We start from the raw sequence: 142,875 nt of genomic DNA, 5'->3' as shown, positions 1-142,875 counted from the left end.
CTCAGCCACACACCACTAACAGCTCGCTGGAGACGCTCCTCCTTTCTTACTCCGTAATGTTGTGCTGTAAACGAATTCATTTGTGGAACGACGCTTATTGGCTTTCGCTCCAAGAGCGAGAAAGACGGCGGGGTTTGAACACCTCTCTCGAGATTTGTTATTTCATTCTGCACAATGCGATTTCTCTCAGCTTTCATGAGAATAACCGAGCGAAACACGATGACCCGCCTTCCAGGAAGCACTGACTGAAAATGAGCGCTGCTGTCCCCGTCTTTGAACGACCCTGTTTCTCTTAATGATGGCCGGCGTTTCACTCCTCCTTCTAGTGTGACTGTCCTGAACAGCTATCGTGACATAGCACCTCGTAACTCCCCGCAAAACCACAAAACTCATTTCTGTTTGTGAAGGGATTTAAAAAATGACTAACATCTTTTCCAGTGTCGTGGTAGGCTTTTGAATTTTGATGAATTTTGAGATGTTCGCCCATTTCTTATCTTTATGCTAAGCTAAGCTAACCGCGTCCTGGCTGAAGCTCCATACGTAGCACGCAGACATGACAGTGGTGTTGATCTTCTCACCAAGTTCAGCTAACGTGAGCTCGCTTGTCATTGTAGCGATCGTAATCCTTCTAATATAAACTGAAGAAACTTGTGTTCGTCAGATATCATCACTCAGCAACCACTGCCGCAAAGTTCGATGAACACGTACATCCAGCACAATGTGAGTGTTCCTCTACGAAATCCTTCTGTCTTATCCCAGTTGTTTCATCCCAGTCTGCGCCACAGCAACACCAACATGTATAGCAATGTGTGCATTAATAAAAGACTTGAAAAGATACTGTCAACTGAACACTTTGTGATGCAGTTACTGCTTTCACTAAAGGTTCTGTGATGTTGCTGTGGATCCAAACCAGCATTGATCTTTTCAAACAAACCGGCTCTGCGTGGTGTTTGCTTCAAGATCTCTCGTTATCAGTTTAAGCTCATCGTGAGAGACCTGCCGTTTAGGTTTTCCATCATCGCGGGGAGTTGCAGGTAGAACTGAGTGAAGTACCTGAGAGGATTTAATAGTCATCAAGCCAGTTTCTTTCATTCGACGCCTTTGATCAGAGTAATGTGAGCTGAGAGCAGCACTTCACCAATTTAACTGTAATTACAGGCAAGAAAGAACCGATGGCTGTGCAGGAGCCACTGAATTACCCATATGTGAAGAATACAGTTGGCTTTTAGGCAGCACATTTTCTAAGAGCTGCTCAGAAAACTTTTCTGCAAAGGTGTGCACACACAGCTGAAAAAAAAACCTCAAGTACACATCATGTACTCTATGTCTGGTGTCATGATGGAGCGTTGCTGATGGACCATTTAATGTCTAAATGTGTCTGCATCCATTTTTCATGTGTATCGGTGGTGGAAAGAGACATCCTGAGGCAAATATAGCAATGCAGCTGTCTATCGTCCTCGCAGGGAGCGCACTGCAGCCTTGACTGTACAGCAAGTCATCCTCGTCCAACCGGCCATACGTGACACCCGCAACGTGCTCGTATGTTCTTTCAGCGCTCGATCCAAAATATCTGCAGCTGTCATTTCCATGTGAAGACCGGATGCGTCAGACTGGCTGTTAGGAAACCGAATTAAAGGGAGATTATTCAAGTGCAGAACTCACACACACACACACACGCACACACACACGCACACACACACACACACACACACACAACGAGAAGTCATTGTACCGACAGCGATGAGCAGGAAGTCCCTGTGGGTTCACACAATGTGGATGCAAATTCCAATCGATTTCACTAAACCAGAAAAATCCATTTTATTCACTAACAGTAATTGCTGCTGATAAATTGGTGGACTTTTGCAAATGAAAACGCACATTTTGCATGTTTGCTTTATGAACGCGGTCAAAGGACGGTCTCTCCCTGCCATCACTCTGTTGCATGAACCTAATCACATGCGGGATGTAAAACCCAGTCACAGCTTACGATTTCCAAGACTGGAAAAATGAATGTTGCACCAATTAGGAAAATAAATAACTGTCAGCAGGTTTAAGGACCACACAAACGTGCTGCATGTTGCATTTCCTATAAATTTTGTACAATTCGTGCCACTGTGGACCCTCTTCTGAGTAATGCTTTTCATCTTTCCGAGTGGTCATACCATTCTCATTCATGTCGCTTCGACATGAAAAGCAAATTGCAGAGACGGTAAACTTGCACAGTGAACATCATGGCTGCTTTTGTTGAGTGGAGTAAGAGGAAAAAACAGACAGCGTAGTCATGCAAGACAAGTTAATTAGCTATTCTTTTATTTCATATTGGGAACTAGTTAATGTCTTGTGCTCACCAAAGGCTAATATGTGTAATTTTCCCTCTTTTCTGGGACATATGATGTAAAAGCATTAGAACATTAATCCAAGAGCAGCAGCTGGAAAGTAAAAGTTCCTGCAGCTGATGCTGATGAGCCAGTTTCACACTGCTTTATACACTTCTTGATATATTACACTTGGCAGGATGCATCGAGATAAAGAGAAGAATATGCATTTTTTAATGCGTTAGCACAGACATTTGTACCTATAAGCTGCAGGAACTGATCCAGCCATAAACTATATCAATAAAAATGTATCAGACGGGAAAGTAAGGGAGTGATGTTATGACATTTGTAATCACATAGTGGCCTCACACATGTACAAACACACAGGCAATCACACAGAGGCACCGACTCGGTCATCAGCACTTAAGTGGCCACCCACTGGAGGCTTGAATCACACACACACACACACACACACACACACACACACACACACACACACACACACACTGATGAGCCAGGGCGTGACCTTGGCCAAAGCCACACCGCTGACACTGCTGACACTGCTGACACTGCTGTAAATCTGCTGGTTCCCTGATGGAACAGCGATGAGAGGAGACGGCCAGTTTCAGCCAGTTTCTGAACCCGTGGATCGTCCCGCCGGCTCATTCTCCATACGGGTCGTTCTCGTCAGTTTGATTTATTACAAGATTCAGACGCTTATCTCTTAAAGCTCTTTGGAGAATTCAGAGGAATTTCAAATAAGACTCAGTTAAAATCTTTTGATTAAATACTTTGTTTTAAAACCTGATTTGATTGATTGAAGTTTCTCTTGAAACTTCAACATTTCAGAGCGACAGCCAAATGCAGAATTAGCTTCCTCTTCTCGTGCTCTGTGGTCATTTGATCAGAATTGCCTTCCTCCCACCTGATGCCAGGTTTCAGCAGGACACAAACACTCTGACGCCCACGCTGCCCCTCTGGTCTTTTTCTAATGAGAATATTTGCAGACCTTATTTGCATGATTGGTCTTTGGTCACAGAAACAGAGGAAGCCACATTTTTTCACTGAGTATTTCAGAATTCAGATATCCACGTTTCATCTCTGAGGTCAAAGGTTTTCAGCAGATTCAGTCACTAGATTACCTTCTTCAAATGTGTGTGTGTGTGTGTGTGTGTGTGTGTGTGTGTGTGTGTGTGTGTGTGTGTGTGTGTGTGTGTCTGTGTGTGTGTGCGTGTGTGTGTGTGTGCGCGCGCGCACGCACCTGTGTGTGTCTGTGCACCTGTGTGTGTGTTTCTGTCACAGGAGCTTGACACACAGCTAATCAATTTTATTCATGTCAGAGAGCGTATACTGTATGGTATCCTGAAAGGTCTTTATTATTCTCTCTCTCTCTCTCTCTCTCTCTCTCTCTCTCTCTCTCTCTCTCTCTCTCTCTCTCTCTCTCTCTCTCTCTCACACACACACACACACACACACACACAAAAGCTGCATGTTTTCGAGCTCTCAGCTTTAAATAATTCACACCGGGACACTCAATGCAGCACAGGAAAACAGAAACACGATCTATACACTCAAGGTTTTTGTGAGTGAGTGTGTGTGTGTGTGTGTGTGTGTGTATGCGTGTGTGTGTGTGTGTGTGTGTGTGTGTGTGCGCGCGCGCTGTGAGATTGTGTGTTCAAATCTAACTGCTGTAGCAAAGCTCCATTAACATTTACATCCAGCATCATGCAAATGTGTTCTTCAATCAAATCCCACTCACCAAGACAATACAAGCGTAGCTTACAGGTGAGAGGTCATTACTGCCCTCTGGTGTTTGGGAGTACTAATACCTCCTATCACAGTGATAAGGTGTATAACGATAGATCAAATTTGACAGTTGTCTTGTAGTCCTGATTACTAATTTTCAGAAACTTGCACAACACTGGTGGAAACAAGGCTTGTGCACATTCAGGTTTATGAAACTGAACCGTGAATATGCTAATCTAACAAAAATAATGCAAATACATATTTATTTTCTTCTGTGCACACACACTTTTAGTCGTGGACCAACATAAACTTATGCATTTGGCCTCAGTCTTTGACCAAACTGTCACCTGCTGTTAGAGTTGTTTTCGTACATTTAAAAATGTCCTCACACCATTTTTTTCTCACCTGCAGGCACTTGTGTGACAGCGTCCAAGTGGTTCAATACATCAGATGAAGTGTGGCAGTGCGAGAGTGAAATCTGGTTCACTCAGCTTCAGATGAAGAGTTTCCCGTCCTTCATGGCTGGAGTCCATTACAATGTGGTGACCTTTTCTTTTCTGACATTTGGTATTGTGCATTATTATAAAATGTCTCTGCAGGCATAGTATGGAAGGTGACATATAAGATTAGGGATGGAAACAGCGCGCACACACACACACACACACACAAGCTTTGACAGTGAGAATGACAATAGCAGTATGAGTCACGTCTGTGTCAGTTTCATTGAAAAGTAGATGAAAAAGATGTCGCCTGAATGGACCTGGATGAGCCGATGTCTGTCAACATTCACACACTTGACCCTGCAACATGCACTCTGCACACACACGTGACATATGGCTTCATCTGATATTTTAAAGCTCCGAGCTGACTGATGTTTTCTCTCTCAGTCTCTTCACGTCATGTCATATTGTGCATGCAGGCATGATGACGTACAAGAAAACACATGCAGTAATTTGCTTTTAATTTCTGTCTTTGCACTTTCCTGAATTTTTGTTCATGATAACACATTTATCAAAACTGTCAGAGCTGGGTTAAAGGTCTGTAATCACTCGAGTAACAATGCCGCACTGTGCCAAAGTGCGAACCACACCACTGGGCCTGCTGTCCCAACCAAGTGTGAGGCTGATTCTTTCCCTATCAACACATTCTCACTCCCAACTTGTCGTCTTGGCCAGTGGCCCTATGCTTCAAACTATGATGCTCTGACTGTGACACCGGGGGGTCCAAGCCAAGCATCTGTATGTGCCGAGGTCAGACTTGTCCCTATAGACAGCAGCTTAGTAGACTATACATACAACAGACTACTTATTCAACAGCCTTTATCAGTGTAACTCAATTAGATTTCATCAGAAAACAGCACACAACTCTGCAACACTTCAACAAAAATGACAATATATAAATAAAAGTGTATGATTTAAGCATGCTTCAGCCAGCCTTAAGTGCAACAGACATCAGCCGCCTGTCGGGCTCCTCAAGTACTTTTTAATATCTTTGAGCTTGGAGAGTGAGCGCCCAGCACTCACATCTGCTAAAAATAGCTGAAAAGACCAGCAGCAGCTTACCCAGCATGCACCTGTTCATTGTGACATTCAAGTGTGTTCGGTTTGGGTCACTTGTCACTCGCTGGTTGCATTAAATCAGTCATTAATTGCATGAGCCCTGTCACGTTCGATGAGGTACAAAAATGCTCTCACTGTTGTTTTTCTTAAATTTATTGCGTTGTTGTACATTTTTTGTGTTGCTCACAAACGACTGATGCAGATCTAACGACAGAGGGTGTGGTACAGATTGCAAAGCCCTTTGAGGACAATTTGATTTGATTTTGTGCAAATTGACTTGAGCACTAATGGGAGCCCCTCTTGAGCCCAGGGGCGGCCCCCTTTCAGCTGCTGAAACTACTTACTGAAAATTATTTCTTCAGACTGAAACTGCAACACGAGCGAAATGGACAACCATGGCGACATGAGCAGACAACAAGAAATACTTTTAAAATAGCAAATGTTGTTGCCTCACGCTCATCTGTTTGTTGTTGATGACTCAGTTAGGCCGGTTCTTTGCTCTCTTCTGATTGGATGTGAGAGAAAAAGTCACATTTATCCACCTACTATGTGTACAATAGTTTAAGTCGTCCATCAGTTTCTGCATCAACACCCCACATCACAGTCCTACACACGTGTTGTATATTGGCCACTGAAATACGCAGTTCTCTATGATGTTATGTATTTCAGGGAGCTGAATCGTGTTTGACACTCTAGATAGATGAAGCAAAGAGAAACACAGTGAGGAGAGGTTGGAGGGGAATCCAATTTCCGAGGACACGGGACATTGCTTGTCTATATCTGTCTGTGTTTTATATGTTTGGCCTTGGAGACAGTTGGAATGTGGGTCCTCTGAGGCAGCTTTTATTTCAACTTCATAATGTCCTGATTGGGGGGGGGGGGGGACAAAGAGAGGAAACCAGTTGTAAAAGTGAGTAATAAGACAAAGAGATGTTGTGCACTGGGATGTGACAGGAGGCTGTGGCTGTGTTTGTGGAGGAGTGGAATAGCAGAGAGGCTAAGTGAGGCAATCTGTCTGTCTGCCTGTCCATTTATCTCGCAGCTCCGTTTTGATTGATTGATTTGATTTGTGGCTGCATTTGAGGACAGAGGCAGAAACTGTGTTTGAACGCAAGTTTAACGAGCAAAGTTGCAATGTAAATAGCCAAAACCAATTTGTTAAGAAGCCGTTGGCTATAATTAAGTGTCGGTTTGCGCGGATGGCTTCATTTGCACATTGCAAGCTTATGTAATGGTTGTAATGTTATATTAATACAAAATAAATGAAGAGGAAAGAGGCTTGAAATTCCACCGAACAGTTCAGCGGCTGCTTCAAATTGAGTCCAAAAAGGTGAACAGAAATTGTAGCAGATGGTGACGGCTCATTAAGCTGATGATGCTCAGCCAAATTCAGAAATTACATTCCTACACGCAGACGACAACAGTACAGATGTAACCACTGCACGAGGCCCCGTGTTTCCTGCACGGTGGTTAGTCCAGTTTAAAAGAGGCCTCACAAGGAAAAGAAAGGGAACCAGATCATTCAGTAAAAATGCAGATTTGTTCTAAAATCTGCATGTTTGATTCTGTCTCTGCATTACATACTTGATGTGGGATGTAACCCCTGAGTCAAAACAGTTGTGTGTGACTCTGGAGGAGCTTTCTGAAATCTGGAAAATGAATTTGAGCGATGCCATCAGTGTTATCTTATCAGATTTTTAACCGAAAGCTGAAATATAAAGTCTGGATGGTGAGATTGAAAGGCATGGGCGTTTATCAGGCAGGGAGGGTGTTAACAAAACACTGTCATTGACTGGAGGTTGCAAATGTAAAAATCCAACATTTCTCAGCCTCTGCTTCTTCAGGTTTTTTACCTTTTTTCCATCTGTCTCTTGGGAGTTCAGTAAATCACTGAAGTGCTTCTTCAAATCAAGATACAGGCACAAACACCAGGAGAAAACAGCTGTTAGAGGGGGCATGCTTTTTCATGCAGTTTAATCCATCTGGATAAGGGAATTAATTCATGAAAATGTACTTTGTCTGTCATCCTATAGAATAAAACATTGTCCTTGAGCAATACATGTAGACCCCAACTCCTCCATTTGAAGCTGGTCGAAAGGCAGGTAGGTTTTTGGCCGTTGTGAATCCACAAAATTTGCATTTGCATGTTGAGGGACGAGGTGTTCTCCATCCTGCCTCTGCAGACTTACAGATGCTGCTTACAACAACCTCAGACCAGGTGACAGCTCCTCAAATTGAGTGACAAGTGTTGGGGCGTGACCAAACGCTGGGGATGAGGACAGCCTACCGATGCACCTTCTCATCTCAAGCAAAAAGTTGCTTCAGCGGTGAAACTTTTCAGTGCAGCTTTTTGCAAAGCGGCTGTCATAATTTGGTAATTCTCATTTCTAAATGTAAATAACTCAGATGTAGCAGTCACAGCGGACTAATAACCACTGCTGAAGTTAAAGGAAATAAGTATATGGTGTAATGTTCAGATGGGTGAAGCCCTGCTTGGCTTTGCTAAAGTGAATGGTTAGTAATGCAGGCTGGAGACCAATGTGGACGTGACAGATTGAGCCTGCTTTGAATTCCCCTAAACCATCAGCATCTCCCGCTCGGAGGAAATAGGCCTGTCACACTCGCTTGATAGATTAAAAGAGTCTCTATATACATATATGTATTTACTGAGATACACTTGCCTCCTATTTGATAGCTGTCAGACAGTACGGCAGCAGTGTGTGTGCGTGCGTGTGTGTGAGGGTGCACGCGTGACACGTAGCAGCTTAACACACACCACTTTGATTTACTGCTCTCTCTCACACACACACACACTTACACAAACACACACACTCACATCTGACAGGCAGCTCATGCATTTATAGATGAAAGAAAGGTTTTGGGGAACCGGCTGGTCTGAAGACAACATTATTGCTCATAGATGGAACGTATATGAAGATGCGCCGCTGGTGGAGTGTTAGAAACGGTGTCAAGAGGATACAGAAGGTATAGAGGATACAGAGGAAATGACTGAAAGAAAGTAAAAATAGAGAGAGCAAATGGTTTGGAAGGAGGAAAGCACTGCTGGAAAGATTCTGAAGAGACCATCTGCATCTTAACACCAGGCACATAATAAATCTGAGGTCCCACACTGTTTATGGAGGACTGCAGGTTTTCTCCTTGGTGATTTCCCAGAATAGTTTTTCCTTTACGGTTGATTTTAAAACAGCACAAATGCTACAAGATGCATAATCGACTCATGTTGATGGTCTAAAATGGGTGAAAGTCTGCTGATTTGCAACCAGAGAGGAGAAACTACTCACTAGAATCTGCCATTCTCTGTTTTTAGTGAATCTGCACACTCTCAGCCCTCCACGGTTATCAAGCACATTGATTTCCTCCAAAGTAGGACAGTCCGCCTGAAATGTGGTGTAAATCAAATATGGCTGCCGTGGGTTAAGGCAAGTTAAGGTGTGAGCTGTCCAGAAGGTTCTCCACAGGAAAGACTCCTCAATGTTTTGCATGCTCTGTAAATATTAGACAAGATACAAAATGGCCCAATGAAAGAGTTTAGGTGTAGGTGTTGCGGTGAAAGTAGGTGAAGCAAGAGTGAGGAGGAGGAGGAGGAGGAGGAGGAGGAGGGAATGAGAGGCTGGTGAAGGAGAGCTGATGAATGAAAGGGAGCCAACACAAGAGATCAAGAGAGCAACAAAGAGAAGAAAATCAATATCTAATTTTGCAGGCAAACATCCTCACAAACCGAGCTGAACCTTGAGAGGTGTTCGTTTGCTCGCTTCATTCTGCATTTCAGGGACGATGTGGTTATTTTGCCCACTGCTTCGCAGTCGTCCCAGAGGTGAAAACCGTATGATGGATTCATTTTTACTTACACTGATGCCTCTCTGAGCTCTGCTTTGGCCTTTGCTGTCATTTGATTAAAATCCACGGGTGATAAGTGGCAATCAGAGAAAATTAGTCAACAGGAATAATGAAACTAATCATTGTTCTATTATCAGCCCGTATCCACCGACAACATGTGTTACTGTGGCTAATTCTGTGAAGCACTAATGGATTTAGTTTCACTGGATGGAGGAATGATGTTAAAATGAAGTGTTGGCATTGCACGTTCCTGCAAACCACAGGTATGTTAAATTTGTACGTTTCCTGTGCGTCATACCAGCATTTCTACGTCAAAGTGAAGCAGCACAGATTACCAGTAAATGTCTATGAGCTGGCTTTCTCATCAGGAGGAGGATGAGTACAAATTACATGTGAACAAATACTGTCTGTGGTTGCAGAACCGTACGTTGCCAACATTTATTTTGGCGATTGGGTTGAAAAATCTGGATTTTTTTAAAGAATCTTCTAAATCCAGTTGCCATAAAGCCTGATCATCAACTTATGAGGGATGTCATATCAGCAATCCCGACATAGAAGAATTTACAGTATAACATGAGTCAGTGGACACATTCACTCGTCTTGTATCTCTGTTTTGGTCCACACCATCAGCTGAGGGAAATATCGGTCTCTTTAGCTGCTAAATGCTCCACTGTGTTCACCAGCTAGTCGCCAACTTTGTCTGCTTTTTGTGGCCAGACAGCTGAAGTGCAGTGAGTTTATCAGAGCGTCTTAGCTGAAAACAGCTGCCTGCCGCTGCTGGAAAGCAGGTTAACAAGAGCGGTGAGAAGGAACAAATGTAAGGAGGAATGAATGACTGCGGATGCGCTCATTTGAATATTATTGTTGAATAGAAAAAAAACACTCAGTTTGCCTCATTTCTGTGCTGTGCATGATGATGATGCTGCTGCCTCATCATAATTATACACATTTTCTGTAGCAGCTCTGCATGATAAACACAAAAGCAAACTTAAGAATGACCTCATGACAAGATGAATGAATCAGCTAATTGTCAGTCTACCCAGAATAAGAGTATTAACACAGGACAGTCCAGCTGTGTTACACCTTTAAAGCCTCCTGTAGAAACTTTTTTGGCTCCAAGGTAAGTTTTTTGGCAGTGAAGTTTATTCTGTTGCTGCCTCTTGAGTCCCTGTCGAAAAGTGTCTGCTGAATACTTAAAATGCTGAAATGTAAATCTTTCCCTTCTGGAAACTGTTGAGCCAAAAGATAAAAGACAGTAAAATAACAATGAGGTTCTCAGTCAAATATTAATCAGTCGTGGATCAATCTGAGGTCGCAGATTCTGCCCCATGTGTGTACTGGCCTTTTAAACCAGGTCAGGGTAACACACTCACACACACACACACACACACACACACACACACACACACACACACACCATACGCTCCCTCACACACTTTCAAATTCATAGAGCGTTTATGCATTTTAACCCAACGTTTCTATATTCAGGTTGCACTAACTAAAGGTTAAATGCACAAATACACAAACAGCTGAAAATATATGGTCAGGCAGTCCAAGAGGGAAACACATACTGTCAACCAGTCTGCAAACACACACATACTAAAACACTGAAAACACGACTTCTGACTCTGTTCTGGACCCACAGTGGTCACGACCCGACTTTCTGAGCAGGCTGAAAACTCATGTTTTCATCCTGAGGTCATCATTTGTTGCCAGCACTTATGCATTTGCTAGCAGGCAGGCGTTTGCCTGATGAAGCCTGCTACAGTCTGAACATTGTCCTTTTTCAGTTCACACCAGCCTAATCCAGAAAATCCAGCAAACACTTAAACCTGTTGTTCAGCACTTTGCCAAAATATTTGATATTTTGTGTGTGTACAAATGCCTGTCTGCATCATTTCTAAAGGGGCAAATAAAACCGAAGCACTTGTACTGTACCACTAAAGCTTTTAGTTGTTTGTTTGGCAGAGATGTGCTCCCAACGCTCAATGACACCTCGCTCTTGATGGAGTTTGACTGCACTTATTTTAAGTGACATTGGACAAAAACATCTGCCAAATGAACATATTGTAATATCCAGCTAAAGTCTCTTTGCAGACTCGGTAGAGCCAGTCAGGTAAACAACGATAAATTGAAATTGCCTTTGTATAATAGCATTAGCTCTGAGCCTGAAATAATAAGAAATAATAATCTGAGAAATGTTGGCAGTGAGCTCTGCAAAACGTTGCTGAACATATTTGAGGTTCAGGTTCGCATCATCACCATTGTGTTTGCAGAGAGGAGGTGATCCTGCACATCTCACACAAACACACACACACAGAGTCAATCAGAGCACTTATCTGTGAAATGAGCTGATCTCAGTGTGACTGAAGCAAGCAGCTGCGGCAGAGCGCAGCCACTGACTCTGCCTTTGATTTCCTCTGTTACACCTCACGTGGTAAACACGAGCTGTCAGCTGCAGCTACCTGCCTGTGTGCTTGTGTGTGTCTGTGATCGGTTATGTGCGTTTGGATGCACAGGTGTGTGTCAGTGTTGTCAATGTGCGGTGCGGTTGTGCATAAAGGCGTGTGTGGACCCGCAAAAAGGACAGTGAAGCTGAGAAGAGACGAACATCAACAACTGAACAGAATCCCGCGTGAAGCATGATGATTCATTTGGGCTGCATCCTGTTTCTCACCCTCACCTTTGTGCCTTCCTCCTTATTGAATGTTTGCATTATTAATCGCTCTGGTGTCCCAGTTCAAAACAGCTCAGTCCTCCTCCTTTCCCTCCAAAACAGAGATTTTCCAGCCAAGCATTGGCATCGGGGCTTCCCATCACAGCTTTAAAAATGCATAGAAAACTCAAACTTTCTTCCATTTCTATATAATATACAGTATGCATGTGATTTACTGTGCAAAGCATTTAAAATTACAGAAAACATCAAATGGTAGATAAAAATTGCCAGCTTGTTCTGACATTGAAGTTCAGACGCTGGCATTTTAATTATGCAAAAAATCAAGGCAACAAATCCATGTGGCTTGGATTGCTATGGAAATAAACAAATATGGCGCACGCGCACACACAGAGAGAGAGAGACACACACACATGCAAGGTAAAGAATCCCACGGCTGTAAAGTGTATATGAGCCAGATGAGGCCCCGACACAACAGCTAAAGATACCACAGAGCAGCTTCACAGAGCTCAACAACAATCAAATGGGAAGTTTGTTTTTGCTGAACGCTGATGAAGAATAATACGGCTCAGTAACAGAGATGCTTACGCCTCACATACACAAGACGGATTCAGCAGCCTCAGGAATGGCAAAACAAGGTCCTGGATTACACTCAATTAAATTCTCACTTTCTAAAGAGTATGGTCACAAATGTAAACTGTAGTTCATGAAGTCATGAACTTCCTACAACGGCCCTGGTATTGGACGTAAAACACGAGGCACATAATGGTCTAAAAGATATGGTTGTACTGTAATTCTTGAGGATACTGGACCAGATCAACACCGTGATCTTGTGTGAACAGGTCACATTTCATTAACCAAGCCAACGGCGGCCATCATTTTAACAATACAGTAACAGAGAAAGCCTCTCATTAACATTAGCAATTAATCCACCAATTAATCCCAAATTTTGGAAGAAACTTAAATCAAAACTAATATGAACATCTCTAAACTCTGTGCGACACTGAGCGCGAACAAACTCAGAAGCTCAATCAAGTTAGCATTTCTGCTTGTTTTTGTGAGATCCATCCACAGTGTAGTAAGATTGGCAGCCATTATTTAAATAAATGCTTGTATGTTGTCCAGAGATGACAACCTAAAACACATTTCATGTTTTCTCCAGTCACCAAGAATTCTATTGCATCTCATTTCTGCTTCCTGCATTATTCTGTTCGGTTTCAGAGCTTTGACTTTGATGTCCAAGCTGTCAGCCTTGCACAAAATGAACATGCAGGCACTTAAAGTCGTCGCCTTCTGCCTTTTAGATTAGACGTATTAGACTTGATGTCATTAGGCAAACAGCAGGGCTGTTTTCCAGTTGTCCGTCAGAGCTTTGTGGCTGAGCTGTCAAGATTTTACACAAATTACATGAAAATGGTGAGAGAAAAACATAAAAGCTCCAGATTTGTGCATCTATAAGCATCCAGGTGGGTGATAAATGGGCCTGTTTACTCCCTCAGAGAGAAGGATGAAGGTAGGGGAGGAGGCATGGAGGAAAAAGCAAAAGAGAGATAATGAGACGGAAGGAGAGAAAGGGAGAGATGACAAATCAGATATGGAGAAAGGGATGGGAGTCAATGAAGGACAGAGATGTGAGTGACGAGGTGATGGGGCTCAATAAAAGAGTGAAAGCAGAAAGCAAGGAGGGAGGAGGGAAGGAAGCCACGAAGAGAGACAGAGGTGGAGTGACAATTAAAATTGGGAAGAGAACGATGAAGATGGAGTGAGACGAGGCAGACGTGATGGACAGAAAGAGGAAGATAAAGTGAGAAGAGGGATAGAGACAACGGGTGCTAGACAAAGAAGGACGAGCTCAGGCATGGTGAGGGAGACTTAAAAAATGATTTTCAAAGACAAAGTCGTCCGTCAGCTGTGGGCACCTCTGCAATTCACCTGCTGATGGCCAATGTGTCAGCAGCCCACTGTCCATTTATACATGCAGCAGACACAGAGCAGCATTAGCATTCACTTTCACTCACATATCTGGCCAACAGGTGCATGTAAGTAAAGCGTAATATAATATTATGTTCACACTCTGTTTAGGTCTGTTGTAATTAGCTAGTTGCTGCAGTAATTTTGTCCATCTGCCATGCGGTTCTGGGTAATAGCGTGCTTGCTGGCCAAAAACAAAATGAGCTGCTGAATAGTTGAGGGGAAGTGTAGAGGTGAGTGATTTGTGTGTCACTAAGCTTTCACATTGCATGTTGTCATTTTCAGTCTATTGTTTAGTGCAGCTTTAAGGTGTAAAGGCATATGCTAAAATCGCTCTCAGTTTATTTATTTGTACAGCGCCAAATCACAACAAAAGTTGTCTCAGGACACTTTCCATATAGAGCTGGTACAGGCTGAGCTCTTTTATCCACAGAGACCCAACAATTCCCCCATGAGCAAGCACTTGGCGACTGCGGCGAGGAAAAACTTCCTTTTAACAGGCAGAAACCTCGAGCACAACCAGGCTCTGGGTGGGCGGCCATCTGCCTCGACCGGCAAGAGAGAAAGAGTGAGAAAGAGAGAGAGACAGAAATGCAATCACAGTAACAATTCAATTCAGTTTTATTTCTATAGCACCAAATCACAACAAAGATACATCAGCTTGTTTTCCACAGTGCTTTCAGGTCTCCTTAGCTAATGTCAGGTCTTCTTATGTGTGTCTTGGTAAGATAATCCTACCCTTAACTCTCCTCAGAGAAGGCTGGAGCATCAATGACCTCTGCATTTTTTTAAGTGAGCTCAAAGAAAAAGACATAATTAACCAAAGGTGTTAGAAGAATAAAAGCACAGCACCCACACAGCAGCCTGTCCAGTGAATGACACTCACCGTGCAGGAGTATCGAGCCCTGCGGTCAGCATCGTGGTCTAAGCATAGACGGCTGGATTTGTTCTGCATCCTGTGTGAATCCCACAGCACTGAGCAGGAAATCCGTCATGACAACAAAATCAGTACCAAAAATAGCCTTCGATTCGGCTGCAATTTCTGTGCAGTTCATCTTGTGCAGCATTACATTATGTTTACTGTGCTCGCACATTTTTATATTTTCTGCTGTGCAAAATTGCAGATACTCTATTTTATTATTCATATCTTACTCATGTGCATTTGTGAAACTGATCCATTCTTCACAAGGACGCCTTTTTCATACTCTTTTGCATATAATGTACATCGCCTCCATAGTTGATTTTATTTTGTGTCTTTTTATTGTTTATTTCTTCTTTTTCTTCCTGCTGTGGTAACAAGTACATTTCCCCGGTGAGGGATCAATAAAGTCTTATCTTATTTTCTTTTATCAGAATATAAAGGAAGCAGATAACTGTTTAATCTGAAAGGCCCAACACACTGAGAATCAACCTTCACAGCTCAGCAGCACGTCAGAAACAGAAACTTTACAGTATACTGATTGATAATGGGAAAACCTAAATAAAACCTCTGGCAAAGATATAACACAGCCTGGAGGTTCGAAACACCTGGATTAGCACGCTCAGTTCCTGGAGCAACTACAGTTTGCATCTCTGAGCAAGGCACTGCTCCTCTGCATGTTCATTTATCTGTCTGCATGTCAAACAACCGACTTTCAAATGAAGACTTTTTGCCTGTCTGAAGCGATAAAACTGTGAACCATGAGTCAGGTGTATTTTTCAGATACTTACAAGAGCCGGGCGTATCTCAAATTAATGAAAAAGGGAGCTTTAGTGTTACAAAAATAGTTAATACGATGTCGGCACTCATGATAATCAGAACAAGGACAAGAATGTAGGGCTATTCTATAAAGTCACATATGCCAGCCTAGTTTCACTGCATTTAATTTGCCTTCGACCAGACACACTTTTCTAGAAGAGAGACTCACACACAGTTTACTGAGCGCTGTTTGCTTTCTCTTAATTTCTCTTCTCTTTGATTTTCTTTAACTTGTCTTTCCCATTGACCTGGTTGCTCCACCTTGTTGGCAGATGGAAGTGATGAGACCTCGGAGCAATTTTGCTGCTCTGTCACCTTGTTCATTACAGCATGATAATGACAAGATGTCCCAGGCTGTATTCTTAACACACTAACAGATATATATAGAAGCAGATGATGGCACATTTACAGCAGCTTGATCATGGCCTGATGTCAGTTTTAGTGAAGTACGCAGACACAGAGGCGACAAGAGGTTAAACTTCTGAAAGTCAGCACTTTAATTCAGAGGCCTCCAGTTTCATGGTGGTGCGTGTTTTTGGAAAAACCAGCAGCTACTGATATCATGCTATCAACTTCATCTCACGTCATCTATCAGCCTGGAGACAAACTAATCTACCCACAGTTCAAGCCAAACATTTGAGGAGAAAAGTCCCTCCATCATCTTAAAATATAAAGAAATGTTTCCCCTAGTTTTCATTAAAGTGGAAAGTGACGTTTGTCGACTCCCCCTAGTGTTTCCAAGTGGTATTACTGTTGCCTCCGCCGTCGCAAAGATCGCAACCTCAACACTTTAGAAATAAGACTGAAGAGGTGAAATTGTCTTAATTTTATATGCACTAGTAACACCCACGCAATCAACATTTACCTCATATCAGTAAGTTAAAGTTATTTATTATAACTTAAAGTGGATTATCTAGTCTAATCCAGTGTGTATAAAAGCAGTATTGTGAAATGTGTGAATTGATGCCTCATACATGGAGGCAGCAGAAGATGTGTTATTAAAGTCAGCAGGACTGCATAAAAAACCAAAGCAGTATCAACAAGTATGAAAACACTGAAACAAATCTGGAGCACTGCTTTGCTTACTTCATCATTTCAGGCCCTGTATAACACTCTCATCATATCCTGTTATTGTCTGCTACCTGCAGGTTACTGACGTGAAAATGAACACCGGGGAGTCCTGAGGAGAGTGATGTGAAAAGTTGTGTGTCGTCAGCATATCTGCGGCGGCTGATACTGTGGCTGCTGCTGGTGTATCCAGTGAGGAGCATGTGGAACCCCGCAGATCGCATCAATCAGGTAAATGGTTCACCTTTTCTCTCTGCCACGTCGTGCTGGGCAGGCAGCGGTGGCTTACGGTCGGGTTTGTCATAGCTTCTTTGCAGGAGGCGGCTGCTGATGCGCTGATGACAGAGAATGGCAGAGGCAGGACTCATTAAACTCATGGATGCTCAGGCAATGTCTTGTGTGTTGAGCAGCAAAATAGGATATTAAATCTCACTGCATCATTACACAGATGTTGACGTCAGTATCAGAAATGTTGTTTCACAGAGCTTCACTGCACATCACCCCACGCCACAGTATTCTTTTCAATATATTTTAAAATATATGAATCATGAATGTCTTATCCTTTCTTCATCTCATCCTGTTGAAACTTGATGGCACGGTATCAGCCAAACCCTGTTCTGGCATTGTTTCTGTTGTTTTCATGCCAGGGAAGTTTGGCTGCGCACAAAGGAAACCAACAGCGGGTTATGTAATGGACGGGTCACAAGAATATCAATCAGTCTCCATAGAAAAATCACATTATGCTAATTACCCATATGCTAAGTAACGTTATGCTAATCCTTTAGAGCACACTGGCTTAACCTAGACCCTATATCATCTGAGGATATGTGGGTGTGTTGGACGTTCTGGTTGCTCAGCTGTGTGACCGTGTGCGAGTTTGTGTGTTTGTGCAAGTGTAATGCTACTGAAAGAACTGCTCTGGAGTCAGCCACCCTGCATTAAACCGGTGTCTGCCTGGTAAATCTGCAGTGCATGCACTGAGCCAAGATCGGCCTAATCCTAACCCTGAAATCGTATTTTTGTGGTAATTTCACAGTCACCAAGCAGGGCAGAGGGTGTGTGTGTATGTGTGTGCGTGTGTGTGTGTGTGTGTGTGTGCGTGTGTGTGTGTGTGTGTGTGAGGGAGAGCGAGGAAAGGAGGGAGTGACAGATAGAGAGAACAAGGACTCCCAACATGCTTCTCAAGCACTAATCTCCCAACACTAAAGGAACAACATGCATTTTTCTTAACCTGCAGCATCACAGAGTACATCACCTAATCCTGATTTAATCCTGTTCAATACAAGTTAGCTGCAGGGAGGCTGTGATACACAGCAGATAGACCTGTTCACAACCTAAACTCATGTAGTGACTTCATACCCATCTGATTTTTGTTGTTGCATCATGCCTCAGTGCAGGAAAAGTATAGAAGAAGTTAACTAGTTTTACTGAAATGTGAGTTTCCTGCAGCCACAACTCCTTTGCACACATTATCTACTGGCTCATCCTGTAACACCAGTCACATGCTGATTCAGTGACCTTCTTTATGGTTTATATTTATGGTTGCTTTGATTCATTAAAGCAATGGTTTATCATAAACTGCAGCGTGGCGTCCGTTCAATTTATGGCAGACATAAGGCCAGTAAAGCAGAAATGCCATAAAGAATAAATTAATGGCCTCACCTGGCACATTTTGTGTATTATTTTGTGAAAAGGAAATTCAACAAAACCCTGGAATAGTGTGTGGAGGAGTTGACATGCAGAGTTCAGTGTTCATATCTCTCATTTTTCCTCTCCAGACTATGAGCCAATAATGTGGACGGGGAAGATGAATATTTCAAAGCTTATCTATCTGCAATATACTGAGATTAAATTTTGTTGTCTGCACCCCTGCAGGCGTGAGCTCTGGATCTGAAACAGCAGCAACCGAGGTTCCAGAGAGCAACATAAAATCAGGAATAAAGAATCATTTTTATAGAAGAACCAAAGCAACAATTCACTAAATCTGCTTACTGGTAAATGCTGGAGGTGAAATCAGGGGATCATCAATCTGTAAGACTCATCCTCTGAGTGTCTGCACAAAATTTCACGCCAATAAAAATAGTTGTGATATTTCAGCCTGAACCAAAGAGGAGGGCTGACCATTAGACTGGCGTTACCATCCGCAGAGCCGCGCAGCTAGCATGGCTGTTTTCACCGTCCGCCGTCTTCTGCCTCAGTCCGTCAAATCTTTTACTTCCTGCACTGCTCATTTGATTATGATCCGCCATCATCCTTGCTCGCCGACCATCAGCGAAGCGTGACCGCTCAGATTCAGATTTCATGTCTAATTATGCCGAACATCTTCTCCCCTGGTCTGACCAGAGTACACTCATTAGCAACAGTAAGCTCACACATGTCCCCATGCGTGCACACACACTTACTTACACGAGTTGATATATGCAGAAAAAAAAACTGGCACACAGGAACAGTGCAAACGACTTCATCTAAAATTTCACTTTTTCTGAGCTGTCATGCTTAATAACCACTCAAAACATCCCGGCTGTGCCGAGCGAGACGGTGACATTGAAATGGTGGAACTGCTGCTCAAATTTCCATTTGTCACACTGAGCGCAGATTTTGACAGACATTTTTCTGTTTTGCCACCACTCAGAGGCAGAATCTTTAATCACAAAGTACAATAAATGTTCAAACGTTGACACGTTATTATTTCACTTGCCTGGCAGAAACCATACTTTATGCAAATTAAGATATAGTGATCCTTGAAAGGAGAATGGCAAATTTCACTTTTTGAGTTCCCTTAAAGCAGAAAGTTTTTTTTGTCAATAAACAGGATTATACAACATTTCTAATTATCTACTGTCAACTGATGGCTTCAGAACCCCATTTTCTCTGATAATGAGGGAGAGATACCAACATCCATGTCAAAGAGGGCTTATTAGCTTGGCACATACCACAAACACACACTAACCCAAGAAAACTGATTGCTTTTCTCTCTATAGGGACATATGGAGATCTGTGTATTTTCTAGAGAGAAATGGTTCACTGTTTTGATGGACGCAGCGAGTACATCATTCAGACCTACAATGAAAAGATCAGACTTTAATAATACAATGCTCAAAAACCTGATGTTCTGCCTCTACTCTAATAGCTCTGTATAAATGCCACATATACTGCGCAGTGCTGCCCACAATAGCTCCACTTATCACTGAGGTGACAGGCACATAATAACATGGCTCTATGGCTAATGGCTCCCACACACTCAGGGCTTAAAATGTATTTCTCTCTGACTATATAACTCCTGCCCCCCTCCTTCTCAAACATGATGGGATAATACATCCAACAAAGGCAATGATTCATGGGTAATGACTAGCATCAATGTAGATGGACTTGTTCTTAGCCCACAGCTAAAACCTCTGCAAAATTGCCTTTATTCTTTTGTTTGCTTTCAGGTAAAATCTTTTGGAAACACTTCAGTTTACAGCTTAATCTACATTACAGCATAATTCTCCAATTTGCAGAATAATTTCTAACAGTGTACAAGTGCAGCACATACTGATACATACATGTAGGTACAAGGGAACAGCTGCAGCATGCACAATCCCAGGATCCTCGGGTTAACTCGCCTAAATGAAATGCAGTCGTTTTTAATGTCATTAATTACCTCTGGCTTTTCTGGTTTTGACAAGCCAAAATGTCTGCTGTGAAAAAGGTCTACTGCTCCCCAACAAGCTCCACACGAGTGACTAAACAATATTCAACTACCGGGCAAGTTTCTTGAACTGATGAGCCGTTAGCAGCTCAGACAGACACTTCTGAATGCTTCATATTCACATACCAAAATGCCAAAAATCATACAGAGCAACGGCCAAGTTTTTTTCCTGTGATTACGAGTGAACGACTTTGCACCCTTTGCAGTATTGTGGTTGAACACTTTGAGCTCTGAACTACGAGAAGTTGCCACAAAAGACCAGAACAGATGTTACTGTCTGCCAGAAAACTGTCTCTGGCTCACCACAAAATAATATAAGGACAATAGAGAGACATCTAACTTTCACTATATCCTCATTCTAACATGCCCAAACTTCAAGCTGACCACAGTCACACTGAGAGAGGAAGCTGACAACTTCTACCAGCCACCTTATAGGCAATACACCGCAGACAGATGCCATGTCATGTGTCATGTATGAGTTTTTGCTGCATGTCTCTCAGACTCAGCAGAGCAGGATTCCTCTGTGATCAGTCGCTCAGCTGCTGGTGTTTCATCCTGCCAGCTAGTTAATTGCATTCACCTGTTGTCCCAGATGGAAATCAGCCTCTGAGCAGTCCGAACGGCCCCATCATTCTCCATGCTGCAGCTTCACACCAGAACCCATTTATGAGCTCAGGTAGTGCCAAAATAACAAGGTTGGGGTTTGGTTATCAGGCAACAGTTCCAACAGTATCACCATGGGTGGCGCTGCGCCTGTAACAGGGTGACACATGACAGGACGGCAGTAATTTTTCAAAGCTCTGAATGGTCATTTCTCAGTTTAATCCCCCACTGATGCATGTTGTCCACCCCAAATGGCTCAATATAGATAAGCAACTTATTTAGTCTTTTTTGACCTTCTGTTCCCACCAAACTTTTCTGACCATCAACAACTCCTCAGAGAAAACAAACAGGACAGATTTGAAAATATCCCTGGTTTGTACACATTTGTGTGACCTGAGGTTGTTGAAAGGAATGAAAAAAGGAGGCTGCGTTTGTCAATTAGAGTATGCACGGCTGCATGTAGACAGGTATATTAGTGGAAAATTAATTTTTTATTAGCCCTGTAAGCATCTTTGCAGGAATAATGGTTTTTTCCCCCGAATAAGGACAAAAAAACAGAATATTTTGTGCATAATGTCTGCAGAAAAAGGCCTGTTTGCTGGGCTTCTTGACAGTCCTACCAGTAGTTAAATGGTCCAGGATATGTTGGCTTGGTGCAGAGGCTGCAGGTCAGAGGATAGAAATGAGCTTCTTTGTAAAGTTTGCCTTTGGGGTTGTTTGCATTCAAACTAAAGTGAATTTACGCTATCGGCTAACAATGTCAGTGGTGCAACTTGATTGGAGTTGATGAGGGATGGCATTAAAATATTAATGACCGGCTCAACTGATGTCTTATGTTCCACTGGTTAGTCCCATCTGTGACCTCAGAACAACAATAGTTATTATTTATTATGATTATCAAACTAGGCTGACCACTGCAGCCAGTGAGAAAGTAGCAATGCCAGCTCTCAGAGGCTTGAGGCTCTTGAGACTGTACCACACACTATAGCTGCACTGGCTTTATTATTTATTTTCTTTATACAATAAGGGAGGAAAATTCAAATTTCAGCTCAGCTTTAAGAGAAATTGCTGTAATGAATGTAATATATTTACTTTTGTTCAGTAAAAATGATGATTCAGTGACGTTTTTCAGGTCTGTAACAAGAAATTGATGCATTATTTATGAAACTTGCCCAATGATTGTAAAATATTGATGTGATCTGGGGTCTCAGTACAGCAGCCCAGACGTTATGACCCTTGACCAAGTCACCATAAATAAAGCTGTGCCCTAGTCTGAGCCCATAATGAGGGAGGACGAGATTTAAGCACATTTCTACTGTTTTAGCATCTCAGCGTTGATGGAAGTTGAAAACATAAATGGCAAACGGAGGGACAGATCAGTCAGCTAGGATGAAAACTACATATTGAAACCCAGCTGGGCTCTGAACCCTGATCAGCCGAGCAGAAGAGGCTGAACTGTGGGATTAGTCGTACTGGTGGGAGACGTTTTGATCTTGCAGCGTCGCCTCTGTGTCTTCTCTCCATTCTGCACCTGCCGAGCACAGAGCACATATGTGTTTTTCTTTCTTATTTCTCATGCTTCATTACTCCCCGATCACCTGCTTTTGTCTGTCCCCGAGGACATGGTGGCAACAGTGTGTGTGCGTATGTGTGTGTGTGCATCAACTCATGATAGACCTCCTAAATCACTGTCCCTGTTGATGAGTGATCACTCAGGCGCGCAGCTGAGAGTTCCTCAAGTCATAAAATCAGGGAAAGAGGCCGTATATGCCATCAAATGAACAAGCTATTACAAATGAAATGAACCATGTGAATGTGTATGAATGCACGTGCGTGCAGTTGTGTGTGTGGTGATCTGTGTTTTATATGGAGGAGCACGTGTGTGAATACACATCGACATGTACCGGTGTGTTGTGTTCCTCATATACCGAATGTGTGTAAGTACATGTGAATACATACAACTGTGTGTGTGTTACTGTACACTAAACCATGTCCTGTGTGTGTGTGTGTGTGTGTGTGTGTGTGTGTGTGTGTGTGTGTGTGTGTGTGTGTGTGTGTGTGTAAAGGACATCTTGCCATTATAATGCTACGCTGAACTGTGGCAGAGCTGAAAATGGCTCAAAGGTCAAATTAGTTCCATCTGAAAATAAGAAACGTGAAAGGCTGTTTGTGTGTGCGTGTGTGTGCATGTGTGTGTCTGTGTGTGTGTGAGTGAGAAACGCACCCAAGAAGGTTTTTATCACCTTAATGTTAGTTTGAGATGTTTTATGGCATCCATAGGGCTTCAGCAGATGGTACGATAGGCGCCGTCTTCGCAGTACGCTGTTTGCTGTCCTGTCAGGTAAAATAGCTTAGACCATAAATGACTAATGGTGATGGTTGTGTGTGTGTGTGTGTGTGTGTGTGTGTGTGTGTGTGTGTGTGTGTGTGTGTGTGTGTGTGTGTGTGTGTGTGTGGATGTTTACTTAGTTAAGTGAATGAGCTGCTGGGCACTGTTACAGCATCATGACATCATTCGCTCTGAGTCAAGAACATCCAAAACTGTTTCCCTTGTCTCACGATGAAATTGTATTTGCACCGTGTGTGTGTGTGTGTGTGTGTGTGTGTGTGTGTGTGTGTGTGTGTGTGTGTGTGTGTGTGTGTGTGTGTGTGTGTGTGTGTGTGTGTGTGTGTGTGTGTGTGTGTGTGTGTGTGAATGTGCCGTTATGAGACAGCAAACCTGCTCCTCAGAATAAGAGATGGAAACGTGTTTTTCAGGTTTTACACCCTCTAAAAATGAGGCCGCCATTAAAGCTGCTCTCACTGTCTCTCTGAATTATGCTTTGTCTGTGCAGGAAGCTTCATATGAAAGTTCACAATGTTCCCTTGACAACAAAGCGGAGGTTCAGTACCTGTGAGAGTTTGTTGGGTTATGCAAAACAGCGGGTTTCATTTAAGAACGAATGCAGACAGACAGTGAATCCAGTGGTCACAGTTTGGTTTGGGGCAGATCTTTAATCATCCTGAGAATGAATCAGGCTGCAGGAATAATTTGGGATGAGTCAGCTTCAATCTGGAGGAGATACATATTGCTTTAATTGGTAATTGCATGATTCTTCTCCTTCTATTATTATGTTGATTAGATTCAGTCTAAAGCAGTTCCTCCATTGATTCAGTATTTGCTGTAGAATAAAACTGTTCCAGCTGTTTTGGAGCTGGTGATCCTGTCGTAGCTGCGGAGATTTCCATTTTTTTCTGTCACATAAAGGACTTCTCGACCATGTTGGCTCCAATTTACGGACTCAAAGTTCATTCTTGGACTTGGGAACAGTAGGAGACAAAATAATCTGACATGCAGACCCAGTTTGTCGCTGGTCTGCTGCTTTTGATCGACTCACAAGATGTTCCTCAGCAGATGGAGTTGAATGAGTTGGTTTAGGAAGACCATGTGATACAGCTGAAAGCACCAAAAGAAACTTTTAAAAGGATCTTGCTGTGAGGTTTATTTTGTCTACTGCTGTTTCCAAGGTCACTCTCTTCAGCCATTGAGCAATGAAAATGATTTTCTGTCCGCTGGGGGCCAATAAAGCAACACAGTCTAAACCTGAGAGAAGAAGCTGTAAGTCCTCCCATTGATGGGAAGCATCCAGACACTGAAGCCTCTCATCTGTCCCTGCATGAAATACAGGTTTGTAATTGAAATATCACTACAAGCCATATTCAAAATCACATTGTCAGGAGTTACGTGACTCGCACCCTCACCGGCTTTGTCCCCCCCCGTCTGTTTTAATGATAGGCTGTGAACCATGAGGGCAGAGGGAGCGTCAACGTCCCGCTCGGCTGTCAGAGCTCCTCTGCGAAATTGCAGATGGAGACAGAATATGACTGTAATTATTACACTTTTAAAATATGTGGAAAAGATCAGAACCGGAGAATCAGAGGAGGGCTGAGATACAGACAGTCAGCAGAGAGAGGTTACATAAAAGCTTCTGCTGCTTTGGCTTTTTGTTCGTCTCATATGCTGTAAGAACAGTCCGGGAGCACAGCGAGAGATAAGACCACCAACATGAACGATCACACAGGCTGGAAACAAACAATTCAAACTGTAGTAGAAGTCCTTCACAGTTTGACTCCCTGGTTCAACTTTAAAATACCGTATTTACTCTTGTCGTGTGCACTCATATTTAAAATTTAAGATTTAATACATACTTTATTGATCACAACGACACAACATGCACACGCCATGCTTCCATGAAATTGTTTCTTCTGTGTTTAACCCATCCTGGCAAGTCCTTCCTCCGGGGCAGACCAGGAGCGGTGGGCTGCCAGCCGACAGTTTCTTCTTGTCACCACTGGTCAGGTGGTGATCTTCTTGCATGTTTTTAGTCAGGGTTTTTTATGGAGGATACTTCAGGTGAACACGGGGAGAACATGCAAACTCCACACAGAAAAGTCCCTCTCCTCGAGATAAAGGGCAGCAGGCACCGAAGGCATGGTGGAGGACACGCCCCCAGCGTCCACAGCGCTCCAGGTGGGAATCAAACCTGGGACAGTCTAGCTGTGAGGCGACAGTGTCACCACTGTCCCACCGTGCCACAAAGTATGTTACTTTTGATTTTACCTCCAAATAAAACGGTCGTTCATGTTGTAACCACAGTTCTTCAACGTTATTTTCAGTTAATTTTATCATAATCAAAAGAAATGATGGCCAAATCTAAGATTTTATGAAGTCTCAATAAACCAGAATTATCCTGTGAACCAAAATGTCCGTTTCTTGGTTAAACCAGACCTGATGATCGGTTGCTCCAACTCTTTGAACAGCAGGTAACATCTGCTGCAAACATCAAGCTTACTCTTCCTTAAAATTAAACACTGAAGTGCTTCAGCGGCACATGATGGTATTACTCGTACTAAAGCATTCAATTTTTCTTTTTTGTTTGTTTTTTCTCCTATTTGAGTGTATTATTGTCATAAATCGGGGACTTCCACCAAGGGTAAATATCTGCCGTCATGTGGTACGCACTGCCAGACGCTCCTAAATGATCTTTGTCAGGTATTTGTTCCACCTGATAGATCAGATCAAATGGAAACGGTGTCAGACGGTGGGGTTCTGGGAAGCTCAGTGATGAAAAGCTGAGGATCCGTGTGAATGTGAAAAGCAGTAAACATGCTCAGTCAACCTTTTCCTTGTAAATAAATGTTTTAAATTGTCCTCGCAGAGAAGGTGACATTTCCAGTAAGAAGCCATGAATCAGAGTCAAACCCAGAAATTAAAAAAAGTGATATAAGCTCAGCACTTCCACAAATTTGGCACCACAGACAGGTAATTCTGCCAAGGTGTGCCATTTTTCTTCATCATGCTTTTGTACCTCATAAACAAATGTGTAATTTGCACTGATTCTGTCTGGCCCTCCGTGTCGGGGAAAGCACAGTACTGGTCTCCATTGTCTGAAAATGTTTGCTGGTGGTCTGACGACCTTTCGCTGTCCCTGACCTCCAGTGTGGAAAACCAGTGCTCCCAGCCAGGCTAACAGACAGACGGACAGACAGAGAGAGGATAACAGGATTACGTTATGGCGCTTGTGGTTCACTGATCTTAATTGTAGTGTACATGGTGTGGCTCACAGCTACATCTCTCCATGTCAAAGAGAATTAAAGTTACAGGAGTTCAAAGTAACTTTAATGTTCAGCTGCGGTGCCGTCAGCTCTGCATGATTCTACTTTTATCAGCCTGCTATCTCTCCTCAGCCTGGTTTCCACTGCAGGCTGCGGCGCTTACTCATTGCACTGTTTACTATGAGAGGGTCAAACATATTTAGAAAGCGTTTTCTAATACACAGGTGCCTGTAAGCAAGGCTCTGAACTCCCACCTGTTTTATTGGAGACGCTCAAAGGAAGAATACTGTAAAAGCACAACTGAAATATTAATATTAAACTGGGTTGTGGGTCAGAGCTGGGAAATAACTACAACTTCAGTGAATACAAGTCGGGCACAAATAACAGATGAATTAAAAACAAATAAAATAGAACAAAAGTAGAATAGTTGGTAATATTCAGGAGAACAGCAGCATGAGATGCTGCCCACCACCAAACTACCAACAGCAACGGGCTGGGGATCGTAGTGGAGCATTTAGCAGCTCAGAAGACCAAAACAAAGCCATGAGAGTGATGCTAATGTTGCTCTGTGTCTGCTGGATGTGTATGAAGTCAACTCTGTTAACATGTTCGCCATAAATACTACACACAGTGATAATAGCGTTGTGTTTTTAGCTTGTTGTGCTGCCCCCTAGTTGCCAAGACGAGACACTTAGCGTTTCTTTTAGAGGTTAACAAGCCGTCATGTGCTTCCTCTGCCGGCCCTGAGAGGCCTTGGAAAAGCCCTGCCTGGCCCCGATGAGCCCGGTTCGGTCCCTCGGTGCTGAGGAGGCGAACAGCCTAACATCTCTCTCCATGCCTGATCTCCTTCCATCCCCCTTCATCTTCCCAAAGCCCTCTTCACACTGAGGGAGCATCATCGAGGGAATTATCCAGCAGCCCTGTACGTTTCATTGATAGGATAATTAAAGTCGCAGAGCTCACCGATGACCCTGAGACGTCAGCGTAAGGTCAAGGCTTTACACTCTGTCAAGCAAACCATGACGTTTTCCAAGAAAAGGCTTTCCAAACCCTCCTCTGTCGATTCCTCTCTGTGGCTGACACTATACGCTCATCTTGGTTTGCATGACCAGTGTTATCAAGGGAAAATTATGCTGATATTTCCATCCATATTTTAGTGAAGGCAGAGGAAAACGTCTAATATGGCAGATCTGAGATAACTCTCAGAGCTGAGTGCTGTGGAACTGCTTAAGGGTTAAAAGCAGTCAAGCTGCGGAGAAGAGGAGGGAGGGCGAGGGAGTCTATGTAATGCAACATCACAAGTAGAGCTTTCCTGTAAAGATAGCCCCAGCGGCTACGCTAGTGGTGCGCGATATCCCTGCTGACATTACAGGCTTTTGAGGATCGCCCCTCTGCTGCTGAGGGTAAAGGATGCCTTGTCAGACAAGGTCTTAGTTCATTCCTATTCTGCTCTTCAAGATCAAAGAAGCTGCTGGTTCGATCCCACCTCCACATGTTGCCTTGCCTTTGGGCAAGACATCGAACCCCAACTTATTCCCGGCGGTCAGGCCAGCGCCCTGCTCGCTGCCATCGGTGTGTGCGTGAGCTATCCAATAATTGTTGAGATATTTCAGACCACGGTGGAGGATCCACCAGAAAAATATGTTTTTTGAACTTAAAGCCGTCTTTTCAACTTCTCCCTCTTCCTCCTCCGGTCAGGAGAAACAGAGGCCAGAGGAATATTTTGAATACATTTCCAAAGCATCAGCATCAGGAGAAAATATAATATGATTTTGACCTTCGACAGACGTATCTGCAGCAGTGATGAGTTCAGTGAATTTCATTATCCTTCTTGAAATGGAAGAAGCTGGTGGGAAATACACAGATTAAATGTCTCTGCAGGATAACTGTGTGCTGTGAAGGGGTTTAACGCTGTTTTCCATTTGTCTCAGGTACGCTGCGTAGGTAAATAGAGGTCATTCCATGGCAATCCATAGAAGCTTCCGGATCAATCCACGCTTCCTGTTAGGACAGCTTGATCTTAACAATGTTATCCCAAACTAAAACTCAGCTTTTAACTGTCATTCTTGCTCATTACAACTTTAAACCGGCTCAGATGGTCTGTCCTGGTTCGAGGAGAGGATCGTAAGTCATCTGAGGAGATCGCACTGAGGACGCAGTTTGTCTTCGGAGGACAGAGCGCTTCTCTTGGACGTGGAAAGTGTTTCTCCTAAAGGCAAATGATGATGGCTGTAAAACATTCTCTCCTGTAGCTCACTGGCCATTAACTGTTGGAGTTTAGCCATGCATCACAAACAGGATGTTTAAAAAGACTGCTGCTTTATGCTGCGTGAGTCATTCTGGACCAACAGAAGAGTCCTCTCTGCGGTCAGTATCGATCCGGTTTGGCCATGACCAGATTAAAAATACCGCCTGGATGCAGTGTTGGTGTTACAAGTGTTTGAATATATGGAATAATTCAATGAAGTGTGTGTGTGTGTGTGTGTGTGTGTGTGTGTGTGTGTGTGTGTGTGTGTGTGTGTGTGTGGGTGGGTGGGTGTGTGTGAGTGATTCATCATTTCAACTTTTTACAGTATTATCATAGAGCACAATAATAGAGCATGGACTGCTGGTTTATAAAAAATTAAATAAAGAAGTTTAAACAAAAATTGGGCGTTTGGGTGAAATATACAGTTTCTGTTTGGCCTAAATTTCCCCAAAATTTGATCCCTGAAGCCTCACAGGGATGATGATGCTTCCCACTACAAAGATTTCATGACTCATATCACACCAGTCCTCTTTGTGTTTGGCTTAAACCAAAAAATGAGTTCATCCCAACTGAAATCAATTTTTATCCCAAATATAGTCACTAATCCTGCATAAATCTCACTTCACAAGGTGTTTGCTTGTGGACAGGCCCAAAACAAATGGCCCTGATGGGCTTCCCTAGAGCCACAGCTCCTCCAGCAGCTCTGACGGGTGAAACTTCTGGACTGGTGTGATAAAATATCTGCTCAGACTCCTCCAGCCAAACGCTCTCAAAGACTTGAGCTTGATGTCCTCCAGTGAAATTCACTACATTTTGTCCAGATTTCCTCTGGAAAGCAACTGTTGGATGAAAACAGTAAGTGGTGCTGACTCGCATCCCCTCTGGGGTAAAATCAAGGTCATGAGAGCAGCATCTCAGGATCTTTATCTCTGAGGCGCTCTTAATGATAATATTTAACAAGGTTTCAGAGGTGAGTTAATCCACTTATTACCTGTTTCCACACAATTTTTAATGAGTCTTTTATCCCCTGAATTGGACGTACCCCAGCTCTCTTCCATTTCTTTCCATCTCGCTTGCATCAATAAAACAAGATCCTGAATTGGCCTGATACGTATTCGTCCTTCAGGCAGGGGAGCACGAGTCTTCACCTGTCTTTTGCCAGTTGAAGAGAAATTTTACCCTTGTTTTTTTCTCTTGCCAAATGTAGCTTGATATTAATTTATTCCACTCGTTGAGTTGTTTATCAGTTGTTTTGTTTACTCGGGGATATGTCATGTGAGCCAAAATTAGCTGAGCTTATGATCTGGCCTGGCCTGTGATTGAAACTTAGCATTTGGATCTTTGGAATATTGAATTCTGTTTTGTCTTTTTAAAGAAATTTTGCTCATTTTTTCCAACGTTTATTCCCCAGCAAGTTAATCTTATGGTAATTTCAACTGAAATTATACTAGGATATATTAGGATGAGGGGAAGGAGGGATGAGGGGAGTAGGGGTGAGGGATGAAAGGATGAAGGGAGAAATCCGGGTCATGGGTGGATGAATGGAGTGAACTGTCGCCTTCATCTCAGCAAGTATCTATTAAATTCAGACTGACTCTTCATCCAGATTTCCTGCCAAGCTCTCTCTGTCTCTGTCCCTCAGCCTTCATCTCTTTCGCTTTGTCACTGTCATTAAAGTCCAAACTAAATCACAACCTCATTATTTTGCGTAGTTAAATCTATATTTTACAAGCTCGTGTTCCAGCGGAGGTCACTCTCTCTTTAGCTCACCTCTCTCGTCTGTGACTCTCAGCTAATTGTGAATCCACAGTTAAAAGTGGAGCCATTTTTATCTCGTCGTACATTATTCATCAGCTTACATTATTCAACAAGTGTAATAAGTGCAGAATGCTGGTTAAATGAATAATGGAATGGAAATCATTTAAAAAACACATTTCTTACTCTGTCTAACTGGCAACAGCTTTTGCATGACTGCAGGGTATTAGGCCGCCTTCCAGAGCCGTGCTGCGCCGAGCCGTGCTGTGCTAGCTTCTGTTCTAACTTCCTATGTGACGCTGCACAGATGCTTGTCATATAACATTTATTGTGGAGGCTAACAACTGACGTTTGACTGATTTGGTTTTCAACAGCTGACGTTATTGTTTAATGCGAAAGTGCAAAACTAAATTTGGTTTCAGCTGGACTTTAATAAGCTGCGTGACAATGAAGTCAGGGATCCCTCTTAGCAAAAAAATCTCAAGGATAAAAAGGAGGATTTGAGGAGAAAGTAGCATGAAAAAGGCGAACAGCACAAGACATGAGCCTTATAGCTTCTCTTCGGAGGGGCTGGTCATGACGTTACAGCCATCCAGCTGCAACAGTGTCAGTGCAGCTGTAGCCTCACATCAGTTTTAGCTCACTTATCTACTAAATTCTTATTTTTCTAATAAAAATGCAAGGGCCAAGCGTGGAATTTGCTTATCCAGAGGCATGCAAAATATTGCATTTACCATTTACATAATAATGGCTGGACCATTGTTATATAAAAACTGCCCACAGGTCTGTGACAGACCGCTTCCTGAATTTGTGTCCAGCCCGTGAAAAAGAATTAGCAAATCTTCTTGTTGCCAGCGAGTAATCTAAACTTGGCCCGACCGGGATGTATCTGTAAGAAGTAAGACCTTTCAAACGAGCCCAAGCAGTGTCTCACTGTGTCATCGCAGAGTCAGACGGAGTGAGTAACGATGAATAATCCCGGTCATGGCCGGCTCATCATCACTGCAGGTGAAAATGTGACGCTGCCTTCGGTTTCGGCTGCTCGGCTTCTCTCCCTTTGCGGCTGTGAAAGATGACAGTGCACCTGACATTAAGAGAAGCTGGCAGAAAAAGACAAATCATAGATAATGAACAGATGTCCAGAGGGGAGGCAGCGGGGTGAGGTTCAGATGAGGCTAAATATTGAATTTTCCTAAATGTCAAGTTAAAAGTTTGGGCTAAGATCACCAGAGCAGGAGCCAGACTGAATGATGCCAAAGCACGAAGCTATGAAAATGAACGAATGTGATCGGCCTCACTCTCCCCTCTTTACCCTCCATCCTTCATTCCCCTTATATTGCTCCATCCCTTTATTTTCTCACCCTCTTGTCCACCCTCCTACAGCAGTTTTTGCTCACAGGGATGAAGCTGAAGGGATGAAGAAAGAGAAGAATGACTTGAATTCAACTTTTGAGGTGTCTTAATGGAACAATATGATCGACCATGAAAGAACCACTCTCAGTACTTTTTACACTACTTTCTCTTTTTGTTTCACGCTTTTATGACGGCAAAGTTCCGACTTGCTGATTCTCTCTCTTTCTTCTCATCCTTCCTTTGTTCTCTGCGGGTGTCCATATGTTCTGCTCCTTATGTTTTCACCCTCTCTCAGCCTTTATGTCTCATTAGCTTTCGTTCCTGCTGCCTCGCACACACACACACACACACACTCACACACACTCTTCCTCTTCCTTGCTTTTCTGCTTCCCTGCGTTTCTTTTCTTTTCTTGTCATTCATCCCTCTCTTCTGTTGTTTTCATGTTTTCGGTGGTGAGGTCACCCCTGCCTGCTGGCTCTCTGCAGCTCTGCTTCTCAAAATATACTCATGTACTTACAATTCCCTTGTTTCCTTCATGCCCTTCCTCCCTTTTCAGCCTCAATCCTTCATCACTCGTTCCCTGTAAATCGCTCAATCCCTTTATTTCCTCTTTTTTTTACCCTCTCGTCCACCTTTTGCACATCCTTCATTCTTTCATCACTCTCCCTTCCTTCACTCCTTTTCCTCTTCCTTTCACTACTTTTTCTTCCTCTCCTTGGTGCTCCCTCTGTTCCTCCTCAATGCTTCATTTCTAGCCTCCCATTCCTCTTCTTTTCTTCTCTCCTCCTCCTGTCTCCCGCCTTCCTTTGCTCACCTCACCTGAGAGATTTCCATTTAAAACCCATTTTATCCTCTGCTTTCTTCCCATTTTCTTCCTATCTCCTTTGCTCATGTCAAATAAAGACGCATACAGGTCAGTGTGCGCACTCACGTGCACACATCTGCTGGCTTTCAGAGCGCTTCCACTAACTGTATTTTTCCATTTCCGTGCCTTCGGTTTTCTCCTGCGCATCGTCTCTCTCCAACTCTCTTCCTCTTCAAGTCTCCCTTAAGCCCCTTTCTCACGTGCAGTCCATCCCTCAAATGTTCAGGAGCGTTTCCTGCGGGGTCGTGTGTGAAGGGGAGCAGGGATCGATATTCAGAGAAATCCCACCTCAAGGCCGCTACAGCTGTGCTGTGAATGAAAGCTGAAACGTTGCAGAGCCAAGCTTGCAATGGTTGAATACACCTGATGAAAGGTGCCTCATGTGGAGCAGGAGAACAATGACAAGACTCATGGTTGACTTGTTTACAATTTGTAGATCATGAAAAAACATCTTTTTCCTCACAAACTGCTTGAATTTTAAACACATTACAAGAGACAAGACAAAAGCAGCTGCTCTCCCATCGTGTTCCTGAAAATAATACCAAATGTCTTCTGCCGCGTACGTCCAGCTTTGCTCCATCTTCTTCTTCTGTTGAGTTTATGGTGTTTGGCATCCATAAGTGTTGCATCACTGCCCTCTGCTGGTCGGCCATCTTCTCCAGCGCTGCCGTAGAATGGGTAAAAATACTAGCGATGCTGGAGGGTTAGCCCAGTAATTTACCAGGAACTACGTGTGAAAGAGGCTTTCCTCTCCTTCACTCTTTTTCTTTCTCCATGTCTGCCCTCCTCTTCCTCCCTCAAGCACAAGTACAGCTGAATTTCATCATTTCATCTCTCTCCTCTGCTGTCTTGTTCTTATTCCTCTCGGCAACAGTGATGTTTTTCCGACTCGCTTCTGTACCGATTCCCTCCTACATAACTTAATCAGATAGCCTGTCAAGCCTCCCGTTGCAAAGCTACAATGTTCACATCGTTTACTTCACAAGGAAATCCTCCCTCCAGTTGTCCGTCATCACTCACTCGTGTTTGTTGCATTCAGGGTGGTTTGTGAAGAAATGTTGCATTTTAATCACCTGCGTCTAAATTAGTTAATGATTGCCTGCATTTCCGCAAAATGCCCTCTGGTATCAGATTTTTGTCATGGAGTAGAAAACTGTCTCGGGGAGTCTTCTACAGTGGATTTCTCCCTAGTGTTTCCTGAAAGATGATGCGCAAAGACGCCTTTCTTTCTATCATTGTCAAGGACTGACACCATGTTATAGCTTTTTGAAACATTGGGTGTCATTGTAGCTGCAGGATATTTCTGCATGTGGTGCCATTTTGTCTACATTTGGACGGGTGGACACAGTGAAAACAAGAGAAACACTGTCAAAGTACACATCATGGACCAAACTAGTGGCTGGATATCGTTTAGGAGATGTAAGAAGACAGGCGCATGTTGAAACTGAAAAACGGCACTGCTTAGAATATATTTGCATGGAACTGTTGATGTTAATGTCTGTGTTTGATGTGCAAGATGTCCATGGAGAAGTCCGGCAGCGTTTGTGCCCTCGCCGGTGGTCCAGTGTGCAAGAAAACATGATGAAGTGCCCTCCGGGGCGCCCTTCCAGCAGAGGAAACACGATGCAGTCAGTGCCATAGGAGCCCCTTTGCATGCAGTTGGTGCCCTTTTTCGTGTTTCCTGCCCCTGAGACAGCCTGAGCCTGCCACTGCTTCTGATGTCAAACTCCACACTTACATCACTCTGCACAGCCAAGGTCAAACATCCAAAAGAAGGAGAACACACTTTTTAGTAGAGGGGGACTTTAAATGTAGCTTTTTCTTTCAATAATTTAAGATTTAAGAATGATTGTGCAGTACATCTGGTCTTTTCCCTCTTAACCCTGCGCCCGATTTTGAATTAGCCTTCAGCATTAAGTGGCCCTCCATAAAAAAAGAGCTACGACATGACGGATGGAGACGGCAGCGTGCCGAAGCGTCAGAGTTTATAAGTGGAAATAAATGATTGCATCTGAGTTGGGAGTGTGTGGCGTTCCCGTTCCTTCTTTGACATTTGTCTCACTAGAATAACTCTCAGCTTTCCTTCAGGTCCTCTTTAGAGGTCGTATGCATAAATCCAGTTTCCTCTACGCATGTTTTCGCTGTAAGGAGCTGCAGCGGCGTGAGATGGAGGGAAAAGAGAAACAGGCCGTCCTCAGAGAAAAGTTTTCCATCACAACATGTTTGACACACAGTCAGGAGATGAAAGATTGAGGGTGAGGGCGAAGGGAAATAGGACGGAGGTTTGAAGTTTTTGTACATGAATATTTAAATGAGATGTTAAGAAGTTTAGCTTTGCAATATGTACAACCTCCGTCCACCTCTTGTTTCTTCCCCCTCCTTAAATCTCAACTTCAGCACTCCCTTTTCCCTTAATTATTTTCCTACCTTGACCTCCTTCTTGTATTTTCTCCTGTTGATTTTATTCTCTCTTTTTTCCTTTTCTGTTTCCTTGTCGTCTTCTCTGTCTCATATTCCTTCTCTCACTTATTTTATTTCCTGTTTAACCCCCCTCTGTTCCCTCTTCTTGGTAATCTCCTAATTCTTTCCATCCTTTATCCTTTCCTACAGCTTCCCCTTTGCTCTACAACTTCTACAATAATTAGTGTTACGTGTCTCACATGGTGAACTTTTCATCTGACTCTGAATTGGCTGTATAATTGATGCTGTGCGTAAACTTCTCAATCTTTTCTCTGTCAAACTGTAACAATGAGAAAAGAGGAACACTGAGCCATTGTCAGGGTGAAAATGGATTTATTTCATTACTGCAGTTATCATCAGTGCTTGGTTAAATGAAAATCCAAAATTGCCAGCAAGGACATGACAAAGGCGAGGGAAAATAAAATGGCAGACAAACAAAAGCAACAGCCTAAACACAAGTGAGGTAATTTCACATTTCACATCAATATGTGCTTGAAAGGGAATTAAAACATAAACAGCTCTGCTTCTCTTTTGTCCTCACTGCTGCCATCTTAGAACCTGAACGCCGGGCTTTCTTACTTGAATTGCTGTGAGAATTGCTGCTTAATTTGCATCCAAAGCTAAATTAAAGCAAATGATTCAGGACTGCTGCTTTTGGATTCAACATGTTTCATCTGCTTCAGGCACAAAGAGGGCAACTCAAATGCAAACTTCAAACTGAGGTGGACAGAACCTCACTAATTCAGGACATATATAGGATATACAGCTCAACGAGGGGGGAAAAAACAAATGAACAGTAAGCAGTGCAAAAAAATATGAAACATAAATAAATAAAAAGAATGATGTGGCAGTAAATAATATATACACACACAACTTTGAAATACACTGCAGGCTTATAAAGCTGATATCCACGGAGCATCATTAGCTTTTACTTTGTTGAGTTGTGTTTCTCGCCATGCGATGAACATAAATCCAATCCACCAGCTAATCGCTAACTTTGTTTGTCAGCAGTTTGATGCTGGAAGGGTAGCGTTCAGTGGGTTTTTACTGGAAACAGCTGCTTGTCAATTAAAGCAGTGACAGTGAACCAAAATAGGAAACTATAGGGTCATAAAACCAAAACAATTAGCTAAAAGACGCTAAACCGCTCAAACTGCACTTTTAGCAGCTCCTTTCACATTACATATTGTAATTATTGTTATTATTAATATATTGTTGAGCTATAGTTAATATGAATACTGATTTGTGCAGCTTTAAAATAAGAAGCTCTGGAAACTGGAGGGCTTTAGCATGCTAGCTGTGAACTGTAAAGTTAGCACTGCAAGCACAATGAGACAAGCGTAACCAGGTAACTGTCGTCCAGTTATCCAGTTTTCTGCCTTTGGAAAAGTTTAGGCTGGTTTTTGATACCTTTTGTCAGAACCCCCGTTGGACCAGCCCCCCAAATATCTGCTGAAACAAGCAGATTAAAACAAAGTCAGGAAGGATTCGGTGACAATTATTGCTTCATACAGTTAAAGCCAGGTGTGGCGTCGCCTCCCCTCGCCTCCTGTCCCATCCTGTCTGTGTGAGGAGAGGAGAGGAGGAGGAGAGGAAGAGGGGTGTCAGAGAGGAGACAGCAGGGAGTTACGGTATCGATCCACGTCAGGTTAAGATGACCTAAAGACAACTCCGCTGGGAGAAGCCTTCAACTCTTTCTCTAACTATCTGCCTCTCTTTCTGTTTCCTGCTGCTTTGTGCTTTTGCTCAGCGAGCTGAGTCACTGCCTCATTCCAGCTGAACTCAAGGTCCTTTGGAAATACAATATAAGCACATGTAGTTACCAGCTATTAACTGAGCGACTGTGTTTGATTTAATTGCTAACGTTCAAACAATTGTCTATTTTTCCTGCTCTGTATGTGACTCCTATCACGCAGCTTTTAACTATATTCAGCTGGTCAGTTCAGTGTTCACATTCATTTCAAAAGCTTCTTAAAACCACTTGAATATTGTCGTATTCATAATGTTGTCTCTCATGTTTCCTCTGTATTGTTTTACTTTGCTGTCTGTCTTGTTGAATTTTGGTGGTTTTCAGTTGCTCTTGCTGTGGTTTTAACAGTGGATTACAGATAAAGCTACTTTTCACTCTCACTCTTTCCTTCACACACACAAACTAAAATCACAGCAAACACACTCTGTTCAACTCTTGACTCGCTGCCCAGAGAGGGAGACCTTGGCAGGCCGTGTGATAGATGTGTACCTTTAATCTCTAAAGCCACCTGGAGAAGACAGGTGATTGGAGCATTTCTTCTCTCTGTCACTCTTTCTGTCTTTTTTCCTCCAGAAATTTGCCTTTTTTTCTGTTAAAATTACAAGAAAAGAGGGAAAACTGCCATTTATTGTATAGACTGACTTCTGCCATAAGTAGAAGGAGTAATTGGTGTGATTTAGACATATACTGCATTACCTGAAAGCACAAATATCTACATGTACAATTACACTTAGTCATTTGGCAGAAGCTTTTATCCAAAGCGACATGCATATGAATTCACACTCCGATGGCACAGCATCAGGGGCAGTTTTGGGGTTCAGTTTCTTGCCCAAGGATACTTCAGCATGTGGACTGCAGAGGCCAGGGATCGAACCACCGACCTCCTGATTGGTGGACGACCGCTCTACCTCCTGAGATACAGCCGCCCCATGCTGCTATAGAGAGCAGCTTCCAAGCAGCACGAGGCTATCAACAGCACAAACAATCAGGCAGCGAAGGGTCAGAGTTTCACATCAAAGATAACAGATCATGTCGTCTAATCTGGAAGAGCCAGAATGATCTCGTGAGAAAAGGTCGTGCTCGAGGAAAGCAATAAGAGCAGGGGAGAGAGATGGATGTTAAAGTTCCAGATAAGACTGCAGCGGAGTCTATAGAGGAGAGAGATTAGGAGTCAGCCGGTGGAGGTGATGTGGCGTCTTACTTCAAGCCAGGAGATTTCAGTCTGTGAAGGAAAATGTGGACTCTGGCACAATAACGAGAGCAGGCAATGACAGTGTGGTTATGATGACATCAGTCATTCTGGGCCTTGTAACACAGCAGAAATTCTTATTCTTCAGTAGAGTATGTTGTGAAAGTATCACTTCTCGAACAACTGAATGCTTTCTCTTAAAGCTCATACACATCTAGCGTTCATCCACGCAGGTGTTTTCACTTGATTAGCTTGATTAGCATCTTCTCAGGACTGTGTGGGCAAGTACAAATCACTCCTCTTGAGTTTTCTTGCACCTAATGTATAGTACACACGTGCACAGGTATTTGTCAAACGTTTTGGCCCATCGTGCACACACAAACTGGGAATTTGGATATTCAGAAACTCTGTTTGCAGTGTGATGTGTCGACAGGGCGTGGGCCATTATCTCCTTCCTTTAGGATGGTGAAGGCAGGTCATGCCTTCATGAGAGCAGGTTCGGACCTCGAGTTGCAGGTAGCCTGCCAGTAATGGCTTTATTTTATTTTTATTTTTTATTGTGTTTCAGGGGTCCCACAACCCCAAAAGGGATAGACGGTATAGAAAATGGATGGATGGATGTTTCAGGGGTGTTTTGCTTCTTCTTATGGCGGGAGAATAGCTGCTTGCATGGATGTTTTGTTTTTTGTTTTTTTTTGGGGGGGGGGGGATTGAGAATGAAGGGGGATAAACCCTATGATTCACGTCCACATGTCTGCCACTTAACATTGTCCATGTACAAAATTGACCAACTCTCCAACTTAACATTTCTATGTAATACAATCTAACATATCCATGTATCAGACAAACAGCTGACCCTCCTGCCTTGAAACAGCCCACTCAAACATTTTCTTAGCGAGCTGCGCTTCTGTATTTCCAAGACCAGCTTCTCTTACTTTGACTTGAGTAGCAATGAACTCCAGCAGTACCACTGTGTTTACCTCAAAAAACTATTTTCCCACTCTTCACTCCTCCGCTTGCGACTGTACAAAGCCAAGAAAAGTGACTCACTCTTTTACATAAAACCCTGGATGAAGCTGTCATTATGGGGCAATTATTTTGGAGAAAAGTTACTGTAGGAAAGGCACTGATTCTTTCAACAGCAACTCCCACCTCCTGCTGTCACACAGCTGGGAGGCCGCTCTTTCTTTCTGCAGCAAGTTTTTGATTGCATCTCTCCACTGTATTTGGAAAAAGGGGGATGTAATGTTGAGGAAATTATCTTGAATAAGGTGAAATTGAGACACATATGGTGGATAATCACCAGACACTCAGGCAATCATGTCCACAGGCGAGAGGTGCTGAATGGTGGCCTGATGCTCTCTCTCTCTCTCTCTCTCTCTCTCTCTCTCTCTCTCTCTCTCTCTCTCTCTCTCTGCATGTGGCCACTCACAAAATACATGCACAAACATGACTTGTTTATATGTGTCAGGTGTATCAAGTGTCAACACTCTCATACCTTTTTCCTCTCTGTCCTCCATCTCTTCCCTCATCTACTTCATCTTTCTCCTGCCTTTTCTCACCACTTTCTCCACATCACAATCATCTTATTTCCTGTCCTCTCGGTGTGATAATTGATATCAGATGAAATGAGGAAACCCATGGCTCTGTGGGCTTTTATATATGCAGCCAATCAACAGACAACCTCCTGGAAAAATCTCCATAATTTTGTTTTTCTCCTGATTTTTCTCCTCCCAGAACTGAGAGCTTAGCAGAAAGGCACAAACATGTCATTCACGCTGATTTTCATGTTTTTCATACAAATGATGCAACTCCTCATGCTGACAAACCCAGTTTAAAAAGCAGCAAAGATTAATAATAAAATACATTAATCATCAAATATAACCAACAGAATCAGTGTATGAAGAAATGAAGAAAGGGGACTAGTAAAGGTCACAGAGATACAGAGGTGAAAAGTGTGTGTGTGTGTGTGTGTGTGTGTGTGTGTGTGTGTGTGTGTGTGTGTGTGTGTGTGTGTGTGTGTGTGTGTGTGTGTCCACACGCAAGTGTATGTCATTGATCATTATCCATGTGAGTCTGTGCCAGCAGTAGCAGTGGCAGTGTTTTAATGAAGAACAGGAACTGATGGTGTGTGTTGTTTAACAGGAAATGAGAATGAGGTGGAGAAAATTAATGGAGATGAGGAGGATTATTGGAGGAAGAAGGTCAGGACTGAATAGAAGGATATTTGCACTGTTGTGTTTTTACTTTTCTGCTCTGTTCTGTTATATTCATGAAATCCCAAAAGGTTCACAGTGATGTTGACATTACAGATTTTGTTTAACTGAAAATTGTCATTCATTGAATCATATTTTTTAGTGATAAAACACTTACTTTTTTTTCTCTGCTGTTAAGCCTGTCTTGTTTGTTGTCTCATTCTCTGTTTTTTATTTAATTCAAAGGACCGTAACTTTCTTCTTTTACAAATCTGTATATAAACATACTCCATAATCTAAGTGTGTATTATGTATTTTCAAAGTTTAGTAAAAACCCACATTGATAAATAGTTTCCTATTTTTCAACAGGCATAGTAAAGACGCCTTGTTTTCCGCCGAAGGACCCCTCACAGTTCCAACATGGCGGCGTCCATTTGGGTGTGCTGTGCCCTCCGCTTCAGACTCGGAGGTGAATTATTTCTCTCTTTTTTCCTCCGCAGTTTTGTTCAGACAGTTGACTGTTTATATCGGTGTATGTGAACTGTGTTTATTGTTAGAAGTGTGACCGGTTTTGGTCTTTTCTGTGTACTGACCCGGGAAAAGCCTGTTGTTGCTGCAAGGCCGTCATGATGAGGGACGTTTAGAAAATAACTAATTTCAGTGCAGTCAGAATTACGTATCAGCATGCGGTAACGAATAGCATTTCGGTCCTTACATAGTAGACGTTTATAAAGCATGGAAATGTTAGTAACGTCACTGGTGATTAATGTATCGTCTTGTTTATGCTGCAGAAATGATGCCCCAGTAGCCTTGAAGTGATGTGTGCATGTGCCCCGTTGAACTCATTTTAAAAATGTTTACATTTAATGTTGCGCTGCTTGTTAGTAACTGTACACACCTCTGAGATTATAATTCAAGACTATCTCCACAATGACTGAGTCCATGCTTTAATTTCGCTAATTTGCTAAAACGACAAGAGCACTTTATTTCGCTGAATCTCAACTTTTATCAGGCTTTCCTGTCCTCACTGTCTCCTTCTGTGGGTAGAAAACTGTGTGAACAGACAAAGAAACCTGAGAGGTGCATGATACTGATAAACCTTCATCGCTGTCTTCCTGTATTAAACCTGCTTGATGTCGCCCACATAATGCAGCTTTGATGCATCTCTTTCCATTGGTGGACGTCTCTCTCCTTCAGGTGCAGCACCACTCCGCGCCATAGGGGGAGCAGTTCAGGTATCCCAGTTGGCGAGTCGAGCCTCGGTTGTTTCTCTCCAAAGAAATCCTGCACCTCCACTGTTCCCTGCAACGGCCTGGCAGCAAACCAGACATGGCAGCTTCTTCAACAAGTGTGAGTATACAGAAAGATTATTTCCAAAATCCTTGTAGCTGGTCAGCTGCTGGCCAAAGTGACCTGCTATCCTTAAACCAGCCAGGAGTTGATTATCTTAGTTTAGTTCAAAACCCTGCCTACCAATCCCTCTGAAGTCACAGACGTGCTTTCTCTGACCCTCTTCTCCCTTTTAAAATGTTCTTTTTTGCTTTTCAAACGCTGTAAATACACGATGTGGCCCCCTCTCCTCGTACTTCTGTGTGCTTTCAGTTCGGGCTGTTTTTCATGGTTTTGAGGTGAGATGTTCGGCTGTCACATCAGGATGTGATGACAGGGTGTCCACGCTCTTTTGGCCCCGTCGTGTATGTTGGAACTTATTTTCCCATCAGCAGATGCATGTTGGCAGAGCTTGTTTGGACGAAATGCCAGTTTGGTGACAGTCTTTTAAATGGGCATATATGGAGCTGTCAAACACTCTCTCTCTCTCTCTCTCTCTCTCTCTCTCTCTCTCTCTCTCTCTCTCTCTCTCTCTCTCTCTCTCTCTCTCGTCTCTGCCTCGCTCGCTCACCGGCTCTCTCACTCCTCGTTTTTATTGTATCTTCTTCATTTGCAGTCGCTGCCTGAGCATTTCTCAGACGATTACATGTTTGGTCTCTGTCAACACGTCTGCATTGTCATGGCAGGAGTACACAAACACGCTGTCAAACACTCTTTTAAACCCATCGTATTCCACTGACTCTGTATCCGAGCTCACATTTCTCCTCAAAGAGTCTTTAAATATTTGCTTTCAGGAGAGTTTTGGTTGTTTACTTTTATTGTCCAGGTTTTTTTTCATTGATGATCATCGGCACCATTTGACTTCTTGAATCACTCAGTGTAGTTTTTTGTTGTTTGGATGTTTTTGGTTTGAACTGAGCTCAGTGCTGATGAGCTATCTGTATCTGATCTTATCTTATTTTACTGCCACTGTGTGTTCAGCAAAGGTTGGGTGGTGGCCAGATGTGAGCTGTCATGTGTATGTTTGTTCATATATATATATGTGTGTGTGTGTGTGTGTGTGTGTGTGTGTGTGTGTGTGTGTGTGTGTGCGTCACTGTGTGTGTGTGTGTACAGTGACGGCTGAGGAGCTGTGGAGAGGTGTGCTGGCAGAGTCGGGAGCTGGATCCAGGAAGGGCCGAGGAAAGAGAGCCAAACGTAAACTGAAGAGAGATCTGAACCGAGGACAGAGGGTCGGAGAAGGTGAGACATCGCCTGTCTGTCTGTCTGTCTGTCTGTCTGTCTGTCTGTCTGTCTGTCTGTCTGTCTGTCTGTCCATCAGCCATCTGTCCGTCTTCCTTTTAGTCTCTGCAGATGTTTGTTTTGACTTTCCTTGGAGCAGTTTTGTGATGAGAAACTCTCTTGCAGATGCTGATAAAATTCAAAAACAATGAATTAAACTAGAAGAAGCACTAAAATATCATACAAAGAGGTGTGTCCTGTTTGTATTTGTACTGTAGTAATAATGTTTGGTGAGTCACATGACAGGGAAGCTGCTGAGAAAAACTGCAGTTATTTTCTATTCATCGTAATGTTCACTGATATGCTCAGTCAGCACGAAGGCATTGAAATAACAGTACCTTCTTGTGTCGAACAGTAATTTTTTGATGGTCCCTAAATGAAACGTGCGGTTAAGAGTGAGGGCTCGGAGCGAATCAGCCTCTTGCTGCCAACATTGTGGGAAACTGAGTCAGAGGATGGATCCGGAGTGAATTGTTGAATAACCAACGTAAAGCTAACTTCACTGCAGTGAACATCAACAGTATCGGCATTAAAAAAAAAAAGAAGACCTCTGTCGCTTCAGCTAACCGAGCTCTCATTACAAACTCACACATTTGCCTCATGGATAACGGCCGTTTGTCACTTCCCTTCATCTTGCAGACTTTAAATGTCTCATTCCCGGCGGCCTCCACACTCGAGTTTCTGTGCGCTGGTTTAAGCGCTTCAAAGCAGCTGCTGATAAAAGGCACAATAGTTCTTTGGGGGGAAAAGGCCTTCAACAACAGCTCGATCAATATTACAAAGGCCTGTAAGTTCGATACGCAGGGAAGCTCCTGCACGAGTGTCGCTCTGCTTCAAATATTAAAGCTGGATTGTTCTCATTATGTTCAAGTGCGAAAACGTCTCCTCCTGTCTGTAAAGCTGCGTGCTGCAGGACACAACACGCTAGAATATTCATTAGTTGATGTTAATTAATTTATCACTCTGCTCCACTGTGGAGGGGAATCACCCTTCATTCACTCTGCCCGTCCTCTTCTTCCTTAAAGACGAACCATCAGTCTTCATTCGGTTGGAGCGTCCGTCTCGGTCTCATCAGCCTGTCTCTTCTCTCCTTTGCTTCACTTTCACTAAATGTCTCCAAACGGTCGCTCCGTTACGATCCCTGCTCGTCTGTCTGTGATGGTCTTAAATAAATAATCTCATTTGAAATGAATCACGTGACGCAGCTTGCTGTTGTCATGCAAACCGCCTCTCTTTGTTTGCTCCGTGGTTTGGCTTCCGGCTCGGCTCCGTCCTTTCTCAGTCAAGGTCTTGAAGACGATTACGGTATGTTCAAGTAAAAACTGAGTCTGTGAGACAATTTGATGAAAACGTCATCTCCAGAAGTTTTAAATGACCTGACATCCACAGTCACAAATGCATTTGTGTCAAATTATCCTCATATTTATTCATGTCCCACCTCTGTTATGTAAATGAAAAGTACATTATTTTGCATCATTGTTTTTTTTTTCCTCTCTTTTTTCCTCCATGTCGTTAACCCGCAGGTCGCGGTGGTTTTCTGTGGCCTGGTCTGAACACTGCGGTGATAAAGGACGGGAGTGTGCGGTCGATGGCTCGAAGAGGCGAGACCGAGCAGCAGGAGATGCGAGCTGAACTAGGTACAGAGGCAGCATGCACTGACTACACACGACATATTTCAGACATGCAGGTGGACAAAATGAACATAGATCAGCAACCAGAGCACTTACAGCTATGTAAACACTTCAAACCTGTATGAGTTTACGTTCACTCATGTTCCCACCCAAGAAACTTTGTCCTCAATCCATTTTCCACCTTTCCAGCTTTGTAAAAGCAGCCTGGGTTTTCAGTCAGGCTCGATCGTTAGAACACATCCAGCATTTTTTAGCAAAGCCAGAGCGATTATTTTACTGGAAGAGAGTGTTTCCAAGAGCTGCTGCAAAGCAACAGCAATGGTAACGAGGTCTTAAAGAGGCCCCGTGGAGTTTTCTTCTAAACGAATAAAAGTTATGTTTTCATGCAGTCTGACCAGAAACCCGCTGCGTGTGTCCTTGAGGTCCAACAAACGCGTCGAGTGCATTTCCTTCCTCATAAATCATTTACAAAGCAGACTGGTCTGGTCTATTTTAGTCCGTTTGCATCCACGTTTGATAGCTTGCAGTCTTCTTCTCTGTCTTTGTTGGCACATTACCCGTCAATCAGTGGAATGCTGTGAGGCCATTGGTTGGAAACGAGCGTTCAGTAACTCATCTCTCTGCAGTGCGACTGAGGGACGAGTGGGAGAGGAAGAGGAAGATGAAGGTGAAGAGGGAACGAGGATGGACGGGAAGCTCGTTGGGGGGCACCAGTCTGGGCCCCCCTGACCCTGGACCCAATGGAGGTAAACACTCGCAGTCCAAGCTTGTTTGTGTGTGTGATGCTGGATTTACGTTGCACCAGTCCAGCTGTAGAGGAAGTGATGTAAAAAGAAGAGACGGATGAAGAAATGGAGGAATAATTCAGGGATAATGGAGCCTTGAGTGTGTGAGAGAGGAAGAGAGGCTGAAGGATGAAGGCTTTCTTTAAATCTAACCCTGATTCCTTTTTGAAGGTCAGAGGTCCTTTACAGTGTAACTCAGACCATTTGGATGGCTCCATTCCATCCAGTGAGTCAGCTGGCGCAGCACTGGGTTCCTGGCACACCTGAATGGAATGCAGCCTTTATTAATGCAGTTAGTCGCACATTTGGGTTTTCCTGCCTTTAGATGTCACTGTATCTGCTTTGTCTTTGTGTGGAGGCTCATGCCTTCTGTAACAGGAGGTTTATATCAGGACTTCAGGCGTAACGTGCTGTAATTTAAAGAATCTCTGAAGCCGGCGAAGGTGCATCTGCAGGCTAATCAGCTCTCTTCAGTGCACATATAGCTGCTTTGAATGCACCTGGTTCTCTGATGCAGCTGCTGGCCTCGGCTCTCAGCCTTGTTACATCTTTAAACTTTGCTGTCAGAGATTAGTCCATTTACCTCAAACTACCGACTGATGAGGGCCGAGGTTACAAAGCACATTTACTTGCTCCTCCCTCCTCCTTCTTTGTGTTTCTTTGGCATCGTCAGCTTTCTTTTTCTCTCATTTCCTCTTGATATCTCCTCTCTCGCCACCGTGCTAATAAGCTCTCTCACCATGAGCTACACTCTCTCTCTCTCTCTCTCTCTCTCTCTCTCTCTCTCTCTCTCTCTCTCTCTCTCTCTCTCTCTCCAGCATGTGCAAACACTTTCTCTTACACACACCTTCATCAGTCGCTCGCGCACACACACGCACTGGGCCTGGCGAGTGGGATGTTCAGAGAGCTGTAACTAGGTTGCTTGTCTGTGATCAGGTTTGGTTTCCTACAGATGGTGAGCTAATGTCCCAGCTGAGGTGTGTGTGTGTGCGTGCACATGTGTGTTTCCTCCTCGGAGCCTCTGAGGCAGCTCTCTTTGTTTGTTGCTAATTGGTTAGCAGTGAACAGGCTGCTGTTGGGAGTAACATCCTTCAGAGGTCACTGACAATGAAAAGTGTCAACTCGTTACACTGCTGCAAGGGCTTCTGGGTATTTGTTAGGCCAGCAGGAGCCTGGTTTAATCTGTTTAAAGTGTTTGTGTATGTGCGTCTGCCCTTTAGGTTTGTGCGTTAAAGCATTTTTTTTTAACTAAGCGTCTTTGCCTCTCTCTCCACAGAAACCTACGAGGGCTTTGATTCTCGTGTCATTGAGGTGAGTGTCTCCCTTTCCGCTGACGGCATACGTGACCTTTCATTTGCTCATGAAAATCTCGATTTTGATGGAGAGCGAGTCTTTTAAACATACTGTCAAATTATATTTGAGTGTTACTGACTTTGAATCTTGTAGCGTAACGTTAGCTTTCTGCCTCATAGCTGAGTCATATCTAAGGTTCGTCCTATTTACTGCAGTCGTGGGCAGTGTTTCCATCGCATAAGAATGTTATGGGTTACCTTATGCTGTGATCGTTCCAGGGATTAGTCAAACCTTCAGGTGTTATAATGGAAACTGAGTTACGGCTTGTGAAAACCTTCAGATTTGCTCGCAAAATGCATGAAAATATCAATTAAGAGGCAACCGTCCGATACGTTTGCCTCCACACGGTCCATGAATTCCTGATAATGGACACGTCGTCCTATAACTCTGCATCACAGGTTTCATTTTTATGTATAATTAATTTCTTTATATATTCATTTATTCTATTATTTATTTCCTAATGACTAAGGTCTATTATTTGTCAGCGCTTCCTGTCAAATAGCCTTGAAAAATCAGCTCATCAAGTAAAATTCAAGAGCTGCTTTGAAAACTGTTCAGAATACTGAATAAGCACAGTGTCAGGGTATTAACTAGAATAAAATCACACATTCATTAATTTTCAATTAAGAGGACTATTTTATAGCGGTTTAAATAAAATCCTTCCACTTCATTTTGAGCAAAGACTATTATTTTTAAACCTGCGATAACTGGCCGATAACAAACTCAAGACATCTCATCGGCAGTCGCCGAGCGGCGCACAGATGGATGATCGGTTCCTCGTCAGTTAACGTCTCTGCAGAGCCGACCAGTACCGGGTCGCGGCCCGGTCACTGTGAAGTCACCGCTCTAACTAAATCCGACTGGACAGAATAATGATGCAGAAAGCCTCCGAGGGGGAAACTGTTTTCAGGAAACTCAAGATGGTGGAAAATCCACTGTGGCGTGTACACATGGACGGTGTTGGAGGCAAATTTGCTGAGTAAGAATGGCTGCAGTTGAGCAGCACGTCTTATGTCATTTTGCGGCTGCGGTGTCGGGAGACGAGATTCTTCTTTAAAGTTCAGCGTTGACCTCTAATCTTACCGCTTCCTGATGGTCTGATTATCAAACAGTCACACTGACGTCCGTGTTTGATACAAAGCAAATAAAAAACGTCATCGACCTGAAAGCCTTTTTAGACCTGAAGAGAAATCAGCAGGTTGAACCAGTTAGACACTCGTCGTCATGGATGCTTCATTTCGAGTGTGTGTGTATGTGCGTGCGTGTGAGATAAGGTGAGCTGTATGGTCAGACTCAGTTCATTTAGATTGTCATTCTGACGTACTGTATTTTACCTTAATTCAATTAGCACTAATGGACCCTGCTAAACTAATGGCGGTAATGCAACAAGGTCACACACGCACGCACACAAACACACACATACACATGCGTACACAGTAGTTACGTGCAAGAAGACCCAAGCGTGCACACGCCCCAGACTCACACAAGGATACACGTGCACAGATTTACATGCATAGACTTTCTGTCACACAGTATTCATACACAAACATTATCAGATGCGTGTGCGTGTCTGTGCGTGCGTGTCACATTAATAGTCTTCCCCAGCCCTCCTGCCTGCATAATTAAGAGTGGTGTCACAGACATTAGGCTTCCCCCTGGAAACTGACGGACGCTTTTATGGTGCCATCTCTCCTCTATAAATATATTCTGGGTGTGTATGTGTGTGCGTGCGTGTGTGTGTGTGTGTGTGTGTCTATCTGGGTGTGTGTGCAGCACTATAAATTCAGGCCTAATGAAATGAAAAAGGCTTACTGGAATAAAAGGCTTGTCTCCCAAGGACGATAACGCCAGCATTCCATTAGTGAACGCATCCAACAGGAGGAACAGGGAGGGAGGAGGGAGAGAGGGAGGGACGGCGACGGGGAGAGCTGGAGGAAGAGTGGAGGAGAAGTTGTGAGACTAAGTCTGGAGGTGAGAGAGAGAAAGGACAGTGAAAGTAAAGAGAGGAGACGAGCAGAATAAGAGTTATGTGTCATCAATAGAAAGTGTTTAACTGCTTTAATGATTATGATATAAAATGGATTTTTCAGTACTATCGGTGATAGTTTCGGTACAGATAAAAGCAGAAAATGCTGCTTTTTTCCATACCTTGCTTTGAGGAATATCGAGCTTTAGAGCGACGAGGGAGAGAGCGAGGGATGACTGAGAGGAGAGGTAACCATAAAGAAGAGAGAGAGAGGAGAGGAGAGTTAGTGCGACAGGGAGAGAAGTGACGCTCGTGGCTGCTCTCCAGCCACTTGGACAGGACTCAGTGATTTCATTAACAGAGATGGAGCGTTGTCAGTGTCAGAAGAGGAGTTTTTGTCTTTTTTTTCTGTCTCCCCGAAGTCAACAACCTTGAAAGTTTTGCTGAAAGTAAACAGACAGCAGGCGGCACGAGAGCGGCTTCGTAAGAACTTTCTATTGGATTAAATGTTGCGTACAAAACTCAATACCTTAAGTGAAATTCACAGAAAAAAAGACGCGCTTTTGGTGGCAGTAAATGATGCTAAATTGCACATTTAATTCACAGTGAAGATGTTTTTAAAGCAGTGTTCTCACAAACCTTGAATATTCAGCGAATCACTGTGAGACATCTGATTTTGTGTCTGAACGCTGTTTTATGCTCTTTATTTACACTCACAGGTTTACTCCTGAGTCATTGCTCCCTGAGCCAACACGCTGGTTGTTTTTCTGCTTGGTGGCCATAATCGGCCGTCTGTCACGTCATTTGAACCAGCACGCTCTGGCACAGAAATGTATTTTCACGCCGCCTCTGAATCATAGCTGGTGTCAGCGGGTCAGAGATCTGTGCGTGCAGGATCCTTCTGAAACAGTGAAATCAGACACATTTTTAATGTGACACTTTCAGTTCTGCAGGATTCCTCAAAAACACTGACAAAGACTTGGTTGCAAATCCTAATAGCAAGTTTACAGTTTACCTGTTTTATTCACGGTTCATCCATTTTTTTGGCTGAGGTGGAAACGCATCCATGAATATCCATTCATGTGAGTCACGTTCACTAACTCAGAACGTATTCAGCAAAAGGTGTTTCCATCTTCCGTTTAGCGATATTTCAAAATGCACATAAAAACACCTTGATGACAACATGGCTGCTGTTCACACAGATCCTCACGGGGCCTGCTTTGAGTTTAAAGGTGCATCACACAGCCAGAACACAGCTTTATAAATCTTAATTCACAAGCTGAGGAAGCAGAAAAGACCTCGAAAATGACCCCACAGAGGTGAAATACCGGGGCCTCCTCGCTAATCAGTCAGAGCTGAAGAGGCCCCTCAGATGAGAGGCTAAACGTTTTGGAGGGTCTGCAGCAGCTGCCCTACATGCAGCCCTCTCTGGATGACCGAGAATGTAGACATTAACAATTAAGAGGCGCAGGCCGTGGCAATAAGCAGGCTGTGACGTTAAGCACATAGAAAATGGATGTAAGGTTTGTAGAGAGATATTAACATAATAATTCTACAAGGATTTAGCCTCTCCAGCACCGTGTTTTCAGCTGTGCAGGAGTGAATCAACTCCTGACACCGAATAGTGTCAGCAATCGTGTAAAGAGTCAAGATGTCGACTTCAAATCCGAGTGAAAGTCAGAGAAGTGTTTAGCGTCGGCGGAGGTTTGTGCTCTCAAAGCGCCTTCTGCTTCCATGTGGCGAGGACTCCTCCCCTGCACTGCAGCGCAGACAGATCCAGAGCGGGAGCCGAGCAGCAACAGATTGAGAAAAGAAGAGATGAAACAGAAGTGAGAGCGAGCTAGAAGCGTCCTCCCACCGCCGTGCTGTCGCTCATCCGGAGGAGAGAAAACTCAGCCCATCTGCTCCGCCGCCAAAAACTGCTGCATCTCCTCCGAACGTGACGAATGAGAAGCCAAGAGCCGAACGTCACCGGAGGATTTCACGCGCACTCCTTATAGAAACTGGCTGCACGTGAGGCACATTGAAACATGAGAGTTAATGAGTTTAGATATACAAAAACAGTGCGTGGGCTCCCATCTGGTCTGGGTCCCTCCTGGTCCTGAACTACGCATGCACAGATGCTCACACTGACAGCAAGAGAGGATGTGCCGCTGCCCTCCTCCACACGTCTGCAGCCACATGTTTGTGTGTATTTTGCATTGGAGACATAGAAGAAGCGTTAAGTGTGTGGATGCTTATTAGGCCCACTTCTGTGTGTGTGTCCTGCAGGGTTGTGTTTTCAGTGTGTTGGTGTTTGCTGCTACCCTGACCCCAATCCCTCTGCCGCGGCCCTGCAGTCAAATTCTAAATCCTTTACTGAAATGTGTGTTGCATAACGGGTGACGCTGAAGGCGCGTCTTGATTTTGAAGTTCCCTCAGCTGAAACTCAACGCTCTTCTGTCACTTGCGCTCTCCGTCGGGGTCGAAAGCATCGAGGTGAACTGTGTTGCTTTTTTTGTTGTTGTTGTTTGTTTTTTGGCCTAGATAAGTCCCCAAAAGGCGACTTGCGCTCCCCGCACGCTCTGCCCACAGAGAGACACAAGGCAGTTGACGTAAACATACACACCTGGATCCTTTCGGCCCGCGCGATGAGGCGTTAGCACGTGCTTGTTCTGCTGAATTTGCCCAACTTCAGTGGACATTAGGACAACCAGAATGAGGAAAGTCCCCGTGCAGGACTGGTGCAGCTCCTCTGGGAGGAGAATATGTCTGTTGTAGAAGTTTGATGGTGGCGGTTTAGTCTGATTGTGGATTTCTTTTTATCTACTCTTGCTTTTTTTCCTGCTTCCTGCCTCCTTCGCACACACACACTCACAATATGAACAGCAGAAGTCTTCAAAGTAATAAAAGTCACGTTTGCTTTTATATATTTTCCAGCAGAATATATAAATATTGGATGGCAGATGTTCCTGAATGTATTATCACTTCCTCGCTCGTCCTCCCAGCTCGCTCGCACATGCTAGATGTTCCTGTGTTTGTGTGGAGTTAAAGCTGTGTGTCGGCTGAGTTCAGCACAAAGAGCCGCATCAACAAAACTGATAAAGCCACAAAAGCCAGTAACGCACAGCCGTGACAGCCGCGCAGCTCCAAACAGCACAAAAAATAAACTTGAAAATGTTTCATGCAGAGCGTCTGTAAAGAATCACACTGTTCGTCATATTAAATATCATCTAATCAATGCTGAAAACTAATCGATACCTGTAAGCTGCAGATGGTGACTGTGATGGGAAAGGTGTCACCTGAAAAGCACGTTAGCAGCTGAAGAACAGATATTTCCCTCAGTGTCTTTTTTTTTAGCGTCTTCTGCCCCCGAGTGGCCGAAAAGAGAAAACGGACGAATGCAGAGTCGACTCAAACGCTTAAAGCTACTGTGAAACTGGAGTTTTTGTTCAGGAGACATTACGCGAAGCAAAGGCGTAAAAATATCTTCTAATCAGCGCTCTAATTATCTTAATTAACTCAGCTTAATTAGCTCATAAGTATAACTGGATAGTTTTATTTATCATCGTGACATTCTGTGTGTGTGTGTGTGTGTGTGTGTGTGTGTGTGTGTGTGTGTGTGTGTGTGTGTGTGTGTGTGTGTGTGTGTGTGTGTGTGTGTGTGTGTGTGTGTGTTTTTTGAGGGGGTCAGCAGTTTGCTCATCCATTATATTATAAGACACACACGTTTTCACACTTATTACAACACACTCTCTTCTTGTCATCTATTTAGTTTTCCCTCTCTCTCTCTCTCCCTCTCGCTCTCTCTCACACACACACACACACACACACACACGCTTTATCTGTGTCTGCTGTGTCTCCCTCTTCTTTGCTTTTCCTCTCTGTTTCTCCTCGCCTTCATTTTCCTCGTCTCCTTGTCTCTTAACTCCCTTTCCCTCTTCCCTTCATCTCTTTTGCTCCTTCCCAACCCAGTTCTCCACCTTTCTTTCTCTCCTCCTCTTCGCTGTCTTCTTTCCCCTCTCCATCTGTTACTCCCTCCCTCCCTCTCCTCTCTCACCTCCTCTCTTCTCCTTTGTCCAATCCATCACCCTCCTTCCACTCTAGTCCTCTGCTCCTCCTTCTGCTCTGTGATGTATGAATGCTGCCCCCTGCTGTTCTCAAAGTCATATTGCAGATAGTTGATCTGTTAATGCTGCACAAGGGAGGTGTGTGTGCAAGTGTGTGTGTGTGTGTTTGTTTGTGTGTGTGTGCTCTGTTTACTAACAGATCGATGAAACTCACTTAAATCTGGAGAGGCATTCTGGTCTGGATTGACATCACACACACATACACTCGTAGTAAAAATCTGTTATAGTGTTAACACACACACACACACACACACACACACTCACACTCTTTTTGGCTTAACAATGCTGAACACTGAGAGTACCTGCTGTTGAGCTCAATTACTCAGTGTAGTTTTTTATATCTTGTGCTCTTATTTTTATTTTTTAACTACTTATTTTTGAAGTTACAAGAGCAATGACCAATATCTCACACACACACACACACACACACACACACAGAGTTGTGCTAATTGTCATACCTGAGTAACGTGAAGGTCTTTGTTGTCTGCTGTTATTCGTCGTCGTTTTGCAGGTGAAGACCGTGTTCAACATGACGGCCAAGGAGGGCAGGAAGAGATCCTTCAGCTGTCTGGTCGCTGTGGGAAACGGCAACGGAGCAGCAGGTTCGAGCAGCGAGTCTGATGTCCTCATGCTACAGTGTTCATGTACTTTTCTAATCAGTAACCATTATTTAACTCCGTCCCTCCTCCAGGCTTCGCGCTGGGTAAAGCGACAGACAGGAGCACGGCTCTGAGGAAGGTGAGACATTTAATTGTGTGCTGTTCCTGTTTCTTAAAGTCAGGTAAAATTGAGTCAAACTCAGTGATGAAACAGCATTCAGACTGTGACAGGACTCTTCATGTCCACTGAAACCCAGAGTACGGATAACTTCTCTGTTATGCTCCTTTACTTCTGTGATTAAACCACATCATGTTTCATTGGTCCACATTTCCACATGTAAAATATTAGCTACCTAATTCTGGTAAATCAAAGTAATGACTCAGTAAACTGAGCTGAGGGCACTTCGCAGCCTGCTAACGCCAGTATAATTCTACTATTCCATAAACTTCTGCAGTGAGAAGCTAATGCTAAAGACGCCAATGCTAACTCTCTGTGTGTTTGTGTGTTTGTGTGTCTGTCATCTGTGATCTGCAGGCCAAGAACAGAGCGATCCACTACTTGTACTTTATAGAACGATACAACAACCACACCAGTAAGTGACTGCGTGTGTTTCATCACCCCGTCTCCTTCACTGACTCTCTCCCTCTTGGACCTCCTCCTCCTCCTCCTCCTCCTCCTCCTCCTCCCTTGTTCTATGAAGAGCCACTGGTTCTGAAGTTTTGCCCATTTTCACATTTTTCTTTTCATCGTTATGGCTTCTAGTTTTAATTACTTCAACTTTTCTTTCTGATGAGTCGTTTTTGGCATCTCATGTCTAAATACTACAATACCCATGAGCCTCAGCGGTACTTCTTTGTTGCACTGTATTTGCCGAATTCCTCCAATCTTACCCAGAATCCCTAAGTGAAGTGGTTTAAACCTCCTTCTACCTCTCCCTCCATCTCCTCCCCCTTCATCTTCCATCCTCCTCTTTCGTCTTCTCCCCTCTCGTCCACCACTGTCCCCTCGTGTCACCCGTCCTTCCTCATGCGAACCTCGTGATGTTGAAAGTGGATTTGTGAGGAAAGGTATCGGAGTCCGCTCGTACTTTCTTATTGTAAAATGCCATTTGGATGCTGCTGCTGCAAGAGCAAAGCCAGAAAGATTAATGTGTGCGTGAGTCATCAGCCTCCACCGCGCCCACCGGAGGAGAACGTTAGCTTCCTGCTTTGGCTCGAGACCAGACGAGATGTGTGTGCGTGAGGTCCTGTATTTCCACCCAGTTTGAGCTCAAATCTGTGGTATATTTAATTCACAGGGAAAAAAACAGTCCAATCCTTCATGCCAGCTCTCACCGCGCGGCCATCTGCAACCTGTCTGCGCCGTCATTTGATTGGCTGTTTGTTTACTTCTCGGTCAGATTGCTCCTAGATCGTTTTGTCATCCCTGCGTCACCTTTGCCGCTCACTCACTCGCTGAAGCCGGCAAAGTTGTTCGATTTTCAGCCCATCTGTTGGTTTGACAGTCGATGAGACATCCGAAGAAGTTAGAATCCAGCGGCCCAGTCGCCTGCAGGCTGTAATCACTCAGGTTTCTGGTGGCGGTCCAGATCTGGGATCTCTTCCACCAGATGATCAATGGCTTTTCTAAATGGAAATCATTAGGGAGGCTGCAGGTTTGTAAGGAGGAGAATTGTTCAGATCTGGCAGATGTTGGAGCTCCGCTGACCTTCCAGTTGTTGCTGTTGGCACCAGTGTCTCACTGTCCCAGCACGAGCGTTTCTTACTGAATATTCATGTGGCTTCACTGGTGGTCAGCAGAAAAGAATGAACGACGCAAAGCCAAAACGAATCTGAATACATTCTGACTGTGGCAGCGTGTTCGGAGGCTCCTGTTTTGGACATTCTCCACTGTTTGCTGGACAAAGCAAGACCTTTTGGACTGAAAACCAACCAAGCAAACAGTTTCCAGTCCTTTTCCTTTTAGCTTTAAAATCATTTCTTCAGTTCAGAACTGGAGGCGATGACTGGAAACCAGTGAAAACACTCACAGTTACTGGAAGAGGTGGAATTTGCCTCTTTTTTTTTTCTACTGGCTTTGACTTTGTTGCCGTTTGGATCTGTGAGTCACACAAAAGACACACACACGCACACTCTTCCAAATGAACCTGGACCTCCTGCAGCAACGGCAAATGTTCAGCTGTGCTTGTGCGACATTTAGTTTTGCATTTTGGATTTCTTCGCCCAGCGGGGATGTGTCCTCTGAGCACCAAATGTTCCACTTGTTTTACTGCTTCTCATCCATTCTTCCCACCATCCATAACTTCTTTGTTATTGCTGCGGCGTCCAAGTACCAAACCTGATTCATTAAGCGTATTAAATTCCAACCGGATGTCTGGAGGATGCAGGGAACTCGGCCAGAGGTGTTTGAAGAATGATGTGGCTCAAGAAGAAGGTTTTAGCCTGAAGCCATGGAGTTTTCTCAGGCGTCACTCAGCAGCACGCAGCTCAGCTCAGGCAGGCTGAATAACTTATTAGCCACAGCTGCTGCAGCGAGCAGGAGGCGCCGGCATGTGGAAGGACATCTGGTGGGCAGGTAGAGAAGCCCAGGACCTGAGGGAGGACAGGAGAAAAGATGCATAACAGAACACAAGCGCCTTCACAAAACACGTGAAAATAATCTGACTTTTTGGGATAATTTTGTCTGTTTATCATGTCGCTGTTTGGCTGTTTGTTCTCCCTCCTCTGAGTGTAATTAAGTTTTGTCTCTCCAACAGTTTTTCATGACATTGACTCCAAGTTCAAGAGGACAACGCTCCGCATTAAGAAACAAAACCAAGGTACATCTCGACTCGTTAAGCTTTTAGTCGGTGGGATAACAGTTGATGTTAGTGTTGAGGGAAGCTGGTTGTACTCTTGACTTGACTGTATGATAATTAAGCTATTTCTTTAATATCTCTGGTTGTGTGTTTCAATATCACACTATATATTAATATTATAAAATGATATTTACTCCAGTCATGGTGACCTCCATGTTTGATTCTGGGTCTGCAGGTCACGGTCTGCACTGCCACCGGGCCGTCATCACTCTGTGCAAGCTGATCGGCATAAAGGACATGTACTGCAAAGTAGAAGGATCTGTCAATCTGCTCAACATCACCAGGGCCCTCTTCACTGGCTTAGCCAATCAGGTGAGGTCACGTCAGCATAGTGGGAGGGATCTGTAGTGTGAGAGTTTTCAGAAAACTGCTCCTGGGTACTGTGAGTTCAGAGCCTGTAATCTCTCTTCTCCCTCACCTCCTGTCTTTGTCCTCACCTCCTCACCTCCATCTCCTTCCACCCAACAGGAAACCCACAAGATGCTGGCCGACAGGAAGCAGCTCCACGTCGTCGAGTTCCAGTCACATCAAGGCCTGCTGCCCACGGTGGTTGCGAGTCCTACAGGCGGCGCACGAAAGGACCAGGAGACCAAAAATGAGATCCCCGACACCCGGCTGCACTGGGACGAAGTACAAGCCTCACAGGGAATGAAACGCTCCATCTGGGCGAGCGTCAAACGCACTATCTGGTAGTGTGGGAGCGGGCTGATGACTGGACGGGTCCGTCTGATTGGACTGATAGGAGCCATGACTGTCAGACTGTCTGACTTTTGGCTTTGACGAGAAAAGCTGAAACTATGTGTGTAATAAGAACTTTTTTTTCTCAAGCAGTTATCAGTTTCTGTTAATAATGTCCAAATGGGATTGTTTCGTCAACCGAGGACTCAAGTTACATGTTTCTCAAGGTGAAGACACCTCATTAGAAAAGTTGACTTTATATCTGTAAAAAACATCTTCTGCTTTGTCGTTCATGTGGAATTGTTGCAAAATACAGTATGTACGAAATAAAGTACAGACCTGTGAACACATCCCCTCTCTGCAGCATTACGTTGTTTCTGTAAAGTCATGAACTCTGACAGCAGGGACGTCTTGTTCTTCCCCATAAGAGAAAGGCTGATCATCAGCATAATGCAGCTTTATTCATCAGAGCTGATCCTCACAATGAGCCACTGATTGGACAAACAATGACCTAAATGACTGACATTAACTTCCCTATGAGACTTGGGAGGTTTGTTTGAGGTGTATTTGCTCCTTATTTGGTTTAAATGTTGGGTTTCTGCCTAGTTGTAGCCAGAACCAGACTGTTAATCCCTGAACAAACACACTGACAATCAAGAACAAAATGTTTTTTTCCAGTTGTTGAGCATTCGCACCTCAGTTTTGCAAGTTTCCAAAGATGCTCAGACACAGTTGAGGTGTTGTTTGCCATGAAAACCTACCATCTTACAAAGCTGTTTGGAGGTTGTGAGCGTGTCATTAGGAGGCGAACAGAGCAGAGTGGCATCAGACATGTGAAGGCCAACCATTTGCTGGTACTGACAGCTTTGCTAGATTGTGGATTTTCAGGCCACACAGCATGTAATCTTCAGTGGTGTCAGCCGGTAAATCAAGCGAAGGACGGCCCGGGTCGACCAGCATCGCCCTGCAGCCTCAGTGCAGCACTATCACCATGAGGATCATCATCACAGCTTCATTAGTTCCTGTCAGTCAGAGCTGATATCCGCCCAATTTGTTGCCTCCATCTGTTCAGCTACAGCCAACGTATCTGCAAGTGTAGCATGAAAGATTTCATTAAGCTCCCCGCGGGTGCAGCCATCGTCAGAGTCCAGCCCCGGACTTCTGATGGACGGCGCTCACAGGTTTATTGAGCAAGGTGCACTCTGAGTGAGTGAGAGTGTGAATAAAGGAATAAATAATTAATATATGACAACACAAAACCTACATTTATATTTTTAATGTCTCATTTAATTTAGCATTATTATTATAATATATCAGTGTGGAGTGGATTTAAATGTTTCAGGGAGGAAGTGGAGCAAATAAAACAAGCACTCAGTCATCTTTTCATCTATATCTTGTTTTAATCTTGAATACAAAAATGGCAAAACTATACAAGTTTCAGCCCGAGGTCTTATACCTAAAAAATGCAATTCACCATCTTTTACGTGCTGATGATTTGTTGACATTAATTCAGTTTGACAGAGAAAAAACAATTTGCAGCTGTTCTACAATAGAAATCTTAAAATCAGTGAGAAGTATTTTACAGCTTGCAATAAACTGTCATCTCATCACAAATCACAAAGGGAGGGAGGATGACTCACCCAAATCACCAAAAAAAGACAGATTTTAACACCTGTCTCTCACTATCAACGCAGATTTGGCTTTATTTGAAATCTCGTCCATTACTGTATATATAAACCAAATTCAATGTTTGTTTTTTTTTGACAAAGGCTAAAAAATGTGAGACCTTCTCTTGTGTAATAAAAGATCAGTGGCTAAAAATGATATGTGCTTTAAAAAAAGAGAAAAGACAAATATATTTCTACTATTGAGCTCGTGCGAAACAACATTTTCTCTATGAACAGATGATATCTCTGGGATTCGACTCTTCATTTGCTTTCGTTGTTCACGCTTTGATTTTATTTCATGGTCAAAAAATTCAAAAAATTTGAATCCCACCAGGTTGATGTCACTTGTGGGTAATTCCACCTCACACACACACACGCACACACGCACACACACACACAGAGGCACACGGGATGCACAGTACTTCTTGGACACACAGGTCTGTGATTCTGCGTTGCTCCTCAGAAGTTTTTCCACCGGATGGAGGAGAGGATGGTGTGGATGAAGTAGAGGAGTGTGGCCACGAAGGCGAACACCTGAGACACACACACACACACACACACACATAAATAAAGGCTTAAAGCAAAGCTGCACTCTTTGCTTATAGTTAGATGGATAGCTGGTTAGCTTAGCTTAGCATAGCATGAACTGGAAACTGAGGGAAACAGCTAGCCTGGCTCTTACCTAAAATAAAATCCAGCTAGCAGCACCTCTAAAGCAAAAACTCATTGGTAGGCTAATTTCTGGCTTTGCTAGCTTGCTTGCTAATCTCTTGGAGTCATGTACGGATTAAACAAACCAGATATAACATGTTAATCGGTGGATTTTAGAGGTGCTGCTAACTCCATTTTGTTAGCTTTCAACCAGGGCCAACCAGAGCTAGGCTAGCTTTTTCTCCTTGTTTCTAGTGTTTGTGCTAAGCTAAGCTAACAGGCTGTTAGCTGTAGATTCATATTTGCAGTGCACAGTCATGACTGTGGTACCGATCTTCTCCAAAAAAGAAAAGAAATTAGCATATATACCAAGATGCTGAGCTTTTCCTTTAAACTAAACACTACAGCTGCATGTAAAGAACATCGTGCTGTAGACACTGTGGCTGTTTGTTATTTAACATCCAGCGCCGTCAGGTGGATGAATCCGTTCTCACCACAGCAGCGATGTCAATCTGGTAGGTTTTGAGTGCGCCTGATTTGTTCCTGAAGGTGATGTAAGCCAAAGCCACCCCTGCACTGAGGTAGAAGAACGCCGCCAGGCCGTGGTAAGCAAAGTCCTGGACACACAAATACAAACAGATGAAATAATATTAACAACATGGAGCCAGCCCATCACTCATCATTCAATCTCTCTGTCCCTCTCAGGTCTTACAGCAGCAGCCCAGCCAGAGCTGTTCCTATGACCTCCAGCAGCGAAGATGATCATCCAGAGGAAGGTCATGACGAAGCAGAAGACGGAGACAAACATCACCCAGCCCAGAGGGTTCTGCGGTTCCACGTGGGTCGACGCCACCAGGATCCACACCAAGCCACCAAACACCTGCAAAGAGGGAGACAGATGGTACTGAGGTTTTTGAGATTTAGGGTATTTGTTTGTGTTAGACTGACATTAAAATGCCATTAATGGGGAAACTCCAGCGTTTTAGCACTGCGACACTCAATGTTTTATCCAAATTTCAAAGCAATCCATCCTGCTTCTAGCTGTCGAGACATTTCACTCAAAATCTCAAATGTCAACCATATGATGGGCCTAGATGAAAAGACATTATTGTAGATTATTTCTATATGTATAGACTAGAAGTGTGCAGGGAGTGTAAGGGAAGTTGTAAATCACAACAAACTGTCCAAAACAAAATTAACTCTGCTCTTCATTGTCATCAGCTCTTGCAATCAGTCTGAAATGACTTGCCAAAATGAACGTTTTTTGTTCCTGTAGGCATGAATCCCTACCAAAATGACATGCACATTTACGAGGTCAAATTGGGAAAAGAAGCAATCCCTTTTTGATTTGTCTACTAAAACCACCTTGCTCATGACAGTTTAGACACAGACGAAGGAGGAGGATGTTATAAAAAGCCTGAATCTGATTGCGATAAAACAGATTTCTGTCATGATAACTGAAAAGACCAGTCCTCCTTTTGCTGTTTAGGCATCCATCACTACCATTATTTTGACTTCAGCAGCGTTAGGTAGGTCACCTGTGTTATTGATGAAACATCGCCTGAATGTAGGCCGAGTTACACAGACACAGATGGATCAAATGCTTTTAGGAAAAAAAATCAAAATCAGACCAACGTGAAAAAGCTGAAATACAGCCAGTGAATTACAAATCAGCAGGACCAGAGATCACATTTCTCTAATCACTGACAAAACAAACATTTCTCTTTACGCTCTCTATATGTGTCTGAGCACAGGGTGTGTGGTGTTTAGTTTGTGCTAACCACATCCCTGTCGTCCAAACTCTCATGTCTGATTTCACGGTTCAGACCCAACTTTGGTACAAAGTCAGCTGTTGTAAACATAACAATAACAACCGATTCCTCCTTGAAATACACTTAATTTGCCTGAAGCTTACATGATAATAATATTCCCCCGCATGGTGAAAGGATGTTGTCGCTCCTTTTCCTTAAAGAATCACATTAAAGATTAAAGAATAGAAGTTTTACTGCAGCACACCACAAAATAACCAGAATACACTGATTCTTTCAACTTTGGATTACAGGAAATTCAAGACACTGTTAGAGAAAGCCTCGAGCTAGAGCCTTGATTCTGTTCTAGACTTCATTGCACAGTATGAGTGTGATCTATAGGACGATAAAGACGAGGCGTGACCCTCTCTCAGAGCCTAATCAAACATTTATTCAAATAAATAAAAAGGTTTCATTCTCGCAGCCTCGCAGCCAGATGTGTAACTTACAGCCTGTTTAACTGTGGTTGAAAAGATGAGGTTACATATAACTGCTGCTTCAGCGGCAATAATGAGGATCTTAAAGTACGAGCTGTGGCCTCAGGCGCATGTGAGAGAGAGGAAAAAGAAAACTCTCTGAAGATAAAATAAAAGGAACTACTGGTCACCATAAACTGTGATAAATGTGCTGGTCACAGATGTGTGTCATCCACATGCGTGATGATGACAGTACGGGAACACGCTGCACCTGGTCAGCATCGAATGAATGTCGCCTACGCTTGAAGAGGCCCCCCAAAAATCTGTTATATTTGTTATAATAATAATAATTTTGCTTTCATGTCTTTATTTTCTTAAGATGAAATTCTGTCATTAAGGTGAGAAAACGTATTAGAATAAATTTGCTTACAATACAAACAGATGCTGTTGCTATAATGTCAGATTTTATTTATCCATTTGCTTAATAAAATACAATTTAGAGTTTTAAGAGAGGATCGACGACATGAAACCTGCAACCTCATCACAACCCTTCCCTTGATAAATAAAAGCTTAAATAAACATCCTCAAGTTCAATTTACTTGCAGTTGTTTTTCCAGCGGTCATATGAGCAGTTTCTATCTTTTGTCATCACTCTGGGAGAAGAAGAGTTGACCGCATTCTTTGTTGGATCAGTAGCACTGTGATACAATATGAGTGAAATGTGAGATGTGAAAAGACGCAGGTGCCCCTCCCATGTGAGGAATATGTTTCATCGTCTCCCGTTTCACCAAAATGCACATTTTTGTTCGATTCAGAGAGCTCAAAATCAAACTTCATCTACATCAGTTTCATTTGGAGATTTACCAGCAAGAAATTAAAACAAATTCTGGCATCATGGAGTTATTCCATCATGCTGGCATGAGATGAAGCAGAAGAATTTATATTATAATCTGCAAAAATGTCACATATTTGTGGGTAAAACAAAAAGCTGAGGCTCAAAACAATGAATTTAAATTTTCTGAATCACATGCATCATTTTGTAAGAGTGGATGACTTGTTTTACTTTCAGGTTCATTGTTGCCATGAAACAAATTAATGACAGCTTGTTGCACTTAAAATCATTTCAGTTTAATGATAATAAATTTTAAGAATCGACCCAAAATGGAAAGAATCCCCTCATAACTGACTTCAAGGTCATCTGCCCTCTGTCACTGCCCACTCACCAGTTCAGGCAGGTAAAATATATCCGGGGCCGTGGTGCAGATCCCCAGTCCGCTGGGCAGGCTCCCCATAGGCTGAGCAGTAGTTGCAGCCATCTCTGCCTGTTCCTTCTGCCGGTGCCGAGTCAACAGCGAGCGACCTGCCCTCTCCTCTGAGCTCAGAGAGCGGCGGCAGGTGTTTCTGACTCTTATAGGGAGGCTCAGTCAGCAGACAAACCCGTTCTGCTATTGTGGGTGAAAGATCCCTTCCCACAACAGCTCCTTGCACCACCCTTCGTCATCCAGCACCCAAGGCTAGCTGGTGTTTAATGTGAGCTGCTGACCTGTGAAGGGATTTTGAAACAGCCCAAAGAGGAATTTTGTGCCCCGAGGCTGCTGTTGCACCCGTGCAGCTGAAATATCGACATTGTGTAAAGAAATAGCTCGCTGAGTTTTAGGCTGGTCTAACTTTATAATCCTCACATTGTGTTAGCTGAGTGCCTGCAGCCTGTATTTGTTTTGCACACAGGGGCTCTTACAGGTGTTTCTTTTCCAAATATAGATGCTGCTGATTGGCTTTATGGGTGAGGACGCTTCATTTCAACCACTTCAACCTCGCAGGCACTTCAGCAGGCCCACACAGCTTGACTTTTTTTGATTTTTATGTTAACAGTCGATCTAATGAGTCACTCGTGGTCCCAAACCCACAGAGGATTATCACTCCTCCTCAGCTTTTGGGGCGTTTTAGCATCTTTCAGCTCATTGTTTTGCATTCAGCCCACAGCTTTCAATTCAAATGCAAATGAGCTGCTTGCTTACATGCATCAACATTGTTTTTGTTTATTTTTTTTACATGCAGGGATAGTTAAATTACTGAGGTTATTGGGTAATTGTAAAGCCACTGTGTCGGGGATGCTATCCCAGAGAACTTGTGTCCTGGGGCTACATAATACCAACACCACCTACCTGACAGCACACTGGTTTGATCTCAATGGCAAAGGCAAAGGCAATGATATTTTACAGCCTGAACCTGCTGTATTCATTATCTAATGTTTTTTTTGGGGGGGGGGGGGTTCACAGCTGAAATTTGCATTTTAATTCTATTATCGCATCATCATTTAATGCAGCAGAAAGATATTTGTTTGTTTAGCACTTACTCCATGACGTTTTATGGGAGATAAAAAGCAGTTTGACAAACAGAAGAGTTTGAGTTTGAGTTAATTTATTTCATATAATAGATTCCAAAAATACCTGTGAAGTGTAATCATCAAAATATTCACATCCTCAAATTTTTGAAAGTTCTCGTAAAAATGCAAACAATAAATCAAAACATCAAGCCGAGCCTTCAGAAAAAGAAAACTAAAGATATTTTATTAAAATTGAATGAAACGACAGGTGCTGGGCAAGAGGGAGAGGCGTTATCCATTTCTATCTATACATTTATCTTTTTGTTCATTGTAAACAAGGAGAAACATGCAGGAAACAAAGGGCATTCCTCCGTCCAATCGAATCTTTTGATATTCAAGCTTTCAGTGGTATTAAGAAGGATTTTAAATGCTCTGTGCTGCACAAACACTAAGCTCTGCTTCTGAATGTGTTTATAACTTTAACGTCTCTTTGATCTGCTGAAATGTTTACAGCAAGCTGGAGCCAAACTTTTGCCATTATTGATCTGTAAGATGTAATTATTGATCTGTAATGCATCTTTCTAAAGACTGTGAAACATCCTTAGAGAAATACACCAAGTTTTGGAGTTGCTGGTCATTTTACCAGCATAGTGACGTCACCACTGACCGATGGAAATCATATCACTGAGCCATATTTTAGAACAAGAAGGGGATGAAGAATCCATTCCCTTAAAATAAACCTTTTAGCTAAAGCCATTCCCAAACATGAGAGCCAGCTGACCCTCACAGGGAGCTGAGAGCTGCACTCAGAACGGCCGACTACAGCAAAATTACAGTCAGGAGTGACTTGCTTCCCAAGGATTACACTGTACCACCGAATGTCTCCTTCCAGAAGTTATGCTGTTTGAGGCATGAGCAGAGGAGGTGAGCTAGTCTCATCCTCCGACTTACATTTGCCACATTTAGGGGAAACGGAGAAGGTAAATCTTATTCAATCTTACTTAATCCTACATGAGTTTTTCAGGACGAGATCCTTTTGTTGTTTTGGTGCTGCGTCAGATTTTGAAAATATAACAGCTGACAAGAATGATTTTGTCAAATCTACAGACCTTTCGGCCTCAGTCACAAGCCACCTCTGAGACACGGCACTCACATCTACTTGAAATTGACATCCTGTCTGGGTTTTTGTAGCTGCAGTTTGGAAATGCAGTAGATCTTATGTGCCCAAATAAAGAGGATGATTAAGGACTCTTTAAAAAAAGATGGGTAGATATCAAAAAACGTACGTGAATTTAGGAAGTACAGCCATCTTTATGGCATTTATTTGACCTTGATGGAAGATTGGTAAAATGTTTTGGACGTTCACATGAATTTATCTTAACATATCATAATGTAATAGCTGCTCTTATACTGGTTTAATTAGTTATTTACACTCATCATCCCTCCTTTCACCACATTTATTTCTAACAACATCATTTCATTTGCATCTATTCAGACCAAACTGCTGCCTGTTAAGCCTCTTAAGAAAAGAGTAAGTTGTGGGGTTCACGTGCAGGGCTAAGTAACATTTATTAGTAACCTGCTTGTTTTCCACTCCGTCATTCACATGTGTAAGGCTAAAAATATAAAGTGTCGTTCTTTGTTTAGTCCAATGACAGGTCAGCCAGTCCTTTGGTTTCTTCTTTTGGTCTGCTTTGTTTTTTTAGGACCTCTTCCACCGGGTGGCAGAGAAAATGGCATGGAGGAAGTAGAAAAGAGTGGTCACATAGGACATCACCTGAAAACACACAGAGAAACACAGACGGACGGTCGTCACCTTGAGGTAGACAAATGGAGATTTGAATATCCACAAAAGAGCTCATTAGTGCAGCAGGATGAGATTTGATATTTATCGTTTCATAACCTCAACCGTTATGCTGTGCTGCCAAATATTATTCAAACTCACAGAACTTTGTTTTAAATTCTAGCAGAGACGATAGGTTTTCCAAATATGTCAGGCTGAACTGTGGAGAAACAATGATTAAACAAGATAAAATGATGCATCTAAATGATTTCCAGTTGGATTGCATAATGAAGACACGTGGTATGACCGCAAAGACAGAATATATCACATATATGAGAAGGGGGCAGAAAAAGGGGGAAACTGGAACAAAGCAGTTACATAAATAACTAATGAAGTTACTTTGTGCAGAAAATAATCCCAAACTTTACTCATTTTAAATAGTTTTTGCATTTAAGTTGTAACAATCACAAAATGATAGTCATTGTAGTACATGCAAACATAGTAACTGTAGTATCTGCTCGTGTGTGTTTGACATACCACTGCAGCGATGTCCAGCCGGTAGATTTTGAGACTTTCACCAGTAAGAGACGTCACATTGCCCAACGCAATGGTGACATACGCCAGATGCACCGACGAACTGAGGTAGAAAAGCACCGCCAAGAAGTGATAACCCACATCCTGCAGGTGGAGGAAAGGGAGGAGAAGGGTGGAGAGACACAGAGAGGAAGAGCAAATGGGACGATTGGAAATCGGTAGTGAGCAAACGGGAAGAAAATTAGAAAGGAGTAAGAGAAAGCCAAGATTTGAGGTCAGGAAAATAAAGTGAGGTCGAAAAGATGGTGATTACAGAGAGGAAGGATGACACAGGAAGAGGGGGGTAAAGTGAGGCGTGGATGAAGAAGGAAGGGGGCAGAGGAGGACAGGATTAAGTCAGAGGGAGAGTGGTGGTCGAGAGGAAGGCAGGAGAAAATGAAAGAGAGCAGGAAGAGGGGACAGAAAGGGGAGAACAGAGGAGAGGACAACATATGAAACAGGACGTAGAGGAGAGGCAGAAAACAGAACTAACAATCAACTGAACAGTTAGCTAAATTCTGCACACATGTTTGAAATTATAATGGTGGCAGATTTTTCACATGAAATTATAAGTAAATTTCTAATCAGAGAGCAGACAGACAGACAGACAGACAGACAGGCCTCTCATTTCTCGCTGTCAAATGTCAATTTTGCCAGCTGAGGTAGCTTCAGTCACTGTTTCAGCTCAAGCTAGCTAACTTGCTAGGCTAACGTTAGCGCCAAGACTTGGCTGAAATCCGTCTCAGGGTGACTTTTTAACCTGTAAAATAGGTCATAAAGGAATAACGACATTTTAGCAAGTAAACATTTTTGCTTTCTGGCAGAGAGTCATTTAATTGACAGACATGAGAGACATGAGAGACATGAGAGCGGTCTTCATTTCTCACCTGACTACAGCCAGCCGACAGTTAGCTTAGCTTAACACAGGGCTAAAAACAGTGGGAAACAGCTAGACTTTTCTTTTACTTATTTTTGTCCGTACATTGTGCATATAGTGATGTATATGCATGCATGTATCTGTCACTGATCCTTTATTGGACAGAGATTTGTGAAGGGTTAGAATCTATGGCGCCGACCATGGCTGTGACATATCAGAAGCCTATCAACAGCACATCCAAAACCTGACACACCTGATGTGCTGAGGTACGGTTGCTAAGTTATAATGGAATCTATGGATCCACAGCTATTTATCCAAATTAAGCAATCAACAGGTGAAGGGGGTGTCTAACCAGGGAGGGCCAGATGCCACTCTGATTGGCTCCACAGAGGAAGATGAAGAACCAGAGCGTCGTCAGTACGAAGCAGAAGATGGACACGAACATCACCCAGCCCAGAGGGTTTTCCGGCTGGACATGAGTCGATGCCACCAGGGTCCACACCAAACCTCCGAACACCTGGGAGGGGGGGAGACAGGTGAGGTAAAATAGAAGAAGGTTGACACATCATCACCTTTTAAGCCAACTTTGCTTATATTCACATCTGGCAGTGACAGAGCAGCACTATCCCTCATTTAAGGGGTACTCCAGGAGTCAGTATGGCTTTCCAGTAAAGTTGGGGGAGCTGTGACAGACAGATATTGAGGGGAAAAAAAAAAACAACTGAATCTACTTTTCCCATAATGCAACTCTAGCTATTTTCTCCTTCAGCACATCATGTGTCAAACCGGTGGCGTGCTCCTTTATAGTAAGGGCTAGGCCTATAAGGACTATAAGTGTTAGCACTTATAGTTGGGTGTATTTTCACAGTATTTCTCTCTCCTCCTTCAACAAACATTCTTCTGAAAGAGTCTTTTCGATAGAGCGTGAAATTCCTGCATTTGTTCCTTGATAAGAGGCGTTTTGAAAGGCTTTATAAGATAGTGTGTACAGGAAAACCACTTTCCTTTTAGTGTCCTTTAATTGTTATTGCGCAAAGCCCCTTTTCATGGAAGGCAGCAGGAAAAGCACAGGTGTAAATACTAAAATGAATGATGGCTGAATTCTGGCTGCCTCAGTCTCCTGATAGCTCAATGTCACCGCTTACTATGACACTCCAGCAGAGCCGTTGTCATTGAATTGTCTGCTGTGAAAAAGACCGATTGTGTCCAAGCTTTGATTTTCTCCTGTCGGGCAGTTAGGGCCTACACACAGAACACTGCAGCTCAATCAATCAGCATTAAGCCCTCAAGTATCAGGTGTGCAGGAGTAGAGCCGGAGCAAACACTTGCAGGGGGCACAGGTGGATACAAACAAGCAGCTTGGCTTTCGAGAGAGGAAATTTCCCACAACTGCAGCAATAAATAAAGCCCTCTGCTTCTCAGGTGAGGGATTAACACATGTAGAAAACACAACCGCCCTCACAGCACTCACACATTCACTCTGGGATGCAAAACAAAAGGCATTTTTCCACTTTCCCACTGTTCACATGCTGCTGCTGCTGCTGCTGCTGCTGCTGCTGCTGCTGCTGCTGCTGCTGCTGCTGCTGCTGCTGCTGCTGCTGCTGCTGCTGCTGCAGCAGCAGCTTTTTGCCTGACCTGATAGAAGATGTAAATGGCTGTTGGGTGTGAAATTTGAAAAGCTGGTAGCATTTTATGGTCTTATGGTTATGGGCCAAACACAGACGAACATACAGACATGGCAGTATTTAGCAATTCAATTACAGTTGCACCAAAGTGAATCTAAGACATTTAACTACTTTGAAATGTTGGTTAAAGGGTTAATCTCGTCATTCAGTCACTTTAACCTGCTGATATCCTGCTAACATTTTGGAAATTCAATTTTTCTGGAGGTAAATCGTCTCACAAATGCAGTGAAGCCAGGTTTCACTCAGCTGTGCAAATACAATGAGTTCAAATGCTCTATTCATATTCTAGCCACTGTGCATTTTTCTTTTCAGCTTAACAAACCAGTATTGAGTCTGACAGTATGTAAAGAACGCCACACCCTCAATAAAACAATACACCTGCAGGTAGGTGGTGGATCATACTCTGAAATATGAATGTTACTAAGTCATTTCTGCCATCTATAATAAAACACCCTGATCAAAGACTTTAACACTTTTATTTAAGTGATAATTTTGCTTCTTTTCAATTAGTTTTTGTTGACTATTTTCACCACTCCCTTGAAAAACTCTGAAATCGAGAAAATCATAGGCATTAAAACACCTTAATGAGAGAAAGCCACATTAGTCAAATACCCGACACGGAAAAGGTGAGCTCGACAGGTGAGGAAAAACACCTGAGGCAACAGGTCTTTACTGTGAAAACAATGCATTACCTCATACACACATGACTTTAAGAGAAACACAAGCAATGGTATCAGCAAATATTACACAAGCCTTATCCCGACCATACTCCATATCAGTCTTGTATCACCATACCAGAGGAATATTATTTGCTCGTATCCATCCCAGGTAAAAGGGAACTGGCTCGCAGCCCATTACATTTCCAATGAAAATCAGGTGGTTCTGAAACATTTGCAGTTCGTTCCCATCACAGAGGATGGCAAGTCAAATATTCCTAACTGGTTGAACTCAGTAACCTGTATGACCATATGGCTTATTTTGAAATGTTTGTTTGAAGTTATTGTTAACTCAGAAAACATTACCAGTGCATTTCCATACCCCAGTGACACAGGCCAGCAGAAGAGGAAAAAAGACCCATGCCAGCAGGTGAAGCATGTGAGTTGATTGTTGGTTTAGATTTACACCTCCCTCTGCAACTCAACCTGTTTTTCCACCTGTGTCATATAGATTTAATCTTCAGTTCCCTGTACAGCAAAGAGTCAGTCTATGAGGGTTTCAGAATGATTCACGTAAACTACACGTGGTACATTCCTTTAATAAATGATTGACTTTGAATTGACCCACAGTAATTGTCTCATCTTCCATCTCCACAGCGAGGACAGAAGTACCTCAGGACAGATGGAAGAGATAAGAGAAATGGGAGGTTTCACTAGTTTTTCCCCTGGAGAAGAAAGTACATGCCCTAAATTCACACAGAAAACAGAAAAATGATAAACCAACATGATCCAAGTTTGACTGGAATACCAGATCTGCTTCAGCCAAGACCCCTCCCTCTCCCTGCCCACAAAATGGCCCAAAAAACGTTCAGGTAACCAATGATAAAGTGAACTTCTATTCATCAGGGAATTCAGTTCCCAAATTAGATTATGAAAAGTTGATGGCAAAACTACTTATCAAACATTTTGCTTTTGCATTTTGCTCCATGTATATATATATATATATACATACACACACACACACACACACACACACACACACACACACACACACACACACACACACATATATATATAAGAATGTTATTTTTTCTTGATGATGAACTTCTTGTTGCTCAGACATGTTGAAGTTGTTTTCCTGTTGCTATGGCAACTTTTTTTTTCCCAAGCTATTTGCCCTTTGGGAATAAGGTGTCAGGTTAAACACAGCTGGTTGCCAAGCTTTCTAGGTGGCATAAATTTGTGCCAGCGGTAGCTAATATAAAAAGTAGAGTTACTATCCCTGGCAGGGCTCTAACCAGCTCATGAAACACTTTCATCAGTTTATTCTTGTTTACCTTTGGACCAGACCAAACCTATCAGCTCCTCTAATCTTCACAGTTGGTTTGCTGGTCATTCTGCTCTGTGTGCTCCACTGATCAAGCACTGATGCCTGCTGACCAACATAACGAGACAAGACAAATTCCTATTCGTAATAGAGACTCGCCTCAGTGAAGAAGCAGATAGGAAACAAGATCATTATCTAAATAATGCTGACCCGGATGAATAAGGGGTGATAGAGGAGGATGTGCAAGAAGGAAACAGGCAGACAAAAGAGAGAGGAATACGAGCTTTGTCTGCGACTCACCTGGAGAGGCAGAGTAAAAATGTAGAGATGGAGAGACTAAAAGGGATAATGTTTCAAACATGAAAGAGGGGAAAAAACAAAGGCAAACAGGTACCCCAAAAAACAGCAAAACGGGAGTGACCAGATGAGAAACTCACAAACTCAGGAATGAAGAAGGCGTCAGGAATGGAGGTGAAGATCCCGCCGCCTTTGGGCAGAACATCACCCGAGGTGGTGGAAGCCATAGTCCAAAACACTGTGAGAGCGTGTGCGTGTGTGTGTGTGTGTGTGTGTGTGTGTGTGTGTGAGATTTCCTCTCGAATGAGGTGTGTAACCTGTTTCAATCAGCTTTTTAAAGGCCTTCTCTCACTCCACCTCTCCCTCCATGTGTCCTCCACTCCACCTACCCATCCCATTCGTCTTGTAGAAACTACCAGTTAGACAAGAGCTTTTTGGCTTTGTTTGTGTAGTAGGAGGATGTCTCCCTGTGTGTGGCTGTGTGTGTTCGTGCTTCTGTGCACAGTTTTTATGTGTTTGAGTCTGCCCTCATATGTTCGTGCTGTTTGTGTGTGTCTCTATAAATGGCAGTGACCCGTTTACATGCACACAAAAAAGTGATTGTGAAGCAACTAATGGAGTGTCCATGTGGGATGGAAAGGAGTTAACGCCATACCCTGAGGCCATGGTTCACATTACTGCACAAGGGGAATATTGATATTGCATAGTTCTGTTTCACATTTATTAATGTTGTTTTTCTTTGAGCTTAGCAGATGAGACGTGAGACATGACACTTATTTGAGCTACCTGTAACTGTTTGTATGAGACCCACTGAACAGCATTCCTGCTCAGCTAACTTCAGGGCTACAATGAATGGATGGAGAGAGGGACGGAGGGAAGGAGACGGTAGGGAAGGTCAGTGCACATGTGGATGTGGATGAGCAAGGATGGGCCAGCGGAGGATGGGGGAGGGCAAAAAGGGTGTAGATGCAGGTGAAGTGGCTTGAAGTGAAACAGAGCAAACAAAGAACAAACAGAAAGAGAGGGAAAGGCTGGGAGTGGCTGGGATTTAATTTATGGTCTGTTACTCTGTAGTTTTCCACCTGACACTACGAAATAAATGAGCCCATGAGACTCCAGGAAGTAACTGGTGTCCGCCAAGAACTTGTTCAGCACATAACCCCCAGTAAAACTACTAATTTTAAACAGATTAAACAAGGTATAATGTAGGAGCAAGCTTTAGAAAATATGGTTGACATATCTTGTTAGCACTGCACTGAGCCATGCTAACAATGTCTGCTGTTTCCAGTCTTTGTGCTAAGCTAAGCTAACAGCAGCTTCATAATTATCATACAGACATGAGAGCCTCAGTTCAAACAACAAATAAGTGGAATTAAATGTCAAACTATTCCTTTTGGGATGAAACTAATGTTTCATTTTGTTTATTGTTTGTCGGGGATGATGTCAAACGCCGATCAGCTATGAGTTACACCTGATGTGAGTTATGTGTTACGAGTCAGATTGTGCTTTTGTGTCAGAGTGTGACAAACTGTCAAACACAGCGTGATGGTTTCCAGGCTGAGGGATTAAAACTTGGCACAATATACAAAACCTGTTGTGTAGGAAGTCTCTTTTTTAATCTGTCTCAATTCAATATCAATCAGTCTGCCGTGTAAACACAAAATAAACAACAACATGCATACACACATTTGAATTATGTTGCTCTGTTGCAGAGACCACCCGTCACACTGTGTCAGTGGTGCAGTGGTATTAAAAAACAGCTACTGAAACCCAAATCAACAATGGAAATGAAGGTTTTAATGACCTGAACCACTGAAGACAAATTTTAGGCCATTTCTTGCTCAAAAACACAAGTACTGAACCTAAAATGATTATGTTTGATTTAACATATGTCCCTTCTGTACAACGTGCTGCCAGATTTCAGATTGTGTAATACATAATGATGCCCCTTTGAGCTTTACAGCCGTTTTCAAGTTTCAGTTTCGAATGTGAGTCACAGATTAAAGATTACCGGAACAACATTACATTACAACATTACTGGAACAGGCTCAGATTTTACATAATCTTAAAGGTAAAAAACTAGATGACTGCTAGCTAAAGCTAACTGCAATGCAATAGATATTTCATGACAAAACAGCCTTTAAGTGTGGGCTGTTTCTTATGAAATGTACCTTGTGATCTGCACTAATGGTGCTCTTCGCTAACCAGGCTTTTTAAAGTACCATATAATTCAAATATTGTGCAGTGAGTCATTCTGTAAGAGAGGCTTTCATGTTGTCCAAATGGGGGGTTTGTCTCTTTCAGAGAGAGAAACTTGCTTTGTTCTGGAGAGGCTGGCACACCCTGATTCAAGCTGTTGACCTGCTAACCGCTGCAAAGGTCACTGAAGTGTGTTTGGAGACCCTCCTCTGCCGCGACAAAGCTAAAGGTCAGTGACACCAAGATGCCGAAATGGAGTGAGGGCCACTCCTTCTGATGATGTGATCCAGTCAACCTGACATGTATGCAGAGACATTTCCAGAGCCAGAGGAGGATGCAGGACAGTGATGTCTTTCCATTTTTCAGCAGTAGCCACACAGGTTTTCAATGCAATATCATTAAAGCTGCACTGGGAACTTCATGAGGTGACAATACGTCAGCATAGTGATCACAGCTTGTTATGGTGCCATTAATGAGGTTTAAAAGTCAAACGCACCAGCTGGTTGCTAACTTTGACTGTCTGCATTGTGGTGGTGGGCAGGTAACTACAGCAGGTAACATGCAGCAGGTTTGTTCTACCTATTGATGCTGAAAGCGGCTGCCTGATGTGGCTGAAAACAAGCTGTGGGCCGTAAAAGCAAAACAGTGAGCTGAAAGATGCTAAAATAGTCTGTAAAAGCTTGTAAATTGATCTATGGGATGTTTAATGGTGAAGTTTGTCTTTTCATATAATGGAATGTGATCTTAGGCTTGCCTTAACCACCAGACAAACACACACACACACACACACACACACACACACACACACACACAGAAACAGAGTTGCACTCAGGCAGTCAACAACTTGTGTTTGGCCAGCGTTAAGAGAGACACGCCTTGGACTAGCTCCTTCGCTGTGGGTCTGGTTACAAACCGTAACCCTCCACACACACACACACACACACACACACACACACACACACACACACACACAAATACTTCCATGGGAACCCCTGCCAGCTCTGTCAAAATGCAATGGCTATTTGTCAGAGTCAAGTGCAGTTACACACTGTAACACACATGCACAAACAGTGATAAAGAATGCATTGTGTTCTACATCCTCACTCATGAAACGAAACATTTTTTTAATCCATAAAAAGTAATTAAAATATCTCATGACCTCATTCCACCGCTCTGTGAACGGGGCATGGCGGCCTGATGGTCGGACAGGCTGCACTTCAACTTGAGGAACCCCGCTCAGGCCCCTCTGTCTGTCTGCTCTGCTGAATTCCTGCCAGCTCCAGGGGATCTGCTCTGCAGCTGAACCTGACCTCTGACCTCACAGGAGGATGACAAACACAAATGCTTTACCAATATTTAACATGCTGCATGCCTGAAACACAATACTCTCTGTCGCTGAGGGAATGATTGGATGGTGTGAGCAGACTGAGCTTCAAATTTTAAAGCTGCATTAAATATACATTTACATTAAGAGTTTACTAAATGATGTGTAATGTGGGAGAGGTCACTCACAGTGATGAGTTCCCCTCAGCTCGACGGCATCTTTCAGCTCATTGTTTTACAGCTTGTTGCACTGATCCCGAGCTGCTCCAAAAATCAACTGATATTGCTTTAAAGATGTTGATGGTGCTCTGGAGATTCTTGCTTATAACTTAGAGGATACAAATACTTTTCATCACTTGGAGGAGAAATTCAGATGGGAGGTGACCGATCTATTCAGAGAAATGCTTACACATTCAGTTAGCAGGTTACGACTGCATTGAAAAACAGAGTTTTGGACAGAATTGCATTATTATTTTGCTAAGACGGTCAAAAACAAAAAAAATTGGTTGCCCTGACACACGTAGTTTCAACAGAACATAAAGCGTCGCCACACTGGTCTCTCCCCTGTGGTGCTCCGCTGACATGCTAATGCTAGTCAATGCTACACTGATCACTATTTTACGATGGAGATGATGAACTATTGTACGGTACGTTTTAAAAGACACTTTAAAGATGATACTGCTGACTCTCTCTGTCTTCCTTTTATGTTGTGTAAGAAGGATCTAGTGCTCATTTTGTGTCATTTTTTTTTTCTCAAATTTACGTTTGCCTGTTCTGGTTTTCAGTTTTTCTTCTCCAAAAAAAGCGGAAAGAAAACATCTCTTGTCTCTCTGGATCATCTATCCAGCTCCAGCCTGAAACTGCTCCCTGGAAACTTTCTTGCTCAACTGGTCCTGACCTGCTCTTGCTCCCTCCCCTCTTCTTCTTCTTCTTCTTCTTCTTCTTCTTCTTCCTCTTCCTCCTCAGACACAATGGTCCTCCTGGGGCACAAAGAGAAGTGGGTGAGAAGGTCTCAACGTTTCCAGGTGACAATAGCAGTCACGCTCACAATGAGGCTTTCTGTCTGTGGCTGAGTACTGCTCCACTACACAGAGCAATGCTCAGTTTTCAGTGATTTGCAGATGGATCACATTTCAAGTTACTGTACTGTCCTCACCTGCACAGTTAAGCCAGGTTCTACCTATTGATGCAACTTATTTTGGACTAAGTGCTGGCTGCACATTATGTTTCCTGCACATTCTTCAGGCTTATTTTTTATCAACATCCATCTATGTAGGAGTTGCAACATGGGCAGGTCTTCTACTCAGCTTTAACAGGCCTCTAACTCATTCAAATGGTTTATTTAACATGAAGAAGAGCAGTTCAGCCAAGGACGAGTGAATCACAGAGCAGTGTGCGTACGTGCACTGTGTTTGATAACCCTCCCTGTTCTTATTGCCTGTGATTCTTTTTATTGTGCACGGCGGGCGGTTTTTATTGCACACATATTCAGTGCAACGTTGCAAATTAATCCCCCTCTCGGAAAACACGCACTGATTTGTTATTGATTGACTTAGTCAAGTTCATTAGAGATACTCAGTTATTCACTTAAGCCATTTATCAACATCTGCTGATTACAGCTTCTAAAATATTGATCGCTTTGTCTTTGGAGTAACTTTTTGACTTTCAATGAGACAAAATAATCAAATAATCAAAACATCTAACGTCTTCCACTAATGTTATATCTGACATTTTATAGACGTAACGACACATTGATTAGGATTAATCAACAATGAAAGTCACTGTTGAAGTCAAAATGTAACTTATAAAACTGATGCTAATGCTAATGTTTTAGAGCAGGTGAAATTGTCTTCGGTACAAGACTTTGCCGGCACCAGTTGGCTAGTTTTATTTTTTATTGGTTCTGTATCAACATCGTGTTTCTATGTGATCAAAGCAACAACAGCGACATGATGCTGCAGGCAGCTTCTCAAAGACTTTGTCTCCCTTTGTTTAATGCTGCCTTTTGATACTACCCTGATGGTTGCCCAGTTTTGCAACCCTAAACAACGCTCTCCGGTCACCACAGGCACCACAACCATGGCAACAGCGCTGGAATGTGGAAATACAGGATTGTCATTATTCGCCAGCTAACACTCGAGCTAACCAAGGACTGTACAAACTTAAGTTCTGGACATGAGATATTGAGGTCTTTTATTAGTCAACCCTCAGTTAAGCAAGAAGTCTTTTGATGGCGAGAAGTGACGTTGTGGGTTAAATGGGTTCATTTTTGGGTTACGTTGTGAGGCTTTGGCTTGTAATGTTGAGGGAAGGTTAGAGAATCATGCTGTTAGTGGGTCCACACAGGTGATACAGACAGGTGGATGGGTGATACACGTTCATGTTAAGTCTTTCATATCCGCATGGTAAATGTGAAGCAGCTGGTTAGCTTAGCTTAGCATACAGATTGGAAACAGGGGGAAACAGGTAGCCTCGCTTTGCCAAAAATCTGCCCACCAGCACCTCTACTCACTAGTTACTTCTTTTATTTGATCCGCGTGAGAACTGAGGGTAAATGCGAGTTGTGATGCATCAAACTGTTCAACACAGTTGTGAGGGTGTGTTGTAGGGCGATGCATTTGGGAAATGCTGTATCACTGTTATGACGCATCCCAACGGAAAACGTGACTGTACGGGTGAGCCTGTACGCGCCCAGACTGATGTAACCTCATACTGGCCGTGCTCTTTTATAGCAAGCTATAAAAAGACAATAGCAGGCTAATTATTAACTCTTACGCCCTGTAACTCTACACTACACACACACACACCCCCCTACATGACTAGTGTTGAAGTAATGGGCGGAAATGAATGGAGCAGCTCAGTAAGATGGGTTGATGACAGGGTTGACAGGGTTGGAAAAAAGGAGCATGGTGCATGAACACAATTCTTGATTTTAACTGAATGTTTATTTAAAAAAAAAATAGAAATGGCAATAAATAGCAGTATGAAAACATGCTAATAATGTCACTGCTGGTTTTATAAATATGGAAATATTGGTATCAGTAAACCACTATTACTGCAACCTGTTTTAATGTTTACTTTAGAAGGAACAGAGTGAACTCAGTGATTTCATTAAAGAGGGATGATAACGTGACGTGGTCCTCATTTCCTCTGCCACACAGAGTGCACAAAGGTGTCGTTGTGCATGGACTGTGTGTCGTGTGTGTTAGCATTTCTCTTAATTGTCACAATGCAGCGTGGAGGCCAGCGTTTCCCACTCTTATAAGTGGAGTCTGTATGTTTTGCTGTTGTCAAGACATTCCAACAAAAGACTAAAACCAACAGTGAGCTGATCATTTACAAGTGTTGTCTGTGTATCTACAGTCTGAGAACAGCCCTCAACAAACACACCCTTTACTCATGTAGTATTTCTTCATGGTGTTTTTAAAGATTTACTTCTTCGGTAGGCAACAAAGGGCGACTGAGAGGTACAGGCAGCCTTGAGAAATGGACTAAAGCATTTTTGTTTCTTGTCTTTTATGGCGTTCATTGATCGTAACAAAAACATAGAATAATAGCCTTTAAGTTTATAAAGTTTAAAAATGCTCCAAAATGTATTTATAGCACATTTTATTCTTTTTAATAATGTCTAAAATACACTTCATGTATTTTTTTACACTAAAAAAAGATAATCAACTTCAGATTGTACTTTCCCTGTGAGTGATGTGATGTTACTGTTACCGAGCCACATTGAGGAGGTCAAAGGTCAACTCTGAGATATCAAAGGCAAGATGCTGATGCATGGGGCTGACAAAGACCTCCAGGCCTCCAGATTGGCCGGTGATGCGCTGGGTTTGTTTCAGAGCATCCAGGGTGGCGTAGATGACTCTGGCTCGCTGCTCTTCTGAGGGCGGGTCAGCCCAGCGATGACAGGGCAGCGATGGCGAGTGGAGGAGGAAATAGACGGACGACATGTAGACTTTAACAAACTCCTGTTTTAAATAGGACAGGTCTCTCTGTAAACACACAGGGAGGAAGGAACAGTTCATACACACACCTGGTCAGCAGTCTGCTGTGACACACAAACACAGTTTAACTTCTCAGCAGAGAAAAGCCATTTCTAAAACCATTGGCATCCTCTACAGGTGTGTCCTGGTATTACACTTACACACACACACACACACACACACACACACACACACACACACACACACACACACACACACACACACACACACACACACACACACACACACACACCTACACACACACGCAAACACTGACCCTCTGTGCTCTGCTCATGCTGGTCTCTGCATCAAGCCAGGCACTCTGAAAGAAAACATGTTACATCTATTTTAAAATTGTGATGCTGTTTTGTAAATCCAATAATTTAGACGCACTGATGGACTCAGACACTCAGGTGGATTCAGTTAAAGTCTAGAAACAGTCACAGTTTCAGAAACGTCTTAATTTTGACAAGGATAAGTTTCTGAGAAATTAAAATGCAGAAACGCATCAGTGAATCAGTAACGGTGAAGACATTTTTGGTATGAAAATGTTCACAGTTTAAAATATCTGGACCGAAAAACTGACCCTGAGAGCATCCAGCAGGTCGTGTTGGTCCAACAGCACAGGGAAGGTAGAAAGTACAGGACTACATATCAGCTCTGAAACAGAGAAACATCTTATTTAAACAGATTTCTTTCTGAGAACCATCTCCAGTTTGGATGAGTGGTGCTGGAGGTGTGTGTCACCTGCATTCTGCATGGTAGGCCTGTCCATCAGCAGTGCGTCCGCTAGCAGCTGCCTGTGCAGAGCCAGCAGGTGGACGCAGCTCAGAGAGTGCAGCAGAGTGTCTGGAAGCAGACTGAGGAGGAAGACACACTTGTCACTAACGTATACATACATGCATGTACGGCTAAAGTGAACCATGAATGTCTCCACATACATCCAGTAATGATTTACTGTTACTGAATTGGATTTTTTTTCCTCACTGATGGTCCCACCTGAGCTGGGTTCTGGTCCGGCTGTTGGCTGATTTCAACTTGACGATGAGTTTGGGCTGCCGCCTGGCCTGAAGCATCTGCTGCAAAACACCAGCTGGAGCTGAGAGGAGAGGAGAGGAGAGGAGAGGAGAGGAGAGGAGAGGAGAGGCTCCAAGTTATCTTGTTTTTTAACGAGAACTGACTATCCCATTCAACAAAAAGAACAGTTTAGCAATCTTTTTTTTGCGCTGCATGCTTTCATTTAATCACTTTGTCGCAGATCTGACTGTTAGGTCATTCTGTGGAGAAACAAATGTCAAGTTCAGCAGAGTCCTCTTACATCCTCTAGTGACTGACGCCTCCACCGCTACGTCCTTCTCATAGGGAGTGCCACCGTTCACCGGCAGCTCGTAGGTCCTACACACAGGTAAGATCAGATTTGGAAGTGGCATACACGCTGTTCATACAGTTCATACAGTGGGTAGATGTGGTGGGTTTCATTTTCACAGTCATCACTCATTTTCACACACTGGACAATGGATGACCATGAAAGCAAAAATGTGTGTGTGCATTTATGTAATTTCATCTCCATGTGTATTTATTTGTTGATCTGACCGTGCATGGATAACACTGTATTTGTGTGCATGAATATGTGCATATTGTGCATGTGGCTAGGTGCAGATCTTACACAAACAAAATGGTGTATTCTTGTGGAATATGATACCGCGTGCACTGATATATTTGCATGTGTGTGTGTTTTTGTGTGTGCACCTGTTGGGGAGTGGATTTCCAGTGTCATCGGTCAGTTTGAGGAAAGCCCAGCCACAGCTCAGGTCCCCTCTCTCACCTGTGGACTAAAACACACAGAGAAGACTGAGCACAGCTGCTTCCCAAAAAAGGTCGCAATAGTGATTTTTTTCCATTTCCTGTGTGTCTCTGTGTCTTATTACTCTCACATGTGTATCTGAATGCGTGTGCTTGTCCTTACATTCCGTATAAAGGTGACTCCCAGTTCAAAGAGGATACCGAGGTCAGGAGAGGCAGAGTTGCAGCGTAGGAAGCAGTCACCATCTAGGAGGGCGGGTAGGATACCTGTCATCTGGAGCAAACACACACGCTGGATTTCAGATTTAAATTCAGCCTAAGACAAGCGAAAACACCAGAGTTTGAGTGAAAGGAGTCAGAGCAGAGTTCACATCGCCGGACCAGACGACAGAGGAAAACAACAACGCTGTGAAAATACCCTTGGAGAGAAGCTCCAGGTCTTGGGGCTCTTGGAGTTATAGGTTGCTCTCACTGTGTGGATGTTACTTAACACCTGAAACACAAGTACAGCTCATTAAGAAAAGTCTGGCGTAGAACAAGATGACAACAAAATGAATAACAGTTGTCTGAGATGTGCTGTGTGACAGTTGAATGAGCTGACAAACCAACTGGGAACTAATAGACAATGCGTCCTAACAAATCAAGGGAATTTGTGTTATACATCTTGTGCAGGTGGTTTGCAAATGGCTTTTGTGGGCTAATTATAGCTAATAATACAGCAAAAGTATTTATTAACCTGCTTTCGTACTGCAGACACTTGGATAGGGTAAAGGAGCACAGCGTGGCAAAAAGCTGCATGTTTAACAAAATTAACCCCACCTTAGTTCCATCAAAGGCACAGAGGCGGACGTGTCTGCTGAGGACCTGAACTCCGACGCCAGGAGTAGGAATCATCCTGCAGCTCCACAGCGTGAAACAAACACAAGTCCTGACCTGACGAGCACGAACCTACGAGACAGAGCGTGCTCATTCACGAACGGGTGCTGTGCAGCGTGAGAGACCAGAAAAGATCATCTTTATTCATCACAGGTACGGAGTGACTCACCCTGCCAGTGTCTGGGTCCAGAAAGAGGTCACTAAAGGAGAGCTGTGATTGGCTGAGCTCAGGCTGAATATAGTGACTTCCTCTGTATGTTACACCTACAAAAACACACAAACGGTTAGTGATCTTTTAATATCGTACCACAGAATTCAATTCATAAACGTACTATTTGTTGCAGGGATTAAGGATTTATCTCTGGAGTTGGTTATAATATATTCTCTATAAACAGAGAGCTGGATAGAAATGCACATTCTGTAGGCAAGGGACAGGTACTGACCAATCACATCTGAGCTCGCTTTGTTTGCATGCAAGCTAAAGAGCCTGAAATCTCAAAACCTGTCGGCTATCGTCTGATGATGACTTTCATCAACGTTTTTTACATTCACCTGTATTCATACACAGATATCTGTTTGGTGATTAGCTAAAAAGCTGCTGGAAAGCATCTCAAATTTCTAATTGGACTGTAAACAATGACTGACGAATGGGAAAGGACTTCTTTATTCATTATCTGGATATCCTGCTTTTTGAAGCTTTAGATTAAATGGTACAGTGATTATTTGGACAACAATGTTAAACATCCTGTGGTTCCAGTTGCTGAAATGTGCGGATTTGCTGCTGTGAAGATGTCACTTATGTACCTTATTAGGTGTGAATGTGTGAGTTTTCGTTTGATACTGCATGTGTGTGACTGTGCTTTTTAGAGAGTGCATAGCGACCTTCCTCCACCAGCAGTTTATTGAGCGTCGATGGTCTGAATCCTGAAGGTATAGCCCCCATGGTGGAGAGCACATCTGTTGCATCAATCTGACACACACACACACACACACACACACACACACACACACACAGTGAAAACCATAAATATACTGCAGCATTTGTTGATAGTGAAATTAACAGCAGTATCAGTTCCAGAGTTTGTAGATATTTACCTCGGTCAAAGCCTTTCTGACAGTGCTCCAGTTAGAATGTGAAGTACCGCTGTGGAAGAACAGAGGAATTCAAACTGACTGATGATTACTGAGTGTTAGTCTGCAGATAAAGAGCTGTCTGTCATCCCCGTCAGCACACAGAACCACTGCACGCAACACTCAGTCTACAAAAAGTAGGTCAGAATGGAGAACCTCTGTTTCTCTCTGTCATCAGTCAGTTCTTCAGCATCTTGCTCTTCCTCCTCCTCCTCTGAGTCCTCTTCATTTTCATCATCATCTTCTTCATCATCAACACCAGAGCCAGCCTGAAAAGTGAGCCATTTAAAGGCCAAAGATCCTGAGTTTCTCCAGTTTACAGTGACTACAGTGCATTTAAAATTAACAACGTATTTAAATGAATGTACATGAGCTGTGTGCAAACTGTGTTTAGTGTGTAACACTTCTTACTGAGAGGCAGTCGGTTCAGCTGTGGTTAAATACTACAAAAGGTTAAATTATTTTGAATATACATATATTGTTTGATCATATGCTGTACTTTAGCTGAATGTTTGCTTAAAAGAACGGGAACAGTCAACTGTTGGATGCTAAAGTGTGATGCGGATGTTCAGAAGGTTGTGTACCTTCAGGTAGGTTTTTGGAACCACTCCTCTGTTGCCTTTAATGTCCTGAGCCAGCCACCATCCATCTGCTGTCATCCTGATAATCCTCAACACCTCTCCCCTCTGAAGACAGCGGGGAAACAAACAAGTCATGTAACTGCACATTACTCATGTATCACTAACACACAGACTTTCCCTGCTTATAGTTAAATAAGTGTGTAGTTCACAGGCTTGTTGAGAAAACTACTGCGCTTCATACTGTTTCCCTGTCATGTTTTCCTTTCATTTCTCTGTACCTGCGGGGCTGTGGACATATTATTTAGAGGGCAAGAGCACCCTCTTATGATGACTAAAGTAATAAAATGCAGTTTTAGATCTAAACATTCAGATTTTTTCCTAATTTAAAGAGCCTCAACTCAAACAACTTAATCTGAAAGACTTTTTTTTTTGTCACACAAGTGAATTTCACTGTGCTGCTGTGAAAAATGCCAGAAAGCTGCATGAGCAGAGCAGTAGAGGAGGTGGTTGAACTCTGGAGTGCTGAGGCTGTCTCTCCAGCTGAACTCTGGCTGCTCATGTTAAGCACTTTCACAGACTACTGCATGTTGCTGACAGGTAGCTGGTCAGTGCTTTGTCTCTGAAACAGGAAGTACTTTACCTGGACAGACAGATCTCCCTCCTGTTCTCCTTTGAAATCACTGAGGACTGTGTAGATGCGAGGGCCCGACTGCGAGGGCGGTTTCAAAGCTTGCTTCTTATCTTCATCACTGTCGGCATCATTATCACTACTGTCTTCATCGTCATCATCGTCTTCATCATCATCATCCTCACTGTCTTCCTTTGAAACATCGCTGTGGATCAAAAAATGGTGTAAATTTAAAGCTGATGTTTTGAAACTGATGTTTCTGTGCAAATCACTGTAGCAAAAAATATGATGCATGTAATTGGATAACAAAGAAAGAGTGTGCACATAATAAAGCATCATCAATGACCCCATCATATCTTCCTTCTTTGCAGTGAACACGTCACTGACCCTGCAGCAGCACTGGGCCCCGGCGGTGAAAGCTCCAGACAGAGCATGTTTACACGCTCCAAGATGTTCTGCAGTCGTCTCTCCTCTTCCTGCTTCCTCTGATCATAGTTCCCCACTGGAGCCAGCTCATCGGCCTAGAAAATCAAGCAACAAATAAGGACTCTATATGACTCTACATATTACAAAGAAGATATTTAATAACAAAAAAATACTTCACAAGTTTACCAACAGTACAGCACTAACCTTTGAAAGTTTTTTCAGAGCCTTTAGTGTCTTCTCTGCCGACATCTGCACTTCTTGACACCTGTTTGGAATTGGGCATGTAAGCTAAAATCAAACCTCAAAGCATTACTTGAAAAGGATGATTAAAATCACTTCATTCTAACAGGATGAAAAGAAGAACAGGGATAAAAGCAGAGTAAAGCCATGTCGCTTCAATACTTTCAGTCCTCATCTGGATGAGGGTCCTAGTCTTAACTGGAGTCACAGGAAGTGAGACTCCTTTAAAGGTACTTCTGTGGCTCTGTCAGAGCTGTTTACCTCCGAAACGCCTCTTCAGTGGATCCATCATGACTTTGCACATCCTTTACTAGACTGTCAACCTGGATTAGAAGAACGAGATGAACAGTCAGTGAATACAGAGGGGGCTGACACCAATGTGCAGTTAAGGTTGCATTGCATCTGTGCTTTTAACAGTTACCTCTGTCACACACATCTCAGCCAATCAGCCTGTCCACTGAACGTGTGAAAAGATGTTAAAGCTAATTTAGTCTATCCTGCTGGCGAACCTTCATTTAAAGTCTGACCTTTTAAAGTTTCCTCACTTCTTGACAGAGTCCTTCATTAAACAAATCACACGGCCTTTCTTTTAGTGTATTCTATGAAATTCGGAATTGACTTCATGAACCAAAAATCATCTCTCAGCTTCTGTCTTTTATATATTATATATGTATTTACTGACATAACCGGAGTTTATGCTAATACATAGCACATCACTACAGGGCTTTTATAATAACACTGCAGACAGGTAAAACAGCCTATCCTCCACATACGAAGCTGCTACAGCTCAAACTTTACGATCACATCCTTTGAAAAGCGGTCGGTTAGTGGGACCGATGCAACAACCTATTCAGTAATTTACTGTCTGTCTGCCATACAATCCCAAACTGTTAGCTCCGCCGCAAGAAACACACAAGCAGGCGCCTTTTTGTGACGAACCTGTTTTCTGATCTCGTCCACTTCCCTCTGGACAAGTTGCAGAGGTCCCTTTCTTTTTGGTGGCATTTACACGCTCTTTTACGGAACATAATCCATGTGTTAGCAGGTCGCCTAGCTAGCTAGCTGACGCTACACTTCTACTAGTCGCTAGGCAACCGAGTTCTTCTTCACATTTGGCCTTGACTGGATTTAATTAATCGTTGATAATAACCTCTTTCTGAAGTATGATGAATTTATTATTTATGAAAAATGACAAAAATATATATGTATAGTGTACGTGTTTCTTATACATTTAGAACTTGGTTAATTTTACATATATCTAGAGACACTAACAAGCTTTCTTCCCGGATTCATTGTCGATTGGCATTCATTACCGCCACCTACTGGACTGGATGACAGAGCCGGAGAAAAACAAAACTTATTTGCTAAAGTTTCCTCCTATAAGTAGTTAATAAATGAATAAACGCTATACATTGTCCATGACACCTCCCAATAATGATCTATGTTGTCCAGTATTGTTTTTATTGTGTCATGCAACACACTTATTCTTTCCGGGTGTTGCGGCAAAAACTGACCCACCAGATTCTGTCACTTGAGAAGAAAGGGCTCATGGGTAGTGTAGATATGTGAGGCGATAGTTTAGAAATATATAATAAAGTGCTCCAAATAAAGCCATATTATTTTTCTCCTGTCGTTGGCTGTTCACAGCAGCTCTACAGCTCCACATCTGGTCAGTACACAGCACTGTGTAACAATATGCACAATCAATAAATGATCAAAGTAGACACGTGCGTGTGCAGAATTGTGTAAGTGTCTTCTAAATGACCTATGGAGGGCGCACTTTGCTTGTTGTGAAACATGCTGCCTTCAATTATCCTCGTTGCTTTACAATTTGAATTTCTTATAGGGTCGAAATTGTGAAATCAAAGCACACTGTGGTGCTGCTAAAGAAAGACATCTGAAAAGTCTCTTATACGTTCTCTAGAAGTCACCTGTCAGCAAATTATCTAGCTATGCGGCCCCCAAAAAACACAAAATTACGACATTTCCGTAGGACATAAAGGCAGCAAACACTGCTCTACATTCACCTCCACTGTTATGTCATTTCGCTGTCATGGCTGCCCCCATCGCACTCATACAAGGGGCCAGCAGAGGACTGGGGCTTCAATTCTGTAAATATATCTTGAAAAGCAAAACCCCTGCTGCCGTTATAGCGACATGCAGAAACCCGGACGAAGCGGCCGAGCTGCAGAGCCTGGCCGGCCAACACTCGGGCAGACTGACGGTCCTCAGGCTGGATGTGAACCGAGAGGAAGACATCCGCGGAGCTTCGGAGCGGGTTAAGGAGAGCTTCGGTCGCTTGGATCTGGTCGTCAACTCCTCGGCGATGCTTCACCCCTCCGGAAAAGGAGAGACGAGCCTGAGAGATGTTTCTGCTCAGGTAAAACATGGTGATGAGCAGCTCTCAGTATAAGAAGAAGAGTAAAAGTAAGGTGTGACCCTGCCTGCTTGGATCTCTACAAAATGTGCTTTTAAGTGCATTTAATTTAGATTAGCATGTTGTTTCAAATTATCCAGTTCAAAATGTGAGGTTTTGTAACGACTGAGGACCCACAGTGATTCCCATCAGGGTCCAAGATCAGGTCTGACTCCCCATTCCGAACTCCTATTACAAAATCTCTTACTTTAAATGGACCTTACTTATCATTCAGTGTACATGCTTGATGTGGCAGCATGATCGCGGATGAATCGTTAAGATCTGCTTTTAAAGTCGGCATAAATACAGTGTAAAAGCCATATTAATTTCAGGATTAGTTAAACGTTTCTGTTTGATTTGAGGAGAGCGGGAGGCAGTGTCAATGTATCCTGAAAAAACGACATTTTTTGAATGAAGATCTGCATGGAAGTGGAAAGATAACTTCCTATGCAGGTCGATGCAACATCATTGTTCTTCCAGCCATTCAAGGGACTCTGCTGGGGCGTCGGCCCCAGCTGAGTCCATCCAGAGGTCCAGGGAACCACCCAGGGATCTCTGATGATGTTGTCTGGAGTCTGCAACAAAGTGATCACATCGTTCACTGAAAGTTATCTGAGGGAGATTAAACTACTGTTGTCTTAAGCTTATCATTTCACTTATTGAGTGATTCATTTATTTTCCCCCATTATTTAATTTATTCATGCTCTTCTTCATCTATATCCCATGGCTTCATGGAAATAATCAGAGCAGGAGGTGGAAGATTTGATTACTTATCACACCCAGTCTCTCATTCCTGTCCAGCAGCTCCACCAAACACCCACCACAACTGATATGTGCTGATTGACTCATTTCCCCTTCAGGGCATCATTTCAACCTTGACGACCAACACAGTGGGTCCTCTGGTAATGGCCAAGTACTTTGCCCCCCTCCTTCAGAAGGGTGGAGGGGGTTTCGGTCAGCAGCCTGCAGAGAAAGCCAAGCAGCACAGCGGCATCATCGTCAACATCACCGCCAAAGTGGGATCCATTGGCGACAACGGTGGGTGTTGTGTTGCTGGTGGTTTTAGGTCTGCACATGCATCATGTAGACTACAATACTGCAATGAGAGGACACGTTTAGGGAAAACGGTAACGTTTGTGCTCCTCCATGTTTTCCTCCCTCCACTACCGCCCCCTCCTCTCAGGTCTTGGCGGTTGGTACAGCTACAGAATGTCTAAAGCAGCTCTCAACATGGCGACCAGGAATCTGTCCATAGAGCTGGGCCGCAGTCGATCAAAAGTAGGTTTGAATCTTCCCACAAAATACCATAAAGATACCCCTCCACATGTACATAAACCCATGACCACAATCCTTATAGACATCTGATGGACTTGTTTCTGATCTTTCCAGGTGGTGTGCGTGTCCTTACATCCAGGAACGGTCAACACAGACCTCTCCCGGCCATATCACAAGAATGTGCCAAAAGACAAGCTGTTCAGCGCCGAACACTCTGTGAACTGTCTGATGAGCATCATAGACACACTGAATATGGAAAAGACTGGCAAGGCGTACAACTGGGACGGGTCTGAACTTCCATGGTAGAATTGATAAATGGCGAAGAGAGAGATGAATGTACTCATCTGTGTTCTTGAGATAAATCTCTCAGCACTGTCTAGACGGTGTAATAAGCTGGAAAGTCATCAGAATTGAAGTACAGGAAGTTCCTGGTGGAGTTACGGTCAAAGACAAACCTCTACCGCTACCTCACCACCAGCCAAAGTGCTTAAATTACCTCTAACACTTTAATAATGCCATCACATAAAGGTCTTACACTATGTGGCCTTAAGATTTGCAATTGTAACTAGTCGGCTGAGGGCTCGTGTTGGTGGTAGAAATACTATCATATCTCATTAATCTTGAGGTGTTTTGTTTGATTAGTTAATATTACCTGCTGGTTTATGTTAAAGGAATACATTTTGGGAAATAAGGCTTACTTTCCTGATGAGAATTAGATGAGAAGACTGTTAGCTTAGCTTAGCATAAAGACTGGAAACATGGAACCAGTAAGACCGGCTCTGATGAAGCTCACAGGTGATCATGTTATATCTTATCAGGTTAATATGTAGAAAAAGTCAAGTGTAAAAATGATAAATTGTGGTTTTACTGCAGATGATGTGCCAGCGTGTTTCTTGGCCAGGCTCAGTGACTTCCTCCTCAGGGTGAACGGAAGACTCCAGAGAGTGACTGGGCCTGCCCAAGAAATATACACAAACCCCCCGAGTGAAACCACAACATGTCGTTTTTACTCTTTGGTTTTGTACAGAAAGCCGCTTCCTCTTGTTTCCAGCCTTTGTGCTGAGCTAAGCTAACCATCTCCTGGCTGGAGCTTCTTAACAACAGATATGAGAGCGGTCTGTACTGATCCTCTAAATCTCAGGAACAAAGCAAATAAAAGCACATTTTCCAAAATGTCAGACTCTTCCTTTAGGTTTGATGTCTAAAAGCAATTTCAGATATTCCTTGTTGTGTTTCATGTCCAATTAATTGTTGAATAAAAATCTGTTTTCGTCATGACATTAGACGGCTGAATTATATGTCACAGTATCAAAGCATAAGAATGAGGTTCAACAGTAACATTAAATCAATGCTGAAGACTAAACAGGGTTATATGGCTGACATTTAGTTTTGTTTACTCACTCAAAGTGCAGTGAGCTATGACTAATTGGCTGGATGATGTCTGAACTCAATCCTGTTAAGGGATTTTCACACAACACTGACCTTATTCTTACCAAGTGTCAGTTATCAGGTGAATTCATCAGACTAATAGTACAATCATATGGTGTGAAAAGTTAAATAATGCTCCTGCTTTCATAAAGGAGACTGACTTCTGTACCTTAGACGCCAGCGCACTTATTTAATCATAGTGAACAGAAACGGCTTTTGGTGCAACACTGTTGATTACTTTTAACCACAAGATGGCAGCGTTTTAAGACTGGCAGAGAGCTCTTCAGCGTCCATGGTCTTCACCTTGATGGCTGCGTCCTCAGTCAATTAGTGACATTGTGAAAGTTATGGTAGTTGTTTATTAAACCCCAATAAACATGGCCTTCATTACACAACACAGTAATTACTGGTGCAGTGATAATGACACCATAACAAAGGATAATATTTCCTCAGTTATTGAGATTATTTTTGGATATCTCTACTTGATTTATGGTTAAAATTTTGCATTAATCATTTAGATTAGATTAGATTAGATTAGATTAGATTAGATTAGATTAGATTAGATTAGATTAAACTTTATTGTCATCCTCAGAGTGCAACACAGAGATAACTAAATGCAGTTTAGCATGTAACCAGAAGTGCAAATAGTCATAATATCCAGAAAATATATAAATACATGTAAGTAGTGCAAGTGGCATGAGTTATAAACACTATAAACAGTATGAGGTAGGTGCAGGTAGTGCAAGTAATCTCTGTGAAACCATGAAAACACGTTCAACACGGTACATAAACAGGTGACGTGCAACAGGTAGGAGGTGGCAGTGCAGAAAAAGGAAAAAGTGTAAGTGAACAGATGAGGCATACAGTGTATATAACATATAAAGTGATGTGTGCAGTATTTGCAGTATGGGCGAGTTGTAATGTTCATCTTGTAGTTTCTTGCAGTGGAAGAGGGTGTGACAATGCCTATGGGGGGGGGGGTTGGAGGGGTACATGAGGTGGTAGAGGGGGTGTTAGTGTCAATGTCGGGGTTGGAGGGGGGCTGCTGGTGGACAGAGTTCAGCAGGGTAACAGCTCTGGGGAAGAAGCTGTTCCTGTGCCTGCTGATGCGGAACGGAGGGTCCTGAAGCTTCTACCAGATGGTACGGGGGCAAACAGTCCATGGTTGGGTACAGTGTATTTTTACTCTGTATCATCTTTTTAATCTGGATGATATGTATCGTAGTATTAAATTTTTATTGACTGCAAATGAGTTTTTGGTACTTAGTTGTGATGTTTTTTTGCAAACTTGGCTGGTTTTCAAACTTTAGATAAATGCATTACAGTTTACACATTTACAAGTCTTTGAAAGTCCTTCATTATCTCTGTTTTATGAATTTATTTTGCAGCAACAACTATAGACTTTATCCGTAGCTTAACCTAAAGCATCTATGGCTATAAATACCTATGCAACATTTAAAAAGGGACATTTATATCAGACAGAAGGAAGCATGTCTTGTAGTGTTGTTGGTTCTAGTGATTGTTCTCCTCTATCAAGATGAGATTGTTGTTGCTCGACCTTTGAATCTTGACTGAACTGTGCTTGTTATTCAATGCTCTGTTTGACATCAGGTTTCTCTTGAATAAATATGCTGGATCCCTTCAATAATCAATCTTTATCTTAATGTGACTACACTTAAATAAATAAATAAATGGCTATTTCTTTCTCGTTACATTTAATTTGTTTTAAAGTCATACTGTGGTTAAGATCTCTGAGGGGGGCCATCCCAGGTGACACACAAATCAGCCAGGACAGTTTAAAATGCTCTGCAGCGTAACAAAAGACTTGTTATCAGATGTCACGGAAAGATGTTTCTATATATGGCTGTGCCTTTGCACGCAACTACTGACATATTGACTGTCAGCATCATCACGCGTGGAGAGGACTGCGGGGAATGAGGATGACAGCGAACAGCGACTTTTAGAGAGAAAGCCCCCGCAGCTGCACACTGGTGCCGTGTGTGTGTGTTCAGACTTTGTTTAATACTCCAGCTGGGAGCAATCGCGGTTCATTGCTGTAGTGCAGGCGACACAGGACGAGTATTTTCTTGCATTTTTTTGTGATGAAGTGTAGAATTACATCGTAATTGTACTGCGGAGAGAAAACCGGTCGGAGGAGGTGAACGGGTTCGGGCCTCGGCTGGAAGAGCTGGTGTGACGTAGCCGTCCACCAACACACATACACCGGCTGCTACCGCTGCGCCTGCCAGGATCTCAATGTGGGGAAATGACCGCGAGTGACCTCAAACGAAACATTGTATTTTAGCGCCTGCTCGCATTGCTATTTTAGATTACATTAAAGGGAAAAAATACGTCTAATTTTAGCTTGATATTCTAGGGTAAAATAGGCGAAATTGCGGAAAAGGATACGCTCTTTAGCTTGTCGCGCGACTGTCCTACTAGCTTGCAGGCAGCGGGGCTAACATTAGCTAGCTTAGCTAAAGTAGCCGGGGTTTTCGTTGCTAGTGGGAGGGTTTTCACAGTCGTTTTTCTCCTGCAGATGCTAAGCTAGGCTAGGCTAGGCTAGGCTAGCTGCTCCCATGGATAAAGCCAAGTCAATGATAGACAAGAAAGGAGCGTCGGGACCCTTTCACATCAACAACGGGCAGACTCAGAGGGGCTTTCATGGCCACGTCGCGGTGGCCGCAAACGGCAGCTGTTGCAGCGGTAATGCATTCAGCTCGGGCTCCGGATCCAACAGCAGCACGTTTGAGACCATGCATCATCTGCACCGCGGAGACGACGAGGAGTGCAACGGATCCCCGGCCAAGAGGTGCAGGCTACGGAGGAGGACGGAGTCGGTGAGACGGAGCAGACCCCGTAAGTGTCAACCAGCTTGGGGGAAACCAAGTTTGAGAGCTACTATGTTTAACCTGTTCACAATGTGTCATATTATGCTTTTCCCCCCCAACGGTTGTCGCGGCGTTATGTAGGTTGTGTGACAGTTCATCGGTTGACTGCTAACCTCCGCGGTGCAACACCGATCAGCCGGGATTTACACAACCGTGCCGTGTTGCAGCAGCAATCACTGACAACCCGCGTGTACTCCCATCCCACTATGAACTGCTTTTATAGTGTCGTGGTTAATGCGTGTTTCATATCTCAAGAGTCCCTTCCTCTTTTTGATTAGATTAGGTGGTTAGCGTCTCTGGCAGATCTCTCCAATCTTCCAGCCTGCCGTCGTCAGGGAGACCCCCTCTTGTTTGTATGAACCCTCAGGTTGCATTTGGTGCACTGTGATTGGTCACTTTCCGCTGGTGAAAAAGCTCCTGATAAGTGGGCTTGGCTTGCCTCAGCCAATCAGCACACGACTCTTGTCTTCAGGAGGCAGAGGGAACAGCCGGAACCCCGCCCCCTTATTTATCGAGTAGTTCGGACGATGTGAGTAAAGATCATCCAGGAAAACTTTGCGGTTTTAGCGCAGAATGTATAAAAGTGTCGTTTTCTTCGCAGTGTGAAGTCAGACTGACTGAAGGCTCGTTAGCTTTCCTCCCACAAGCTTGTTAAATTTATTTTTTTCTTAATAAATATTTTTGCTTGTTTCTGGTGCACCTGTGAGCTGATATTTTGCCTCACTATGAAGCTTATAAGTGAAAAGAAACCTGGTAAGTGTAAGTTGTTGTTTTATTTTTTCTTTAAGTCTCACCTTAAAATCAGGCTGGGAAAACAAATCATTCAAATGCTTTCCCATGTTCATTTTCTTTGTAGATTAGTATTTCATTCAGATTGCTGCACATTGGAATCATAATAAAAAGTGTTAAAATGTTTAGAGTCATGCGGTTGCAGGTTTATGTTTGGCTGTTCATGACAGGCAATTTCAGTGTAAATTCACCTCATTGCTCTTTTTTGGGGTGATTGGGTCATAGCTCTGGGATTTGTTATGGCTGAGTGTGGCTGTCATGGTAAAAGTTGTTTTCAGTCTTGGAAATTTGTGCAGAGACCAGCTGCAAGTTTAGGGGCCTTGTTGGTAAGTAATTTAGTCAGCATTCCTTACATCTATCAGTAATTGTGTTAGGGAGAGGCAGAGAGAGAGGACAGAGACAGAGATGGGAGAGACAGAGGGGAAAAAGGGTGGAGACCTCACTTCTAGTTTCTGCTTCCAGGTAAAATTTTACCTGGAACCTGTGAGAAACCTTTATAATGCAGCATTAATAAGAAGCAGAGCTGGCCTATAGTTCAACATTACCTTTTACTGTCTCTCCATTATGATCTTGTAATAACGGTTGTTAAAACATGTTAAGTTTCTACCTAAATCTCTTAGATTCATGAGAGTGGACATGCAGTATTTCTGAAAATCATAGTTTCATCAGGAAAACTAAGAAATCATTTGACACAATGTGACGAGCATCACTTTCTCCTGTGACAACACGAATGTTTAAGTAAATGTAGTAATTTTGTGGGGATGTTGTATTTACTGCTGTACAGTATCAGCCATACTGTACAGCAGAGATGGGAAGTAACGACGTACAAGTAACGAAGTACACTTTTTTGGTATCTGTACTTTACTGAGTATTTATTTTTCTGAGTACTTTTTACTTTTATCCGTTACATTTTAACACAAGTATCTGTACTTTTTACCCCGTACATTTTCAAAACAGGCTCGTTACTTTTAATGCACGACAACGATTAAATAATTGAAATATTATTTAGACAAGAATAAAAACATCTCCGCAGGCTCACCCAATCGTATGAAACATTACCCACGGTTCCATACATCCCAGCTTGTGATTGGCTTGCTGTCCATGATCGTTCTTCAACAGAGACTACCACCACGGACATGGTTTTCTCTGCCCGCAGGCTGTTGGTAGTATGCTAGCACGCTAACTCACTTCAGTAACTTGAACGAGAGATTCGTTAATGTGGGGACTATGGAACCGAACCAGGCAGCAACATGTCCGACACAGAGGAGCAGGACAATGAAGTGGTAGCGGTAAACCCTGACGACTCCACGTCGGAGGACGAGCCAGATGGACGGGAACAGGCTACTGCCCAGAATTACCACCCATGGCCTTACTTGAAGGAAATGTTCACGTTTGTCGGCTCAAAAAAAATAGTATCTATATTAAAAATATAAACTTGATTTCAAGAGGTGGGTCTATTTTCCATGATACTTTACATCAGTTTGGAAACCAATCCTTGGCCAGTGGGTAGTTTTAACTAAGACGTGTGTTTGGAGTTTAACATTAAGACCTGAGGACCTGAATAAATGTTTGATCACATAAATGTCCTCTAAATCCTAACAGTCTTCTGAAAACAAAAAACAAAAAACTAGGTTTCTATATCAGCACAAACCCGTTTGAAGATATATTCAAAGATTTGCACAATTTCTTTTCTCCAAAAATGGCAGCTCTACAAGCTCATAGTGCTGCACTCGCTGCGCCATGAGCTTGTAGATCTGTTATTTATGAAAGTGTAATGGTATAAGTGTTTAAAATCTAAAGTGAGACAGATCAGGTCCTAACGGGTTAATAGCCTTCAAATTACCCATTAGATGATGTGAGGTTAAGAGGTTACAGTTGGCTTTACACAGAAACGACTGGTAAAAAAAATACTTTGTACTTTTACTCTAAAAGTACATTTCATAGCCTGTACTTTTTACTTTTTACTTGAGTAGTTATTTCAGTGAGTACTTTTACTTTTACCAAAGTCGTTTTTTTTCACAAGTAATTGTACTTTTACTGAGTACAGAATGTAAGTACTTTTCCCATCTCTGCTGTACAGCAGTAAGTGCATACAGTATCAGCCACAGCCAGAAGTACTTCACTGGTTCGAGGTGCAGTTATTCATTTATTATGCAGCTCCAACTGCAAGGGTTTTTGAATATTTATTGCATTTTTAAGGAGTCTCATCCTCAGGGTACTCCTTTTCTAATTTGGCTGAGTTTGTTCATACCCAGTATATACGTACACTCCAACAGGTTACACCTGTGTTTTTCTTGCTGTCCTCTTTTAACAGATGTTGACTTTATTAAATATGTTGACTGGCACACAAGCTCTGTGTTCCAGTAATGTCATTTCACATATGCTCTTGTTCAAGTACCATTTTCTCTGTTTTCTTGATTTATGGGTCCACAGATCTCACCCAGTAAAAGATTTGCAACCTGTCAAGTATCCCAGAAGATTAAATTCTGCAGTTTGCAGTGGAAATGCAGCCACTGTCACCTTAAGCAGTGGTTATCTCCTTTCACTCGAATATGAATGCTGAGTAGTTTTGCTATCAATGGTTTATTCTTCCAAGAATAAATATCCAACACAAGAAGATAAAACAGAATCAGCATGTACTCAAATGTACAAGAACTTCTCTTGGAAATAAAGACATGTTGTCAGGCCGTTAGACACATCAATGCAGATGTCCCACAGTGTGTACTCCACAGTCTGTTTCTGTGAGTGCACTGAAGTGTTGGGCTGTGAAGCTTTGGTGTCCGATTTGATTCAGGAGGACTCTCGATTAAAAACTGATCTTCGATTGAATGAATAGAAAAGGAGGCACTGTGTATGTGGCGTGATGCGGTCTGTGCTGAGATGTGGTGATGTTGCGTTGAACAGACAGCACAGATTCTCCGCTGTGGTTTGCTGTGATGCTCAGTAGCCTGAGAAAGAGAGGCCCTGCACTCGAATTGGCCCAGATTACATAATTAAGGGAACATTTCATCAGTAAACCTTGAAATGTCCAGTCAGAGCTCCTCTGCTTTATGGCTGAGTTATCCTTGGATGGAGGCCAGCCGTCCTGATAAACCCGGATAACCCTCTAAGCTTTTCCCCACCGAGGGCCGACCCTGGAATGTATTCCCCTCGGGGATGTGATTTTTCACTTTTGTCCTCAGATTTTTTCTACTCAGTATTTGAGGGGTGGTGTAGGATGGGGGTTGCTTTTGGGTAACACTGCCTGTAGTACCCCTTATTTACACCAGAAGCAACTCAACAGCAAATGTCATTGACTATCTCGTGGAACAGAATTGCATTTATTTTAACCAACAGGCTGATTCTCCAGCTCCATCACATGTTTGTTTTTAATTGAACATGCTGACTTTTCATTTAAAACCCCCAATGAGATTTTTCCACCTGTTTTCATACAAATATATTTTTACCAGACAATAAATACTTTTCATGGTCAACCCGCAAAAATGCAGAAATTGTATGAGGTCATTTGGGGAAATGTGCAGTGTGTCAGCGCAGAGCAAACAGTATGATTATAGTGAGAATGAAGATGTACCAGTAATTATAATAATCCGAGATTTGGTTGTAGACAAAGTCACACTGCATGTGCTGCTAAGGGTGTGGTGAATACTGGGCAGAATAGCTGGGTGGGTAATGAAATAGAGCTTTACAGCAACAATAACAGTGGAGGAAACTTTATTTTACTCCACCTTCTTCATATACAATATGCCTGTTTTTTGTGTCTGAACAGGTGTGATAGGCCACTGCTTGTGTGTCCATGTGTCAGTGAGACACATGGCTTTGAAGGAGGCGCATTGCACCATCACATCTGCTGTGTGGGGTCACCTTAAAATAAAAACAGAAAGCTCAGCACTATTGGTAGGCTATATTATTATCAGTATATAGTGTTTAGAGGGGTTGCACTAAGAGAGGCACTCACAGCAAAAATCCATTTAATGAAGAAGAAGCACAGCACAGAAGCTCAATTCAGACAGCTGCACTGTTTTACATACAGTGTTAGCAGCACTAATATGTTTCATTTGCAAGGCCAGCAGTTGTTTTTGCCAAAGCTTTTCAAAAAACCTAAATGTGAGGAATAATCAGGAAATACACAGCCTCTAATGTTTGGTCTCAAATTTGAGAAATTTTGTCTTCAGCAATATTGTTTTGACTGAATTTCACATTTTGTCACAGATAACAGCGTGTTTTGATGTAGGAAGACAGGAAAAAGGCCAACTTTACCTGGAATCTGTGGGGAGAGATTTCATAGTAATCAGTGTTGAGACTAGGCGTTGGTTGCTGATGCAAAGTGGTTTTTGGGGGGTGGGGCAGGAGGGGTACGTTTGAAAATGAAAATCGGGTCTACAGTCCAGTCCAGCTACTGAGAATCACAGAGAAGCTGAAACCCTGGGTGGTGTGTTAACGGTGGGTGTAAATGTAGTGAAAGAGTAACTCCCATAAAAAGATACAGGTTTGTCAGAGAGGCCACAGGTCAGTCAATGTTCGACCGCTGTCTGCAGAGGGACGGTGCACCGGCTGACAAGGGCTCACTAGGGCTTAGGTCATCGGGGTGGGGGGCAGGGGTGTAAATAGAGACGAGAGGAATTGTTCAATCTATGGCACACCTGAAAACCAACCGAAACTCCTCCTTTTTATCTGAAACTGTGCACAAGGCCGAGCTTCATGAAGGTAAAGCCTTTATTACCTGTCGTAGGTAAACCTAGTAGTGTTAGCAGCTGCTTCACTGAGGATAGTATGGGTGCTAATGTGTTTGTTACTGCAGCGTGGTAGAAGTAGTGGTTGCAGTGGCAGCAAAATATGTAGTCCATGAAGTATTTGTACCAAGAGCATGACTTGAAGACAAAAAAGTAGCATAGGGCTTTAACTTAATAGCAGTTAATATGCTGATTATTTTATTGATTAATCGTCTATAAAATGTCAGAAAACAGTTGAGAAATGTCCTAAAAGCCACACTGAAACTGAACTCTTGAAATTGGTTGTTTTATCCAAATGACAGGCCAAAACAGAAAGCCATTTTATTTAAAAGTGGCACAATTAGTCAATGAATCAGTTAGTGGGTCAATGGAGAACGAATCAGCAACTAGTTTGGTAATCAATCAGTGATTAATTCTCTCATTCATTTGCTGCTTACCCCTATTCTATATGACTGTAAACCAAACATCTTTGGATTTTGGACAGCTGGTTGGAAAAAACAGGCACCTTGGGCTTTAGGGAACCGTGATGTCCAGCAAATACTCACACAGGAGCCTGGAACAAGGGAATAATTGACATTTCTACTTGAAAACAAAGATTAACAGAAATAGTTGCTGGCTCATCGTCTGTCAGTTGTCTATTGCAGTAACTGTAATACCAACGGATGTTATTATAAAAGCAGCATCAGTGGAGATAGTGATAGCTATAGTACTGTGAGTAGCACTAGTTGTTGCATTGGGGTTGTCATAATAATCAGAATCAATATTTGTCAGTTAATGGAGAAATTAATGGATAATAATGACGAAGCAGTGAATCGGTGATAAGAATAACGCAGGACAAAACATCCTGCGGTGTTCTGCTCAGTAATGGGTGTGAATTATTGAAGCCACTGTATACACACCGTGTTCAGCTGCCCGCTGCTGTGTTTTCTTGTCTTATCACTCCATCATGCTCTGCAAGTGTTGTTCTTGGCCTTCCCAAGACTCTCTGTGAAACCTGAGATTAAAGGTCAAGCAATAGGAAATTCGCTAGAAACAGTTGCGGCCGATCACCTTTGAGGTCACGTCAGAAGTCTAAACAGTAAGCATGCTGGGTAAAAAAAATATATTTGTTATGCCCTTTAGACTGTGTAATTCAAGCCAGACTGTACACACACACACACACACACACACATACTGTAAATATCACGCGGGTAGTGCAAGGTAGAGGTGTGTTAGGGCAAAGACCTTTCACCTACATGGACACACATCGCTCCTCTTCCCCCCGGCCGTCACACTGAACTTTGGCTGTACGCAGTGTGCCTGTGATATATGTGTGTGTTTGTTTTAAATAGAAACCCTGGATAAGTGCGTACCTATGAGGACTTTAGGCCAGGAAAGGTGGAAATTCATTTAACGTTTAACAGTTGAGCAGCCTGTTTTTCAGCATTTACCCGGCTATGCTTTACTTCTCTGAGCAGCAGCACCTGACGGCCGCACGGGATTTAAACGCCTCACCTCGGTCAAGGAAATGTTCGAGGAACTGCTGAACAGCTGCGTCATTACAGTTCCTGGATGTTTGTAGAAGACGTAAGAGTAAATTTAGCCGCAGGGCTCCAGTGAGTGAATGACAGAGAGAATGTAGGCCAGGACATTGTATTCCCATGATGTCTTTTCAGCCAGCGCCACCATGTTTCTTTACATCACTGATAGCCAGGTCACAGGGAGGCAGTGACGTTTCCGCTGGCATCACGTATCAGCTTTGTTGGCAGTGTGATGTTTTTCCGCTGCACAAGGCAAATGATCATGGGAGGAAAGCAGTCAGTAAATAAGTCTGATGAAAAGGATGATGACCCACCGTTCAGATTCAGGCTCAGAAGGAAGAGCCGCTGTCGTTCTGCAGGACTCAGATACGCAGCTTCAAGTCGGCTGCTGTCGTTGCAATTCTGTAAAACTTGTTTCCAGTATTTTTACCTTTATCAGTACTCTTCCCCAATTAAAAAAAACCTCTTCCTCACACTCCAGCCATTTGATTGTTACATGGTCTTAAAAGGATGAGAGAAACCTCCTCACAGCCTGTTTGCCTGGAAACGAACGAGTTTACACTCGTTTGTTATCTGAAACCACAAGCACTCTTTGACGCTACGAGGAAACGTTCAGGCTGTAAATTAACGTGCTAAGCACATCTCCCCCGGGAGAACGTCCTTGTTCAGAAGGTTGAACGTTTTCAGCACATTTTGCAATGGACGCTTTGGTCCAACTCACCCAAAGCACTCACAGGAAGCATTTTGGTCCTCATGATTAGTTAATTTTGCATTATACAGACACATAATCGTATGATGGGAGAGGATTAACTTATTTTTGTTTTTTCGAGGTGCACTTTCCCACCGCTGGGGGCCTCATGGTGGCCTTTTTTTTGTTTTTTCCTCACATGATCTGTGTTAAATCCGTTGTAATGATGACTGTAAAGCGCAAGAAATGGGCCCACGTGACATAAATGTCATCGTCTGTCCATTTCCCCGCCGCCCACAGTTTGTGACAGTAAACACTGATCATCACGGAGACACACATGACTTTTTGATTGTCATTTTTAGCTCTTAAGCTGAAGCGTTCGTCCTCAGGGCTTTAAAAATTAGCTGCTTGTAAGGGTTGGGTTAAAGGTCAAAAGATTTCCACATAGATAGGAAACTATAGTCTTCAAGGAACATAAGGTTGTCATTACGCCTGTGCAACATCCTCTACCATGTTTATGTTCAGTGAGGTTTATTGTTGCATTGTGACATTTCAGTTTGTGCATCATGGTAAATATTGTAATGTTTTTGTGGTGCATTGCCCACAGTAAACACAATTTGAGGAATTTCCTCTATGACAACATCAAATTTGAAGAAGCGGAACAGAAAACATACAGTTTCTTGGCACATGAAAGGTTCAATTTTAGGTCAAGCATTAGCATTAATACAAAATACTGCCTCCTAGCAACTCAAAATATCAGTATACTTATTCCAGACAACAAACCCTGATTTGTGCTATTGTAATCTTGTCAAAACAGAGAAAGTTTGATGTTTTGTTTCACTCCGATCACGTCGTTTTGACTCGGCCTGCGGAGGCAGACACCGCCATGCATCTCTGACAGTGTTGCTTCTGCTTGCACTGATACTTCATTATATCAGAGGAGGAAATCATATTTTTGTTTGCAGCGTTTTGCTGTTCACCTTAGCCTTGCTGCTTGTTATGAAATATTACTCCAAGGGTGAAGCAGCTGACATCAATAAGAAATTCTGTTTGGGGAAACGAGTGCGTATTGCACAAGTTTTCCCTCATTAAATGCAATTTAATAAAACACAAAGAGAGAAAAAGAAAGATCCCTGTTGGTCCAGTTGTGAAGCAGCGAAAACAGTCCAGAGCAGTTTATCAGTCATGTGTTTGGCTGAGGGATCTCTGCAAAATCTATACTTCTAGGTTTATGTTTACGGACATCAGAGCAGGTTAGTAGGTGAGAGAGGACAGAAAAAAAAGTCAACCAAGCAGTAAAGCAGGCGATAGGTGACTTCTGCTGAAAGTAACCCAACACCAGGCGCTGCAGCAGGTGTAGAGGTATTTGTTGTAACAGCAGCAGCGGCTAACGGTGCTAGCAGTCATACAGTTTCAGAGTACAACACCACCGCAGACTGCGACACAATTTCAACAAAGGCTGAGCATAATGAGGTGATACTTCAGGCAGGGACAGCGTGTGACAGTTTTTATGTCTAAACCTTCGAGACAAGAGCAGCACAGTCAGCGTCACGTGAGTTTGAACTAAAAGACGAGATGCTGGCACGCGTTCACTGCGCTAACTCACTACAAACAGTGTCATATCAGCCACGATATGATTCATAATAAACACTAGATTGAGGATTGTTCAGGTTCAGCAGAGCGCTTTGCTGACACCACGAGAGGCTAATAAAGGCATAAAAAAACATGGTTCACCCCCGAACTGAAATCCCAAACTCGAATTTGATGGCTGTAATCTCAGAGTGAACATTGTCTCCATAATCCAGATAAAATCAGTGTGTTACGTAACAGCCTGTTGTGAAATGGTCACATCTCCTGATCGTCATGTCAGTGCCGTGGGTACATCCCAAAGCGAGGCTGCAGGGAGACACGTGGCTGTATTTTAACAGACAGACGATTGATTTACCAACGCCTCGTCTTATTACTGTGAAACTACACTTAGAGCTGGACGGCGACATGAGTTAGACATCTGACCAGATGTTCAGCGAAACAAAGTTCAGTCTAAAGTCCAGAATCTTCTGTAATAATTACAAAAAGTTAGTTGAGGTTGCGTGTGCTGAATATGGTTTGCAGTCTGTGGGTGGCACGGTGGGCTCGCCGTCATCACCTGCTAAACATTTAGATTCTTCTGCTGCCGCGTTCCACAACACAGAACATGTTTTAGTGAACGTGTCGTCTTGAGGAGTTTAGATGGATTGTCTGTATCGTGAAACGAATGAAGAACTTTAATGTTTCAGAGACTGAGCTCTGATTTGACCCTCAGTAACCTCAATGCCTCACCGTGACTGTCACCAGTCAAGAGCACACAGTCCTCAAACATTCACGTGTCAAAACAGATCTTTGGTATTTGGTGAACCGCTAACGCAAAGAGACATCAATCGATACAGGTGGCCTCTAAAAATAGCTTCTGCTAAGTAAAACACACCTGATGGGGGGGTTGGTTGGGTTTTCACTGATGTGATTTCACACCCTGAGATTTTATTTCACGTGTTTTTCAGCGATTTTGGAGGCAGTTTCTCACATTGAGTTTGGATCTCTCGTGTGTTTTTGTTGATCCACAGATCAACAACATCAAGTTGAGACTTTAAAAAACCCAGGCGACTGTTTCTCTACACGATCACGTTTTTATTACCACCATCCTGAAGTAGATGCGTTTATTTAGTCTTTCTTTTATTCTGGCAACACATTGCTCAGTTATATTATCATCAGGGCTGCAGCTAATGATTCTTTTCTCTATTGATTAATCTGCAGATCACATTCTTAATTAAAGGCAATAAAATAGAAAAAACCTACATCAAATATTCTCAGAGGTGAAGATGACATCTTCCAAAACTAAAAAATATTCATTTTACAACAATGTAAGACAGAGAAAAGCAGCAAATCATCACAGTAGAAGAGCAGCAACTAGAGGGTGAAAGTATTAATCGATTATTGAAATAGTTGCAGATTAATTATGTCGTCGTTTAATCAACTGAGCGTTTCAGCCGTAATCTTGCAAATAAAAGCCGACTGCGTTGAACTGGAGAGTAAAGGAAGGCTGATGTAGTTGTTTTCCGGTGCATTAAAAACCTCTTGCAGTATCAGTTCTCCTCCGTCCATGCCAGTAAATCTTAACTGAATTGAATTAAATTGATCGAGAGACAAGAAGTGAGCAAACGCGGGAGGAGGAGCTGGAGACAGACGGATGGGACAGAGTGATGGAGACGGTGCAGGCAGAGACGTGGAGATGGAAGGAGGCGGAGAAAGAAAGGTGGACGAGAGCGTGGCTGAGAGGTGGAGAGGAAAAGCTAAGCGAAGAGAAAACAGGAGTGCGTGAGAGATGGAGAGACGAGGAGACGATGGGGGGGTCTGTTTCCATGGCGACACTGGCTCTTGTTGAGCTGTGGTGGTTTGTTTTTCCCCCCCAGCCGGTTGAGCAGGAAGATTTTTTTTTTGTACTGAACTCAATGTTCTTCCCAACCGACTATCCGACCTGACTGTTTCCTCTCCAGCCTCTCTGTGCTGAGTTATCTGTCGACGCCACCTTCAGACACGTGAAGGACGCCGGGTTGGACCCATTCGCATCAGACGGGTGTCACAGTTTGATCTCTGGCTGTCATTGACGGCAGGAAATCATCACATTTGACGGGCTGGAAACTGCAAATGCTGGGCTTTTTTTTGGTGAATAATGACTGATCGGTTGTTCAAATAGTCGCTGTCAGTTTTCAGTTAATGGGCTCGTTGTTTGAGCTCTATCCCCGTCTGCAGCGTCGCTCCATACGCTTCACCGCTGAGGTGAGGTGTCTGCTGCTCCCCTGACCGAAGCAAAACGTCTGAAACATCTGTTTTTTGCAGCTCAAAAATGAGCTCTAATGGCATCAGTCACATCCTGTTTTTTGTCACTTTGTTCTGTGTTTAAAGCTCCAGACGTTAACCACAGTTTTCTCTTCCTCCCCCGCAGCCTTCCCCTGGTTTGGTATGGACATCGGAGGAACCTTGGTCAAGTTAGTGTACTTTGAGCCGGTCGACATAACTGCAGAGGAAGAACAAGAGGAAGTGGAAAACCTCAAGTCCATCCGCCGCTACCTCACCTCAAACGTGGCCTATGGTACGCCTACCCACACACACACACACACACACACACACATACACACACACACACACACACTCAAGGCCACATCTTTTAACGTGTGTGTATTGAAGGCAGGAAAATTCAGGTCAAGGACACTTAAGAAGAAGATACCAGGACAGATTCTATACTGTGTCGCTCATGTATTGCGTAAGGTTGAGGTGATTCGTTCTCGACTGCAGCTTCATTTGTTACGACAAAGAAAGTTCATCGTACATCGGGTCGGAGTCCTTCATTGTAAAAGTCGTGGTTCACTCACTCAGGTAAAACAGGCGTCCGTGACGTCCACCTGGAGCTGAGGAACCTGACCATGTGTGGCAGGACGGGGAACCTGCACTTCATCCGCTTCCCGACGCAGGCCATGCCCCGTTTCATCCAGATGGGCCACGACAAGAACTTCTCCAGCCTGCACACGACACTCTGCGCCACCGGAGGCGGCGCGTACAAGTTCGAGAACGACTTCAGAACGGTGAGCAAACAGAAATGTGTGATTAGCATTAAAATGTCTCTCTCACTGAGAACTCTTGGTTACTGGTAGAGCTGCAGCAATTAGTCGATTAATCCATTAGTTGATCAATAAGTGGTAAAAAAGGAGGACGAGTGCTGCTTTTTCACTTTCCTCACCCAGATTTACCCTGACAGTCCGGGGCATTGAACCTTCCTCACTAGGCCATGTAAACAGTCATATTTACAGTATACAGGATTGAAGTTCGTACCCATTAACATCTGATTGGAGCAGAGCATTTCTGTCTGCCTCCATGTCTTCGCAGCCATCCATACATGTCTTGAGCATTTCTTCATGTTGGTGCATTTGATATCTCAGTGCCTGTTACCTGAGTTCATTGACCCTTTCTGCAGTGCAGCAGGATCAATGAGCTCTCTCTGGGCACTGCAGCATAAGCTGAGCTGGACCGAAACCCTGCGCACACTCGACTCTTAAAACGCTTTGAACACCAGAAAACTGACAAAACGATGCCTCCAAGGAATGAAATAATCTCTTACTTTAAGTCATCTTGAACCATTAAAACCCCTTTGATGGTGTTCAGCAGCTGAAACAGTGTCCTGTCAGGACTTCAACCCTCCTCCGTTTGTGCTGCAGATGGCCGACCTGGAGCTGCTGAAGCTCGACGAGCTGGACTGCCTGATCCGCGGCCTGCTGTACGTCGACCGGGTGGGCTTCAATGGACACCCGGAGTGCTACTACTTCCAGAATCCATCAGACACCCAGAGCTGCGTGAAGAAGCCCTGCACCCTGGACAACCCCTTCCCCATGCTGCTGGTCAACATCGGCTCCGGGGTTTCCATACTGGCCGTGTACTCAGAGAACAACTACAAACGGGTGACTGGGACCAGGTGATGTTTGTATTCTCATCCTAAAACAGTTCGTACGAGTGATTCAAGTCAGTATTTAAGCTCCGGTGAATTCAGATCAAGGTGTGTGGAGCCTTTTCACATGTCTTCCACAATGCAGTCAGTAGACGACAATGGAAGACTGTTTTCTTACACTAAATCAGTGAGTTTTGAACTTGAAGTTGCTTCGCATGAATGAATCTATGCAAAAGGTAAAGGTGACTGAATACTTCTTATGGCTTGAGGCGATCCGCCCGATAGCTTCGAGTCAGCCACTTGAATTCCAGCATTCTTTATCTGTGATCACCTTGTGTACCTTAGTACTTGCGTAACAGTAGGACCAGATTGTGATCAGATAGCGAACTGTTGAAAACACGGGCGAGAGTTATTTAACATTTACATTTTATATGTTGTTCGACAGCTGAACAAACCTCAGGATCTGACACGAGTTCACATATTAACCACACTTCAGTCAGCGTGTGCGTGTGTGTGTTTGTGCATACGTGGGTGTGTCTAAGGTTTCCATTTCAATCTGTCGCACGGCTCCACGAAGAGGAAAACGTGCACAAACCAAGCTAAGATGGTGTGGGTGAGAGTAGTGAGGTGAAGCCCAGGTGTTGTCTGTTTCTAATCTTTTCTTCATATTAATAATAAGACGGCGTGACAGAGCAAAAGCCGAGCAGAGCGACAAGAAACGGCAAAACATCACGACAGTTTAACGGCAAAACAAACACCATTTCATCACACGGCCACGCAAGCAACACAAAGGAACGACGTAGTGACCGCAGCCATCAGTCGTCCTGTTTATTCCCCCTCGGTATCTTGCGTTATCTTTATGGTTCTGTTACATAATCATTCAACCTCTGTGTATTCTTGCTTCTTCTAGTCTAATCATAACTGATATTAATACTGAGCAGGGGGAGGTGATTTTTATTATTTCAAAACATCCCTCCTCTGCTCACGTGTCGAGTTCCATCTGTTTCTTCTCCCTCACCCGTTCACCCAGATCTTCTTGTATATTTGCATTTCATTTTACAGTTGAAGCCTCACAGGTGACGTTTTTATTGGTGGCTGCTTATAAAACTCGTTATACAGGAATTCAAACTTTTGCAGAGGTCAGAGGTTTGATTTCAGAGGACACACGCAGATCTTTCCCCATGTTTTCCCTTCTTCGCCATCTACTCTTCCTCTTACGTTCTCTGTGTCCCCTTTCACCTCTTTATTATTGTCTTCCTCACACTCTCTCTCCGACGTCTTCCTCTTTCAGTCTGGGAGGTGGTACATTTCTGGGCCTTTGCTGTCTGCTGACGGGCTGCGAGACGTTCGAGGAGGCGTTGGAAATGGCCAGCAAGGGCGACTCCACCAACGTGGACAAACTGGTGAAAGATATCTACGGAGGAGACTACGAGCGCTTCGGCCTGCAGGGCTCCGCTGTGGCATCCAGGTGAGCGCGATGAAGGCTGAAGGTCCACAATGTCGCCACAAAATTCTTCAGTGAATTAGGGCTGCCTCCTAAACATTGATGACTCGAATAACAAACTCGTGGCACAAAATTACCAAACTACAAAACAGTAACTGTGTTGTAAATAGAGCACACTGATGGAGACAGAGAGCAGAGCGACTCTTTCAGTCACTGCTTGGTGCTTCGGTGCCCTAAGTCGAATTTCACTTCCTGCACCTGATGTGGTCCGGAGGACTTCAGCTGACAAGGAGCCAATCAGGAGAGACGCTCGGTGGATTTCATCTCTGATGCACATTTTTTATTTGTCCAGCTGCATCAGGGATGATGATCAGAAACACTAAAATGAATGAACTCTGAATGAACAGCTGATTGATAACGGTGCGCGCACACACTGACTCACTGGCACACTCAGACGTTCACTCACTAATCTGGGTTTAGCATTTACTACAGTAAACCTGTGTTCAAAGGTCGATCCATAAAGTAGGTGAAAAACAGATTTTATCACAGTTATAATCACTGTTCTTGTTTTGGTGGCCCTTCGCTGAAAAACACACACGTGTTGACAAACAGCCCTTGTTTACTGTTGTTCTGAAGGTTGTTGTGACATGTGGAGGCGCTCCTGTCCTGTGCCTGTTTGGTTTGTCGAGAGTTCGTCCAACTGGAGTAATGCACGTGAGGGAAGTGTGTCCTTGTGGTCATGTTGACGTGTGTGTGTGTGTTTGATTTGGTCTGTTTTTTACAGCTTTGGTCACATGATGAGCAAAGAGAAGCGAGACAGCATCAGTAAGGAAGACCTGGCCAGAGCCACGCTGGTCACCATCACTAATAACATAGGATCCATAGCGCGGATGTGTGCTGTTAACGAGGTACACACACACACACACACACACAGGTCATCCAACACACTATCCAACATATCTGTCACAACAGGCATGTGCTTTATGTAATACTTGCACACAAACACATGAACGATTATAGTTCCGGTAGCTTATGTTGGTGTTGAAATACTCATAAACACACACGTATGCGCCGACCCGCCGTCCAGGGTCTGCAGCTTTTCCAACCACTCAGCATGACTAACAACATGAAGTCATGCTCATGAAACACACACGCACAAATGCACCTGCAAACACACACACACAATTTCTGTGTGTGCTTTATTTCTACGCGGGTTCGTTATTGGTTTATTGTCTGAGAGTAATCTGAGAGATTAGAGGAGGAAGTTAGCCTCGATCAGGCCTGTCAGGACGGACAGGCTGATTACATAAGAGCTGTGTTGCTGCACAGTTTTAAGTTTAAACGTTTAAAATACACTGATTTTGTCCCAGCCCCTCAAAAATCCTTAATTTTCCTCCCAGCTCAATGTTGCTGATGTTTTGAAGCTCAGCCAGTTTCAAATAAACAACTGTGAACGTCCGGGCAAGTTTTGGGATTGTGGGTGCAAATCGTCACCACAGTAAGATCAGCCAATGTCTCACAGAGACATAACAAACAGCTAAAAATAGTACAGTCTAATTGAATAACAGTTTCATGACTGATGTAGGTGGTAAATCGTACGTGATAAATAGTAATATGAAAGAAAAACGGAGCTAAAGCTGGATTTGACGGTGTTTCAGCCAATCTGAGACTTGTTGTTTTGTGGAGTGAGGGATCAGCCTGGAGTCTTTCTGTGTGCTGTCAGCTTCTTTACAGTGTTGCCTTGTGGCATGGCGATCAAGCAGCATTGTACAGGGCTATCACTGCACACAGAGCTGCAGCGAGGGCGTGGCGGCGTCCACCAGCCACAGGAGCTGAGGGCTGATGTTTATGGAAGGAATTCACCAGTTTTGATTTTAGTTATCGTTAATGTTGATGTGAGACCTGCTCTAAGGCCTTTAAACCGCCATCCAGTCAGAGGTAGATTGCCCAATAATTGGATATCAATAAGCCCCATAGTTTCCCATCATATAGGCCTATCAGAGCACTGGTCTAGCTTTAACACTAACCACACACGTGTAAACACACAAGTGCACATGTTGTTCTAAGTGCACAGCCTTGATTATCGAATTGCATAATTCAGTTTACAGCATGAAGATAACGTCTGTCACAAACGATCTCTGCTCACAGCAGAAAACATGTTTATGATTCCGGTCGTGGTGGTTTATCCATTCACAATCCCACAAAATCCACCAACCGCTGTGGTTGTTTCTTGCCATTTTTGACAAGAAAAAGGCTGTCTACACTGTCACTGTCTACATCCTGCACGCCTTCAGTATATTTAAGCAAATGATGTATTTCCATGATACAAGAAACGTTTTCGCAGCATTTAGCAGTTTTGGGAGCTTTGAAAGCTTTTCAGTTTGGGTATAAAACTGAATGTAATCCACATTTAGTTGGTGTCGGATTTGCTGCTGTGACTGAGGTGACCCACCGTTAAATAGACCGTGAGGCCTGTTTCTAAACGATGCACTTGAAGCTGTTCAGCTTATTTGAGGAAGTCGTTGTACTTGTGTGATTCTTGTAGTGTTTGTTTTGGCCCACATGGCTGAATGTACTTATTATAAGTCACTTTGGATGAAAGGAGTCGGCTAAATAAATGTAACCTCTTCACCAGCTCTCCAGCACCACCTTGTGGTTTGGAACAGATGTTGCATTTTTCGCTACAGCTGCTGATCTGTTTCACATAAAATATGAGTTCATCCGTGAAGTTAATTTATACATGTGTGTTTAAGTAATTATTTTTATTTATTAATGTGCTCTTGGACAAGTTAAAACATCCCCAAAAAGTTGTACAAAGACACATTTTTAATGTCTGTTTCACAGACGGAGCAGTGAGCACCATCCTCTGGTGTGATGGGTGGAGTCTAAATGCTGTTTTTGGCTTTTCTTCATGAACGTTGCGCTCCAGCCTTTCATATTTTCAAATGAGGGTTTATGCTGTATTTGGCTTAGTTGTCATGCACATAGTTGGGCTTGATTCCTCTTAATTTGCCTTTTGTCTCTCTTCATATCAGAAAATCGAGCGTGTGGTGTTTGTTGGGAACTTCCTTCGTATCAACACGGTGTCCACAAAACTGCTAGCCTATGCCATGGACTTCTGGTCTAAAGGACAACTAAGAGCCCTCTTCCTGGAACACGAGGTGAGCGTTCGACCAGTAAACTCCAAGCTGTGGCCCTGCGGTCAGGCCTGTGGGAGCACTCACACCTCCTGTTTCTAAAGCTTGAGCTTAATGCTGGACTACATGCACATGTGTAAAAAGTGTGTGTGTGTGTGTGTGTGTGTGTGTGTGTGTGTGTGTGTGTGTGTGTGTGTGTGTGTGTGTGTGTGTGTGTGTGTGTGTGTGTTGCACCAGGGTTACTTTGGAGCTGTGGGGGCGCTGATGGAGCTACTCAAGACTACAGAGGACCCGTGAGGGAAATCAAACCGTGACATCATCGACCCCTCGACAAGACGATGTCATCCACCCCCGAACGCTGTGATGTCATCAACTCTCGATGCTGTGACGTCATCACCCTTTGACGCTGCTGACAGGTCTCATCCACAGAGGCCGCTAAAGGAACACAAAGAGAGAGACACAGAAACTGAGAAAAGCCATTTTAATAATTTAACTCTTGTAAATAGCGATAACCTCTAACATTCATCTCCTAAATTCCCCAAACAGAGTCCCCCTATCATAGAGGTTTTAATATTGTGATCTTTAATTTATGGTTTCCTGTAATCACCTCTGTTGATTCCTGTGATCAGTGCTGTGTCAGGGTGTGCAGAGGATTTTAGTGTTTTTTGTTACTGTGTGTGTTTGTGTGAATAGCTACTGTAGCATTACGTCCTGGAGGCTGCGGCGCTCCAGGCGACTCTTTGTGCAACAGTCCTCAGAGAGGACATCTGCACAGAAAAGCTCAAGAAAACTCCTTTTCTCCAACCACAGTGAGATCATTCGAGCACCAGCGCCTCCTCCCTTCATCTGTCAGGGTGCAGACGCGCCGGTGTCACCCAGCTCCAACTGCGGCTGGACAGCAGTTGGAGCTGAGGTTTGGGAGGCATTTTGTCGCCTCGTTGTTGCACAAACAGTTGCCCACCACGCTCCAGTCTTCTGAGGAGTGCACTGAAGCCAAATCCTGTCGAGATTCGTACGACACCTGCCTCCTTCAGCTCAGACGGGAAGCAGAAAAACGGTCTTTAATTTTCTCTGTTGCTCCACGGCAACACGGCCTTTTGTTTGTCTCTCCTCCGTCTGCCTACGCGTAAACAACATTAACAACACCATATTGCCAAGCATGCTGTGTTTAGTGAGTTTAGTGTTAGATGATGGGACCAAGACATTGTCTTCCAAGAATTAGCGCTGCCGCTACAGTCCAGTCTGGCTCTGCGACCTGTGTTTGTGGTCTGTGAGCTGCTCCAGCATCTCTGTGGGGAGTCTTTGTCTCTTTTTCTCCTGTCCTTCCCTGCCCGTCCGTGTCTAGCTCAAGGACACTTCAGCCGGGCGGAGGCCTGTTTCTTCACCCTCTAGTTCCTCCGCCGCCCCGCTGCCTTGTGTGGATGTTGTGTGATATCACGAGGCGTTCAGGCTGAGCTAATGCAGACTGAGATTGAACTTGCTCCATTTGAATGCGGGCAGAGAAAACATGGACCAAGAGCGTAAAATACACTAATGCAAATTTGCTCGCGGCAGAGTCAGTTCTGCAGATTCGACTGTTTTTACTGTCTAATGGTGCAGTTACTGTGCACAACATTTGGCCATTTGTTCTGCTGCTGGGTAGGTGAAGCTTTATCCCCCCACAGCGAGTAAAAACAGTCCAACATCCCCAACTACAACCCCAATGATTACTTTTTATTACTTTTCAGATAATGTTGGGCTTTATTTCAGCCAACCATGAAACCTGCGGTATGGAACATGCCGGGCCCAGAACTGATCAGTCAGCCACACTTATGCAAAGCGAGTTGTGACACAAGCACAAACAGCCTCAGACGTAGTTTGCATGCCTCCGTCTGTCTTCTCGGATGGAAAACCCTCTTACTTGCCTGAATTGCCTGTAATTCTCTGTCTTACTGCCACTTTTTAAAGGATTCTTACCTGGTCTGCAATAATTTGGGGAAGTTGGAATTGTAAATTACATGCACACCTCATCCTAAAGGCAAGGTTTGCTTGTAATGTATTATGCATGAAGAGGCTTCGTCATCAGTGATTACATCATAGCTGTTGTGCAGAAACATGGACCAGAAGTGTGCGTTTCCCCCCTCCCAGCCTGGACCGTTACAGCCTCTCATCTCTGTTTAAGCAGCTGAACTATGAAGCTGGACAGTTCAGTCTCCGCTGTCCACTGCTGCATAGACTCAGTCCAACCGTCTACATGCCTTTACTCTCCATCAGAGAAACTGTGCTCTTTGTGGAATCACTCTTCGTGTAATTCACCTCCGTCTCTCAGTTTTTGTATTTGTTGTTACGATACCTCCAAACCATCACTACTACCAACGTTTTTGGGTCGTTTAGTTTTCTGTTTTTCTGAGCCTGATGTACAAGTGTTAGTTCAGCACAGGGGGGTTTCTTGACAGGAACTTGCAGTTTTTTAAATTTCACCTGCAGTATAATAACAAGGCTAAAATCCTCATCAGCTAGTCGAATGTTAGCCAAGTATTATGAGCGTCGTATTGACAAAATCACGTAATTGCAGCGATTCTTCACTACACTTTGACCCCGATGAATAACGTGTGTGCTGCTATGCAGTTGTTTTTTTAACTTGATTTGTACACAGTTGGTTTATTGGCTGCATAGTGTTTAGGAAGTTGTTTTACGCTGATGCTTTTATCCACACTGACTCACACTAACATCTAAAGAGCTTTGCTGTGAAATTGAATGTGCACCATATGCAGCAATTGAATTATAGATTGAATAGCGTCAAAATAGATGAGGGTCCCTTTTAATGAACAATTCGTAACTCACCACATTTTTTAGAGCGGATCCTCTATAGTTCATTCATGCATATTAAAGTTTAAAATGAGTATTGAGGATACATGGAGTGTGAAAGACTTTATTAAGTACCGATCGGCCTCAGTGATCCAAATGTCAGCATTTATGCAGGTGTTAAAAGTAAAACTGGTGAAATACTGTGTGAGTGGTGTATCGGAGCATCCGTCACCCATGAAAACACTGAATGAGCGATGTGTTACATCCTGGTCACTTTCAGGTATGATGACACAAATGTTCTTTTTCTTCTTTTTTTGCCTTCTTCCAATAATCGTGGCCTCGACTCAGCTTTGAAATCAGGCTGATGTCGGTTATCTTACGCCGCCTGTCTTTCGTTGCCTTCACTGTGTGTTATCCCGGTCACGCCGCGTCTGTGTCCTTCAGCTTCCTGCGTGATTTAAGTTCTTACCCGCTGAACATCACCTCTGTGTTATTGTCACGTGGATGCAGTTGCATCTTCGTTTGTTTTTCGCCGTCATACTGTAACGGATTCAGAGCGGATGACACGCTGCTCGGCATTCACAGCTCACCTGCTGGTCTCAGCCGTGTCATAGCATGAAAACATTAACTTCTCCACCGCTGCAATGGTCTTGGTAGTAAAATTTTGAGAGTTTAGAAGTCACAACATGCTCTGAGTATCACAGATCATTGCTGATGAGAACTGGAAATGTTGTTTCACAGCCTTTCTTTTCATCGTTTTTGGGCAAGAGTTTAGTTTGGGAACATTTTTAAAAGTCATTCTTATAATCGTTATCCTGCTTGGTTTTTCTTTTTGTGGCCAGTAGTACATAATAATGTCAGCTAATGTGTTTTTCCCACGTAATTTGAAGATATTATTGTGTTGAATTTCTTTTCATGGGTTGATCGTTTTTGGTTGGCACAAAAGAACCAGTGTGATTGTTCCTAGAAATGTAAATTCCTGCTCTGTCAGCCTGAAAAAGCCTTTTTTCAATCGTGATTTGCAGCACTTATGAAAGTGTCTCGTTGTGAGTTGTACTTTTTAAACACATGTCATCGATGTGCTGCAGAGCCTGCAGGTGAACGCTTCAGCTGAAGGGACGTTTCTTCACAGTTTTAACCTTCTGCAGTCTGCTGCTCATCATATGGCTCAGTCTTTGAAGCTGACGCATTGGTCTCTGCATATTATAGGTGACATGTGTTTGAACGTTTCAAAGTGCACCTGTGTGTTTTCAGCGATTGTATAAGTTATAACACCATTTTCACGCTCATCTAATCGAAAACTGTTCTGAGCAGACAAGTTACAGACATGAGTTCGAATACTTGGAGGATTTTTGGACCTTACTAATGCATCTTTAGTGTTTTTGACTCCATTAATCTAATTAGTAACACTTGCTGGAACTGAAATTCTTCATATAAACTGTGTTTACCTTTCCGGCAACAACGCTCAAAGCAGCGTCACATCTTCCCGTTGATGTGTTTGTGAAGTTTCGTCCTTGTTGAAAGTGTTTCACGCACATTTACACAGATACAGTATGAATCAAGTCTTTTAAGGAATTAGCTTTTAAGCAGTGATGAGTCAACAGTGTGTTTGTCTGCTTTGATAACAGTCTGAGTTGTGAGTGATGAGTCAACAGTGTGTTTGTCTGCTTTGATAACAGTCTGAGTTGTGATTTTAAAGCTTTGGGGTTTGAACCTCGTTAACACCTTGTTTTGGGGTTCTTTCCCTCTGGGACCAGCTGTACTCAGATCAGTATGTATTTCTCTGTACTGTAAGGAACTTTGGCTTAAATCGCCCACCGAATAGCAAATGTTTTGTCATCCATAGTGAACTCTAACCAACAGGCTATGCAGTAACTCATCTCTGTCCCCTTCAGCACACTCACCTCTTCTCTAAAGCTACCAGAGCTGATTTGACTTGTGTGTAAAAGTTTTTCTTTTTAAATATGCAACCCCGTTAGGTTTCCCCTCTCATAGAAATCCTGTTTGAATCTTGACGGAGAGAGTTTCTCCCCTTGGAGTCTGTCCTGCTGATTTAGTTGTTAACACTATTTAAGGTGGATGCTCGCAGTGGGATGTTTCAGGCCAGATTATACACCGACGTGAGCGCACAATGCACGCTTATTCAGTCTGATCTGTGTGACCTGACCCTGCTAAGTGTAGTCATGGACACCCACAGTCTACAGTTATTAGCCTCCCTTCATCCAAACTGTGCATCATGTTGGATGAGTGACACACTTGGAAAGGACCTTGAATATGCTGAACCTCTGTGGTGATGCTCATTTTATCTTGAACTGTGTTAGCTTAAACACCTTATTGCTGTCAAACGACACTAGTCAAAGTGAGATAATCCTCCTTGTGACCCGCTGACCTTTTGCTCGGCTCAAGTTTTTAACCCCACTTTGCTAAACTTTTCAGGATTTCCTCAGAGGTTCTTAATCTGGTCAGACATCCTGTTGCGTGAACACATTCGGCCTTTAAACTCTTTTCTGGAATGCTTGACTGGCAGGACGGACCTTTTCACCCTTGTGTATTTGATTGTACAGAGATTTTGTAAATAATATTAATATGATATATTCTACACCAGCAATCTGCCTGTTGATCAAGTTGTTTCAACTGTTCAGGGTCAGGTTTCCCCAAACACGACTCGGCACGTCATTTCCAACCCAGCGCAGACAGAAGACGCATCGAGACGAACCACTTTCCTCTGCGGCTTTATCACCTTTAGCAGAGCTGTGATCGGTAGGGTTCACAAATACTTTGAGGAGTCTGTTTTAACCTACTCGTGGTGTATGAGTGATTAGATTTTCCCCATTAGGACTAGATTTTGAGAAGTTCTTACTGTGATTGTCTAATATTTCTGGCATTCATTATAAGCCTACATGTGCTAAATACACCAATCGGGTCTTTCTTTTTATTTTACATTTACATCCATTTTTCTTTGATTTAAAAAAAAAAAAAAGGTATGTCATACTTTGTCTGAACATTGATTGAGACCTGAAGGTGAAATGTGGTACATTCAATTAGACCCTTCTTCAACACTTTTTAGGGTTAAACTCACATCACGTCTGAGTGTTTTCTGTCTGCTGGATTTCAGTGCTGGTTGTTCACATCGGCTCCTCTATGATCTGGATTTGGGTGTGAGAGTTTGGTGAAGCCAGTGCTGGTTGTTGGCATCAGTTCTGCTGCTGCTTTTAACTCTGGTTTGAAAACAGAAAGGGTTAAAAAGATTAAAAAAAAAAAAAAAAGGCAATTAAAGAAAAGCCGGCTCCCTGCCTTGTGCAATGCGTATGTGCTGAAGTGAAGAGATTTTTTTTTTTTTTTTCTAAAAAGGAATTAAACTAAAACTGGATGATACATGTGTTCTGGATGTTTCTTTACTCACCTGTAGTAGTGATGAAAAAACAGAAGAAAACAGACAATACAACAGCACTCATACAAGTTTTAACATTTTTCTCCACAGTAAACACTACTATAATGTGTCTGCATACATAAAGTGCTATAACGTCATTAAATGTCACCTCATTACAGAATATAAGCGGCCATGTCAGGAGCCCTAAAACACTCAGTGGTGGCAGAAGTATTCACATCCTTGAGTATAAGTACAAGTCATGCATCACATAATTTTTAGCCTACATAAGTAAATACATGACATTAGTACATTGCCACATAGTACATTAGTAAAATGGCCTGTGTTTTACTCATTGCAATGGCCCCTGTGAGTCTTATATTATTGTTGTATTAGATTCATAATACAAAACCTGAAGCGATATAAAATGTAAATGCTGAAGTAGGATACCACAAATTTGTACTAAAGCACAGTACTTGAGTAAATGTCTGCTATGGAAGCACAAAAGGCAGCAAAAGGTTATTAGTAACACATTACATCAAAAGCTAGCTACCTAGCTGCAGCTAATTTCCATTCGGTAATATCCTTTTGTTAGCTTGGTGTGGTTTTATGTTAAGCTACGTAGCTTGATTTATGTTAGCCTCAGCGAGGTAGCTTGATTTATGTTAGCCTCAGCGAGGTAGCTAGATTTATGTTAGCCTCAGCGAGGTAGCTAGATTTATGTTAGCCTCAGCTAGGTAGCTTGATTTATGTTAGCCTCAGCTAGGTATCTAGATTTATGTTAGCCTCAGCTAGGTATCTAGATTTATGTTAGCCTCAGCTAGGTAGGTGATGTGTCAAAAACAAACTCGACAGAAACGCTGAAACCTTCGTAGGTGTATTATATGGGATGAGTGACAATATCTTTACCACGGGAGATAAAACCATTCAAATCTGATAAAGCCTGTACAGAACTGTTATATACCAGGCGGTGTGTATTACCCAAAACTGAGTGGTTACTATGAAATGTAGCAATACAAAAGCACAACACAACACTGTTGTGTTGTGCTTTTGTATTGCTCCTTCTTCTCCTCCTCCTCCTCCTCCTCCCTCCCCTTTTGTCTTGCAGCCCAATCACGTTGCAGAGCAACTTCAGGGTGCTTGCAAGAGAGGCAGCAACAGGAAAGCTTGTGTTTCTGCCGACCAGGGGTGGGCGATACTGGGAATCTTGGTATCGATCTGATACCAATTAAATACAGGGCTAGTATCGCAGATACCGATATTGATACTGATACTTTTCTTGACACATCATGATGATTAATTCATATTGTGATGTTTCCTTTAGTTGGTTGATTACGATTATGATAAAACACAGGACAAAGATTTTTGGCAAATAAACAGGTTTTTTATTCCTTGTCATCAATAATAAAGTGACGGTTAAATAAGCTTCTGGCTCTTGATGTCCACATATCAGTGGTCAATACAGCACTGCCAGCACATCGAGACATTTTTTTTACTTTTGAGCAACACTCTTCATACAATGAAGGTATTTTCTCTCCCATGAAATATTTCCTACTTGGAATCCTGCAGCGGGGATAAAGTGTCTGCACTAGACTGTTAAAACCCTCCTGTTCAACCATAGAGATGGGTTGTAGGTCCTTCACTATCATCTCAGCAGTGGTCCTTGTAATATCCAGGGGAAATAACAAAATGATTAAGATAATTAAGCCTGTAGCTGTAATCTGCATGTAGCCTAAATAGGAATACTAATTTTCCTTCAACAGTTAACACAAAGGGTTATTATATTCAGCCATATTCATGTTTCAGGTTTGAGGTATATATCTTTATATAAGTGTATATTTTTGAGATCCAGTAAAACAATTAAGATTTTTTTTTTTTCAACTGGCTGAACATATGATCACCAATGACACTGTGAAAAACATTACTTAATGCTGGAGATTACCTGGATACTCCTGATTTTTTAGGCTGAGAAGCCTCTGCCAGAGACCTCTGTCTCTGTGCCGGGGGTCTTGTGTGTGTTTAGGGAACTCCCTCCCCCTCCTCCTCCTCCTCCCCCTCCCCCTCCCTTAACTCTTTTTTTTTTTTTGTAGCTCGGAGCTCTCCCGAGGGTGAGCTGCTTTGATGTGCTTGTGCAAGTTTGTGGTGATACCACAGTGGCGAATTATTTTCTTGCACACATCACATGTGGCAGTTTCCCTGTCAGCTGCAGTGAAAAGGGTCCGCGAAAAGTGAGTCTGAGTGAGAGAGAGAGAGAGAGAGAGAGAGAGAGAGAGAGAGAGAGAGAGAGAGAGAGAGAGAGAGAGGAGCGCTGTTTGCACACGTCGACAGACTTGAGAGAAGCTGCGCTCACTCGCATGAACTCTGAGGAAATTCGAATAATTTACTGGACGTATAGACGAGAAACTGCAACAAAAGTATCGATCTCATCACGCTAGTATCGATCCGATACCGATATGTACCTTGGTATCGATACTATCAATATTTAGATCGATACGCCCAGCCCTACTGCCGAAAGGTTGAGTCATGAAGCGTTGACACAGACGAGCAGAAAGCGACTGGAGGCTGACGTAAGTCAACAAACACTTTTCACTTTTAACTTCTATGTTGTGTTTTTATCTTTTGTGACTTGCATGCATGTTGGTGCTATTTTAAAATATTCTTCTTCTCTCCAGTTCCAGTTTATGTCTCTCTCCTCATCTGCCTTCATCTCTTTATGCACCTTTTTATTTGGGTGGATAAAGAGATGGTACACTCAATTCAATTCAATTCAATTCAATTCAATTCAATTCAATTCAATTCAATTCAATTCAGTTCAGTTCAGTTCAGTTCAGTTCAATTCAATTCAATTCAATTCAATTCAATTCAATTCAATTCAATATACCTTTATTTGTCCCGCAAGGGGAAATTCCAATTTACAGCAGCACCTGTAAAAGATAAAGGTAAAAAAACAGCAAGTATAAAAGAGTGTAATAAAAATAAGTATTATCTTAAATTAAAAATTGTATTTGCGGACTGTTATGTACAGTCAATATAATATTTATACTTTGGCACATTAAAAATCATCCCTGTACAATATACATTTTGAATTAGAAAATAAACAGTTTAACACTGAAATTGTGCATGTGGTTGCTATTTATTGTAAATGCTATTTATAAGGATTTAATTTCATGAAAGTCAGTTGCAAAAATGTTTCCATGGCCATTTTACATTTATTTAACCCATTCTGTCATTTTTTAACAGTTCTTGCTGTTTGAACAGCAGTTGGACGCATGTGGCTTTCAGTGAATCTGAGTAAACTCTGCTGTTTTCATGACCCAGTAGCAGTTTACTTAGCAGTAGGAGTAAATTCTCTGTTGGTGACACACACATGAGGTCGAGCAACAAAGACACAAACACACGCAAACTTTACAACCTGTCAGTTTGTCGAGGTAACTTTGGGACAATAGATGACAAAGCAAAAGCAGCTGCCAGAAACCTTTGCAGATGTCATTGCTCTTCATATTTACTCTCTTTCTGTCTTTTTTAAGTTTGTCACTGTTTCTTATTGTTTTACATCCTGCTCAAAAGTCTGCTGGCTTTTCCAACAATCGTATCAAAGCAAACACAGCTTGTTTGTCCAGATTTCACCTCACCGAGCTTCTCTAATGGCCCAGACCAGATCAGCTACCTGAATGGCACAGCTGGTGTGAACGCCTTGGCTTTTCAAATGGAAACATGGACGCCTTCACTGCAGCTGCTTTGCACCAGGAAGCAATTGACACACTGAAGGATGAGCTAAGAATGTGGGCTCTGCCTCGGGGGGTGATTATCAAATACAATGAAGCAGAACGCTTAACATTTCAACCACTGAAAAATTCCACCACAGACACACTGAACCTTCTACCTCTGACGTCTGATCTGCTCTGTAGCCTTTTGTAAACTATAGTAGATGTCAAGGTTAGAATATGTGCATCTTTCCCACATCTATCTAGATTCCACTCAATGGCCAAACACCCTTTTGCTCCTTTTATTTTGGCAGATTCAACAGTCCCAGTAGTTCCACTTATTCCATTAGTCATTAGGTAAAAAACATTTGAATAGGAAAAAACTAAAAATGAAAATATATATATATGCTTTTGCAAATAAATGTGAATGGGCACCAAAAAAAGAACTTACAGATCAGAAAATAGTAAAACAAAACAACAACAACAAAAAACCATTGAGCATCAGTTTACTTAATATGTACATTTCCTCGCGTCAAATGCAAATAAAGCTGCTGTCATAAGTGCTTATGACAACAGCGGGCATTCACTCGCTCTACGGCTTAACATCAGGTAATGCAGGTATCTTAGCATAAATAATTTTAGAATTGTATTTATTTAAAGTCATATGTAATCAAGCAGTCCCTCTGAACACCCTTTTCTTCAGCTGTCAGAAGCCTACAACATGCTATGGCTAAATGCCTAAATAATTAATTGCTATTCGGTCTTATCATTCGTCATTTCGAATGTACTTGAAATGCTATCAACAAACAATCAGCACTTCTTATAATCACCATTTCCCGTGCTTTCACTTGACAAACACCATTAGATTTTACAACCAATAGAGGACTGATTATAGAAAACAGACAAACCATCCTGCAGGCGTAAACACTGAAGAGCCAAACGTAAACAGGCTGAGATGTAAAACTCACACCAACTCAAACTGGTTTGGTCAAAGCATGCGGCCTTTGCCAGGATAACAATCTCTCGAACTATTGTAACGTTCAGCATCTAAGAGACTTGGAAACACCTGGAAATTTCTGAGCGCCTGCGATACGACTCACAATCAGTATTTGATCCATTTGGTCGGACAGCATTTAGAAAGTAGAACAAGGCTGCTGCAACAAGAATGTGCAGCTTTTATTGAAACTTAAGCCATGCACTGACGGCTCGTGAAAGATTTGCCTTAAACAAGGCGGGGCAGGGCAGAAGCTTTCGATATCATATTACATTTTGGCAAAATGCATGCTAAAATCTTGCCAAAGAGGTGATTTTTTTGCAAACATTAAGAGGAATTTATGAGGGAGCAGCACAAGTAGCAGCACTGTCATAAAAGGGTCACCACGCCCATGAAAGACAGTTAACTTGTATAACTACTCGTATACTCTGCAGCTATTTGGACAGCGCTGTCGGAAGGATAAAGACATGATAGAGGCCTTTTATACTGACGAGCAGGTTAAGTAGCATTTTATATCAAACAGGTCAGATACTGAATGTGTTGAACTTTCTTTGTCACTTGGTGAGATTTAATGTCTTCCTCAACAGGCCATTGGTTTCCAGCTGTTACAGCAATTGTTTGGTGATCCTTTTTCAACGTGAGAACAATGAAAAAAGACACCACTGCTGTTTAGAGTTCACTTTTTGAGATGGTAATACGTGGGTGGGGTCGAAGGTGTTGAACAAGCTCTCTGTAATTACTACCTATTGTGTAATAACTGTGCTGCCTTTTGTGTAATTGCGGGACAATGTGTTCCTGTGTGGTATGACAATTTAAACACACCCACAGCAAATTGTTTTCCACTGCTTGGACAGCAGGTTTCAGCCCCGGACGTGGACGAGGACTAACAGGAGCAGATGTATGAGCGCATGTCACTTGTCATGTCATGCCACTTTTCTCTTGCAGCAGGACGTCTTGGCTGTGCAAAAAGAGTTCACACAAAGCGGAATGAGTCTGAAAATGTGTCTGCATGAAGCTGCTATCTAGCTGTTACTGCTGAAAACCATACAACCCATCTCTTCTACTAATACAAACACATTTGTTTTTGAATAGTAGAAAACTAACTTTGTTCTAAAATTGTTCCACAATTGCCTCTTTATCAGCAAGCTGTTGCGCAGTATAACTTTGCTGCTCTTATTCATCACGCGGCACACACACTGAATAGAAAGTCATCTGGACTTTCTGTGTGTGTGTGTGTGTGTGTGTGTGTGTGTGTGTGTGTGTGTGTGTGTGTGTGTGTGTGTGTGTGTGTGTGTGTGTGTGTGTGTGAGAGAGAGAGAACTTGACATTTCTGCGAAAATTTATTCCAAATGATAAAAGTTGCAAACGTGTCTCAGAGTGTGATGTGTCCTCCAGGTGGTGTTTCGTTTGGTGAGCTGGAAACAAGCTTCTGCAAAGATAAAAGGAAATAATGTGCCAAATGCATGTTGCTTATTATTTGTACTTCAATTCAAACACTCGGGAGTTTCATCTTTATATGACGCTGACGTTTGTGGTTAAATTCCTGCCTGTTGTATTTTCTGTTTTCTCAGTGACAGAGGAAGAGGAGGAGGTTTGGTAGATCAAGCCCAGCCAATGAAAAGATGCTAAACATTTAGAGACAGAAGGAGAAGACTGAGCAGTGGAGCTTTGACCTCCAGATCCCCTGTAGTGAGGGGATACTGATGATTGGGTCGAGCGATGGCAGTCACCAAGGAGGAGAAGCTTGAGGGAGGCAGACGGGTGCCGGGGGTCACAACCCCGCCGGAAGGTGGCTGGGGTTGGATGGTCGTCGCTGCCTGCTTCCTTGCCACCATCTGCACCCGGGCAGTGACCAGGTGAGTGTGTGTTTGTGTTTTTATTTCCCAGTAGGAACGTGACTACGCACCCACCTCTGGGGACGTCCTGTCACTGTGGGGACATGATTGCTTTTTGAAGGTTAAGACGTGGTTTTAGGGTTAGGCCTAAGAGACGTTCTGCTGTAATGTCCTCTTTTTTAAGGAGTGAAACTGTCCTTATCCTCATGTAGTACACCAGCACACACATACACAGAGCTGCAGTTGTTGTTGTTGTTAGATTTATGGCAGCGAGCATTTGAGTGTTTCTGTCGGATCGAGACTTGTGCTCCTATGAAATGTCAGAACATTGCAGACACAATGAATGTTTTACCTGAAAACAACATCAGACGGTGAGATTGCATCAGTTGTACAGCTGAACATGTCTTAACTCGAGTGTGAACATGACTGAGACGTTAGTAGCCTCTGGATGTGTGGTGTTGGGTTAGCACACAGTTCGCAACAAGGCTTCATGTTCTTAGCTGTGGTCATTAATGCCTCTGTGTTATTACTTGGCAAAAGGCCATTTCCACTCAGCTCGCATTGTTTAAGCCCCTAACCTTATTCAGCCACAATATTTTATGTCTTTTTCCACTAAGACTCTGAATTCCTGCTGAGATGTTTCCATTTTCCAACTTTGCACAGTCAGCACTTCGCCTCCACAACTCAGCCGTCGGCTGACATTTGATTTCCACTGGCACTGCTGTTTAAAACTGCCAAGTTTTTTCACTTTAATTTACCATTATGAAGTAAACGTTAATTGCACAGTGTCTATAGAATAATGACACCATTTGCATGCTAACCCCTGCTCAAGCTACTTGTTTCCACTTTAATATGTCTACAATGAAAACATTAGTAGAACAAGTCAGAGACTAAATTCAGATACAGTATAATTACACACAACAGGAGACCTAAAAAGTAAACATTTTTGCATCAAATGTAATGACGCAGGTACGTTCTTCAGAGTCCTCTCACGGTTCCTTCACCTTGGTTTTGTGTTCCAACAAGCTCTTCCAACAAGGATAAGCCATTTACAGAGCAGATATGTGTGCTGTAGCAGACAAAAAAATAGGATGGTGATTTATGGCTGGACTGGTTGGAGTAGGGTGGATGAATAAGGGAGAATGGCGTGGGCTAGCTGGAGATAGCAGGTGGTTAGCAGGTTGGCCTGAAGCATTAACTACCATGGTAGTGTAAACAGCGATCTGGCCATGAGTGGATGGAAGCGGGTTGATATACTGCAGTGTGGTGAACCTGATAGACAGCAGTAATTGGCATGGAACCAGGATCCAGGAGAGTTAGGGAGGGACACACAGAGGTGAAGGGTAACACAAGGACGCAAAAAGGAAAACTAAGGTCATAGCAGCAGACACTGATGCCATGAGACCTGCGAGTGCTCCCTGAGGTTTTGCAAGAGACGAGAGCCGTAAACAATGGGTCAGGGAGGACAGAGCCATCAGAGCGGTGGACTGACAGCCATAAACTGATAACCCCGCTCAGCTGCAGTTAATCAACTCTGCTGATACCTGATACGACCTTGAACACTCTGAAGATCAGACAGGCTGCATCATTACTGTCATTTAAATCCTGTCTGAAACTGTATTTTGTGGAAAATTGCTTAGTATTATTTGACATGTTGTCACCAGGTTCTGTCAGTCCATTCAGCTCAAGGTTTGTTTCAGCTGCTTGCACAATTTTTTATAACTCCTCATTCGTTTACGTCAAACAAACATAATTAAATACACATTTATTTAATTTCCAGACTGTTAAATATGTAAAAAAGCCCACCCTTCCTCCGTCTCTGTATCCAGATGTGTTTCCATGTTCTTTGTGGAGTTCCAGCTGCACTTTGAGAAGGATTATTCCACCACAGCCTGGATCCACAGTCTGATCGACTCCTCCACCATGCTCTGTGGTAAGACCGTTAGCACCATGTAGCAAGGCAGATCAGCACTGCAGTTCAACCAGTTTGATTTGTACTGGTTTGGCATCTGATTCGTCTGTTTGTTTTGGCACATGAAGTGTTTCAGTCACTCTTGTTTCTCATGAACTGCAGCCCTAACTCGACTGTATGAACTATTGGAGTTTTGATCTCTCAAGTACATCATAAAGTGCAATTTATAAAAAGAAAATAGTCCACTGCCATATATTTATATTTATATTATACGAAGTCCCTAAAGGGACATGAAGAAGAAGAAAAAAGGAAGGAAGAAGAAAAAAAAGGGAAAACAAGCAGAAAAAAAAAGTTTCTGGTCACCATGACGACAGATCACGTGCGCTCCAGAAACTTATCACGTTAGCTCGAGATCCGTAACTCATGCGCTCAAGATACATTTGTTGTGCGCTCAAGATAGGTATCACGTTAGCATGACATAGCATTTCTGGTTTTCAGTTCATACACTGCTCCGTTAGCTGCAGCCTCTGGAGCCCAGGATGGCTGCAGCCTCTGGAGCCCAGGATGGCTGCAGGAGTGGACCTGTATGGTTTCCTAAAATCACGAAATATATCAGACACAATAATTAGACAATTTAAGGATGGCAAGGTAAGTACGTGATTCTGCCGTTTACTTATTTGCATGCTCTTTATGTTTACTAAAGCCAAACGTGATGTCGTGCTAACGTGATAGTATCTCGAGCTAACATGATAAGTTTCTTGAGTGCGTGTGATCCGTCGTCATGGAGACCAGAACTTTTTCTGCTTGTTTTCCTTTTTCTTCTTCTTTCTTTTTTTATTCTTCTTGTTCCTTTAGGGGCTCTGTAATATTACATATAGGCAACTGCTCAGCCACCACTTGAGGAGATAAGAGTAATCCACACAAACTGTGTCTGCAGCTCCTCTGGGTGGTTTGCTTGGGAACCATCTCTCCTGCAGAGTCACAGTGATGCTGGGAGGTCTGCTGTCTTCTGCTGGTCTCATCCTCAGCTCCTTCGCTTCCTGTCTCGAACATCTGTACATCTGCCTGGGCTTCCTCACAGGTACACGAGCACCTTACCTCCCGTCACACCAGGCCACTCGGAAGTGCTGTAATCAAAATTTTTTACTTAAATTAAAAAATTTCACCTCTAAACAGAAGACCTGAAGGATGGAGGACAGAGAGAGGCCAGATGGTAACTTGACCAATGAGAATTGGGTGCTGTGGTCTAAATATGGGTTTAATAGCTTAAGTGGCTTGAGACAGACATTAATTGACTTCCTTGCAACTAGAGGTGAAGGCTTAACACCTACAAGTATAATTGACCATAAGCTGATTTTAAGACAATTTAAAATCAACCAAAAGCAGCTGAGCTGTCGGAGATGCTTCACCTTCAGTTATCCTGCAGAGTGGCACAGATTGAGCTGAACCCCAGTCTGCATTTCACCAACCTGCAAACAGGTATCAAAGTGACATAGTTGACATTAATGGTACACGATCCATGGCCTAACCAACTAATTACTGTGCCTAAACCTAACCGAACCTTAACTACAACATCAACATCACCTTTGAGAGTGTTTGCACACACTTACTGATGTCTCACCTCTTTTAAAAGGCAAAGAAACATTTAAGCTCTACCCAGGTCTTAGTCGTTTTTTTTGGGAGGGATTCAACTAAACACAAAATGCATGTACAGTTCAAGTGCTTCATTTGTCATGTCTTGCGGTGGACAGCGGGGTGTATCAGATCAGTTCAGATTTGGCAACATTTGGCAGGTTTTGCCAAACTCCAAACCCCTTTATCCATCCTCTGCAGGTCTCGGCTTTGCTCTCAGCTACACACCAGCCATAGCGATGGTTGGGAGGTACTTCAGTGAGAGGAAAGCTCTGGCCTATGGCATCGCCCTGTCTGGTAGTGACATCTCTATATACCTGTTGCTTTGTTTTCTTGTCATTCATACCTTACTTTCTCATCCTCCTTCATTCGTGTTTCACTTTTCCTCTTACCTTACATTTACTGTTTTTCTCTGTGCTTTTCTCTACTCTGTCCTGAAGTTCCTCCACCTGTGCTCCTCCTCTACTCTCCTTGCCTCATTTCAACCCATCAAATCCAATTTCACCTCATCTTCAGGTAGTGGCATCGGGACCTTCATCTTGGCTCCTGTGGTCCAGCTGCTTGTAGATCATTACTCCTGGAGGGGAGCTCTGCTCATCATGGGAGGATTTGTTTCCAACCTGTGTGTGTGTGGTGCTCTGATGAGGCCGCTGGAACCAAGAGGAGGCGAAAGGTTAGTCCTCAGCTCAGCTGCTACTGCACTGCTAATTAGTGATGTCTATATGTCCCCTGGCAATAAACCAATAATCAAAATATCTCTTAATTGTTTGGTCCCAGCTTTTAGGAAATGTGCTTATTTTCTTAGATTCTGACTCTCAAATATCCCAAATTCAATTTCTTGCTTAGTTATGGCATGTTTTCCTGTTATGTTTTACTTCATCTGAAGGATACGGAAGAACAGTACGGCAAACCTGGAGAAAGACAGCATGGCAGCAGCGCTGGATTCCAAAGATACTGAAGTATCTGCTGATTGCAGTCAGGTGGAGCCAGAGCAGCTGGAAGTAAACCACTCAAAGGCCAGTCAAGGACTACTCATTGCCAATGGAGCGCTCAATAACTTTGGGCTTGAAAACGACAAACTAGGTCAGGGGAATATGCTATCGAGTCCGGGCCTGCCTGACCTGAGTTTAACAGATCGGAGGATAACTGGATGCATTTTATTCAGGAACAAGCGAACAGAGACGATACTCGGGGAGGTCGAACACTCAGATCCTGAACTAGAAAAAGGTAGCACCGTTGAGGACTTGAATCTGGTGGAAAGCCTGACCTTGAACAACAAGGCAGCTGACATGGATGCAAAGATAAAATACTCAGGACTCAATGAAGCTAAACCAACAGATGACTGTCACTTAGATAAAACCGTCAGCCCTCCTCCAGAGCCTTTAGTAAACACTAAAACTTCCCCCAGAGGCTGTTGTTGTCTCAAGTCCAGGGACGAGTTTGGATTCCTAATGTTTCCCAACTTCCTGATTCTGTCTGTGTCCATCCTGTTTCTGGCCTATGGCTGCAGTTCTCCAGTAGTTTACCTGGTTCCTTACTCCATCAATGTGGGTTTGGGGCACCAGCAGGCTGCCTTCCTCATGTCCATATTTGGAGTTAGCGACATTGTGGGTAACGTCACCTTTGGATGGATCACAGACAGGAAGTAAGTTAAGACTAAAGGCGTGCTTTTGTTTGAAATAAATGGCAGGTATTTAATGAAAGCCCAATCACCTTCCCTCTAGGTGTCTGAAGAGGTACCGCATGCTGTGCTACATGATGGCGATAGGCATGGAGGGCCTCTGCTGTATGTTCATCCCCCTCCTTCACGCCTTCTCCCTCCTGGTCCCATGTTCCATACTCTACGGGTACTTCGACGGGGCGTATGTGGCGCTCATCCCAGTGGTGACCTCTGATGTCGTGGGCTCGACCTACCTGACCTCGGCTCTGGGTGTGGTCTATTTCCTACATGGCATCCCTTACCTGGTCAGCCCTCCAATTGGAGGCAAGTGTTTTTGGATTTAAATTACATCTGCTGCAGTGTTTGAAGGTGTCCTGTAAACTGCCTGTGGGTGTCGCTGTCACATTAATTTTGAGATCTTGACATATAAAAAGTTAGACCAGGGTTGAGATGATTGGTTATTTCAGTCTCATTTCAGAGGTCATGTTGAACGTTGAAATATGCCCTGCCATTTTTCTCTTTACTATAAAGGATACAACTGTTGTCATTGATAATTGATTTGGGCTTTTTGCTATAAAGCTAGTTATTGTATCCATCACCCAGGACTGTGTTTTTGTCCTCTGAGGTTTAACACATCCTTCCTGATTCTCTGTCTCCAGGTTGGTTAGTAGACAGGACGGGAAACTATGAAGCAACCTTCTTCCTCTGTGGCGTGTCCTTCATGTTAAGCTCTCTGGTCCTCGCAGCTGCCATACTAAGACGCTGCCAGAGGTCCAAGTCTAAATCAGCTGCATGTTTACATCCCAATGATATTACTGCTGCTGGAGCTCAGCAGAGCATCATATGACAATCCAGACGCTGCTCCTCCAGCTGCCCAGGTGTGCACCTCACCTCTGCTGGTATGTGGGTTTGCAAAGATTATATTGATGATGCTGTTCTCATGTGCATCATATGCGGCTGGTGCGTTTGGGATGTAAAACATGAGCTCAGGCTCAGCAAGAGCAAAGCCCAGAAGAACCAAAGCTGTGAGAAAGTGCCTTTTTTTTAAAGAGTGTGGTTTAGAGACACACAGGTTGTTATAATGGCTTATTATTTTTTCCATTTGTTGTTCAATGTAGATATTTTATTTGTAAACCCAAAGGGATTTCTTACTGTATTTTGTGGAAAACAAAATTTGGAAGCGGGTTTCCTTTAACATTCACAGGCTGTAGTGAGCTTTCCAGTATGTACAAACTGTCCACACCAGTTTAATGTAGATTTTAAAGTGTTGTTAGAATTTTGAACATATGTTGAAGGGATTTTTCTTTTAAATCTGGCCATATTTTGCAAAATTTTCCATTTGGTTGTGTTGAAAACAGTCAAAACCAAACAGTGATTTTGTTCTTTCACAACAAAAACTTCTAATATACATCTGAACAGTCATCATGATACTTCTGTTCTAGTAGGCTTTTTTTAAACATTGCTCATGTGATTTCTGTTTGCATTGCTGGCCATCAGTTTACCACTGTGCTTGTGTCAAAGTAGAGGAAGCAGAAGATTGGGATTTGCAAGTCAGGTGCACCACATCAAAACACAACAGACTGAAAACAAACAAGGAATACGGCACACTGTCCATCACTCTTACCTTTCTTTATGTAATGATGATGCCTGGGGTGGTATGCTCAATTGTGTCATCAATCATGAACAATGTATATGGATACTTGTCATGTGGTGTGCTTGACTGCATTCATGTAATAAATTGATAATTTCAATACCTCAGATTACACTGCCTGTGCCTGGACCACTGGAGCTGGCCTCTGAGGGATAAATACTTGTGATAAGTGATATTCATGCTGTGATGGTGCTTGAAGAACAAGAGTTTACAGGTAGGGGGAGATGGCTGCAGTTCCCTTATACCTGGAAAAGAAGAAATGAAGAATGAAGAAATGAAGAAAACTGGATCAGAAGATTCATGGGGGAAAATAGTGGCAGTTATTTATGCCAAGTAATGAGTCTGTGAGCATCTCTTTCAGGCTGTGGTTTCTTATCATGACCATTAACCTGTTTTACCATGAAATCACATTAAAGGGGCACCATGGAAGACCATGCCAGTCTAGGATGGTTGCCTTTGGATGCCATAAATGGGAGTTTATTTAAATAAAGAAAAATGATGTTCATTCAATTATTCTGTGTGAGTGTTTCTTGTGGAAGGGTGCAATCCCAGTCAGTGCCTGTATTTTGAATTGTATGACTTTTACTCTCAAATACAACAGTGATTGGCCAGTTAGCCAATAAGAAGACAGCGTTTCGGTGACGTCACCAACACAGGAAAGGCGGTAACTGTCAAGTCGGCTGCATCAGTTTGTGGAAATGGTACATTTTTTTCGATTTTTTCGCCACGGACAAATACCTTAACACCCCAGCCAGACAGTAAACACCTGTAAGATCACGAATCGTCCTTTAAAGATGCAGCCTGCAGCTGGAGAACAGGTAAAAAAGGAAATTTTGATTTCTCCGCTTATGGCTGGGGGCGTTAACGTTACGTGACCGAACGTTAACGTACAAGAGCTGAGGTCATGAATGTAGCTAGCTAGCCTAACTTTAGCAACCTCTCTGTGTCGCTCGTGTTAGCATACATTTAGATCACAGAATTAACGGTTAACTATTACTACTACTACTAATTACTTCTCCTTATTAACTAGCGGCGTTTGAAAAGCCCTCAAGGTCTTTTAAAAACAAACGTACTGTTGATTAAAAAAGGACGAGAGACTCAAACTGCGGCTACTAGTTCAGCTAGCTAGTCTCAGTTACTTGCTCTTAACTTAACGTTAGCGTTAAGGGACAACACTGGTTGTTTTTTGACCTCCGCCGCTTGATGGCGCTGCCGTCATTTTGGCCTGAAAACACGCCAATGCTTGATTTGATCCCGTGGCAAAACCAGAAATCTAATTCAGGACACACTTCTTCATTTATAAACATTTTCTAAACATTAACAGTTGAACATATGTGATGTGGTTATGAAATTGTTCAAAAAGGAAGGTTCCCAAACTGTGATTCAAAGACCCCCAGGGGTCTTTGAGAGGACTGCAGGGGGCTCCCAGTATAAGGACAAACAGATAAATTTCACTTTTATTACACTAACTTCTAGGGAAGGTAGAGGGGATCGTTTTGCAGAGAGTCCTCTCAAACACAGGTCTGTGAAATGAATTACTTGCACATCCACTGTTTTCTGTAATTGTGTGCAAGTGTATTTGTGTGTGTTTATGAAAATGAATGAATTTCCCCAAAGGAATTAATGAAGTAGTTCTTCTTCTCTCTTTTTCTTCTTCTTCATTTTTTTGTGCCTGTTGTGTTGCAGATCTGGCAGTCACTGTGTAGTGTCCTCTCTCACCCCATGCTGGTCCATTCTCACCATACTGGTTGCCCTCAAGCCCTCCAGACTGGGTTCCACTGCTCGAAGGACGTGAAGGTACAAAGGGTGAAGTGGGCTCTTTTAGCCACTAGAGGGCAGTAGACTCACATGTGCAGCTTCAGGTTCAGCCATCAGTTACTGTAATGTTGATTGTTTCATATGTTTGAAGTTTCTAAACAAAACAGTCTACCACCACACGCCTACTGGACTGCGAGGAAGTGAAAATACCGCTAGATGAAATGAGAACAACAAAACTGGGTTTGAAATCAACAGGGAGAGGGATGAAAATGCACTGCCAAACTTTACTCAGCTTGCTTCTTCACTCTTTAGATATAAACTGTGATTGTATAATCAGGCTGCATTATAAAATTGTGCTTGTAGGTCATGATTTTGGTCTGCAATGATATATTGTTAAATATTATGAAACTGGTAATATAGAAACTTTGAATTTCATTTAAACAGTCAATTTCCCTCTGGTTTACCAAGACAGGAACACATATGCACAGAAGGACATACACATGCAGCAACACACATACAGTGAACTGTGTTTGTGTTGTCTCGGCTGTTTACTCTTATGCATCTGGATGCTGTGCATTCAGAGGAGTGTGTTTGTACAACCATGTGTGCACTATTTGTGTGTGTGTGTGTTCACCAAAGAGAACATCCCGTTCTGAGTGTATCTGCCCCCACACAGGGAGCCCTGCATTGTTCCGCTGCCGCAACCACTGTTGCTGCGTGTTTTCTCTACATCCTCAAATGTGACATGTGCTTGCTGGTATCTGTCACACCTGCATGTGTTTGGATTTATTGTATCAGTGTTCTAATACCTGCAGGCCTATATTCCATGTATCTGCTGTTCTTTATTGACAGCTGCTGTTTTGTGTTGCTTAGTGTCACTCTCACTTCCTGAAAATGCTTTTTGTCAATAAAGGCCTCGTACAGGGCAGAAACAGTATAAAGAGTTCATATTATGTGGGCCTATCTACAGTTTTAGATCAGAATGAAATCAGAGGTCCATCAGTCAGTGTTTCAGTGTCAGTTAACAAGAAACGGAGGATGCTTCTTTAAAGGCATTTTGGTTTTGTTTGTTTTGTCATGTCACAAATCTATTTGTACCTACGTTTGTGTCACCCTCAAAGAAGTCCATCCTGTGAGAGAGGATTGGTAACAACGTTGTCAAAGTGGAAAAACAATTGTTGTTGTTGTTGTTGTTCCTGTAGGTGCATTCAGCGAAGTTCTTTGTGAAAGTGAGAAATCTGAAGAGGTAGTTAAGTTTCCAGTCAACTGTTTGTTTAATCCTCTGTAATTCAAAACTCATCTGGAGTGATGGCGTAGGTGAGGAGATGACCGTCCTCAGGGCTGTGATACCTCAAATACATTCTCAAACTGAGGGAAACTCACCCACTAGCCATTGATGATACTTCTGTCACATATCTACTGCATAATTCAGGTGTATCTAAATGCTTAGAATGTCATTTCAACCACGGGGGGTCTTTCAATCAAAATAATAACAATAGATAGAGTTCGATGATGTCCTGAAGAAGCATGGGATCATGGGAGTTGTTGTGTTCATTGTTAAACAACCATATATAATATAACCGTACATACAGTATACCTTTAAAATACTGCAGTATTAGTTAGCTGAGCTGACACGGTGTGATGGTTACTATTGATTACAGATTACAGCGATAGCATCTTTTCCAAACAAGAGCATATTCAGGGCTGCAACTCAAACCACAAATCATAACCATGTCTGTTCAATTCTGGTGAGACAGTTGAGTTTGTGAAATGATATTTTGACCAGCTGTTTAAAGCCACCATTTCCTTTCAGCACTTGACTTCCAGTATGGCTGCCAGAAGGTGCTTTACATCACCTGAAAGCTTCCGCAGGCGGCCTGTGTGATCTGACACTGTGTGTGAGTGTGTGTGTGTTTTTCAGACAGAAGTTTCCACTGTGTAGGTGGATGCGTGGGAGGCATGCGGAGGAGGGGTTTCCTCTGAGGTTGGCATCCCCGAACACAGAAAAAAAAGTCAGAAGAGAAAAGGACTTCCCCCTGCCTCTGTGATCACACACACACACACACACACACACACACACACACACACACACACACACACACACACACACACACACAAAACCTCTGTTTTTCCGTCTGCTTGATGTTCAGGTTTAAATTAATTTATCTGATGTGAAATACCAAAGCAAACAAATGGTGTTTACATCCTCTGCCTGCATAGCCAGCGTGCAGTCTTTAGCATTCTGGGTTCACTCAGGTTATAGACTGCAAATCCACATGGGGGAGGCAAAGCCAATGTGATGCCTTAACAGAGCATTTAAATATGGCCACCATGTGGGAGCATGTGCTTTTACATATTCTGAAATAGTGCAAAAAGCTTAATGATCGTTCCTGCCAGATTCTTCTGCAAAGCTTCTTCCATTCTCATTTGTTCACACAGGAAGTGAGAAAGTTTGGACTGTGCATTTTCATTTGCTCGATCAGTGTCAGTTTGCACTTGTATTTGTCCCATTAGTGCTAATATGCTGGCAGTAAAGCAGCTGTGGAGAGAAGCACTGTTTCTTTCAGTTTTTCAAGAAGAAAATGATTTAAATTTTAAAAGTACTTTGACTAAAATGAAATATTTTCAGTCCAAAAACATGTACATTATTCCTGACCTCAGTATCATACTGTACCTTAAAGCTGTATTATACAGCAAGTTTGAATTTTGACGTTATCCAAATATTTTTTGCTACTTTTGACACAGACAGTGCTCAGCTGCAGAACAGCACTACTGACGTCAGCCAGGAAGCGTGAGCTCTGTCTCTCTCTCTCACACACACACACGCACACACACACACACACAGACACACACGCACAGAGACACCTGCGTTTTTGGTTTACACTAGATTCACTTGCTGATAAACTTTTGTCATGCTGCAGCCAGGTGCATAATGCCAGTGTGTGTGTGTGTGTGTGTGTGCGTGCGCGCGCGTGTCGGGGGGCATGCATGCATGTGTGAGTGCATGCCTGCGCATGTGTGTTACCACATCACTCATACACACTTCTCTGTGGGAAGACAAACGCTGTACAAAACACAAGTCACTCCTGAGGAAGCACAGATGAAAAGGACACATGTAGACACTTCCCCACACACACACACACACACACACACACACACACACACACATACACACACACACACACACACACACACACACACACACGCACACATGCACACACACAAATACTGTACGCTCCCTCATGAAATCTTTATCTTTCCTGTCTTATAGACTTAAGTGACTATCTGTCTTGTTTTCTCTCTCGGATGCGTATCTTATTCATTGTTTTGTAGTTTTTTCAGCTGTCATTTTTACTCCAACACTGCTGTTGTGATTGTCAAGAAGAATACTGTTTAGTGCGTCTGAGTAAAAATAGAGCTTCCAGCACATAACAATGCAGGACAGGCACACCGTAGCAATGTCTGTGTTTACATGCTTGAAGTATTCCCTCATGGGTTTGATCTGATGGGTGTAAACAGTCTCACCATAACTGGATGACTGAAACCTGCACACTCTGGGTCTCTGCAGGTCTCTGTTAGAGCATGTCTCACAGCAGTCTCAAAAGTTGTCCTGTGGTCCACCGTTTCATACATGTATATCTTCTCTATGTGCTCCAGTTTCCAATTCAAAGTAATAGTCAACATCTTTGTTAAATGATGCTATTTCTTTCTGTTCTTCCCTTCAGCTGACATTTTCATCCAGAGGACCACGACAAGGTGATGATTGCAGAGCACTTGATTCATCTGAGACTGATGCCTCCTCGAGCTGTGCTCTTGCTCATGTCTTCAACATCCGGTAAAAACTCATACACATGCAAAACAATCTCACATAACTTTTCAGGGTGCGTAACTAAAAACATAAACTTAGTTGATCATTTCAGACAGAAAGTCTGTGTCTCATTCAAGATTTTGAGTGCCGCTGGCCATTTATGATAGACTGCTGTCATCATTTTCTCAACTCACAAATGTTCCTCGTTTGCATTTGAAAGTGGTTGCTGAAGTGTGCACTTAGCACAGGTCTGTGCCAGCAAAGTGGAGGAGGTTCATTGCCTTTTTAATGAACGCATCACAAGAGAGACCTGTGTCACACTGAGGTCAAGAGAAGGGTCATGACACCACATCTGGTCACACGTGATTCATTCAGATCAGGTGACAGTTATAGAGGCTTTGCTCGGTCTACAGGTACGATGTTTGTCCCACAGTTGAAATGTTATGTTCACCTTAATGTTGTTTGTCTGTGGAATGCTGAGTGCATAATGATTTGGTTGTGTAAAGCCATATTCAGAGTTTATTGAATTTCAAAGCTCCAGATCTCTTCTGTCTTTACTGGACTGTGAATGCATCAGATGTGTCAGGACAGAAGGTAAACTTACTGTGCTAATATCTTAATTAGATGTCTGGCCTCAGACATCTCACCCCCTCCCCCCGTTACATGTCTTTGTCACAGGTGTTTGATAACGACATCATTGCAAATGAGAGTGGGACTTGTTTTAACTCCTTGATATCGATGTCCGCTTTCACCCCAGAAGCTCAATCAGGGTCATTTCAGTTGGACTTTCGGCATTCCTAAGAGTTTTATTCTCTAACTCGACTAACTCTGTTCTTGACTGTCTCAGCTGTCATGCTGTGTATAGAAAACAGGTAATTAGATTTTCTGTGTTGCCTTATTTTGAAGTTGAATTTAATGCTCGTCTTTATTTGATAAGTAGAAACCCATCGTGTCCTCCTGTTTACAGTGTCTCCATATTCATGGGTTTATATATCTGTTTCTGTAATGATGTCATTTGTATGTTTAATGTAAGGCTGTTCACAGTCATTTTAAGTCATGTGTTAAGAATCAGCACCACACTCTCGAATGCACACTATAGCTGTTTGACCATCAGCGGTGTGACTGAAGTCTGGGCTGAATGTAAAGTAATTATACAACTGAAAAGTCTTAACTGGAGTTCTCTTTCCTTTGAACATCATAGTTATGGTTTAAAGGTGAGAAAAGTGAGCTTACGAGCAGCAGCTTGAATTCAAAATGAGACATGAAGGAGGGATCACATGATCTTTGCCTTCATCAGGCTGGAGCAGAAAACTTATTGTTCAACAGACTGCAGATGCCGAATGACTTCATGACTGACAAACTCATTGTCCAGGGTTTTAAAGACAGCAGCTGAAAGCATGCGCAGTGGAGGCCTGTAATTCTAATCCTAAACTGAACTCTCTGTCCTCATCTGTGGCAGTCACAAGACGTCCTTGCTCCACATCACATTTGAAAGCGACCCTTGTTGACCGCAGACTACCTTAAGTGACCACTCGCAATACGAATCTGATTTTTCCTCACACTGAAGGCAGCTGGAAGATTCAGGGGGTTTGTTTGGTGCTTCACAATATGTGGAGCTATAATGCTGTAATTAGATTAACCAAGTGACTTGGTATATTTCATTAAAAACAGTCATGAGAGGCACATAAATCACATTTGTCCATGTGGACACACATTTATGATGGAAAGCACCAGATCTCCATGGTTAGGCTGAAAATATTTCTCATGGAAAGGAGGACATGGAGAACTGGTGCCTCTTGAGAAGGGGTCCCCAGAGTTATAAAAGGGATTCAGGTCAAAAATATTCGAATAAAAAGAAGATGCAGAAAGGTTGAAAGAGGTAGAGCATCACCTGTGTAACCATTTAGTCCCTGATGTGAGTGACTGGTTTTTCTTTGTTTTTGTTATAATCGTTGAGTGTCTGAAGCTAAAGAAGCAAATGAAGTTCTGGAAGTGAAGAATCGTTGTGGCTCTTTTGGTGATTTCAATTTTTCATAATTTTCTTCATAGTGTTTGTGTTTAGCAAATAATGTGCCATTAAACCCAGTATCTTGAATGCTGCTCACTGAAGTAATAGAGCATTTGGGACATTACAGTGTGACTGCCACACTTCAAGCACATCGCACTTATTTACCTTAGAGGGCGCTGTTTCATTAGTTTCATTGATGTGAGTTGCTGTCGCGTGATATAGCGATGCATTACAAGACCACTACATGTTGTCACATGAGAGGGGACACATGGTATAATCAGCTCATCCATGTACAGTATGTGTCTCACCCAGATACCACTTAACTGTTTTTGGTAAAACATGGAGAATTAATGCATCTGCCTCTGGTCACCTGGCTGTGGAGTGTGAACTGAGCAAGTCAGTGTGTGTCTGTCCTCCAAAAGCTCTGCCATGAATCTGCTTTTTGTCTGGTTTTAAGCCACATTTTTATGACACATGTTTTTTAACCGGATAGAGGATTTCAGTCTACAGAATTCAGCATCCCAAGTTAACGCAAACAAGCTGAACACCCGCTCAGTCATGGCTCCACTTACCTGCCCGTCTGGGTCATCTCAGCATGAACATGGGCTAAATATACAGTTAAGGGAAACAAGAGGACTTATTTGTATATGTTTACTTCTGAGCAGGCAGTGATATTTGTGCCCTTAAGAAATGACTCTTCATGGTGGCAGGGTTCCTTGAGTTCAAACACACCCACACACACACACACACACACACACAGACACACACACACACAAAGGATTAGTTGATGTATCTGATACAGAATTAATGTGTAAAAATTAGGATGTGCTGGTTGTAATATTAAGACTGTATTCTCAGAACACCCTCACACACTTTATAGCATTACAGCATTACTACACACCAATAACAGATCAAGAATTTTTCTCATAAGCCCCAAAAGTTATTTCTTAGAAGGCTATCTACGTGTACGTGCATCGTTACCCAGAATACACAGCGCCAGGAAGTGCAGGGACCCTGTCAGGCTGACGCTTAATGTGTGTGATTAAATGGACCTGTGTGTGTGTGTGTGTGTGTGTGTGTGTGTGTGTGTGTGTGTGTGTGTGTATGCTCATGCTTTATGTTGCTGTAAGTTGTCACTGCAAAATTTGTTTTCTTGCAGTCTTAAAGCCAGTCAAGGAAAAAAAACATGCTTTTTTCACACCTTTTAAGACAAATACTTTCCAGTCTTTCTTCTCCACCCTCCCACACATGCACACACATACACACATACTTGTACTTGTGTCCTTGAGGGGACACTCACTGACATAATGCATCCCCTGGGCTAGCCCCTTACCCTAACCTAAACCTAATCCTAACCCTTAAAACCAAGTCTGATCCTTCAAACTGCCCTGTGAAATTGTGAGAACCGTCTAGAATGTCCTCACTTTCCAAAAACTTGCTCCAGTCCTCACTATGTACAAATACAAGTAAATCACACACACACACAAACACATAGACACCTTTGCAAGAGTTGCTTCAGAGGATAAGAGAAAAAGAAAGTATCAAGACGAGGAAAATTGGAAAATTAAAAAGAAAGAAAGCAAAGGAAAGGACAAAAGATGAGAGGTCGGGGTCCAGGCTCGCTTTTTGAAACAACCACGATGTGAACGGGGGTTTTGTTTAGATATTAAAACTCGTGTGCACCAAACGGATGAAAAACAGACAAGGTTGAAGTAAAAGTAAAAGGTGTGCTTCTTTGTTGTGGCAGATTTTGTTGTCTTGCAGGCTGTTGCCTTTTCTCACCTGCGGTTTTCTGTTTACCACAAGAGATTTGATAATCATTTCATAAAACTGTAAGAAGCTGTGCGCTTCACAGGACGATGGGAGCTCAAGTCGAACTCTTTACAGACACTGTTGAACTGTTTGTTGTTAATGGCTTTTTGCTCTTCTTTTGTCAGCATGTATTGTGCTGTTTTTATTATTGAAAAATGTGGGGAGGTTGAGCTCAGAGCCGACGTGCTGCTGAGAAAAATAAACACACAAGCAAAGGTGCCATATTTACAAGAAAAACGTATGCTTTCTTTATTCCTGTGGAAACACATCTCTGCTGTTTGGGTTTTTTTAAATCCTTCATACTTTCTTTATTCTGCTGCATATTCAGATTTCAGTTTTATTAAATATACACAGCTGATGTTGTAACATCAGCTGTGTATACAGTTTTCCTTAGATCCTTAAATTCCTCATTTCACCTCTGGTGTCTTAAAATTACCCTCAGATACTAAAAAATCGTTTTCTACAAAAACGAAATTCACTAGTGTTTGAAACACATAAATCAGTAGTTGCTCCTTCATGAAGTACTTTTTTTTAATGCAGTGTGATTAGTAAACCTTGTCTGGTGTTTTTGCTTTACAGTGCATGTATATTTTGACCTTTGACCTCTTGTGGTGATCCTGTTGTTTATTTAACCCCCCTGAGTGTTTCTGCATAGTTACCCTGGAGCAGTTTGCTTTGGCTGTTGAACGGTGCCTACAGCACCTTGTTCACAAACGTATGTGGGTGTGAGGTTATGTCTTTCACAGTGCACATACAATATGCATGTGTTCCCGTCTCAGTGTGCGCACAGCATGTTGTGATTGTGTGTGCGCTACTGTTTTGCATTTCTCGTTTTTTGGGTTGTGTTCTTTCTTGTGTGTACTGTATATGTTAGCATGGCTTTGTAGAATACTGTGCTGATGCTTGTGTGTGTGTCTCTGTGTGAAACCAGTTTTCCACTCGTCTTCAGTCTCTCAGGCTTGTAGAGGAAACCCTGAGTTCTCATTTGTGGGCTGACTTTTGAGTCAGCCCACTGTTCTCTATGGAAACTTCACACACACACGCACACACAAACAGACAGACAGATGTGGCACAGTGACGGAACATGGCCTTAACATGTGTGCATCTGTCAGGTTTGTTACAGATTGAAGAAAGTAGATCTAAATATGACAAATGAAGAAAGAACAGCTATTGCTCACAGCATTTGAAGTTTTTTGCTTCAAAAATATCCATACAGAGCTGCAACAGTCAGATGATCAATTGTTTTTCAATTAATCTCCAACTACTTTCATTATCAATTAATTGGTCAGATTGCAGCTTCTGAAATGTGAATATTTTCTGGTTTCTTTCCTCCTCTGTGACAGTGAACTGAATGTCTTCGGGTTGTGGACAGAACAAGACATTTGTGGACGTCATCTTGGGCTTTAGGAAATTGATTGACATCTTCTGATGTTTTATAGACCAAACAACTGATCGGTTAATTGAGAAAATAATCGTCAGGTTGATGAACTCTGCCAATAACCATCAGTTGCAGCCACTAAATAACTGAAATCAAAAACTTTTGAAACAGTGCTCACAGTTTTGTACTTTTAAAGGTGTGCTCTCACCCTGAATTTGTTTTCTTCGCTCTGAACCTGAGATGAAAACCTTTTTTGGTTGTGCTTGTGTCTTTGGTTCCTTTGTGCTCATCGCTGATTTGCAAGCAAAATTGGGCCTTAAGAGAGACGTCACACGCCTCGCAACAGTTTTGGTAACCTGTAATCAAAACAAATCTGTGTAACCTTCTGTCAGCCTCAGGGACAGCTGGTCTCCAGTCAGAACCATGGACAGCTTCAGGAGGGGAGGGAGAGGAAGAGGCTACCGCTGCCTTTTAACAAATACAACTAAGAGAAATATAACTCACCGCTTAGAGAGACATTTAGCCTGTTTCTTCTAAACCAATATAACATACAATGAGGGTTACTTGTATGTGCCAAAATATTGTCTGTGGCTAACCAAAGATGTCTGGTCAGGAAGAGCAGTATGTTTTTCACTTACAGCACTGGCAGGAAGAGGCAGCAGGGAAGAGTGGGTTAGTAGGTGTGTGCTAATATCAGTATAACAAGCTTACCCCTAAATCCCAGCGGACGCGGTCCATCAGCAGTGCATCCAATGGAGCAGATTGCTGCCATTTTAGACATATGTACAATTCCACCGTGCGTATTCTGCCCACGTTTCAGAAAGGACTCTCAGCCCTGCAAGTCTGCATAGACTAGATCAAGGAACACCGGAAGGGTGGAGAGAAACTGGCAAATTTTCAAAATAAAACACCCTGTGCAGATTCCTGATAATATATCAAAAATAAACACAATTAAAACAGACAAACCATTTAACTACGAAGCCTACTCACCCATGGTAGAAGCACAAATATCAAGGAAAAATTACCATATCTGAGCAGGTCAGATCAGGCAGGCAGAACACTCTGCTTATGAAACGCCCCTGGTGCTTCAAGCAGAAGCTCCTGGGTGAGTACGAGGAAAGCCAAAGAAGACACAAAGAGCTATTGTGAATTCTAAACCAAGGAGACAATCTGCATCAGCTTTGCTTGATCTTTGGAAAGTTGTACTCTGGATTTTGTCGTATTGCCAAGAATTACTGCAGAAATACCCTGAAATACTGTCATAATGATTCAGGTCATGTCGCCCACATGCTGTGGGAACGAGATGATTTTGAGATGACACCCAAATTCAAAATTTCTGTTGTTTTCAGGGGAGCCCACTAGATCAGGGGGAAACACCGAGTGCACATTTTCTGCTCAAATTGCACATTTGTTTTTTTTTAAGGGAGTTTGGGGTTGGTTTTATTTCCCCCACGTGTTAGATGAGTGTGTATGTGTTTCAGAGAAAATGTCATTCGGTAATCTTGTTGAAATTAGGTGACTCCTCCCTAAGTGTACATAAATGTCATGACATTTCATTTTACTACAAGATTTCCTTTTGCAGCATGCCTAGTTTTGAAATTAAAACCATGTCATGGGTTTGGTTGTGTTGTGCTTTGGAAATGTGTTATTACATTCTGTCTGTGAAAAGTGGCACGTGACAGTTGTCTCAGGTAAATCAGGTGCTGTCAAAATTTACATTTGTGGTTACATGAATAGTATGAAAGTTGCTTAATAAGCAACTTTCATACTATTCAAATGTTGTCATCTTACATAATATGTAAGATGACAACATTTGAATATGTGCACAATGTACTCATTTTGCACGTATTTTACATGTTGAATATGTTTGCTCTTTTCTTGTACTGCCTCGTTTCCTGTCATTTAGCTCAAGAACACGCTAAAGGTTTCAGTGGGCTTGAAACTAGCAAGTTGATGCAATATGTCTTCCAACCACATCTATAATGTTTCTATGTTCCACACTTGAGTCTGGGGCGAACAGCTGCCTCACACATCACTCCCTGATCTCCCTCCAACAACTCTCTCTTTGTAGTCTTGACATGACAGATGATACAAGTTGGGATAACAGGGCACTCTTTAAGTCTCTAATGGTGGGTTGTTCCTCTTCAGATCCATCTCTTTGCTAAATGTTAGCTCAAGTCTTGGCCCATAAATTGAAGGATACCTTACCTACTCTCATATTGGGTTAGGACCAAACTGATTTTAAGAACTGCCACTCGTTCCCAAGCAGGCGAACCGGAGTGTTTTCTCTCTCCAT

The 142,875-nt window shown here is 42.9% G+C and overlaps 6 protein-coding genes across 8 annotated transcripts; 4 read left to right on the top strand and 2 right to left on the bottom strand.

The window, feature by feature from the left end:
- The first annotated feature begins 41,048 nt into the window (after nt 1-41,048).
- mrps5 (mitochondrial ribosomal protein S5) lies at nt 41,049-57,574 on the top strand. The gene is made up of 12 exons (XM_070978352.1): nt 41,049-41,103; nt 41,832-41,984; nt 43,080-43,205; nt 44,768-44,881; nt 45,502-45,621; nt 46,937-46,971; nt 53,600-53,690; nt 53,780-53,826; nt 54,223-54,280; nt 56,444-56,506; nt 56,721-56,857; nt 57,014-57,574. Exons 1-12 carry the CDS (start codon nt 41,055-41,057, stop codon nt 57,236-57,238), a joined length of 1,218 nt encoding a protein of 405 aa, XP_070834453.1. The 5' UTR covers nt 41,049-41,054; the 3' UTR covers nt 57,239-57,574.
- Nucleotides 57,575-58,607: 1,033 nt separating this feature from the next.
- Nucleotides 58,608-63,124, bottom strand: LOC139341478 (myelin and lymphocyte protein-like). The gene is made up of 4 exons (XM_070978030.1): nt 62,989-63,124; nt 60,254-60,421; nt 60,036-60,158; nt 58,608-59,424 (listed from the first exon to the last, which is right to left on the bottom strand). The coding sequence occupies exons 1-4, from the start codon at nt 63,079-63,081 to the stop codon at nt 59,350-59,352; spliced, it is 459 nt and encodes a 152-aa protein (XP_070834131.1). The 5' UTR covers nt 63,082-63,124; the 3' UTR covers nt 58,608-59,349.
- Nucleotides 63,125-64,172: 1,048 nt separating this feature from the next.
- On the bottom strand, nt 64,173-85,570 carry nphp1 (nephronophthisis 1). Of its 2 annotated transcripts, XM_070978207.1 has the most exons (24): nt 85,422-85,570; nt 84,744-84,805; nt 84,447-84,507; nt 84,204-84,337; nt 83,829-84,021; nt 83,192-83,293; nt 82,764-82,876; nt 82,572-82,620; nt 82,359-82,446; nt 81,646-81,740; nt 81,420-81,548; nt 81,019-81,093; nt 80,764-80,874; nt 80,547-80,629; nt 80,116-80,192; nt 79,797-79,896; nt 79,545-79,657; nt 79,384-79,457; nt 79,075-79,119; nt 78,532-78,806; nt 75,710-75,791; nt 67,677-67,841; nt 66,412-66,552; nt 64,173-65,868 (listed from the first exon to the last, which is right to left on the bottom strand). In XM_070978207.1, the coding sequence occupies exons 1-24, from the start codon at nt 85,485-85,487 to the stop codon at nt 65,794-65,796; spliced, it is 2,508 nt and encodes an 835-aa protein (XP_070834308.1). In that variant the 5' UTR covers nt 85,488-85,570; the 3' UTR covers nt 64,173-65,793. The 2 variants fall into 2 exon arrangements, with proteins under 2 accessions (XP_070834308.1, XP_070834309.1); XM_070978208.1 differs by lacking the exons at nt 64,173-65,868; nt 66,412-66,552; nt 67,677-67,841 and having other exon boundaries at nt 75,723-75,791; nt 78,500-78,806.
- Nucleotides 85,571-86,520: 950 nt separating this feature from the next.
- LOC139341319 (C-signal) lies at nt 86,521-89,454 on the top strand. Its single transcript, XM_070977796.1, has 4 exons — nt 86,521-86,862; nt 87,759-87,936; nt 88,082-88,176; nt 88,288-89,454. Exons 1-4 carry the CDS (start codon nt 86,536-86,538, stop codon nt 88,477-88,479), a joined length of 792 nt encoding a protein of 263 aa, XP_070833897.1. The 5' UTR covers nt 86,521-86,535; the 3' UTR covers nt 88,480-89,454.
- A 2,405-nt stretch (nt 89,455-91,859) lies between these two features.
- pank1a (pantothenate kinase 1a) lies at nt 91,860-110,744 on the top strand. Of its 2 annotated transcripts, none has more exons than XM_070978350.1 (8): nt 91,860-92,460; nt 104,199-104,345; nt 104,630-104,835; nt 105,466-105,719; nt 106,984-107,160; nt 107,921-108,044; nt 110,172-110,297; nt 110,511-110,744. In XM_070978350.1, the coding sequence occupies exons 1-8, from the start codon at nt 92,181-92,183 to the stop codon at nt 110,568-110,570; spliced, it is 1,374 nt and encodes a 457-aa protein (XP_070834451.1). In that variant the 5' UTR covers nt 91,860-92,180; the 3' UTR covers nt 110,571-110,744. The 2 variants fall into 2 exon arrangements, with proteins under 2 accessions (XP_070834451.1, XP_070834452.1); XM_070978351.1 differs by lacking the exon at nt 91,860-92,460 and adding an exon at nt 93,139-93,245 and having other exon boundaries at nt 110,511-110,709.
- Nucleotides 110,745-122,697: 11,953 nt separating this feature from the next.
- LOC139341350 (monocarboxylate transporter 12-B-like) lies at nt 122,698-129,497 on the top strand. Its single transcript, XM_070977846.1, has 8 exons — nt 122,698-122,981; nt 124,790-124,893; nt 125,810-125,953; nt 126,706-126,801; nt 127,021-127,177; nt 127,391-128,149; nt 128,229-128,488; nt 128,824-129,497. The coding sequence occupies exons 1-8, from the start codon at nt 122,845-122,847 to the stop codon at nt 129,009-129,011; spliced, it is 1,845 nt and encodes a 614-aa protein (XP_070833947.1). The 5' UTR covers nt 122,698-122,844; the 3' UTR covers nt 129,012-129,497.
- Nucleotides 129,498-142,875: the final 13,378 nt, after the last annotated feature.

This window comes from Chaetodon trifascialis, chromosome 13, assembly GCF_039877785.1.
Source record: "Chaetodon trifascialis isolate fChaTrf1 chromosome 13, fChaTrf1.hap1, whole genome shotgun sequence".
Lineage (NCBI taxonomy): Eukaryota > Metazoa > Chordata > Actinopteri > Chaetodontiformes > Chaetodontidae > Chaetodon > Chaetodon trifascialis.
Note: the sequence above shows the minus strand (reverse complement) of the source record. Positions and strands in the feature narration are given on the sequence as shown.

What these genes read in the sequence shown, in the direction of transcription:
- mrps5 (XM_070978352.1), top strand. Translation starts at nt 41,055, where the DNA reads ATGGCGGCGTCCATTTGGGTGTGCTGTGCCCTCCGCTTCAGACTCGGA. An exon ending in ACGATACAACAACCACACCA is followed by an intron (nt 54,281 to 56,443) that starts GTAAGTGACTGC and finishes TCTCTCCAACAG; the next exon opens with TTTTTCATGACATTGACTCC. An exon ending in CATTAAGAAACAAAACCAAG is followed by an intron (nt 56,507 to 56,720) that starts GTACATCTCGAC and finishes CTGGGTCTGCAG; the next exon opens with GTCACGGTCTGCACTGCCAC.
- LOC139341478 (XM_070978030.1), bottom strand. Translation starts at nt 63,081, where the DNA reads ATGGCTGCAACTACTGCTCAGCCTATGGGGAGCCTGCCCAGCGGACTG. An exon ending in TATTTTACCTGCCTGAACTG is followed by an intron (nt 60,422 to 62,988) that starts GTGAGTGGGCAG and finishes CCCTCTTTGCAG; the next exon opens with GTGTTTGGTGGCTTGGTGTG. An exon ending in GCTCTGGCTGGGCTGCTGCT is followed by an intron (nt 60,159 to 60,253) that starts GTAAGACCTGAG and finishes TTGTGTGTCCAG; the next exon opens with GACTTTGCTTACCACGGCCT.
- nphp1 (XM_070978207.1), bottom strand. Translation starts at nt 85,487, where the DNA reads ATGCCACCAAAAAGAAAGGGACCTCTGCAACTTGTCCAGAGGGAAGTG. An exon ending in ACTGAAGAGGCGTTTCGGAG is followed by an intron (nt 84,508 to 84,743) that starts GTAAACAGCTCT and finishes AATTCCAAACAG; the next exon opens with GTGTCAAGAAGTGCAGATGT. An exon ending in TTCCAAAAACCTACCTGAAG is followed by an intron (nt 82,877 to 83,191) that starts GTACACAACCTT and finishes CTCACTTTTCAG; the next exon opens with GCTGGCTCTGGTGTTGATGA.
- LOC139341319 (XM_070977796.1), top strand. Translation starts at nt 86,536, where the DNA reads ATGGCTGCCCCCATCGCACTCATACAAGGGGCCAGCAGAGGACTGGGG. An exon ending in GGGATCCATTGGCGACAACG is followed by an intron (nt 87,937 to 88,081) that starts GTGGGTGTTGTG and finishes CCCTCCTCTCAG; the next exon opens with GTCTTGGCGGTTGGTACAGC. An exon ending in TGGGCCGCAGTCGATCAAAA is followed by an intron (nt 88,177 to 88,287) that starts GTAGGTTTGAAT and finishes TGATCTTTCCAG; the next exon opens with GTGGTGTGCGTGTCCTTACA.
- pank1a (XM_070978350.1), top strand. Translation starts at nt 92,181, where the DNA reads ATGGATAAAGCCAAGTCAATGATAGACAAGAAAGGAGCGTCGGGACCC. An exon ending in GGCTCCGCTGTGGCATCCAG is followed by an intron (nt 107,161 to 107,920) that starts GTGAGCGCGATG and finishes TGTTTTTTACAG; the next exon opens with CTTTGGTCACATGATGAGCA. An exon ending in GGATGTGTGCTGTTAACGAG is followed by an intron (nt 108,045 to 110,171) that starts GTACACACACAC and finishes TCTTCATATCAG; the next exon opens with AAAATCGAGCGTGTGGTGTT.
- LOC139341350 (XM_070977846.1), top strand. Translation starts at nt 122,845, where the DNA reads ATGGCAGTCACCAAGGAGGAGAAGCTTGAGGGAGGCAGACGGGTGCCG. An exon ending in TGCACCCGGGCAGTGACCAG is followed by an intron (nt 122,982 to 124,789) that starts GTGAGTGTGTGT and finishes CTCTGTATCCAG; the next exon opens with ATGTGTTTCCATGTTCTTTG. An exon ending in GGATGGATCACAGACAGGAA is followed by an intron (nt 128,150 to 128,228) that starts GTAAGTTAAGAC and finishes CCTTCCCTCTAG; the next exon opens with GTGTCTGAAGAGGTACCGCA.